Source organism: Anolis carolinensis, chromosome 2 (assembly GCF_035594765.1).
Source record: "Anolis carolinensis isolate JA03-04 chromosome 2, rAnoCar3.1.pri, whole genome shotgun sequence".
NCBI classification, from domain to species: domain Eukaryota; kingdom Metazoa; phylum Chordata; class Lepidosauria; order Squamata; family Dactyloidae; genus Anolis; species Anolis carolinensis.
Genome location: NC_085842.1, coordinates 219,577,652 through 219,721,830, shown reverse-complemented (window position 1 = coordinate 219,721,830; position 144,179 = coordinate 219,577,652). Strand labels below are relative to the sequence as shown.

At 40.2% G+C, this 144,179-nt stretch overlaps 3 protein-coding genes and 1 long non-coding RNA gene across 6 annotated transcripts; all 4 read right to left on the bottom strand.

The window, feature by feature from the left end:
• Positions 1-2,075: 2,075 nt before the first annotated feature.
• tal2 (TAL bHLH transcription factor 2) lies at positions 2,076-22,789 on the bottom strand. Its single transcript, XM_008115284.3, has 2 exons — positions 22,431-22,789; positions 2,076-7,250 (listed from the first exon to the last, which is right to left on the bottom strand). Exon 2 carries the CDS (start codon positions 7,228-7,230, stop codon positions 6,877-6,879), a length of 354 nt encoding a protein of 117 aa, XP_008113491.1. The 5' UTR covers positions 7,231-7,250; positions 22,431-22,789; the 3' UTR covers positions 2,076-6,876.
• A 2,665-nt stretch (positions 22,790-25,454) lies between these two features.
• Positions 25,455-46,072, bottom strand: LOC134292304 (uncharacterized). Its single transcript, XR_001730586.2, has 3 exons — positions 44,478-46,072; positions 37,922-38,023; positions 25,455-26,535 (listed from the first exon to the last, which is right to left on the bottom strand). It is a non-coding gene; the product is annotated as an uncharacterized LOC134292304 (long non-coding RNA).
• Positions 46,073-59,353: 13,281 nt separating this feature from the next.
• Positions 59,354-85,051, bottom strand: fktn (fukutin). Its single transcript, XM_003223751.4, has 10 exons — positions 84,894-85,051; positions 79,769-79,973; positions 76,662-76,721; positions 75,018-75,221; positions 73,403-73,680; positions 72,239-72,371; positions 70,915-71,044; positions 67,771-67,904; positions 66,638-66,768; positions 59,354-62,531 (listed from the first exon to the last, which is right to left on the bottom strand). The coding sequence occupies exons 2-10, from the start codon at positions 79,871-79,873 to the stop codon at positions 62,318-62,320; spliced, it is 1,389 nt and encodes a 462-aa protein (XP_003223799.1). The 5' UTR covers positions 79,874-79,973; positions 84,894-85,051; the 3' UTR covers positions 59,354-62,317.
• Positions 85,052-90,870: 5,819 nt separating this feature from the next.
• fsd1l (fibronectin type III and SPRY domain containing 1 like) lies at positions 90,871-136,150 on the bottom strand. Of its 3 annotated transcripts, XM_008115282.3 has the most exons (14): positions 135,906-136,149; positions 120,833-120,928; positions 120,018-120,149; positions 116,431-116,532; positions 113,560-113,582; positions 110,533-110,654; positions 106,945-107,154; positions 105,388-105,486; positions 101,993-102,122; positions 99,942-99,974; positions 97,018-97,118; positions 96,561-96,812; positions 94,818-94,906; positions 90,871-94,271 (listed from the first exon to the last, which is right to left on the bottom strand). In XM_008115282.3, exons 1-14 carry the CDS (start codon positions 135,996-135,998, stop codon positions 94,149-94,151), a joined length of 1,605 nt encoding a protein of 534 aa, XP_008113489.1. In that variant the 5' UTR covers positions 135,999-136,149; the 3' UTR covers positions 90,871-94,148. The 3 variants fall into 3 exon arrangements, with proteins under 3 accessions (XP_008113489.1, XP_003223813.1, XP_008113490.1); XM_003223765.4 differs by lacking the exon at positions 99,942-99,974 and having other exon boundaries at positions 135,906-136,150; XM_008115283.3 differs by lacking the exon at positions 99,942-99,974 and having other exon boundaries at positions 97,018-97,115.
• Positions 136,151-144,179: the final 8,029 nt, after the last annotated feature.

The following is a 144,179-nucleotide window of genomic DNA, read 5'->3' as shown; positions in this document are numbered from 1 at the left end:
GTACCTTGTGGACTAAAGACTTTGAATTTTGATTTGCTATTTCACATATTATCTTCAATAAATAGTTTGCATTGCTTATAGCCTGGGGCTCCAGTGTGGTTTTAAGGTGTCTCTGCACCCTAGTGTCTCTATCACTGCATTTTTGTTATTTATTTATTTATTATTTACCCCATTTATACCCCATCTTTCTCTACCCCGAAGGGGACTCAAGGCGGCTTACATATGGCAATTATTCAATGCCTTAAAACACATACAAAACATAAGCTAAAATAAATTGAATTAAAAATTAAAACATATTAAACATTAAATTACATTCAATATTAAAATCACACCATCTAAAAATTGTAGTCTAAGGCCGTTCTGGTGTTGTGTGCCTTCAGGTCATTTCTGACTTACGGTAACCCTATCACAGGGTTTTCTTGGAAAGATTTGTTCAGAGGGGTCTTGCTTTTGCTTTCTTCTGAGGATTTTTTTTTAACCATTGTCTTAAGATCACTCTTTTAGTTTTGCGGGTTTTCTTTAGGCAGTATCAGACATTGGCTTATTTAGACTAGTTGTACACATGATTGAAATTGTCTATTTACATTCTAACCTGTTCCGTTCTAAAGTCAGAACAAATACAGAGCGAGAGAACAAAATTGTTTCCACGGGTAGCTGAGATACGGATACCTTTGCTTTCTGATGGTTCATTTACACAAACTTTGTTACATGAGCATTTTTTTAAAATTGTGTATAAACTTATTTTCAGGGTATGTGTAGAAGATGTATATGAAATGAAAAAGAATTTCATGTTTATACTTGGGTTCCATCTTCAAGATATCTCATTATGTACCTAGATGCTAATACAGGTATTCCATAATCCGAAAAAACCCAAACCCCCAAATACTCCCGTTACAAAACAGTTTGGATAAGGGATACTCAACTTGTATGTGTGTGTGTATTGAGCAATCGCAGTTAAAGTGTCGTCAAATTGCATTTATGCTACAGTAGATGCACACTGAGGAATGTAAAGGTTAGAACTGGAATTGTGTTTTAGCTTCATGTAGGTTAGGCCAGGCATGCAGTGCCTGAATACAGATTTTTCTTTTAGTTGTTTGGGCAGGATTTTTTCTTTCATTCAGAGATTTCCACTCCTCCTTCTGTGTTCTTGCATATTATAGGATGCTTGCAAGCCGATATAGTCCTTTGTTTGTGTGGTTGGGTTATTTTGACCACACGTTGGCACACTCCATCAAACTCAGTGATTCTTTTCTATGTTCTGCCATTTATTTGAATTACTGGGAAATACAGTTGAGTACAAAAGTCTGCAATTTAACCATGGATCATCTGAATAATTTTTCATAAACATCCTCTGTGGTGATGCAAATTTGTTCTCCCTACATCGTCTTCATATGGCCATATTAATGGACTTGAATAGCTGCTGCCTACTCAGAAACCATCATGTTTATTTGCCTTCTTTAATTACGTTTTTATTTACAGCCTAAGGTAAAACAGAGAGGAACAATTTTTCATGTCTTGCATTGGGCTGAGATTAAGAATGCTAAATTACATAGGCTACATGACTATAGTCTGGCCCTGAGTTTAAGAGTTTCACCCTACTTTTCCAAAAAGAAATTCAGGATGAAAGTGCTGCCTTGAAATGCATGTGTGTTTACCTGATTTACTAGACTTTTAATTACATTTGTAATCATGTCAGAAGCGACTTGAGAACATTCTGCAAGTTGATTCTGGTGTGAGAGAATTGGCTGTCTACAGAGACGTTGCTCAGGGGACGCCTAGGAGGGTTCTCTCATGTCCCCGCAAGCTAGAGCTGACAGATGGGAGCTCACCCTGTCTCATGGATTCAAACCAGCAACCTTCAGGTCAGCAACCCAACCTTTAGGTCAGCAGTCCAGCCAACACAAGGGGTTTAACCCATTGTACCAACACAGCTCTCTTTTAATTAAATAGCATATTCTGTGCCATTCCTGTTCTTATTACTTCCCATAGCCAAGAGAATTGAGAAAATGAATGAATTTGTTGAATGACAAATCTCAACCCAGGTTTGGCATTGTTAAAAGAAGAACTGAAATGACTTGTTTTTTTAAATAATTTATTTCTTAATATATTAAGCATTAAATACTATCGTGTACAGGAAAAGATATCAGTTACACAGTATTTGTTCATAGCTATAGAGAGGAATCACAAACATAAAAAAGTGCTGACAAAATAAATCTTTGGTAGAGTAGTCTAGTTAAAAATGTAAGTTGTACATTAACAGTAAATCGATGCAATTAATTTTTCCCCTTTTCCTGTCAAATATAGCAAGATATTTTAGACATATTGTTAAATGAAGGATTACTTTCTCCACGCAAATAGTAAATACCTGCCCCATTTTTCTTCATTAGAACAGCATTGTGCTTGAAAAGTCAATCAATTTTTATCAGTTTGGTGTATTTGCAATAGCTTTAAACCATAAGAAACAAATAATAAAACATATAATCCTAATACTAACATGGGTAGTGACTTTAGTACCTAATTTTTGAAAAAAGAAATACTCGTGAAGTTGTACAAGGGGCAGATTTATCAAGTGCTTAGAAGTACTTCGAAATTCTTCATATCTTAAGTAATTTTTTACTGAAGATATTAGAATCTTATGGAATGTTTTCATACATAAAGTTTATAATCACAGTATCAAAATATGACTAAAGTACTGTGGCATCTCTCATAGAATCATGGAATCATAGAGATGGAAGAGACCTCATGGCCGTCCAGTCCAACCCGCTGCCAAGAAGCAGGAAAATCACATTTAGAACACCCCTGACAGATGGCCATCCAGTCTCTGTTCAAAAGCCTCCAAAGAAGAAGCCTCCGCCACACTCTGGGGCAGAGAGTTCCACTGCTGAACAGCTCTCACAGTGAGGAAGTTCTTTCTAATGTTCAGGTGGAATCTCCTTTCTTGTGGTTTGAAGCCATTGTCCTATGTCCTAGTCTCCAGGGCAGCAGAAAACATGCCTGCTCCCTCCTCCTTATGACTTCCCCTCACATATTTATACATGGCTATAACAATACAGTGACTTTTTTTTTCAATCATGGCATAGCTCATTTCCCAAAAATTCCATTTTAACTTCCTAGGTACACATTTTAAGATCTAAACTCCAGTGAATTCAACGAGACTTACTTCTAAGGTTCACGAAAACTTGTGTATGATAGGACTCAATGATTTCTCAACATTCAGGTGACCAAAAGATTCTTGGATGCCATTACTTATTTACTGTCTTGAAAGAGTAGACCTTGAGTCTTCCGATGGTGATGCCAAAGCAGGACTTTGGAGCAAGATCTAACACAGTTCATGGGCTGGATCCTATGCAATGTCTTGTGAGATTTCTAGTCTCAGAGGACTTCCTGGGATCTTGGCAGAGCAACGTATAAGCCTGGAAAATGTATACGATGTAGCTCATTTGTATTTGCTATATTAAAGTTATGGACATCCCATTGTATCCATAACAGTGTCCGACATCTCTGTGTCGTTGCAATGGAATGAGGCTGAAAGCTTCTTCAAAAGGCTCAGCTATATACATGGTGTTATGACGCCATTCAGGCTGTTCCTCCCAATAAGCTTTTAACTTTTAATCTACAAATTCTTCCCCAGAGCTGAGCAAATAAATAAATACATGTATATATATATCTACACCCACACAGATAGACAGGTGAAACAAAAATGCTTGACTACAACCACATTTATCGTCAGGATTCTCTAGATCGCTTTGCAGGGTGCAAAGAGCTTTACAATGACATGAGGTATACATCAAATGTCAACATCACAGGTAATAATAATTTAATAGTTATAGGAGCCGGTGAAAGAAAGGTGAGGGGTAAGGAAATACACTGAATAATTAACACATCTGGAAATATCCAGGCCACAGAGTTAGTGTCAACAATATATATATTTTTTAAAATTGGGCATTTTTTTCATGTCAGGAGTGACTTGAGAAATTGCAAGTCGCTTCTGGTGTGAGAGAATTGGCTGTTTGCAAGGATGTTGCCCAGGAGACACCCGGATGTTTGATGTTTTACCATCCTGTGGGAGGCTTCTCTCATATCCCTGCATGGGAAGCTGGAGCTGGCTGACAGGAGCTCACCCCACTCCCCGGATTCGAATCGCCGACCTTTCGGTCAGCAGTCCTGCCGGCAAAAGGGTTTAACCCATTGCGCCACTGGAGGCTCCTTTAAAAATTGGTAATATAATATGAAAGACGTATTTTTATATTTCACATTGAATCTCCTGATTGAGGAGTCAAAGATCAATTCCTTCATATTTTAAATATGAAATAAGTGATTTAAAATGCTAATCCCTTGCTGACGTCAACTGATATTTAATGCCTTAAATGTAAAAATCTGCCCCTCCATACTACTGGATTACCAATTCCACTAACTCTAAACAGTGCAGGAGACCATGAAAGTTGCACACAGATTGCCCACCCTTGCCTTAGGTCAATAGTTTCAAAACTATGTTTTAGGTAAAGGTAAAGGTTTCCCCTGGCGTTAAGTCCAGTCATGTATGACTCTGAGGGTTGGTGCTCATCTCTATTTCTAAGCCGAAGAGCCGGCGTTGTCCGTAGACACCTCCAAGGTCATGTTGCCGGCATGACTGCATGGAGCGCCGTTACCTTCCCGTCGGAGCGGTACCTATTGATCTACTCACATTGGCATGTTTTCGAACTGCTAGGTTGGCAGAAGCTGGAGCAACAGCGGGCGCTCACTCCGCTCCCGGGATTTGAACCTGGGACCTTTCGGTCTGCAAGTTCAGCAGCTCAGTGCTTTAACACACTTCGCCACCGGGCCGCGAGGAACTGAGAAATGCTCTAGACTGCTCTAGACTGATGCTCACATTCAGAACATAAACTTTCCATTGCTGCCTACTGCCTCCTAAAAGGGTTCTTTATTTGTGTTGTTCATCCCACCCACAAACTGTGGCTCCTTCTCCCATGGTCCAATTAATACATGACTGGTTACTAATAGAAGAAGTACACAGCCCTTTCTTTTACTACATGGGTCCTCATATATGGGATATGAGGACCTAACTCCTATAGATATTTTCTAGAGCAGATGATCTAATGTATGTTTTTCTTCTGTATCAGAAAAGGAGGGATCACTTAAGATGCCATACATTACAGGAGAGATGGACCCATTCATCTACATCAGTGGTTCTCAACCTGTGGGTCCCTAGGTGTTTTTGGCCTACAACTCCCAGAAATCCCAGCCAGTTTACCAGTTGTTAGAATTTTTGGGAATTGAAGGTCAAAACATCTGGGGACCCACAGGTTGGGAACCACTGGTCTACATGAAAGGTCTGACCAGCACAAAAATTGTATGATTGGAGACTATAGGTTACCATATATACAAGGCATGGGCAAACTTCGGCCCTCCAAGTGTTTTGGACTTCAACTTTCAGAAATCCCAGCCAGCTTATCAGCTGTTAGGAATTGTGGTAGTTGAAGTCCAAAAGACTTGGAGGGTCGGAGTTTGCCCATGCCTCATATATAGTAAAGGTAAAGGTTTCCCCTGACGTTAAGTCCAGTCATGACCGACTCTGGGGGTTGGTGCTCATCTCCATTTCTAAGCCGAAGAGCCGGCGTTGTCCGTAGACACCTCCAAGGTCATGTGGCCGGCATCACTGCATGGAGCGCCGTTACCTTCCCGCCAGAGCAGTACCTATTGATCTACTCACATTGGCATGTTTTCAAACTGCTAGGTTGGCAGGAGCTGGAGCTAACAGCGGCCACTCACGCCGCTCCCAGGGTTTGAACCTGGGACCTTTCGGTCTCCAGCTCAGTGCTTTAATGCACTTCGCCACTGGGGCTCATATATACCCATGTATAAATCAAATTAATGTACAACTTGAGAGCAGGTTTGAGGCCAAAATTATAGATTTTGATATGAACCATGTATACGCTGAGGCTTATTTTAAGGAGAAATCACCAGTGCCACAGGGAATCAGTCACCCCGGCCACCACTACTGCCCTTTCCATGCCCAGGCATTCATAAAGGCTAGAAGTGGCACCATGGCAGAGAAAGTAGAGGTTGCTGGTGCTTCTTTTAGGTTCTCCTGAGATAGATTGCCTTTCACCGTTCTACTCACAGAAGATGGTTCCTTTTTGAGAAGAGTTAAAGTACAATAATAACACTACATGTGGATAAATGAGCCCAGTTTTTGGAGAGTAATGTTTTTACTAAATTTCTAAACGTATACCTGAGTATACAGAATATATTGCTTCTTAGCCACAAGCTTCTTAGCCTGATAAAGAAAGAGGACCAGAGACAAATTTAAACTTTTGTGATCCCTACCATGGGCCACACCTCAACATTTGGTCAACTTGGAAGCAGCACAATGCCATTTCCAAATACAATTTGGGCCAAATTTGGCTTATTTTTTCAGCATTGGTAGGTGCAGGGTGGAGGAGGCAAGTGAAACAGTTACATTTGTTGATGCATTTTCAGGGGGAAATACTTGAGAGAGAAAAACAAATGGGAGGGGATTGTAGGTGCTTTGGGTATCTTCTGTGAGAATGCATCCAGTCCACACTTTCTTTATCCTTGTGATGAAGAATATGTGACACATATTAAAGATACCTGGCTGTGACATCAAAGATATGGAGGCAAGTTGCATCTTTGGAATGCTACTTATCTTCCAGAAATGGAATATTCTTCTTCTAATTACTGAAAATGACTATCTTTGGGGGAGGGGGCAATTACACAAAATGCACTTGAGGAAAAAAGCAAATAAATAAATAAATAAATATTGTACATAGGCAAACAACCCACGACTTATACAAAGGGGAGGGGGGAACTATCACATGACTACCACCAGGACGACCGACCCAACTTGGTGGCTCATCACGGAGAAGATGTTTCCGACCAGCACTCTGGGATGTTGCTGCTTGTGCTTGGAGAAGGGACCTCAGAGTCTTCCATGAGAGTCAGTTCATCCATGCTTTCCAAACTCGGATTCTGCTGGAAAAGCCCAAGTATCCTTCCTCGCGGAGGCATCCCTGTCTGCTGCAGGCCTTGCTCCCCAAGCACCTTGACGAGGAAGTTGATGTACCTCATGGCCAAACGGAGGGTCTCATTTTTGCTGAGTTTTTTGTCTGGCGGGTGGGTGGGAATCAGCTTTCTAAGTTTAGCGAATGCACTGTTGACGTTCTGCTGCCTCCACCTCTCCCTGCTGTTGGTGAAGATCTTCCTTGTCATTCTGAAGACTGGCAGCACAACTGGAGGGAGAAGAAGAAGATGACAAAGAGAAAATGATAAAGAACCCAAGGAAAACAAGACAGAATAAACCTTCTCACATACTCCTTATAGTTCTGATTGCTTGGTGGTTCAACCAAATAATTACACTATGTAACACGATTTTTGTTCCTGGGTTATAAATGTCATTTCCCAATTGGTTCTATCATAAAAACATGGAAAATGTTTATTAAACTGCAAAAACTTTCTTTTTGCAAGACATCCTGCAACACATTTGGCTATAGTTTTTCAATGAATATCTCATAGAGTCTCAACCAATTCAACATAGTTTGTGGCAGCCACAAAAACAAAGTATAACAACTACAGTAGAGTCTCACTTATCCAACATAAACGGGCCGGCAGAATATTGGATAAGCGAATATGTTGGATAATAAGGAGGGATTAAGGCAAAGCCTATTAAACATCAAATTAATGCCTACTTAACAATAGATCCACTGGTATGCCGTCTCAGTATTACATTTAGCACTTTATTGATTATGTCAGCTGTGTAACTACCTCTCCCTGACTGTGACATATTTTGCACTTTGGCCCATATCCATGAATTCATCTCTTGTTTTAACATTTTATTTTGTATGTTGACCTTTTATGACTGTTTTTATCAATGTTGATGTTTTATTGTTAAGTAATTTGTTTTATTGTTTTGCTTTTGCTTTTATATTGTTGTGTCTGGGCAAGGCCTCATGTAAGCCACCCCGATTCCCTTTGGGGAGATGGGGCGGGGTATAAGAATAAAGTTGTTGTTGTTGTTGTTGTTGTTGTTATTATTATTATTATTATTATTATTGGTTATGATTTTACAAATTAAGCACCAAAACATCATGTTATACAACAAATTTGACAGAAAAAGTAGTTCAATATGCAGTAATGCTATGTAGTAATTACTGTATTTACGAATTTAGCACCAAAATATCACAATGTATTGAAAACATTGACTACAAAAATGCGTTGGATAATCCAGAACGTTGGATAAGTGAGTGTTGGATAAGTGAGACTCTACTGTACTTTCAAAGTACATACTGCACAATTAAACAGAAAATTACATTTTCAAACCAGGAACAGAAAAAATTTCAAGTTGTGTTACATAGTGCTATGTTAATACCAGGTCTATTTAAAGGGGATTGTACAAAATGTGAAACCGAATCACATTTGTTCACCTCACTCACATGCCTATAACCCAACATACACATGGAAACTATGGAAATCCCTGCCAAAGCAGTACTATGGTTGCCATTTTAGACAACTGTAAAATATTTGGTATATTAATGGACGACTGTCCTATTAATGGCTATCAGGCATAATGTATAGCTATTTCCTTCAGTGCTAGGAGATAGTACCTCTATATATTAGTTACTAACCTATTAGCTATTGGGGACATGGTTGGGGACAAGCAGCTGTACTCTTGTCCTACTTATAAGTTTCCTATACTGTGTAAGTGCAATACTTGTTGATACAGCTCTTCAATCCATTCCTGCACAGCTTTCTTATGTCCATATAGAAGCTGGTCTACCTGAGTCAAAATATGCTTTTAAAAAATTAAAGCTCATATATTTATGCCTAACACTCCATGAAGTGGGTTTTAATAACAGTAACTCATGAGGCTCCGTTGGTTTAAATATTATATTCAAACACATTCAGAGCAAAATATGGAAATTCTTTTACTGGAACATTGGTAATAATATCAAGAATACAGCATATACTTCCCTTATATTTGACAAAAAAATGGCTTCACTTGAAAGAACACTATTCTTTAAGGATATATACACACACACACACACACACACACACACACACACACACACACACCATAAATCTCCTGCCAACCTAGCAATTTGAAAACATGCCAATGTGAGTAGATCAATAGGTACTGCTCCGGTGGGAAGGTAACGGCACTCCATGCAGTCATGCCATCCACATGACCTTGGAGGTGGCTATGGACAACGCTGGCTCTTCGGCTTAGAAATGGAGATGAGCACCAACCCCCAGAGTCGGACATGACTGGACTTAACGTCAGGGGAAAACCTTTACCTAGTATACCATAAATATATATACATACACACACACACACACACACACACTGTGTGTGTGTGTGTGTGTGTGTGTCTGTGTGTATATACAAATGAAATCTAAACTTGATTTAAGATTTTATATATATATACATATACATATGTATAATCTTACTTTCGGCTTCACATCCTCTCTGTGTGTTATTATCAGACTCATTTCAGGATGATGCAAATCTGATTCAGTACAACTAGTTGTACGTTCTTCTTCGTTAAAGCATATATCGCAGTTGTAAGCCAACCTTAATCCCCTTGGGTGAGAAGGGCGGGGTAGAAATGTTGTAAATAAATAAATAAATAAATATAAGAGTACATAAACTCTGTGTGTTTAGTGTGGAAATTTTTCCACAGAAAGATAAAGCATTGGAACACTTTCTGTCCTACATCTTTGATAACATTTGATTTCTCTTCAGTTAAATATTTGATTATTGCATCTGTTGACTTGCGGCTGGGCATGTGAACATTCACTGAAAAGCGTTGTATGCCAAGTTATATGGTAGCCATATGGTACCTTTGGGGAAGTAATAATTCTGATTTTCCCCCAGGACTTCTCAACAAAGACCAAAAGGCTGATGAAATTAACATAGATATATTTGTTAAGAGCTTGGGAAAGGTCCTTTTCGAGCCACAACTCCCAGGACTCCTCAGTCAGTATGGCCATTAACTTTTCCAAGTTCTATAATTTTTTTCTTAACGCACTCCTTGTGTACTATCTAAAGTAAGTACTCAAATAAAGGAACAACAACAAAATTACAAAAATACACCCAAGAGCAGTTGCTGGTTTCCATATCATTGGGGTGATAACCTCTAGGTTTTAGTCCAGTGGTTCTCAACCTGTTGGTCCCCATGTGTTTTGGTCTAAAACTCCCAGAAATCCAAGCCAGTTTACTAGCTGTTAGGATTTCTGGGAGTTGAAGGCCAAAACATCTGGGGACCCACAGGTTGAGAACCACTATTTTAGTCTGAACTTTAAAGGAGCAATTTGTGGTCTTTCAGCACCTTGGATAGCTCTTTTAAAATACAGAGTGAAAACCTGAACCTGATATGGAAATCCCCAGTCACCATTTCAGAAATAGCTGAAATATTTCATTAGCTGGAAGGTCACTGGCCTCTCATTAGCAGCTTACTCCGGTGTGGATTTGTGTGTGCACTTTCAAATCAGCTGTCATCTTATGGTGACCCCATAAATGTCATCCAGTTTTCTTAGAGAAGGAACACTCAGAGGTGATTCTGCCAATTCCTTCCTCTGAAATGTAGCCCACAGCACATAGTATTCATTGCCAGTCTCTCATCCAAGTATTAACCAGGGTCGATCCTGCTTGGCTTCCAAGATCAGACTAGATCTGGTGCCTTTAGACACTATGGCTACATTATTTATGAAAGGACCGCCAGAGCTGTCTTTCTTCGGCTCTCTCCTTTTGTCAACAGAAGCCCTGTAAGCAAATAGCAGGCTTTGTGAGTAGGGCTATGTTTTAAAAGTGTATCTTTGTGTCCTGACATTTGTACAAGATTGGTAAACAGTGGTACCCTATATATCCTAGGAAACCTTTTTTAAGGAGATGATGTCTCCCATTTCATGGGGTGAGAGGGACAATGTTCGTAGCAATGCAACACGCAGCTCAGTCCTTGGCATGTTTTCCCCTAAAACACACTGTGTCCAGTTGGGTTTATTTTCATATAAGTGCCACAGGAGTCCATTTGCTTCCTTTTAAAATATCTTTTTACTACTTACAATCAGGATGTTTGCCATCTGTTTTGTTTAAGTTCCCACTGCCTAATTCCACCTTCCAAACAGAAATTGCTTGAGTAAATATTTCACAGTGGTGCAATAAATCTTGAATTGCATCTCATGTTCAAAAATGTTTGCTTATCTGTATCTGATGGTGTTGCATACTAGCACTTTACACCACTCTCTTTTAAATCACCAAACTATATGAGCATGTAGTTTTGATGCTCTATTTTTGCACACCAAGCTTTTGTACTAAAGAATTGCTCCAAACCTGTGTCATAAAACTGGCCCAATATGAGCTTGCAGAGATAGAATCCCTTTGCTGAAGAGAGCTGACTGTATACAATACAGTTACACCCTCAACCAACAGGGCTGGTAATACAAAGGAGCTAAAATCTAGAGAACAAAAATTCTACCCTCTTCTGTAAAATCTGAAAACGGTAGAGGCACTGATGTGTGTACATACATACCTTGTATTGATGTGTTGTCGAAGGCTTTCATGGCCGGGATCACAGGGTTGTTGTATGTCTTTCGGGCTGTGTGGCCATGTTCCAGAAGTATTCTCTCCTACTTCCAGAATACTTCTGGAACATGGCCACACAGCCCGAAAGACATACAACAATACCTTGTATTGTCCATTGAAAAAACATGATTTGCTTGCATTATTTCATTTTTTTTAAACTATAAAACCTCTTTGTGCAAAGTAAAATCATGTCTGTCTGAACACAGTATGAAATGATTCCATCTTACTACCTTCAACCCTTAAAAACTACAACTGAGAAACAAGTGTTCCTGAAAAAACATTTCTCAATACAATAAAGCAGTGGTTCCCAACCTGTGGTCCATAGACCACCAGTGCTCCCCAAGAACTAAAATATGGTCCACGGCCTCACTGTTACTACACCATTGCAACAAGAGCGACTGGTCTCACAAAACCCTCTTATAGTGCTGAGGCAACAGGGATGTCGGGAGGGGAGAGGCTAACTACCCACAAAAGGCGAGACAACAAGCCTCCTGACTGCTGCTTCTCCTCCTTTTCCTCCTCCTGAGCAGAACCATTCCAGTGGCACCTGGAAGTGGGGGCACCTTGGTGTCCTCATTTTTAGGGTGCTGATTCAGAAAATTGCATTAGATAGACCACATCAGCTCTAGATTATTGGATATGGTTTTCTGTGGGTGAGCAGATGGTGACTACTGGATGGCATATGTTCTGTATCAGAAACTAGAGCTGATGTGGTCTATCCAATGCAGTTTTCTGAATTGGCACCCCAAATAACCAAATCAAATCTAAAGTTGACCAAAACTGATTCGTAACATTTTTGGTACTAATGTTGGAGAGTGGTCCCTGGTCAAAGTGGTTCCTGATCAAAGTGGTCCCTGGTCAAAGTAGTCCCTGGTCAAGTGGTCCCTGGTCAAAAAAAGCTTGGAAACCACTGTGATAAAGAGTGGGGAGGGTACTGTATATACACACATCTCATAAAAGCTAAGATTACAAGGAGGTCTTGATTATGATTATCTCTTTTTTGAATGACCAGGGCTTTCGCAGGAACTATATGTGAAATCTATTCTACCCATTTTAAAAAGCTAGTTGCCCTAACAATTCCTCGCTCAAAGTTACATTTCTGCTAAGAATTTCACCGTAAATGGGTGTTCTAGCAGCATTCATATTCACAGGCTTGCAAATAAGTTCTGTATTGCCTTTTACAACAAAGAGTTGTAAAAATACAATTAAAAGAAACTCAGATCTTGAAGATATAGAAATAGCTCAATAACTCACACTTGCTCCTCCATCATTTTATAACTATAGTATTTAATGGTACTTATAAAATTTGCCAGCATAGATTACATGTTAGATGTGGAATGCTGTCACAGATATGCATACAGTGTTTTTCTATGGAGTCACAGTTTCTGCTGCAGTTGACTGCCATGAGGCAACAAAATGTGGAGAAAGAGTTGTAACAATAGGGTCCTAGAGCCTACTATGTGTCCTATAAGGTATTTTATCATGTCTCCAGTCTGTGAAATCTTGGAATTTTTATTTCTATGATAAACTTGGAATTCTTTTTTTGGGGATCTCTAGTGGCATTAAAGTGGATAAGTTAGGCCTCTCCAGCTGATAATACTACATACCTCACCATACTACAAATGCCAGGATAGAACCAGGATAATTAAAATGATGCCAGAGTGCTATAACTGTGTTGTGTAGATCCCTTCAAATGTCTTTGTCAACGCCTGGATATGCCAGTCAACTACAAATAGTAAACCAGATACACTTGTACTATAATCAGGAGGTATGCATGCATATTGGCCTTCCCTGTACTATTCTTATTTTTAATCTTCTATAAGAGTTAAGAAACGACGTGAACCCTAATATGGTGGTTTCATCAGGATAGGTTTTTGTGGAAGGAGAATGGACCCATAGAATGAATGGTGGATTTCCTAATGCAGTAGGACATTTTGAAGTAAGACAACACTATCTTAAGAGAGGAGATTGCGTAAGACTATTTGAAGAGAGTGGTGTATGCATTACCATCCAAACAGAGGGAACACCACACGGCCATTATGTCTCATGAGCTTACCAGTTCGTAATTGCATGCAATGGCATTATATGTGCTAATGGATAAAGAGGATTTCACTAGAAAAGGTTATCAGAAATGTTGACTTTTTTGTTACCAAAAGTATATGATGAACAACAATTAATACACTAATGTAACACACCCAAAAATATCCGAAACACTGAGATTACTTCCCAAACACTGTAGATTGGAATGATCACCTCATTTACCAGAACCAAAATTTTATCTCTAGCAAAAGGTGAAGGTACCACATGGCTGCTTTCCAACATAACCCCGGCACTGCATAGGCTTCGATCTTGAGCTGGCTGCACAGCCTGTAGAAAGCTTAACGGCTTCATTGGAGCAAAAGGCCCCCTTCTTTAAGCCTGAAAAAAGAGAGCTACTTTATACTTTGAAGCAGTAGTTCCCAACCCATGGACTGCAGCCCACTGGTGGGCTGCGAGGCCTAAAATAAGGATTACGAGACATGCGGGGGAAATTGCAACTGCGCATGCACCCAGGGTGCGTGCCACCATTGGAGGAGTGCGAGAGAGAAAAACTAGAGCTGATGTGGCCTATCCAATGCAATTTTCTGAATCAGTACCCAAATAACCAAACTGAATCTAAAGTTGACCAAAAACTGATTCGTAACCCTTTTGGTACCACTGGTCAAGTGGTCCCTAGACAAAGTAGTCCCTGGTCAAAGTGGTCCTTGGTCAAGTGTTCCCTGGTCAAAAAAAGATTGGGAACCACTGCTTTAAATCTTCATAAGGGTCAGTATTTGAAGACAACCTTCCTCTAGGCCAATCTCCGATCTTAAGAATATGTCATATGAGGCAAGCAAACCATAACTACAGCAGAACAACAATATGTTTGCCTTGGACTTTTCACATGATGTTCCATTCCTGCTGGTTTTCCAGAGGGAAACAACCCAGAAAAATATATTTTACAAATCATCCATTAATAATGTCATTCCATAAAAGAAACATCTTCCAGTGGTCTCCTACTGGGAAAGCGGAAGGAGTGACATCATGTGATACGTCCATCATGCTTCAGCCTCCAGAGAGAGAATCCATTTGTAATTGTGCATTGGGTAATTTCAGACCCTGGACTTAATGGTCTTATGCCATACCCACTCCATATTCTGGATTTTTTTTTCTGTGTCAGGAGCAACTTGAGTCACTTCTGGAGTGAGAGAATTGGCCGTCTGCAAGGACGTTGCCCAGGGGACGCCCGGATGTTTTTTTTGATGTTTTTACCATCTTTGTGGGAGGCTTCTCTCATGTCCCCGCATGGAGCTGGAGCTGATAGAGGGAGCTCATCCGCGCTCTCCCCAGGTGGGATTCGAACCTGGCAGGCTTCAGGTCAGCAACCCAACCTTCAAATCCCGAGGCTTTAATCCACTACGCCACCGGAGGATGATCATATTTTATTCTGGATTCTGGATGATCATATTTTATTATTTGAACTGTGAAGCATACAGCTAACATCTATGTTTACTTCTCCCAATTGCCCACTGCCATCCCATGCCTAGCAACAGCTTTGATACTTAATGTTCCTGATATGTTCAATCAAACAAACATGTCTGAATAATAATAATAATAATAATAATAATAATAATAATAATAATAATAATAAGCATCTTGTGATAAAAGAAATGGGGAAGCATCTTTTGAGGACGTATGCTAGAGGAACTTTTTTGAGGAGATATGTAGTATTTCTGTTCGCTAGGCCGAGCAATTTATGCCAGACAGCTCATGGATGCAGCTCTGGCCCTTTCTACACTGCCATATAAAATCCAGATTATCTGTTTTGAACTGGATTATATGGCAGTGTAGAGTCATATAATCCAGTTCAAAGCAGATAATGTGGATTATTTGCTTTGATAATCTGGATGCTATGGCAGTGTAGAAGGACTAGATTGCTCATGGGAACACGATCAGAGAACTCTCTTAGGCAGCCATTAAACTGGCTATCTTTACTTTCCCAAACCTCTGTGTATCCTGGTATGACTTTACGCTCCACCAGCTTCATGTAGGAGCACAGTCAATTTGTTTTGAAAATTAAAATAACAGAATGAACATCTGTGATCACATCTGTTCCCAGCCAGCTACCTCACCTCTGCCTTAAAATGTGCTTGCTTGTGTTTACATAAGAAAAAACAAAGGCTACTGGGCTACCAGCTTCAGCTTTGACCATCCAGTTGTTGCTGATATAAACCTTGGTTACTGCTTCTTTCATCATCATCCAACTTTACTTTGGCCACAAAGACAAGCTCTTACCAAATATGCCTCAGAGCCGACGCAACTCCTGAAAATAATATGGCAAACTCATATATCCCAGACTAAGATGCCTGGACAAAAAACAACGGCAGCAAATAATTTTTAAGAGTCCTGCAAATATGTCTGTAGATTTTGCTTCTATTTATTTTATTTAATATAATTAAGTTCTTAGGGTTGGAGATTTACTGAAAGCAAGATGTGAGTGTTACCTCCTGGTTGTAGGTTTCCTAACCAACAAATGCATGCTTACTTGACTTGGTGAAGGACCAGCACCATAAATCTGGAACTAGAAGTAGCAGTACAATCAATTTGCTCAGAGGTACCCAGATATATAGTTGGGATATACCTGTACTATGTATTACATATATATGTACTACATTGTTTATTTTCCATTATAATCACCAATAATTCAAATATTGATTAAAAGATAATTTGCAATCTATTTTCTAGCTTAAAAAATCCCATCTCATCTTGGAAGCCAAGCAGAGTCTGTCCTGGTTAGTACTTAAATAGAAGACCACAATGGGCACCATACGCTATAGGCTGTATTTTAGGAACTAGCAACCCCACCCTGAGTATTCTTTGCTTAAGAAAATCCTATGAAATCAAGGTTGACCATAGGTTGACAGGCAATACAAAAAGGATGCACACATTTTAAGATTTAATGAAATCAAAAGGGTTGCTGTGAGTTTTCTGGGCTGTATGACTATATTCCAGAAGCATTCTCTCCTGATATTTTGCCCATATCTTTGGCAGGCATACTCAGAGGTTGTGAGGTCTGTTGGAAACTAGGCAAGTGAGGTTTATATATTTGTGAAATGTCCAGGGTGGGAAAAAACCAACTTGCCTAGTTTCCAGCAGACCTCACAACCTCTGAGAATGCCTGCCATAGATGTGGGTGAAATGTCAGGAGAGAATGCTTCTGGAACATGGCTATACAGCCCCAAAAACTCACAGCAGCCCACTGATTCCGGCCATGAAAGCCTTTGACGATACAATAAAATCAAACATAAGCCTGCAATCTGTCCTTCCCTATACTATGATCTCACACACAATGGATCCAATATTAATTTGAGTCGACACAGATAAATTAAATGGCTTATGATGTCTTGTGGACTTAACTAGAACCACCCTATTTGGTTTGGAAACCCTGCCTCCTAATCTCAGGGGTTTGCAAACTGGTTTCTCTTCAGATCGTATAAATCTTTCACCTTTTACTCTATCCTATCTTTATGTGGAAAAAAAACATCCTGAACCTTGTCACAGTTTAAGAGCTACCTGAGATTTCTCTGTGCAATAAGCACTACTGTTTCAATTGGATGCAAACATTAACAGGCAGAGAGATGTGTTAAAATAGAGGAGAGCACTGGAGCCCAAGATAATATATGATTATACAGTAATTCCAACTTCACTAATTTGGCAAAATGGAGCTTAATAAAGAAATTGAATACTGTTCATGGCCAGAATCACTGGTTGCTGTGGGTTTTCCGGGCTGTATGGCCATGTTCCAGAAGCATTCTCTCCTGACATTTCACCCACAACTATGGAGCTTTATTAGTTTGATTAGCTATTCAATGTTAATCAAGCTAGCCAATTGCAATCAGGGACAGCTAACACATCCCAACAAAGGATACCCCCAGGAAAGCCAGGCTTTGAAGTTGCAAGGCCATTCAATGCTAATCAAGCTGGCCAATTGCAACATTTACACTTGCTTCGAACAAGAGTTCATTCTCCCACCCTGGACCTCCCACAGATATAGAAACCTCACTTGCCTAGTTTCCAACAACCTAGACCTCACAACCCCTGCCTAGACTTCACAACCTCTGAGGATGGCCGCCATAGATGTGGGCAAAACGTCAAAAGAGAATGCTTCTGGAACATGGTCATACAGCCCAGAAAACTCACAGCAACCTATTATTATTATTATTATTATTATTATTATTATTATTATTATTATTATTATTATTCCACTTTTTCTCAGTCTGGAGACCCAAAGCGTCTTCTTTCCTCCCTGCAAAGGATCTATCTTATAATGTATTCCAATGATAAATCTATAATAAGTACCTTGTGTATTTGCAAGAAACAAATATATCATTAGTAATCTCTTTTCAAAGAGATCAAATATTTGTCAAATATTCAAAGAAAAAAATGCAATCTAATGGTGTTGCAATATAATAATTAGTGTCAATTAAGAAGATGGGGATTTGGCCATATTATTATTATTATTGTTTATGTTTATTATTATGTTTATTTATACCCCGCTTTTTCTCTCCACAAGGAGATTCATGTGTTTTAAAAATAAGAATAAGCCTTACAAAAATGATTTTCAAAGACAGCATGGGCCTACTCTGGTTTTAATTTTAATTGGAAAGGAGAAAATGTGTGTGTTTGGGTAACAATTTGTAATTGAGACTTCGAATATAAACGATTGCTCCCGACTTAGAGGCTTTGGGGCTTGGGGCAAAAAAAGACCCCAGTGATAACAGCATTGCTTCCTTCATTTGCTGCCGACTGTTGCAGGCAAGGACCCTTGTGGAATTTTGGATTAGGGTGATTAGGCTGCAATTAAGTGCCGCTGAAATTAATGGGGCTGCATCCTAAATAATACTTAGGTCTCCTAATGAAGCCCGCTTTTATATCAGAATTACATAGCAATTAGAAATGGAATTAAACAAACAACCCAAGATTAGCGCCCCAATTATCGAGGCTGTTATTTAAAGGGCTGGAAGGAAGAATTGCTGCCGAAATCCTCTTATCCAAAGAAGAGTCATCCACTGATTCGAGGAGGTTTTTTAAAAAAAAAAATATTGTGATGCCGATTCCAGATAAAGGATGGAGACAAAAATTAGCATACAATATAGAGAAACGAGGGAGGATAAGAAAGAAAGAAGGAAGCTAGAGAAGATAAGAAGAGGCATGGGATTTAGGATTAAATCTTCTGGGAGTGGTAAATATGGTCTCTACAGGCCCAAATCCCAAATCAGGACTCTCAAAATAACCCGTTCTTTATGGCACGCCGGTTGGCTTGGATGGGACAAACAATGGTCCAAAGGAAATAGATGCTCTGGAAAATGCAATCTCAATTGTGGGGAGTGGCATTGAATTTTCCTTTTCCCAAAGGATCTGTCAACATTACATTAAGCTTCATCCTTTTATTAAGGACCAAATTGGATACAGCAATGGAGGCTCAGGAAATAGCTCTTCTGTCTCCCTGTACTATTGCAAAAATCACCCGTAAAATGCATATCCAGAGATGGAGACATGGGCGTAGTTTATTCTTTCCCCCTTTGCCAATCTCCCATTAAAAATGGCTGCTGCCCTGTATCCCGTTTGCTGTATTTCTTGACAAGGGAAATAGCAGCTCCGGGAGGGAATTTTTCATCAGGAATATAACAAATGGGAAGAGTTAAATCATTCCTCTCCAAATGCCCAAGTTTCCGGTTCAGCCTAGGGACTCCTGTGCTGTTGCTTCCTGCAAAATGTTTACATCCTGCCCATAAAAGAGGATCTGGTTCCAAAAAAATTATTTATTCACTGGTTCCATCTAGTCTGGTCTTGAGACTGAGAAAACGGACATTTCTGATATATTTCAGTGAGATCTACCTATAAGAACTGGTTGGTTTTATATGGGACCGAGACAGTGCAATCTTCTTAAGCTTCATTGATTTCAGTGGGAATCTTGGCCATGTGCTTAATCCATGAAACTCAAAATCAACGAAACTCAAAAGTGTTTAATCATGACTGGATTGTGCCCATCTCAGTAAAGCATAGTCAGTAAGGAAATGAAAAATGGCATATAATTATACAGTAGAGTCTCGCTTATCCAACATAAACAGGCCGACAGAACGTTGGATAAGTAAAAATGTTGGATAATAAGGAGGGTTTAAAGAGAAGCTTTTTAAATATCAAATTACACTATGATTTCAGAAATTAAGCACCAAACATCATGTTTTACAACAAATCAACAGAAAAAGTTCAATTCGCAGTAATGTTATGTAGTAATTACTGTATTTATGAATTTAGCACCAAAATATCACAATGTAGTGAAAACATTTGACTAGTAAAAGGCAGACTGCGTTGGATAATATAGAACGTTGGATGAGCAAAGGTTGGATAAGAGAGACTCTCCTGTAAATTGCTTTATGACTAAAGTATGCAATTTGATCTGGTGTTTCCACATACCTTCAGGTTATCTGTTGACTTATGGTGACCCCAAAAATTTAATAGTGTTTCTTAGGGAAGGAAAAGTCAGAGGTAGTTTTGCCAGTTCCTTCCTCTGAAATATAGCCTATCTGATATCATTAGCATTCCCTATCAAGAACTAACCAAAACTGACTCTGCTTAGCTTCCAAAATCAGATGGGATCTGATTTTTTTTATTGTGTCATAAGCGACTTGAGAACATACCGCAAGTCGCATCTGGTGTGAGAGAATTGGCCGTCTACAGAGACATTGCCCAGGGAATGCCCGGATGTGTTACCATCCTGCTGGAAGGCTTCTCTCATGTCCCTAAACGCTAGAACTGACAGATGGGAGCTCACCCTGTCTGGCAGATTTGAACAGGCAACCTTCAGGTCCACAACCCAACCTTTATGTCAGCAGTCCAGCCAGCACAAGGATTTAACCCAAGGCACCACCACGGCTCCATGGGATCTGGTGCCTTAAAGTTACTCCTTACGTATATCTGTATGTTACTTCATGTTTCTTGTTAAGTTATGGCAAACCTATGAGTTTTATAAGCTTCTCTTAGGTAAAGAAAACATAAAGATGGCTTTGCCAGTTGCTTTCTCTGGACTACAGTCCCTAGTATTATTCATTGGTGATCTCCCATCCAATGACTGTACTCTTGTTTTGTTATTGTTGTTATCTTTTTAATATTACATAGGGGAACTAGACAAAAATAAAATCTAAACAGTACCTCCAATGAAACTTCATTGTCTTAAAATGAATCACAAATGTTTATGCACCTTGCAGTATATACAAGAGAATACAGGACTGTCACCTTCATGTATTTTTTTTAAAAAAAAATAAATTAAACTTCCCTTATTTCCAGATACATTATTTGGAAACATTCACTGAAATAGTTTATATGAAAATACACCCACTGATCTCAATAGCTATTTTCATACAGTGTGTTCAGCTGAGATGAGGGTGTCTTTACAGTAATTACAGGTATACAAAGTAAGAGATCTATAACTATCCAACACTGGATTGTATCCAGTGATTTTACTGTGGTATTGTTAGGTACTGATGATGTGAATGATGTTTTCCTTTGATATTGATGTATTTGTATTTATTGCACCGTATGTATTGTTACATTGCGAGTGCTTTGTAAGCCGCCCCGAGTCCCTGTTGAGATGGTGGTGGGGTAGAAATAAAGTTTTTTTATTATTATTATTATTATTATTATTATTATTATTATTATTATTATTACTATGCCTCTTGCAGTAACATAGGAAACTATTATTTTAAAACCCGGGGAAATATTCAAAGGGATACATTCTGTGCTAAAATATGAGCATTGGTTTATTATTATTATTATTATTATTATTATTATTATTATTATTATTATTATTATTATATTGTATGACACAGCAAACAAGATAGACATGCTGGATTTCGTTTCACAAAATCACAAATTGAACACTTCCTAAGTATCTAGGACTGTGTGATGCATTTTCGGATTATACGCGCAGATCCCAGTAGGGTGGCCTTTTGCAGTTGGCAGATCGTAAATTATTATCATTATTATTATTATTATTATTATTATTATTATTATTATTATTATTATTAAATATGGGGGAATTGTGTGTATATGTGTATTGTGTGTAAAATTGGTTTGAGAGAGAAGCTTTCAGGTGGCACAGTTATCAATCATGTAGTGGCATGCAGTGTGGAAAACGACTATCGCATTCATATAGTAACATGTTTTAAATCCTATGAATACAATTTTCTTTCCATTAATTTCGAGATGGGGGAATAATAACAACACAGAAATTCTCCATGACGTTAAATGTAACAAATGCTTTTTTAAAAAAAATCTATAAAAGGGTTGCTTAAGCATTGGCTCGGTATTTCGTTTTATTTTACGGCATGTAAAATTCATCAAAGAAATGTGATTCAGACCAATACAAATAAATGGATCATACCACAGTCAGACTCCAACTGCAGTGCTTACAGACTGTCAACAGCAACAGCAAAAGGTATGGAGTCCGACTTCATTACAGAATTTAGCTACCTGTCAAGTAGTGGCATTTTGTTGAAAGTCGGAGTTTGGTCTCAAAAATCAGAATGCCAAAGAACTTGATTATTTGATTTTTTTTTTCACCTGAACATACAACCCAGTGTTGAGGAAACAGATACAACCCAGTGTTGGGGAAACAGATGCCCATAAAATTCCCTGCAGTGCCATAAACCATGCTTTTCAAATCCAAACATGTATGCACCCATGTTGAAGGAAAGTTATCCGAAAGACTAACCTTCTCAAAGAAAAGGATGAGGCGAGGCTTGCAACTTACCTTATCCCAAAGATGGTGCAAGCGGATGCTGCAGAAGTGTTTGCATGCGGCAGAAGTGAGGCTGTGACCCTCTGAGCACTTTGCTCTCACAGACTGCTCCGAAATGCAGGCGCTCCTCTCTCCTGACAATCCAGCCAATTGCTGATCCCTGCCTGCTGCCTCATTTATAGAATGCCAGTTCCTTTGTCTGGCGCGTGTCACCACTAGTGTTAGCGATCCGGGAAGCTTATTCGGCATCTCCAGGGAGATTTGTTTCATGCTCCATCTTCCTTCCTATCCGAATTCTAGCCTCGGCTGGAATAGGTGAAAATGGCAGTTCCGAGCTTTGTTCTGAAATGCCAAGTGTTATTGTAGATCCACAGCCGCTGTGAGTGGGTGGCAGACTGGAAAAGCTGTTTTCCCACTAAAGAACTCAGCAAGGTTCATGGAATCATAGAATCTAGAGTTGGAAGAAACCCCAAGGGCCATCTAGTCCAACCCCCTGACATATAGGAACACAGAATCAAAGCGCTCCTAACAGATGGCCATCCAGAAAAAGAGACTCTGCCGTGCTCCAAGGCATTATATTCCACTATCAAATACCATCAGGACTGGGTTGCTGTGAGTTTTCCAGACAGTATGGTCATGTTCCAGAAGTGTTCTCTCCTGACATTTCACCCACATCTATGGCAGGCATCCTCAGAAGTTGTGAGATCTCAATACCTCTATGCCTGCCATAGATGTGGGTGAAATGTCAGGAGATAATGCTTCTGGAGCATGGCCATACAGCCTGGAAAACCCATAGGAATTTTGCGATGTGTAGTGGACCTGGCTTTACATCCCTGGGCCATTTCCAAACTACGAAAAGCTGTTTCCTGATCAGTGATTCCGGACATGAAAGCCTTCAATAACACCATCAGGACTCTTTTTTCGGCAATTTGAATCCATTGCTCCATGCCCTAAGTCTCCATAGCAGCAGAAAACAAGCTTGCTCCCTCTTTCATATAACAATCCCAGCTTAGCTTGAGTTTGGACCATTTAGAGCCAAGATATAATCAAAAGAGGTTGGAAAGGCATGAGAAGCCCCTCTGAGAACACACAGAGTGTTGCTTGCCGCTACGTAATCTCAGTCCAGGCTCAAATATTTGGGAGTGGGAATGAAGATAGCTTGTCAATGCTACTTGTCAACGTGTTTAACAACTGACATTTACTTGTTTTCGAAAAGTAATCACCAAAATACATCACAAATATTCAGGAGCCCTCGGTGACACAACGGGTTAAACCACTGAGCTGCTGAACTTGCTGACTGAATGGTCGGCAGTTCAAATCCGGGGAATGAGGTGAGCTCCTACTGTTAGCCCCAGCTTCTGCCAACCTAGCAGTTTGAAAATATGCAAATATGAGTAGATCAATAGATACCATTCCGGCGGGAATGTAATGTTGCTCTATGCAGTCATGCCGGCCACATGACCTTGTAGGTGTCTACGGACAACGCTGGCTCTTTGGCTTAGAAATGGAGATGAGCACCAACCCCCAGAGTCGGACATGACTAGACTTAATGTCAAGGGAAAACCTTTACCTTTACTACAGTACAAATGAAAGGGCTTGTGAAAAACTAACTTCTATAAAAATATGACCCAGAGCCTTTTGTACGCAAAAAGGGTCATGGAAAATATCTGCATACACATTTCACATCATTATTGGTACACATGGCTGGTGTATTGCAATAAACAAAAGAAAAGCAAGGGAAGGACAAAGGTGACTTTAAACGTGAACACCTATCCATAGCTGGTGCTCATTGGGCCAGCAAGGTGTTCGTACATGTAAATCTCCTGTTTACTGTGACAACTGTCAATCAATGCCCTGCCTCCATAAATTAATAAATAAATGTGGCTTGTTTTGAGCCTTTCCTCTTCTCCACCCATCCATCTTGACCAGCTCCACAGACCTCCAGTAAGGGACCTAAGCTCAGCTGCTCTTCCAGCTTTCTCAGGACAGATTTTAAATAGACCAGTCCTGCTAGTTTAGTCTGTATTTTCTTTTTTTATTATGTATATGCCCTTTCTCCCTGTGAGCTTTATTTTCATTAATTTGATTTAGAAGGACAGTTGCCTAACTGTACCATCTGAGTTTGGTTTGTACACAATGCCTAAACCATTTGAGATTATATATACTGAGTGAGCCACAATCGGGAGGAAAAGGGAATATTACTCAGAGTCTCCTGGAAAGGGGGGTGTGGCTTAGCGGGGTGGGCGTGGCTCCTGCTCAAGAGGGCGGGGCTGATCCTCTCCCCTAGTCCAAAATGCAGGGCTGGGAGGGGGAGGGGGAGATAGGCAGTGCCACAAATGGGTGGCCAGGATTGGGATGGGCAGAGTTACGGGCTCTGAGGCAGGGCTGAGCTTCTATCCCTGTCCTATGGTGCCTGCCAGGACACAGGGGGCGGGGCTAGAGAAGGGGGCGGGGCCTCTTCCCAAGTGCCTGACGGGGCTGAACCTCTATACCCTGACCCCGTGTTCTAACAAGCGACTCAGGGGAGGTATACAGGGGCTCAGCCCTGTCTCGCGCTCTTGGGAAGAGGCCCTGCCCTGCCCCAGCCCTGCTCTTTAATCCTAAAAGGCCTCTCAGAAGAAATATAGAGGCTCAGCCCTATCTCAGGCTCTTGGAAGGAGGCCCCGTTCCCTTCCCTAGCTCCACCCTCTGTGTCCCAACAAGCGCCTCAGGAGAAGTATAGATTCTCAGCCCTGTCTCAGGCTCTTGGGAAGAAGTCATGCCCACTCCTCTAGCTCCGCCCCCTGTGTCCTAACAGGCGCCTCAGGTGCTCAGCCCTGTTTCTGACACTTGGGAAGAGGCCCTCCCCCTCCCCTGGCCCCACCCCCGTGTCCTAATAGGTGCCATCACCGCCCCCCTGGATCGCTGCAGCACCCACCAGGGGGTGGTAACGCCCACTTTGGGAATCACTGCTCTAGGTGCTTTTTGGTACTTCAACTCCCACAATTCCCAACAGCAAAGAAGGACAGAGAAAAAAGGGATGGGAGGGAATGTCACGACCCAGGCTGCAGAGCACCAATAACCATACACAGAGGCCAGAATCTATCTAATATCTTTATTAAGGAAATAAGTAAAGGCAATAAAAATAAGTGTAGAATATAGTTCAGAAGATGACCTTTCAGGAAAGGTCAAATATAGTCCAGGAAAACAATGTCCAATATGAAATAGTAAGGTCCAAAGTTGTAATCCAGTAACCGAAACACTCACTTTGCCAAGCAAAGTGAGGGGAGATGACAAGGTCCTTTAGTCCATGAAACTTAGGCAAGGCGAGGAAATAGCTTGATTCTTGGTACACAAAGCCTGATTCAAGGCAACAAGGAACGAGGAACAGGGACAAAATCCGTGGTAAATACTTGGCAAGGTCCTGGAAAGCAAGGCTGAGTCCTAGGAAGCAAGGCAAGGTCCGTGGAGCAAAACAAGGCTGGAAACGGGAACGAAGGCTTGGAAACTGGAACGAAGGCTTGGAAGCGGGAGTAGCGCTGTCCACACACAACCTACTCCAGTTGCTGACGAATTGACTCCGCAAGATTCCTACGGGGCAAGGAACCTAAATAGGGTCTCGTTTTCCCACCAAAGATCACTTCTCTGGGGAACCAGAACCGAAAGTCAATCTCTGTGTCCAGATGCATGACTCCCTAAAGGTTCTCATGAAAGCAGTCTTAATCAGCTGAATGCCTGGCTGCGATTCTCAGGCTTCTGCGATTAGCCTGTTGAACTCCTTTTTGTTGTTGATAATAACTACGGCGAGAAAATGGGGGAGATTCTGACTCAGGGCTTGTTTGGCAGATTTCTGGAAGGCAAACCTCCTGCAGGTGCAAGGGCTCCAATTCTGGCTGGGAAAGTTTCAATTCTGGCTGAAACGGTGGAAAAAACAAGTTTTCCTCTTCATCTGTCTCAACAGCGCTAGGAACGGGACTACATGGCCCATGAGTCATCACAGGGAAACCCATTTGGAACGGCAGCAGCAGAGGTTCTGGTGGTGTTTTGGACTGCAACTCCCACAATTCCCAACAGCAGGGAGGGGGAGAGAGAAAAGGGATGGAAGAGAAACCCATTTGGAACGGCAACAGCACTGGCCCTGCCAACACAAGACACAGGCAAATCATGGAAGGAAAGAATAAAGATACCCTAAAAGGCTATTTTAATTTTTTTTTTTTTTTTGCAAAGTAGAAGCATTATGAGGTAGCTTACCACCAAACCTTCCTGCTTGGGGAGCAAAAGGAAATTGCCCAAAAAGGTTTATTTTGACTCCTCTCCCAATTTCTCCTCCCACAAATTGGGTGATCCTAACCTGAGAGCAACGAGCGCTACTTCATTCAAAATTTGGCAAAACATCTGGAGTTTTGAGAAAAATCCATTTCCTCACCTCTTCCTGATACATTGGGGGGGAAATGCTGCCCTCCACGTTTAAAAGACTCAAAAACTGCACTTTAACTAAAACAAATGTAGTGAACGCATTGGAATACCAGTTTTTAAGTGTAGAACTCTGTGGAATTTAGTTATGTGATGAAGTGCCTCAGAACACTATCTCCTCAAAATAACAAAAGGTCTTCAGACGGTTGCCCATACAGTGTGTTATATGAATGTAACAAGAAACCTCCCAGTCTATGGCCCACATCCCATGCATTCTGGGCTCCATTTTAATGCGCTTCAGAAATAGAGTCCCACAGAGGCCATCACATGATGTAAAGCCATCACAGTGCATGTCAATGGAACCCAGAATGTGTTTTGAGGAGTTGGATGTTACCTGACTCCAAATGGAAGAAAGCAAAGGAAACACAGACCTCAACAGGGAAACAGCTGGTCATCCCAGAAGATCGACCTCGATGGGAGAGAATTGAGCAAGAGGGTTTCCTCCACTTTCCCCCATTTTGTCCCCACTCATGGAATGAGGTCCTATGCGAAATAACCAATAAATCATGTATCTTAAAACATATAAATGAAAGGTTTTAATGAGGCATGTTGTGTTCCAACATGTTTCGTTATTACAGTTTATCTATGTGTCTCTCTTACAAGGAGTTGGTTTAACCTCCAGTTTGAATTACTGTGTCACAAAACGATGCATGTTTAAAAAGTGTTTCAGCAACATGAAATGTTTGGAAAGCTCTGCCCTACACCAAACTGGATCACACTATGAATGTTAGTCAATCCTAATCATTTGAATATTATGTTGTGTATTGCTATTCTTTGGAATAAATAGAATGGTTAAAATCAGCTGGTGGCATTTTTGGACTTGTGACCACAGGAACTGTCATCATAGGCTCAAACATTTCAAAATGTGCCACTGCACACATGGACCAACAAAAGAGATTATTTTTGTGTGTTCTTGGAAATAGCGCAAGCCATTTCAAGCTTCCTCGTCTCTTCTTAAAAGGATCTTCCTTTTACAGCTTGTTCAACAGAAACCATTTTTTTGTTTTCCAGTCTCACATTAAGAAGAACTGTGCTTCTCTGAAGAAATTGCAATAGGACAATTATAAAAAGAAGTATTAAATCAGTTTTACTTCTATTAATAAGAATGGCCCTTTAACATTCCTATAGATACTACTTTCTGGTTTGTTCATCTTGAATTGTAGGACTACCACTTCATCCACTTCATAGAAAGTTGCTGCATAACAGCAACTTTTCTGTTGAATTCCAGGACCAGAGAAGCAGATTGCAAAAACAGAAGGACAGGCTGCCCCATGGGAGTGTGCTTGCTCCATCGATGTTTAACATTTACAAAAATGATCAACCACTGCCAGAAGAGAAAGAGAGTGTCATCTATGCTGAGGATCTTGCCATCACCGCCCAAGCAGGGAGCTTTGAAATGGTTGAACAGAAGCTCTCTGAAGCTTTAGGTGCTCTTACTGCCTATTACAGAGAAAATCAGCTGATTCCTAATCTATCTAAAATACAAACGTGTGCTTTTCACCTTAAGAACAGACAAGCATTTCAAGCCCTGAGGATTACCTGGGAAGGAATCCCACTGGAGCACTGCAGCACACCAAAATACTTGGGAGTCACCCTGTACTGTGTTCTGACCTATAAGAGGCAAAAAGTGGGTGCTAGAAACAACATCAAACGGAAGCTGACTGACACAACTTGGGGATCACAACCAGATACAATGAAGATATCTGCCCTTGTGTTTTGCTACTCTGCTGCTGAGTACGCATGCCCAGTGTGGAACACATCTCACCATGTTAAAACAGTGGATGTGGCTCTTGATGAGACATGCCACATTATCACAAGATGTCTACGCCCTACACCACTGGGTAAATTATACTGTTTAGCCGGTGTTGCACCACCTGACATCTGCCGGGAAGTAGCAGCCAATAATGAAAGGACCAAGGCAGTGACATTGCCAGCCCATTCCCTGTTCGAATATCAGCCAGCATGCCAACGTCTTAAATCAAAAAATAGTTTTCTAAGATCTACAGAGATACTTGCAGGAACACCTCAGCAAGCGAGAGTTCAAAAGTGGCAGGCTAAAACCTGGAACCTCAAGCCATGGCTAATATCGAATGAGAGACTCCCTCCTGGGCACACAAAAGACTGGGCAACTTGGAAGACGCTGAACAGACTGTCCTCTGACACCACAAGATGCAGAGCCAACCTCAAGAAATAGGGCCATAAAGTGGAGTCCACAACATACAAGCGTGGAGAAGAGCAAACCACAAACTACCTACAATCTGAGCCCTGCCACATGCACAATGAAGGACCTTCTTATAGCAACACCAGAGGCACTCCGAGTGGCCAGCTACTGGTCAAAGGACATTTAGTACAATGCCAAGTTTTTAACTCTGTGTTTTTAAATACATTACACCTGTACCCTTGGTTCGCTTCTGATACGATAAATAAATACATTTTGAATTGGGACCCCCGTGACAGTCTGCTTGCCCCTGAATAAAAAAATATATAGTAGGAAATCAGGAAATCTAATTTATCCAGACTATTGAACCAATCTTGTGTAATTTCTAAAACAGCTTAGAGTGTCAACACTCAAAATTGCAGTGGTTTGGGGAAAACACACACACACACATTCTTGTAATTGCAAGTTCCTTCCCCTGCAAGACTAAATTGGAGACTGGTCCCTTTCTCATGGTAAATTAATGCAGCCGGCCCTTCCCCTCTGAAAACCGTGTCAACTGCTTCATTTAGCAGAAGTGTTATGTTAACTAAATCCTCCCCACCCAATTTGAATGGGGCCTTTGGCCTCTGCAGAAGCCTCATTTCCATATAATTTACATTGGAAGGTTGCCAAAATCACCTCCACCGCGTCACCTCCTCCAGATCATTATTTATCCACCAGCCTGAAACAGGGAGATATTCTAGCCAGGAATATCTAATATGGGAGAGAGGATTTGCTCAGAGGTCTTATACAGAGAGGAGAGAAAGGAGAAAAAGGAAGGGGTATCAACCACTCTTTGGATATGTCTTCTTCTTCTTCTTCTTGCTGCTGTTACTATTACTCTGATTATTTTTATTATTACCATTATTACATTATCATCATCAGTCATCAATCTTGCCTTTTTCTCAAGAGTGTAAAGCCATGCACATGGTCTTCCTCTTAATTTTATAGCAAATCCACGTCTTCTTCTGATGCCAATGAAAGGAATCCAATCACACAACAATGTAATTTGAAGGCACTGTTCAACAGATACTTTACAGCTTTGAAACATTTTGATTGCAATCCTGGGATCATTCATTGAGGTTAGCAGCACCAAATCAGCAGGACCCATTTTTAGTAGACATGTATAGGATTGAACTATTTCTATCACTATGTTGGATTTCCAGTCAATTTGTAGCTCTGTGCAAAGACTAATATATTGCATGCAAGCTTAGAGGTAGGCTTAGAGGTAGGCCTGTTTCATTCAGCGCCTAGAAGTGGGGACGCCTTGATGTCTTCATTATTAGGTCTGTTCCTGGGGTTATTTGGGGTGCTGATTCAGAAAATTGCATTGGATAGACCACATCAGCACTAGATCATTAAGTATGGTTTTCTGTGGACAAGCAGATGGTGACTACTAGATGGCATATGTTTTGTATCAGAAACTAGAGCTGATGTGGTCTATCCAATGCAATTTTCTGAATCAGTTCCCCAAATAACCATCCTGAATCAAAAGTTGACTTAAAAAACTGCTTCGTACCCCTTTTGGTACTAATGCTGGAGAGTGGTCCCTGGCCAAAGTGATCCCTGGTCAAGTTGTCCCTGGTCAAAAAAAGATTGGGAACTGTGAAAACCTTATGCATGGTTATGCTTACTCAAGCCTGGGTAAAAAAATAGTCTCTAGGAATTTACTAGGTACACCAAACAATTATATGATTTTTATCCTTCAGAATAACTCTAGGAATATCTAGATCTTCCAGAGCAATTTTACAGTAAACTGCTACCAGGTGTCAGTTAATTTAATTTCATTTGGTTATATCCACAGTTTCAAGCAAACACAATTCATCTGAGAAAGTATTCCCCACAATTTGGGGTCAGCATCATCCTGATCTTTCTTTGTTATGACGTCCAACAGTGAAAATTGCTCCTACATTTAATTATACTCGTGTATAAGCCTAGTTTTTCAGCCCTTTTTTTAAGACTGAAAAAGCCCCCCTCGGCTTATACTCAGGTGAGGGTCCTGGTTGGCTTATATTTGGGTCAGCTTATACTAGAAAATATATGGTACATTTATTATTTTTCTCTATTATTATTGGTATTACATTTATTATTTTTCTCTATTATTGTTGCTACTATTACATTTATTTTACTGTATTATTTATTATTTCACTCTGATCTTATTATTATTATTGCATTTATTATTTTACTCTATTTGTTATGACATGTATTATTTTCCTGTAATTATTATTATTATTGTTATTATTATTATTATTATTATTACATGTATTATTTTACTCTATTATTATTAAAAGAATACATAAGCACATTTACATTGAAGAAGATGAGAATAATGGTTTGATCAGATTTGGACAGTCTTATCTTAAATTTGAGCTTTATGTAAATATTCAAAAACATTTAACCTACTGATGCTTCAATTAATGTCATTTTATTGGTATCTATTTTTATTTCTGAAATTTACCCACCCTCGGCTTATACTGGAGTCAATGTTTTCCCAGTTTTTTTGTGGTAAAATTAGGTGCCTCGGCTTATATTCGGGTTGGCTTATACTCGAGTATATACGGTACTTGCTTTTTCTTTTGTGACTTCCCTTTGTGTGTTTCTTTGATTGAAATCACTCAGATTCTGCTTCTATACAGTCACAACATGTAGGATTGCATGACTGTACACAGATGCCAATTTCAACTGTATCATGGCTTCAGATGATGAATAAGGCAGGACTGGAACTTATGTGGCACTCCAGATGTTATTGGGTTACACCCTCCAGCAACCCAAGTTATCATAGACAAGGATAAAGAATGTTATGAGTCGTATCTCAAGAGCATCTAGAAAACAGCTACATCGCTCCCACCCCTGGAGTAAAAAGATTAACAAATCACCTCTATTGCACACATGGATACATTTATTTCCTTGCCTTTTAAATCCATATAGGACTAGAGTCATTCCTCTACTTTTGCGAGTTTTACACACGTAATTTTGATAATGCGTGAGTTTATGCCACAATCCCCACTCCTGAAGTTGGGGCTGCCCTTTGAACATACAGACAACAGACCCAACTTCATGAAGTAAGCCAGTGGGGCACTGGTTGGAAGCCTGGCATGGCCCATATTTTGCCCATGTGTTATGATGTGTTGTTCTTTTATATTTTGTTATATTGTATTGTTCTGGGCATGGCCCCATGTAAGCCGCCCCGAGTCCCCGTTGGGGAGATGGTGGCGGGGTATAAATAAAGTTTTATTATCATTATTATTACCTGGGCAAAACAGGCACTTGCAGCATGCAGGCCAAATTTTCCAACGATCTTTGATTCTGTTCCGATTCCTACTTTGGCATTCCAATAACCTATGACAAACAAGAAACCCTGTTTTGGTTGTGATCAATTTCCTCCTGGACTTCAGCACAGAATCTTTCAATGTCTTCTACTTTGATCTCTCTAGTTGGAGTATTATGACTATATTAATGGGTTTTATCTAGAGTCTTTTTGATATTAGCTTTGCAAACCCCCCTCCCCTGTGTGAATAAATATTGACCAAAAACCCTGATGATATTTTTGTCTTAGGGTTGTTATGAATCGGAAAATACTTGAAGACAGCAACCACAGCATTCCCTAATTCATGCTTCTCGAATTCCATGTTTCTATAATATGCATTGTGGTACTTTGGACTTTCCATTCTCCTCTGAGCATATCAACAGCTGAATATCCTTTCAGTTTGCATCCAGTTGCATCATTAGCCATGGTGGTACTTGTAGTTCTTCCCAGTGCTATCCAGTCTTGGAGCTTCATCTTCTGGCACTATCTCTTGTTTCATTTTGGAGCATCTCCTCATAGCGTTTTGGTGATAAAATCTCTTCAAATGAGGTTTACCATGCCTCCTTCTGAGCAGTACTAACAAGAATTAGCTATGATGCTATTGCCGTTTTCTCTGAGAGATCTTCCATCAGTGTCACACATCTCACTCTACTGTTGGTGCCCTGTAGCTGTTTGGCATATTTAGTCTGGCTCTTCAGCAAAAGCCTGTCTGACATGGGAAACCCTACCAGTAGCAATGCATAACATTTGGCCTCACAGGAGCATGCAACCCTGTAACCAAATTATAACCAAATATAATAATTTTCTATTTCCTGGAAGTTAGGGAATGAATGAGGAGAGAAAAAGAAGGACATGCAAGAATTGCATGCCTAATAACAGCCAGCATGACTCTATGGATGTTGCACCACAGGCTAGAGAGAAGTGGGGGAAAGTGTTTGGAAGAGTAGGGACTCCTTTTACCCTGCCAAGGTCCGTCTTGGGGGATGGTCAGCCATTCCACATCCTTTCCCCATCATCTCTCCACTTCCACCCTCTTTCTTGAAAATGAAGTCTTCTCTCCATTTTCGCACACTGGCAAAATGGATTCCCATGGCAGTCACCAGAAATGGCCATGCATCATGGGATGGCCTCCATGAGACACTTGATTTTCCAGCTTGTAAAAATGGATAGAAAACTGGAGGAAACTTATATGGGATAAGGTCCTATGATTGAATTCTTCTGGATGCTGACCATAGAAACACAATGGAGGACCTGGAGATTCCTAGAAAGGAGTTCTCTCTCAGTCCTCCAGCGTGACTGGAGGAAGTTGACCATAGAATCACACTGGAGAACATAGAGATTCCTAGAAAGAATATTTTAATCAATACAGTGAATTATCAATACTGCAGATGTCAAAAACACAAATATGAAGGGGCAACTGTACTACTCTTTCTCCCTTCCTTCCATAGATTTCCTCTTTTGTGGGCTGTCAAGGTAGTGACAATAAGGGAAGCAATTAGATTACATATTTCCAACTACATCCTCCATACCCACACACTTTTATTCATTTTAACAACAACATCTTTATTTATACCCCGCCCCATCTCCTTGAAGGGACTCGGGATGGCTTACAAAACATTTTTTCTCTCCATCCCTGCATGTACATGTAGTATTGCAGAGAAACTGGATGCCTTTTGTTAAGTAATTTGCTACTATTCAGTTAGACACGATCCGTATATTTAAAGCTTCAGCTATCAAGGCTGGTGTGCTAGTTGTGTTATTTTTAAATAAGCTAAAAAAGTAGGACAACAGAGAATTAATTAGGGTTGTCCTGCCAAAATGAGACAGTTGAGAGTTATGCAGATGAACATAATCACATCTCAAAGGTATGGGAAATTAGTATTTGCCTCAGGATGCCCAAAAAAAGAAAACCCAACCCATAACTTTGGCTCGTGTCTGGGAATGACAGACACTGTGTGGTAAAATGGACACAAGTCTTTCCTTGATCCTCAATATTTGCCTGCAGGCGGCCTAGAAAAATTACTGTTTGGGGTGAGCCTACATCAGGCATGGGCAAACTTTAAAAAGGGAGCCATATGTCAGCTCACGGGCCTGAGTTTATCCATGCCTAGTCAACATGAACAAGAAAAAAGAGGACTAACTTTAAATCTAGCACTCACTGTCAGCATGATGTACAAGAACTTCTACTGAGTGAGTATTACGGGTTTTCTTGTTTTAACCTGACTTTGCCTCCCTTTAGGCTGGAAATTCTGGATTCCAAGAATTTGTGGCAGTGGAGGTGGGTACATATATACATATATGGTGGCAATGTAAATATGTAAATGTATTTTGTGGGAAGGTATTTAGAGAAATAGAAGCTATAATGGATAAGGAGATAGGAAAAAGTGCAAGTATTGCATTGTTGCCATTATATAATGTCAAGAATTTGAAGAAAAAAAAGAAGGATGCAATAAATAATATGTTAACTGCAGCAAGGCTGTTGATAGCAAGGAACTGGAAAGGAAAAATAAACATACAAATAGAAGAATGGTATAAAGAACTATGGAAATTAGCAATAAACGGTAAGTTAACATGTAGATTAAGAGTTAGGAAAGGGGTATGGAAGGAAAATGACTTTGATGGGGTTTGGGAAAAATTTATTGAGAAGGGTTTAAAAGAAGTAGATGGGAAATTACCTCCACAAGAAGAAATGGTATTTTGGAAAAAAAATGTAAATTGAAGTGGCTCGGGGGGGGGGGGGGGGAGCACAGAGGTGAAAAGAAACAGCATACAAGATATACAGTAGAGTCTCACTTATCCAAGCTAAACGGGCCGGCAGAGGCTTGGATAAGCGAATAACTTGGATAATAAGGAGGGATTAAGGAAAAGCCTATTAAACATCAAATTAGGTTATGATTTTACAAATTAAGCACCAAAACATCCTGTTATACAACAAATTGGACAGAAAAGGTAGTTCAATACACAGTAATGTTATGATGTAATTACTGTATTTACGAATTTAGCAGCAAAATATCATGATATATTCAAAACATTGACTACAAAAATGGCTTGGATTATCCAGAGGCTTGGATAAGCGAGGCTTGGATTAGTGAGACTCTACTGAATATATTTATATAGTTGATGTTATGAATTAAGAGTGAAATATAAGAGTATTGAAGGTATTGATGTATGGATGTATTTTGAGAAAACTAATTTTAAAAAATTAAAAAACAACCTCAGTGGAGGTGGATGCATGTTGCAGTTTACAAACTTCAATAGAGAAGTATGACTTGTGGACTTCTGAGTACAACTATATGTAAAGACTATGGACTATTGGTATGATATCCTGTGTACTCTACACAGAGAACTACATCCTATCTGTAACTGAACTTCAATGAGAAATGTGCCTGTATGATAAATGAATACAAGATGTTTATGAGTAAAGAAGATAAGTTATTTTTTTTAAAGAAAAAAAGAATTTGTGGCAGTCTGGATAGCTGGATTGGGTTCAATTCAGCCACTTCCCTGTCCAAGTGTACACTGAACCATCACCCTTTCCCTGTACTGATCGTTGCAGGGGAAGTGGACGGATTGTCCCCATGTCACTTCTGCTGCTCTCCATGGGCTATGAAGCTCCATGTGATCACATGGTTGTCACGGTCATGTTCTGTGATGTCAGAATGGGTCACTCACATGACCAACAAGAAGGAGGGGCTCGAGATACCCCTTTGCTGTGATCTGTTATGACATCACAGATGTGACAGGTAATGATCTAGGTGTTCTCATGGAATTCAATGGCTGGAGTTGAGTAATGGCACCAACACAGATGACACGTTGATGGTCCAGCAAGGCTGATGTAGTCTCAATGTTGATGCCAACGCAGCAGGTTTGGCTAGGTGCGTTTGGCTGCCACTAGAGTCATGCAGAATCATTGTAAACTCATCCCTAATTTTTCAGTTCTACCAACCTCAAAAAAGAGGAAGTCAGAAAATGTTGGACATGTATTTAGCCTTAGTAGACTCCCAATGAAATCCTTATGTCATGTATTATTTTATACCCTGTTTCCCCGAAAATAAGACATCCACAAAAAATAAGACCTAGCAGAGGTTTTGCTGAATTGCTAAAAATAAGGCCTCCCCCGAAAGTAAGACCTAGCAAAGTTTTTGTTTGGAAGCATGCCCGGCGCCTGCCAAACAAAACACCAGAGCATAAAGGATTGGTAAATGTACATAAGAGTTGTACATGGAAATAATGGTAATACAGTAGAATCTCACTTATCCAACACTCGCTTATCCAACGTTCTGGATTATCCAACGCATTTTTGTAGTCAATGTTTTCAATACATCATGATATTTTGGTGCTAAATTCGTAAATACAGTAATTACTACATAGCATTACTGTGTATTGAACTACTTTTTCTGTCAAATTTGTTGTATAACATGATGTTTTGGTGCTTAATTTGTAAAATCATAACCTAATTTAATGTTTAATAGGCTTTTCCTTAGTCTCTCCTTATTATCCAACATATTCGCTTATCCAACGTTCTGCCGGCCCATTTACGTTGGATAAGTGAGACTCTACTGTAATAAGAAATTCTTGACAGGAGTCACAGTTTGTCTGGTTTGGTTATGTTGGTTTGTGATGAAAACCACTGTACAGTATATAATAAATGTTCTCTTTTTTTTTGTTCAACGATAAATGTGAATTCTTCTTCATGGAAAAATAAGACATCCCCTGAAAATAAGACCTAGCACATCTTTGGGAGCAAAAAATAATATAAGACACTGTCTTATTTTCGGGGAAACACGGTATGAGTGGTAAGGGATGAGAGCTAAACCAGTCACCAGCTGAATAAATGTCTGAACCAGGCCTAACTCTCAAGAGTATCACAACATAGTGCATTCTCCCCAATCATTTAAACTTGCCCAAGCCTTTATTGTGTTATCCTTAAGGATAAGCCAAACACATCCATTAATTGATGTTGTGTACACACAAAATAGTCTGACTCCCGATGGCCACCTTCTCTGCCTTTTGGATCTGCCCCCCATCCCTTCTTGAAGGGCCTGGCATCACTGCAGGTGCAGTCTCTCTCCAGCATGGTGAGAGCTATGAATAGTAAAGATTTTTAGCTCAAGCACATGGAGGCTGTTTAGCAGCCATTGGATAATCCCCGGTTAATCCGATTATGCAAATTCATCCTTCAAACCCCTCACCCTTGCTCACTCTCCACTCTCTAAAATGGAAGATTTGGCCACGCTTTCTCCTAGAAACATTAAAATGTCAAAAACAGGCAGATCTACCTTCTCCATATTCACTTCTGCAAATAAGTCTTTCCCTTTTTCATTTGTAACATCTCTCCCAAGAAAGAATTCTGGGTAATTCAACAGTTCATATATCATATAGTTAGTCTTAATAACAATACAGTTTTATTGGGTTTTTTTTCCAGGCATCTCCCATTATTTCAACCACTGGAATCCTCAGACCAACCACACAAACAATTGGGGCAGGACACAAACATGCACAACTTACATAGAGGGAGGTATAGTCAGACAACCAGAGATAGCATACCATCTCTTTGGGAGTGGAATCCTGGGCCATTGTTTCCTGCTTCTTTCACAAAACTGGTGTGAATCGGTTGTGGGTATGTGCCGTATGAAGATAAACCTCCAACTGTAGAAAGTCGAAGTGAAAATTGCACTCAGACCATTTGGGAGAAATAAATCACCGATAGATCAATAGATCTACTTCAAGTGACCTAAAAGTGACAACCAATTAAAACCCCAACCTGGGCATCTTTCTTGGTGCAGCCTCAAGAGAAGGGGTTTTGAAAAACCTGTTCAAATTTCTCTGTGATTAATACGAAAAAATAGACAAGGTTGGAAGAGGTTTGAAGACGACTGATTTTATCATTAAGGTAAAGTTAAAGGTTTCCCCTGACGTTAAGTCCAGTCATGTCTGACTCTGGGAGTTGGTGCTCATCTCCATTTCTAAGCCGAAGAGCTGGCATTGTCCATAGACACCTCCAAGGTCATGTGGCCAGCATGACTGCATGAAGCACTGTTACCTTCCCGCCGGAGTGGTACCTATTGATCTACTCACATTGGCATTTTTTCCAACTGCTAGGTTGGCAGAAGCTGGAGCAACAGCGGGCTCTCACTCCGCTCCCGAGATTTGAACCTGGGACCTTTCAGTCTGCAAGTTCAGCAGCTCAGTGCTTTAGCACACTTCGCTACCGGGGCGAAAAACCAACTCAGGTGGCAGCTGCTGGAGGACAACAATGGCAGTCACCTAACTGTTTCTTCTGAATCTCCCAGCTAATCTCCTCTGTTGGAGGACAGACCTAGTGTAGCATACTGCTGTTCCTGTTCCCCTAAATTGGCATGTTACCATCAGAGGATGCGATCTCACCGCCACTGCTGAGGTAAGATTCAACTGCCTGACTAATTATACTTACGGTACGTGACATGAGAAAAATGTCAGGCTTCTAACTGGAGCTAATTACCCGGAGCGCACGACTCCCCTATTAAAGCAGCTTCACTGGCTGCCGATAAGTTTCCAGTCCAAATTCAAGATGCAGGTTATGACCTACAAAGCCCTAAATGGTTTGGGCCCTGCCTATCTTCATGACCGCATCTCCCCATATGAAACGGCACTGGCTGTAAGACTCACTGGGAAGGCCCTCCTCTCACTCCCACCACAGTCAGAAGCACAGCTGGTGGGGACGAGGGAGTGGGCCTTCTCGGTGGTGCCTTCCCTGACTTTGGAACATCCTCCCCAGGGAGATTAGGCAAACTCCTTCACTGTCCGCCTTTCGTAGGGATCTGAAAACCTGGATGTTCCAACAAGCATTTGAGAATGACTAGACCCCTACTCATAAATGCTCAGTCCATAGCCCTCCAGATAGTACTCTGTTCTCTGCAATTCTTCCAATTCGGGTCACTCAGTACAAGGTGGGAACCCGCCAGCCAATAAACTCACATCAGGTTCAGACTAACTGATTGGCAGCTAAACGTTCCTTCCTGGACCCCTGGGAATAAGAGACAACCCCCAGTGGCGCAGCAGATTAAAACATTGAGCTGCAGAACTTGCTGACTTTTGTTAGATTATGGTTGTATGTGTATGAAATGTAAATCAAGTGTTTCTGCTGTTTTGCAAGAGTGTGTGTTTCAGTAATGAAACAGTTAACAGCAAGCTAGTTTTGACTGACAACCTATTATGACTGCTGTTGACCTATCAGGCCTTTGGAGGGTGGGAACTTCCTTTGTACTGAGGAATGTGTTTTCTTATCTCTGAGTGTGTTGAGCTGGTGCTTGTCGAGGCAAGAGGCTGTAAAGAGAAATGCCAGCTCAGAGCGATAGCTTTTGCTATGCTTTGTAAATATGTATTATAGATATTGAATAAATGTTTGGACTTCAGACTACTGATGTGTTTGAGTCTGACATTGAACAGGAATTGGTGTGGCAGATGATTGCAACCAATTCATCAGGGTGCTGGAGAAGATGATCGATGGAGCTTGAAGAAACCCACCCAGCACACACCCTGACCCCCACGCTGACAACTTCAAAGGTTGGCGGTTCAAGTCCAGGGAATGGGGTGAGTTCCGGCTGTTAGGCCCAGTTTCTGCCAACCTAGCAGTTCGAAAACATGCAAATGTGAGTAGATCAATAGGTACCAATCTGGCAGGAAGGTAATGGCACTCCATGCAGACATGCCGGCCACATGGCCTTGGAGGAGTTTACGGACAATGCTGGCTCTTCGGCTTAGAAATGGAGATGAGCACCAACCCTCAGAGTCGGACACGACTAGACTTAATGCCAGGGGAAAACCTTTACCTTTACCTTACAGCCCAGGCATGGTGTCAGCCGTAGCTCCTCTCCCACCCTGAACAGCAACCTCTGTAAGTTGGGCACCACATTTATTGCCAGTCTTTCCTTCTAACCTGTCTTCTACCTCTGAGGATGCCTACCTGCTTGCTAGAGGAGAAAGTGATTCAGAAAGACACGTTAATGTCAACATTATCCAAAGCAGTAGTTCAAAGCACACCTGCAGCATCTGTGGATGAACCCGCAAAGCAATTTGTTAACACATTTTTGCATCTGCTAATGGGACACTTGCTCTTTTGATTTGCCTTTCTTCTTTTGCACACAGATGTAATTCTTTTCTATGTACATAGAAATAACCTTTAGCATTCCAGCAAAGAAGTGAAATGGCCCCATCACACCAGGCAGGTGATGGAAATGTGGCACAATTTGCAGCTATTAACCAGTGTTTCCCATCAATAGTGGTGGATAGGTTAATCATGGGGAAGAGGCAAATATGCAATGGGATGCACATGGCTTCAATGCCAGTTTGGCTCCTTCATGTGATAAATTCCATATTGTCAGTCAAATATTTGAATGAAAACATCAAAATTGTCAGCAAAGAGAATTCATGGGGACCGCGTCTGAGATTTTACTTATTTGAAAGTTGAGGAATCTCAAATAAACTTCCAAGAATAAACATAGCTAGAACTTTCTGTCAATAAGTAGGATATCATAATACAGTAGAGTCTAACTTATCCAACATAAACGGGCTGGCAGAACGTTGGATAAGCGAATATGTTGGATAATAAGGAGGGATTAAGGAAACGCCTATTCAACATCAAATTAAGTTATGATTTTACAAATTAAGCACCAAAACATCATGTTATACAACAAAGTTGACAGAAAAAGTAGTTCAATACTCAGTAATGCTATGTAGTAATTACTGTATTTACAAAATTAGCACCAAAATATCACGATGTTTTGAAAACATTGACTACAAAAATGTGTTGGATAATCCAGAACATTGGATAAGTGAGTGTTGGATAAGTGAGACTCTACTGTATATTGTTCCTTGTTGAAATGAACACCCAAGGTCATGTGGCAAGCATGACTGCATGGAGCGCCGTTACCCTCCCACCAGAACAATACCTATTGATCTACTCATATTTGCATGTTTTTGAACTGCTAAATTGGCAGAAGCTGGGGCTAACAGCGGGAGCTCATTCCACTTCCCAGATTCGAACCACCACATTTTGAGTCAGCAAGTTCAGCAGTTTAACCCATTGTACTACCGGGGGCTCCAGGTACAAATAAATGAAATCTCAGATACAAGTTCTGTATATATGGGGGTCATGCTATACACACACACACACAAAATACACACAGTCTTAATTGTGAACAGCTAAAAAAACATGAAGTAGGGTTGACATGCCTTAGTCAAGGGGGAAAATGAGTTGATTCCGTAAATATGCAACTTTAAAAAAAAAACTGTTAAAAATGTGCTTGAATGGCAATCTGGGGAAAAGAAGGAGTCTTGCAACCCGAAATGAACAAGAATAGGACAAATATAGGTGAATTAGAAAAATCAAGGCAAAGAAAGTTTCACATCCTAAATTATGTGTGGTGTTGTGGTTCAAGTGCTGGACTAGGAGACCAGAATCAGCTCTCTGCCAGAGAAACCCACAGGGTGACTGATCTTTGAGAAGTCACCCTTCCTCAGCCTCCAATGGCTTCAAACTACAGGAAAGAAGATTCCACCTAAACATTAGGAAGGACTTCCTAACTGTGACAGTTGTTCAGCAGTGGAACTCTCTGCTGCGGAGTGTGGTGGAGCTCCTTCTTCGGAGGCTTTTAAGCAGAGGCTGGATGTGATTTTCCTGCTTCTCAGCAGGGGGTTGGACTGGATGGCCACTAGGTCTCTTCCAACTCTATGATTCTATGAAAACAACGGCAGTCTTTCTCAGAATCAATCTTACCCTCAGATAAGGTCTTTATAAGTCAGAGTTTATTTGAAGGCACATAACAGTAATAGCAAACTACACCTAAGTGCAAGCCTGCTTAGATGGTTCAGGGAAAGCCATATGGCAAATGATATTCTGTTTTCTGCTCGAGATGCAGTTCCAAATGAGGTTGGAATCGCAAATGAGTTGGGTTGATAATTTTGTTTCAATTAGCTAGCTCTCTCGAGATACACATTTGGGATTCTAAAATAGTGGCCGTATCAAAATGAGAGCGCTTTGGGAATATTACAATTAGCATGTGTTTATAGTGTATGCTTTAAAAAGATTTTAAAAGCCATTTTAAAATACCATTAAAAACTGAACCTTCCTTAAACCTTTCAGTTTGAGAAGACGTTTGAGTAAAAACAGTTGTTGAAAAGCTAAGGGCAATAATGCCAGGCATTCCACTTTTTTGTGTCAGGAACAACTTGAGAAACTACAAGTCACTTCTGGTATGAGAGAATTGCCCGTCTTCAAAAACATTGCCCAGGGGATACCCAGATGTTTACCATCCTGTGGGAGGCTTCTCTCATATCCCCACATGGGAAGCTAGGGCTGACAGATGGGAGCTCACCCCACTCCCCAGATTCGAACCATCAACCTGTGGCACAAGGGTTTAACCCATTGTTCCATCGGGGGCTCATAGGCATTCCACTAACAAGAACCTCTTTCTGATAGGTAAAGATAAGGTTTTCCCCTGACATTAAGTCTTGTTGTTTCCAGGTTTGTTCATATCATGTTAACAAGCCAAGAGCAATTGCCACACTGTTGATTTTTTTAAATTTCAGTTTTTTTGTAGAAAATGCGGTAAAGCAAGCAAGTCAAGGGCAAATGCCCCAAAGCTGATTTTTTAATAATTTTTTTTTTTTTAAATCTGGTCAAGCACAAAACTTTAAGGTAAATGTAAAGGTTTTTCCCCTTAAGTCTAGTCGTGTCCAACTCTGGGGTTTGGTGCTCATCTCCATTTCTAAGCTGAAGAGCCGGTGTTTCCTGTAGACACCTCCAAGGTCATGTGGCCAGCATCACTGCATGGAGTGCCGTTACCTTACCGCCGGAGCGGTACCTATTGATCTACTCACATTTGCATGTTTTCAAACTGCTAGGATGGCAGAAACTGAGGCTAACAGCAGAAGCTCATCCCGCTTCCTAGATTCAAACCGGCAAACTACGGACAGCAAGTTCAGTAGTTCAGCGGTTTAACGTGCTACAAAATAAACAATGAGTGGCACTCCAAAAACTACACACAAATAAGTAATTCCTATTAGTAAGGATTAGGAAGGTACAGATGGATGATGTTCAGAGATTGAAAATATTGCCACATCTTCCAGAATCCTTTAGCCCAGAGCTTCTTGCACTTTTTCTACTTGCAACTGCTTTTTCAAAGAAAATTTTACATGGCCCTGGGTTAGGTATATAGGTACAGTAGAGTCTCACTTATCCAATGTAAACGGGCCGGCAGAACGTTGGATAAGCGAATATGTTGGATAACAAGGAGAGATTAAGGAGAAGCCTATTAAACATCAAATTAGGTTATGATTTTACAAATTAAGCACCAAAACATCATGTTATACAACAAATTTGATAGAAAAAGTAGTTCTATATGCAGTAATGCTATGTAGTAATTACTGTATTTACAAATTTAGCACCAAAATATCACAATGTATTGAAAACACTGACTACAAAAATGCATTGGATAATCCAGAATGTTGGATAAGCGAATGTTGGATAAGTGAGACTACTGTATATTAAATAAGTATGAAAATCAAACATATACTTATATGAAATCAGCATTAGGCAGACTTGTTAAACAGGCCGATTTGCCTTTTTATGAGTATTTTCTGCAGACACCATGGTAAAACACTGCATTTTGCTGTTAACAGATAATGTAAATGGGTGGCACTCAGAAACCTTTTACTGTTGCCAAATTTTACGAAACCCTAATACTGAGCTAAGGGGGCCTTATTTGAGGTCGAGACCCACAGTTTAAGAAGCAGTGCTCTAGCCAACCTAACCTGTTTTGGTCCAAATTCGTAACATTTCCAATGCCTGGACATGCTTCAGTTAATACATTATTCCCTCCCCTGCCTCCCCGCTCTCCCTACACTTTTTCCTAAATGTCAGCATTTGAAATGTGAAAGAGAAAGCTCCCATTGCTGTTATATAAATGCGATTGGAAGGTGTATTGTGCATTTTCTGAGAAGCTCTCAGATGTCCTTTTCCACCTGCCCTCCTACCTCTGATTTAGCTGAAGTGGCATAAAAGGCACAAAAACCCGCCGCAGATAAAGCAAAGATTCACTTGAACAGAAGGTATTTTTCTCACCATAAATTCTCAACCTCTGAAAGCCTGCAATCAACAGTCATTGCTGCCTCACACGCCACACACAAAAAAGCACAAGGAGCAGAGACCGCTGTGCCAGGGATCTCATCCAACAGGAGTCCAAATGGTGACAATTTCAAAGGGCATCTGCCAAAGGGAGTGTTCAGGGGCCGTTTCTATAAACAGAACCACCATAAATACTGCAGGCTACCATTATGCCAGCCTTAAAAAATGTGCTGAAAGAACCTGCTAGAAATAAAAGCACATGTTAATCTCCATTTCAGTTCAGAATTGGTGAGTTCTGAGTTTGGGACCGAGCTGTTTGATTATGAAACTAAGAACCTCATCACATGCAATCCCGCCTCCATTTCTTAACATTTCTGAAATACAGTAGTTCCCTAACTAAACAAAACAGAACCCATCTGTAAAGAAGTGTGTTTTTATTTGATTTATAGATGTCATGTTTAATTTCGTTTTGGAAGTCAGGTTTAACTAGGTTTAAAAGGGTAAGTATTAGTCACCAGTGCGTGGGGAATGGTAACCAGCTCAGCATTCTGAGGCAGGTTGCCATAGTAACGAGGGCGGAGCCAACCGCCGTTTGAAGAAAAAGGAGGGAATGTTTTAAAAAAAACAGTTTAGTCTGTGGTCAGTAAACCACAGGGAAGGTTAGTTTTAGAGTCGGTGCCCTTATGTGGTACCGAGAGACTGATTCTGGTTGAGGATCAGGGTGGCTCAAATGATTGGTCATTTTGAGTCAATTTGAAAATAAGTGGTGACTTATTTTTAGTTTAGTCTGTGATTTTAGTCACAGGGAAGACACTGGTTCCAGGTTAGGGAAACCAGGGGAACTCAGATCTCTAGTGGTGTTAAATTAAGCAAGTTAGGTGACTTGTTTAGGTTTATTTGTAGAGTCTGAGTAGGAAGGGAAAGCAATCCCAGTTAGATCCAAAGTGATCAGTTAATAACTTAGCAACCATTATCTAAGTGCCTTTAAAGAAGTTACTGTAACCACTAAGCTCTGTGCCCGAAATAAATTTGTTTTTGTTCTTCAATATCCAAGTCTCTGTCACCTATATTCAAAACTAAGTAACGCTACCATCTAATATGAAAAAGAATAAGAAAGAATAAAAGCATAAGAGAAAAAAAATTCCTCTCTGCCTGACATCTCCACAACTTGGTGGCAGCGGTGATCTCCACACCATCAAACAACACAGACAGACTTCCACCTGTCGTCCATGGTGCTTCATCAGGGAACTGTTTTAAAAGTGTTAAGAAACTTAGAAAATGTACCTGTTTCGACTTACATACAAATTCAACTTTAAAAGATATCTACCGAATAAATCTATCTTGTCCATCACTTAGGGACTGCCTGCAATTGTTTGAGTGTTGGACTTCAAGTCTTGATGGCAATGTCAAAGACAAGGGTTCAAATGCCCACTCAACCATGGAAACCCACTAGGTGACCTTGGGCAAGTCACATTCTTTCAGTGTCTGAGGAAAGATCATTCATTCTGAACAAACCTTGGCAAGAAAATGCAAGTATATGAAATGTGTGTTTTTTTATGGAGTAAACAACAAAACCACTGAACCAAATCACACCAAATTTGGCCACAACAGATATAATAATCCAAAATATGTCTTTCAAACAAAAAAATCTAAAAAAATAAAGTCCAAATTAGAGGAAGAGGAAGAACTGTTTTTTCCCCTTGCTGCCAGTTAGAAGGGTAGGCTCCGCCCACTTCATCTCCTAGCAACCCCCTCGGCCAAGGGATAGCCAGGGTTCAGTTAGGCCTCTTCCACACTATCTATGAAATACAGATGATCTGATTTGAACTGGATTATATGGCAGTGTAGACTCAAGGCCCTACCATACACCTATATAATCCAGAATGCCAAGGCAGGATAATTCACTGTATCTGCTTTGAACTGGATTATCTTAAGTCCACACTGCCATATCATCCAGTTCAGTGTGGATTTTATATAGCTGTGTAGAAGGGGCCTCATATAATCCAGTTCTAAGAAGATAATATAATATTATAAAAATAATACATAATGATTGCTGTGGTATAATAATACAGAACAATATAATATCTAAAATTGAGACCGTAAATAAAGAGAAATACTCTGAAAACAAGGGAATTCCAGAAAGGAAACAACCAGGGCCAGCTAACACCTCCCTGTTCAATGTTAATCAAGGTGACTAATTGCAACATTCATACTTGCTGCACTGATACTATTCATTGCTATTCAACCTGGCCAATCAAGAATTCCACAAGGTAGAAAGCAGCCAGGCTTGCAAGCAGCAAGTCTATTCAGTGCTGTTCAACCTGGTCAACCAAGATTTCCCCTAGATAGAAAACCTTCAGGCTTTGAAGCCACGAGGCTATTCCGTCCCATTTAACCTGCCCAAGGAAAGATGCTCCTATATAGAAAGCGGCCAGGCTTTGAAGCAGCGAGGCTATTCAGTGCAATTCAAATTGGCCAAAAACCATTCCCCTAGAATGCAAGTACCCAGCCTTCCAAGCAGCAAGCCTATTCCATTGTATTCCAGCTCACCAAACAAGGATTTGCATAAGAAGAAAACGTCCAGGCTTTGAAGCTGCATGGCTATTCACTGTTATTCCACCTGGTCAACAAATGATTCCCATAAGCCACAGCAACGCATGGCCAGGCACAGCTAGTACGAGGGTTATCCAGAAAGTAGATTACGTTTTGGAATTTAAAATGAACAAAGTATAGGAGAAAACATTTACCATATGCAGTTGAAAGCCACACCCAAATACCACTTCTCAACATAGTCACCATTCAGATCTAGGCACTTATCATAGCGATGAATGAGCTTGGCAACTCCTTTCCCACAAAACTCTGCTGCTTGAGTCCTCAACCAGCCAGTCACCCCTTTCCGCAGCTGCGCATCGTCACCAAAACGCTGTGTTAAGGACGCAAGGGCCCCCCAAGATCTTAACCTCCCAGATGGTTCATAGAGGGAGATATGTTCGGACAGATGAGCTAGGCCAGAACTGTTTAGGGCTTTATAGGCTAAAGCCAGCACTTTGAATTGTGCTTGGTAGCAGACTGGCAGCCAGTGGAGCTGGTGCAACAGTAAGGTTGTATGCTCCCTTTACACTACTCCATTGAGAAATCTGGCTGCGGCCCATTGGACCACTTGAAGCTTTTGAACAGTCTTCAAAGGCAACCCCACCAAAGCTAGAATTCTGTTGGTGTACTATATTAGTGTAACTATGCTACCTTAGGCAATGACAGTAGAAAATAGGCTATAGAAGAAGTAACGAATTCGGAAAACAGGCTGTTCAGAGCTGACATATTTTGTATGCTTTCCTTCATCACCATTGCAGAATCCTGGGGGAAAAATCCATCTGAAATCCCATGATTGTGATCAAGCATCTGAATATGTATACCAGGAGAAAAGCCTCAGTTTAGTTGTCTGAACGTATCTCCCTCTATGAACCACCACGGAGGTTAAGATCCTCTGCTCTTGGTCCTGCCCCCTTCATAGGCGTGACTGGCTGAGACAAGAGACAGGGCCTTCTCAGTGGTGGCTTCTCCGCTGTGGAACTCCCTTCCCAGTGAAATTAGATCCGCTCCCTCCCTCCTGACCTTCAGAAAGAAACTGAAAACTTTGCTATGGGCCCACGCCTTTGGAAGAACAGGCAATGCAATAGGCGGCAATGAAGTAAGCATGATACAATTGGAATGGCCCCCGGACTATGAATTTGGATTTGTATGGTTTTTAATAGCTGATTTTAATGTATTAATGTAATGTTTTAAAATGCTATGATTTTATTTTAATGTGTTGTCAAAGACTTTCCTGGCCAGGGTTGTTGTATGTTTTCCGGGCTGTATGGCCATGTTCCAGAAGTATTCTCTCCTGACGTTTCGCCCACATCTATGGCAGACATCCTCAGAAGTTTGGCATCCTCACAAACCTTTGAGGATGCCTGCCATAGATGTGGGCGAAACGTCAGGAGAGAATACTTCTGGAACATGGCCATACAGCCCAGAAAACATACAACAACCCCATTTCATTTTAATCTATATATATAAAAGAGTAATGAAATTTCGGCCTAGGACAAAACAACAAAACTACACATCCCAGAAACACTAAACTTGGCAGCACAACCCCTCATCCATGCCTCTACGTTCATACAACAAAAAATAAAAATAAAGTCCTAATTAGAGGGAGAGGAATAATTGTTTTTATCCAATTGCTGCCAGTTAGAAGGCTAAGCTCCACCCACTTGGTCTCCTAGCAACCCACTCAGCCCAGGGGACTGGAAGAGTTAGGCCTCACAAATGAGAGTAGATGAATAGGTACTGCTCCAGCCATAAGGTAACGGCGCTCCATGCAGTTATGCCAATGGCCACATGACCTTGGAGGTGTCTACGGACAACGCGGGCTCTTCGGCTTAGAAATGGAGATGGCCACCAACCCCCAGAGTCAGACATGACTGGACTTAATGTCAAGGGAAAACCTTTACCCTTTACCTTAACTACCACCAATTCCTCAATACTTTATTTCCCATACCACAATACTTCGCCACAGCAACGCGTGGCCGGGCACAGCTAGTGTTCTATATTTAGGTAAAGGTAAAGGTTTCCCCTGACATTAAGTCCAGTCATGACTGACTCTGGGGGTTGGTGCTCATCTCCATTTCTAAGCCGAAGAGCCGGCGTTGTCCATAGACACCTCCAAGGTCATGTGGCCGGCATGACTGCATGGAGCGCCTTTACCTTCCCGCCGAAGCGGTACCTATCGATCTACTCACATTTGCATGTTTTCAAACTGCTAGGTTGGCAGGAGTTGGGGCTAACAGTGGGCGCTCATTCCGAACCTGGGATTTGAACCTGGCACCTTTTGGACCGCAAGTTCAGCAGCTCAGCGCTTTAACACACTGTGCCACCAGGGGTCCCTGTTCTATATTTATGTATACTGTATCCGTTGTTGTTTGTATGACATTGAATATTGCCCACTTTTAAGCCAATCTGAGTCCCCTTCGGGGTAAGTAGAGTGAGGTAAAAATATAGTAAATAAATAAACAGTAATAAATGTTGAACTGAGCACTTTAAAATTAAACTATATATATATATATATATATATATATATATATATATATATATATATATATATATATGGCTTTTGGCATCACGGCGACTTACAAAACAACAAAACCCGAAAACCCCCAAACTCAAAAATTGCCAACACAATCAATCATCCCCGCCTCAAGTAAGATACAACACAATTACACTAAAAACACAATCACAACAGCAACAACCACAACAGGCGACCAGGTACTCTTCACCCAGCTGTTTTCAACTTCAACTCTCACCATTCCTGACACCTTAAGCTTCTGAGAGAAAAAACAAAAGGGACTCAGGCTGTTACGAATGCTGGCAGTTGAAGTCCCAACCACCTGCAGCAAAGGCCCAAGTTGGCCCACGCCTGTATCCCAGGGCACAGACAAACTGCATTTAGACCTCATCCATACTACTGTCCCTAGAAAATACAGATTATCTGATTTCAACTCCATTATGTGGCAGTCTACACTCAAACCCCTGCCACACAACAATATTACCCAGAATACCAAGGCACATCTGCCAATATCTCCTTTAAACTGGATTATCTACCTTGGCATTCTAAATAATATTCCTCTATGACATCGCCTTCACTCTACACTGCCATCTAATCCAGTTCAGTCTACATTTTATACAATTATGTACAACTGACCTCATATAATCCAATGCTAACCACCTAATATAACATTATACATATATAAGACTTACTATGGCATAATAATAGAAAACAATATGATCTCTAAAACCAGGAGACAAAATAAAGACCAACACTCGGAAAGCAGGGAAATTGGGAATTCTACAAACGAAACAATCAGGGCCAGCTAACACTTCCCAACAAAACATTCCTCCAGACAGTAAACAAACACCCTTTCAACCTGCAAGGCCATTAAAAACTAATCAAGGTGGCTAATTCCACCATTCAAACCTCCCACACCGACACTATTGATTCCTATTCAAACTGACCAACCAAGGATTCCGCAAGGTAAAAACCGACCAGGCTTACAACCATCAAGGCTATTCAATACTTTTCAATCAGGCCAACCAACATTTCCCCTACATACAAAACCCCCAAACTTTGAAATCACAACACTACTCTGTCCCATTCAACCTCGCCTAGCAACAATACCTTATGTGCAAACCGACCACGCTTTTCACCTACAAACCTATTCAATACCATTCAATCTGGCCAAACAAGAATTCCCCTACTAAGGAAGTACCCACACTTCAAAGCGCCTCTTTGATTAATGCTACCACTCCAACCACTCCACAAAACGGCCAGACTTTCACGCTGCAAGGCTATTCACTCCTATTCCACCTGGCCAACAAATAATTCCCATAAGCCACAGCAATGCGTGGCCGGGCAAAGCTAGTATGTGTGTGTGTGTGTGTGTGTGTGTGTGTGTGTGTGTGTGTATATATACACACACACACACACACACACACACACACACACACACAACCACACACACACAACCACACACACACACGCACACACACACACACACGCATCAGGCTACCTGACTTGGTTCCTGTCTCACTCTTTTCCCGTCAGTTTGCATACCATGCTAAGCAATGGTCCAGAAACCATAGGGCAACCCTTGTATTATACAATGGTGGTTGAGAAATCAGAATCCCCATTCCACTCCCCACCAGTAAATGAAACAATTGCTAGAGGATTGGATGGGGGCAGGGGAGAGGAGAGAAAGAGTGGAAGGCAAGGAGGGGCTGGAAGAAGAGGAGGGCTTGTGTCTGGCTCTTCATTCCCTATTCATTGTGAAATGGGGATCACTCCAGCTAACTGGCCTGGAGAGATAAGGATTTTCAGACAATCTGCCTTCGCCTGATAAGGACAGCTCGCATTGCAGAAAGATTATTTGTTAAGAACCTCCGTGGAGTAAAATATACAGTCAAAGGCCTTATCATTGGGACTCATTATCCATTCACACACATGGTCACCATCACCAATTTTGCTACGAGCACAAATCATCTGCTTGTAGCTGAACTACACAGGGATGATACAGTTGTTGATGGAGGGGGAGGAAGACCAGGGCTGGAAAATGGAGAAGACAACAGGCACATGCTTCAAAATCGTCAGCCACAGCCATTTGCCCCATTGTTTGAAATATTTTGCCGTTCCAAATTTCGTATAAGAAGCGGCCGGATTCTTAACCTCTCGTTCATCCTCAGAGTGTTATAACACAGCTGAAGGCCATCTCATACTCTCATTTCCTTGAATGATAGGTGAATGATAGGTGAAAGAGATACTGGTATTTTTTAAGTCAGAGAGTTGGAAGAAATCCCAAGAATCATCTGGTCCGACTCTCTGCCGATGCAGAAATCTGCAGCTAAAGCATCCCAAAGAAATAGCCATTCAGCTTGTATCTTTAAAAACCAGTTTTTTTAAAATGATATTTATTTTAAAATTCCCAAATATAATAAAAATTACGGATATTGAGAAAAAGAGAAAAGAGGAGAGGGAGGAGAATGAGAATATAAAAACAAATACAGCTTCCAACTTTTTTAAGGTCACACACACATATAATACAATCATACCTCTTTCTCTAAAACTACATTTATTTATTTTTATTTATTACATCATTTATACCCCGCCCTTCTCACCCATCAGGGGACTCAGAGTGGCCTACAATATAAAAACAAAATTACATCACAATTAAAAATCCATTTAAATAAAAAATTACTGTATATACTCGAGTATAAGCCAACCCGAATATAAGCTGAGGCACCTTATTTTACCACCAAAAAACTGGGAAAACATTGACTCCAGTATAAGCCGAGGGTAGTAAATTTCAGAAATAAAAATACATACCAATAAAATTACATTAATTGAGGCATTAGTCGGTTAAATGTTTTTGAATATTTACATAAAGCTCAATTTTAAGATAAGACTGTCCAACTCTGATCAAGTTTTTCTCATCTTCAATGTAAATGTGCTTATGTATCCTTTTAATAATAATAGAGTAAAATAATACATGTAATAATAATAATAATAATAATAATAATAATAATAATAATAATAATAATACAGGAAAATAATACATGTAATAATAAATAGAGTAAAATAATAAATGCAATAACAATAATAATAATAATATCAGAGTGAAATAATAAATGTAATAATAAAAACAGAGTAAAATAAATGTAATAGTAGCAACAATAATAGAGAAAAATAATAAATGTAATAATACCAATAATAATAGAGACAAATAATAAATGTACCATATATTCTCGAGTATAAGCTGACCCAAATATAAGCCAACCAGGACCCTCACCCGAGTATAAGCCGAGGGGGGCTTTTTCAGTCTTAAAAAAAGGGCTGAAAAACTAGGCTTATACTCAAGTATATACAGTACATTAAAATTAAGAACCTATATTAAAAACTACATAATTATGCATATAAATATACATTCACAGCATGTTTCAAGTCCAAATGGGGTCTGTCATTGAGTCATACCGTTGTCATATCACATTGTTCATTTCTTCAGTTTTTGATGACTTTATGAATGAGAGATCTCCCAAGATCCCAGGTCATCCACTCCCCTGGTCAGATCTTAACAGACTTAGGCCTCAGCTTCCTTGACAGATTCAATCTGCCTGTCGTGTGGTTTCCTTCTTATATCTTACCACCTTGTACTTTATTATAATCTTGTATTGTTGAACATGGCCACACAGCCTGATAAACTCACAGCAACCCTGCTATCATCTTTTCAGTACTTTTTGGTGTTTCATGATATGGACAAAGTACAACAGCCTCTGTTTAGACATCATTTGTACTGAGAGTTCAGCCTGAAGTTGCTCTAAGACCCATTTATTCATATTTTTAGAAGTCCACAGCATCGGTGGAACACATTCCAACGGAGTCAGTTTTCTTCCTGTCGGCTTTTATAACTCATACATAAAAATTGGAAACATTATGCCTTGGAAGATTTCAATCTTGGTATTTCATATGTTATGAAAATTTAACTTAACTTCTATGTGGCTGCCTTTTCATGCCTCTGGACTTTATCACACAAAGTTGTAGGGGGGAGGGTGACATTATCCTTGGGAACAGCAGTTTATCAAGATCCGAACAGACAAAAGGCTAAAAAGAGAGTCGGACAAACACAAGTACCAAGCAACAAGGGGACAATAGTCTCAAACAAACAGCTAAGAGGAATGTCCTATGGGCTTAGATGTCTTTACACTAATGCCCAGAGCATGGAAAATAAACAAGATGAGCTGGAACTCTTAGCACGACAGTTATGATGTAATAGGCATAACTGAAACCTGGTGCAACGGATCCTATAATTGGAATGTAACAATGCAAGGGTATAATGTTTTTAATTGTTTTACTTGTATTCTATTATTTTTAAATGTTTTTAATGCTGTATTGTTGTCAAGGCATCGAATAGCTGCCTTTTATGTAAAGCCACCTTGAGTCCCCTTCGGGGTAGAGAAAGGCAGGATAGAAATATCGCAAATAAATACATAAATAATAACCTATTTCAAAGAAATAGACCAAACAGAAGAGGGGTGGAGTAGCATTATATGTAAAAAATATTTATATATGTGAAAAGATGGAAGACTTCAATCCTAGAAACCAGGTTGAAAGCATCTAGATAAGAATTAAGGGAACAAGGACTGAAAAAGCCTTGTGGCTAATAGCTACTGAAATCACAGAAACCTTAAGAATGACTGATTAATTATACTATCTTATATATGACTGTTCAGGAGTAAGTTCCATTATGTTGATCCATAGGAGTGTCACCCATTGTCCCTGATATTATTCACGAAGGAACAGCTTCCAAGCTCTACACTATATAAATCCATGCAAATGAGAAAATTTAGAAAACAATAGCAATACAGTCTGGAATTTACGTTCTCACCAAAATATGCAAGTATGTAGATACATCTAATCCTTTGCTAAATTTACAAAAGAAATTGTGCAATCTTGCATTTTAGCCACCCAATCTGGACTGGCAGCATACGGAATTGTAATTGTTTCCCTCCTTAACAGAGAATACACTTAAGTAAAGTTTTATGCGGAAACCCCCGGTGGCGCAGCAGATTAAACCACTGAGCTGCTGAACTTGCTGGCCGAAAGGTCGGCGGTTTGAATCTGGGGAGTGGGGTGAGTTCCCACTGTTAGCCCCAGCTTCTGCCAAACTAGCAGTTCGAAAATATGTAAATGTGAGTAGATAAATAGGTACTGCCCCAGCAGGAAGGTAACGGCGCTCCATGCAGTCATGCTGGCCACATGACCTTGGAGACGTCTATGGACAATGCCGGCTCTTTGACTTAGAAATGGAGATGAGCACCAACCCGAGTCGGACATGACTAGACAGAGGAAAACCTTTACATTTACCTTAAAGTTTTGTGCTTCACCAGATTTTCTATAAAAAATAATTTAAAAAATAAGCCTTGAGGCATTTGCCTTTGGCTTGCTTGATTTACTGCATTTTCTACAAAAACTTGAAATTAAAATCAACAGTGTGGCATTTGCTCTTGGCTTGTTAACATGATATGAACAAACCCGGGGACAACAATCCTGGCTCTCCACCTTGAAGTGTTTCTTCTTTTTCCAGCTTTCTGATGTTTCCCATGGAGAATGCAATTTGTGAATGGAAGCCAAAGGGGAAACCAAATTCCCTAGGAAACCTGGCCTCATGTCTGATCCGTCAGGGAGTCCGGTCTTAGGCCCGCCAACACTGCTAGGCCTTGGGACAATGATCTTGGCTGCCTTTTGTCTTCAGTGGCACCTATTAATGTTTGCTCGGAACTCCCTCGCTCCCCAAGCAGCTGGGGAACGGACCCTGCTTCATTTCCAAAAATCACAACAAAGCGCGTAACCTAGGCCAACAATAGGAATCTTAACTTGTAAACATGGAGACTTTTCATCCCAAAGAAGCTGCTCCAGAAAGAAGAGACTGAGGCGGCAGACAGAGAACACAACGATAAGTGGTATAATGTCGGTTCAAGATGAGAGGCTACAAAAGTCAAACAGCAATTCGAGGATACTATAGCAGCACTTAAAGAGCCTTGACTTTCCAACTGCCTGAAAGGCCAAATGTAGCATTAATTAGCTAATTTAGAAGAGAGGCTATTTATTTTTAAAGCGAGCTCAAGAGTGGAAAGACGTTAATAGGGTTGGGGCTTTTCGACAGCAGGGGCGATGTTTTGGAGCGGGCGGGGGGCGCATACCAATGTATGAGCAGGATTAAGTGATCAAAAACTCAGGATGTCTTTGTGGGCCTTGCAGCAGCCAAAGATACAGGTGAGCCTGAATAATAAATGCTTCCAAACTCAGGCTAAGAATAGAATCTCCTTTACTTCTGCTATATGGTGCATTGGGGATTAGTTGCAACTTAAAGACTGTTTTATGTTTGTAGCGCTCTAATTATTGTTGGACCGTCATGGACTTAATTAAGCAAAGCCATTGGTGATTGTGATTCTTGGAGGTCTCTAATTCATAAGTTGCCTTAAGTCGAAGTTGGCTAGACAACCAAGAACAACAAACTTGGGTTTGTACTTATAACCAGTCTGTTGACAACATTGGCTGTTTTGGGTCAAATGCCATGTTTTGCGTAACTTCTCCCCTTCCTGGAACATTTGGTAGGAAGGATTTTTCAATGATCAAATGTAAGCAAAGTTTCAATTTTTTAGAAGTACCTGCTGAAAAACATGACAGCAGACAGTCAATCAGATTTTTGGAAGTACAGTGTTCCCTCACTACTTCGCGGTTCACTTTTTGCGGATTCGATGTTTTGCAGTTTTTCAATAAACTCTAAAAGAGTATTATAAATCATTACAAAATTATAATTTATAGCCTAAGGAAGGGAGGGAGGAGAAGCCAAAGGGAGAGAAAAAGAGCCCAAGCGGCAACAGGAGGAGGAGGAGGCGATTTATCAACACATTATTGGTTGATAGACTTAAAATAGTGTATAACTACTAAAATAATGTATAAATATTAAAATAAATATAGCGCCCCTACTTTGCGGATTTTCACTTATTGCGGGTGGTCTTGGAACTAAACCCCAGCGATAGGTGAGGGAACACTGTATTCATCTTGCATTGCTATCACCTATTAAACATTTGTAATGATACAAATGATATGTTTTCAAAATTATGCAAGGACATATTTCCTTATCAGTGTCAGATTCTCTTAACAATCAATCAATCAATCAATCAATCAATCTGTTGTGTAATCTTCCTTCTTTTCTACTGCCTTTTCCCTAGAATTATCATCTTTTTCAATGCGTCATATTATGATATGGCCAATGTATGAAAGTCTTTGTTTACTGTATATCCTACTGGAAGTTCAGTTTCAATTTTTCTCTACCTCATTGGTTTTCCTGGCAGGCCATGGTGTCCACAGAACCCTCACCCATCACCCTATTTCAAATAAGATGACTATTGTCTAAGAAAACGGTTTGAATTTCACAAGCTGCACAGAAATATTATGGTATAGGCCACTCTGACTTTGGGATCTGGTGATATTTATTTACCCCATTTCTACTCCACCTTTCTCTACTCCACAGGGGACTTAAGATGGCTTACATATGGAAACTATTAAATGCCTTAAAACACATACAAACAGTAAACTTAAAATAACTGAATTAAAATTAGTACATATTAAACATTTAAAATATTACATTCAATATTAAAATCACGCTCTCCAGAAATCATAGTCCAAGGCCATTCCGTCGTCATTCTACATGTTCCAAGTCAGTTGTTGCAATGTACTAATCACTGAAAACCTGATCCCAGAGCCAATATTTCACTTTTTTTCTGAAAGCTAGAAGGGAGGGAGGGAGATATATCTTTGCACTTGAGGATATTATCTAGTTCCTTCATACCAGTTTTTTCAAGTCTTTACTGTCTCCTGATACCTTGGCTACAGTCTCCATTTTAATTAATGACCAAGTTGAAACTTGGAAAAATCTGTATTTCTGTGACTTCAACAACCATTTAAATATGATATAAATCAGCTCTAGTCATTATTTTTGTTTCCTCAATTTTCCTCTGTAGCCCTGCTGTTGCCCTATATTTATGTTTTCTTAGTCATCCTTCCAAGTCACTGCTTTTAATACGATGTTGCCTGCATGTCTTAAAATGCTTGTTTTGTTCCCCCAATTTTCACACCTTCTTCCTCCAAGTTTAATCCTACTTTCCATATTATATTCATGTATAAATTAAACTGAAAGGTTAATAAAATTCAGCCATGTTTGATCCATTTGTCATCTGGAAACCATTTTGTTTCTACATATTGTGTCCTGATAGTAGCATCTTTTATGAAGAATATAAATTACCCATCCGGACAGTCCAATGAAGTGGCACATCCTTTTCTTTTAGAGAAAGCTGTAGTATCTCATGATATACACAGTCAAACATTTGGTATCATATATAAAACACACAATGTTTTCTCTGCTGAAATTCTTTAGCAAAATTCATTCTCCAGTGTTTGTTTTCAGGTTATTTCCATGTGCTTCTTTGTTTTCTGAATTCAGTTGGGAAATCTCACTTTTTTCAAACCTTAAATGGTAAAAGTCTGTTGTAAATCATGACTCTCGGTATACCTGCATAGGAAATCAGTGCAATTGTCTGATGGTTACTATAATCCTAGCATCCCCTTTCCCTGGGTCTGGCATGGATTCTGAGAATTTCCACTCTCTGGGCCATTGTTTGTGTTCCCATTTTCCTTGGCATCCTTTTGTTAAAATTTGGATGGATTGTGTCTGCATAGCTTCAAACAGTTCTATTAGTATGGCATCTCATCTTTTCCAAGTGCCTTGAGGAACAGTTGCTCTTCACTTTTGAAAATTATGGGTTCATCTTCAAAAGGTTCTTTTGTGAAGGCAACTCTCATCCTTTGTTCCCTTTTAAACAGTTCCTCAATGTAGTACTTCCATCACCAGAATTACTGGGTGCTTCCTTAGGAAGGGCATCACAATCTTGATTTCAGTGCTGTAGAAATGTTGGTTTCAGAATCTACACAGGCTGTAGACATCAGAACTCAGGACCAGCCTTCAGCACTACATATATAGACCTGACCAGGACAGCAGGGCTACTGCTAGAAAGCTGTTCAGGTCTGGGACATTCCATGGATTAACCTTCCTGTATTAATAGCTTGTTCTCCAGATATGAAATATTGTTCTTTGAAGAAATGAACTATTCTTTCTCTTAAAGCTTGAAGACTTTGGAATATCAATCCATTTCCCTGTGCTTGTCGATTCTGTGTGCCCTTATCCACAGACTGTGGAAACCTTGAAGGAATCCTGTCTTGTTCTTGCGCTGGATGGGATAATGCTTTCAGAAGCTGAGAATTTCTCTAAAGGATGTCTCAATGGCGCACAGTTACAAATAGGTCATGTATATTTATGTGTGTTGATAATACATATTTTTCCACATCCCTGTCAATATCCAGGAGAAAGCTATTGCTGTTCACCAGACAAAACAGATTCCGTTTTAGATCTATCAAACCTTCAAGACAACACTGCATGTAGAAACACCTCAAAACTTCCTTCTTTGGATGAAGAGCAGCCCCATCTTGAACAAGTTACATACCTACCATTGGACATTTCAGCCGACCACTTCCAGAAAAGATGAAGTCCATCTGCTTTGGCTGATCTTCAGTGGCAAATCTCCCATGATGTGTAGCACTGAATAATCTTTATCATTCTATTGTTTACAAATCCTCCCATAGTAATTGTCCAGTCATACTCCTGTGGGCAACTGTGTAGTTAAAGAGTGTCTGAGGACAGAGTAAATGAGTGAAACCAAGCAATAGGTATGGGACTTGGCCAATTTATTTAATATGATTAAAGCCCCTTATAATAAAGTGGATAGGATTTGTGTCTACATCATAATTTCATATTATGATTAAAGTTCATTTTATTTTGTACATGTTTATTAACGAAAAAAAATCAGGAAGAACAGAATACGTCTTTTAGAAGCCACAAACACTTTTAGATTGCTTTGTAACAATTAGCATCCCAAACTGCAAGTTAAAACTGTACCTTGGCATAAATAACATAACAAGTATACAAAAAATGGTTCCAATCCAGAAAACACTAACTTTGTTCTTTCAATGGGACCTAAACACAACTAGCTTTCTTGATTGGCACATCTGACTAAATTATTATATACCTCACAAAATAAACATGTCAATAAATTAATCTCAATTAAATACATTCAGCCACTGTTATGTATTAGTTCCTTCTCTATTCATTTTTCTACCAATGCTCAAGAGCATTTTGAATATGCTGGAAAACATTCTATTCACATTCTCCATTTACACAGAGAGCCATTATATTATTGTGCTTCATATAAAAGAGCTCCAAATAATTTAATCAAATTTAAGCCCGTGTTAACAATTTATAATAAATATTATGACACCCTCTTCACAGATCTAATGCTTTGTTTCTTCCAGCTTTATACTCCATTTCTTGGTCTAGCTTTGCTCTATTTCAAACTTCTAGAATTGCTACTCTTAGTAAGGGATTCTGGCAAACTGACAATTTAAATGAACCCCCGTGCCATGCTGAAAACTGTCAACAGCCATCAGTCACATACCTACATACCTATGAAAGGTATCAAGAGGCCAAATTTTAGGGGAGGTCTCCTAAGAACAACCAGAGTGCGTGATAGTGGTTCCTTCCAACACTAAAAGTGTAAGAAAATTAATAAAGGTTGAGCATCCGAAATACTCCCAAAATCCAAAATTGTCCACATGGGTGACTGAGAAGGTGGCACCATCGCTTTCTGATGATTCAGTGCACACAGACTTTGTTTCATACATTAAATTATGTATTTAAAATCTTTGTTGTTGTTGTTGTTTATTTGTTTAGTCGCTTCCGACTCTTCGTGACCTCATGGACCAGCCCACGCCAGAGCTTCCTGTTGGCCCCCAGTTCCTTCAAGGTCAAGCCAGTCACTTCAAGGATACCATCCATCCATCTTGCCCTTTGTCAGTCTCTCTTCCTTGTTCCTTCCTTTCCCCCCATCATCATGATCTTTTCCAAGCTTTCCTGTCTTCTCATTATGTGGCCAAGTACTTCATCTTTGCCTCTAATATCCTTCCCTCCAGTGAGCGGGTGGGCATTATTTCCTGGAGTATGGACTGGTTGGATCTTCTCGCGGTTCAAGACACTCTCAGAATTTTCCTCCAACACTAGATTTAAAATCTAGTGTATAAAATTCACATCAGGCTATGGGTATAAGATGTATATGAAGCATATGTTGAGACTTAGGTCCCATCTCTAAGAATACATATATATATATATATATATATATTCCAAAATCCCAAACTCTTCTGTTCCCAAGCATAATCTGTACTGGAACAGATTCAGGCCCCACTGTTTTCTGCAGTAAGCAACTAGGTGCTTTTGAGACATCCATAAGCAGGAATACAAATGCTCTTGTCCCCTTACAACTTGTACTCAAAGGCAAACATAGTCTATGAACACAGAGATAGCACAGAATCAACAAGCCTTACAGCTAGTGATAGCTTGCTTATCTCGCTGTCAATTAACCTGGTCAATACATCTTGGGACAACTAATTCTACGAAGGTGGGACCATTTTTAACTCTTGTAGCCTTACTGCAGCAGTGCATTCAAAACAGCCAGAAGTGGGTCTTTTGGCTGAAAACGGCTGTTTTTTTCTTTAAGGAGGGATAAGGAAGAAGAAATGTTCTCATGCCAACAACCTTGATTGAAACTACAGGAGTGATTTTGGGGGAAATCTGGAGCTGAAACCACTTTCTTTCTTTAATGGGATCCCTGAGCTTTGCGGGATATAGCCTCTAAGATGAACCTTCCCCAATTCTGAATTATATTTTGCAGTAAGAAAAGTTTCTTTCACTGTCTTGAATTGTTCATCTATTAATATTCTCTTATTAGTGAAAAAGAGGGGGAAAAACTTCTTTACTCGTTTCTTCTACTCATGAGCTTCATAATCCATTATCATGTCCTCATCTATGACTGAATTTTTTTATGCTGAAAATCCATAGCTTTCCAGTCCATCCTTGTAGGGACACAGAGCTTGTTCTTTTTCATTTCTGTGGCCTGATTCCAGCTTCAAAAGATGGAGTGACCAGAACATTACACAGTATTCGAAATGCATTCATATCTCATCTTGGCAAAATCAGATGCTATGCTTTCAATCCCTTTTTAAAAATAATCCATAGAAAAAGAGGAACTGTGGAGGCGTCTGCAGGCTTATACAATGGGATGTTGCACCCAGTGATCTATCCCTGTCTCTTTCATTTTAATAATTCTAGTCTGACAGCAAAATGTGTGAAATTTAGGCAGGCCTGAAGGAATATTATACATGCTGTGGACTACCTTAAAGTACAGTGGTTCTCAACTTGTGGGTCCCCAGATGTTTTGGCCTTCAACTCCCAGAAATCCTAACAGCTGGTAAACTGGCTGGGATTTCTGGGAGTTGTAGGCCAAAACACCTGGGGATACACAGGTTGAGAACCACTGCTATAGTGTGTTTTAAAGTACATAGGACAACTTATTTCTGAAGTCAGTGTGACACAATACCATTTCAATATTGCTTCGTGATTTACTTTTGCTCACATTTATAATTCTGTTCCATATTTCATTCCTCAGTCTTATAAACAACAATACACCAACACTCTTTTTTGTTCTACCTTCATTTTCAACGAAGGTGAAGAATACTAGGATTGAAGAGGACTTCCAGGTGAGGTGTAATTCAACTGGCAACATCCCAAGGTCTTACAAAGAGATCAATAGAGCTGAATGACTTCGTCCCATTCATCAATGGGCCACATCCCATTGGGTTGAACGTTGGGCGGTGAGGTTTTCCAGTCCCATTCCTGCACAGGTACCTTCCAATCTTTCCCATAGTTAGCTTCAATGTAAAGGAGGGTTTCACAGGGCACACGTACCTTGAGTTCTAGAAACTCAGTCCAACATAGTGTGAATTTGGGAAACAAGTACCTGTGTCACAGAAAGTAAAAAAGGATCAATATGAGGCAAGCAAGAGGTTCACCTATTACTATAGGCATGGGCAAACTTCAGTCCTCCAGGTGTTTTGGACTTCAACTCCCAGAAATCCCAGGCATCTTACCGGCTGTTAGGAATTGTAGGAGTTGAAGTCCAAAACACCTGGAGGGCTGAAGTTTGCCCATGTCTGCATTAGTGCAACCTGCAGCAGAAAAATGCCATCTGGCAAGTCTCCACAGGTGGTGCATGAAGAAAAAGATTCTGCACCCAGTAAGACCAAATTTTGTCATCTGCAAAGCTGACTTCTGCAACTGATGTAAATAATACAGACAAATTATGCATGGCAGAGGTTTTGACCAAATAACCCTTATGGTCTCTTTTATCTATATGGTTCTAAACACCTTCTCATGATTTATATTTGTATAAAGCATTTATTTACAGCCTCTCAGCCTAAGCACTGCAAAATAGAGAGAAAGGGGGAAAATAGGTATGTTTGTCTCACAATCTACCCACAGCATGCCAGAACATCTAGATTTGGAAGTTTGGCCACTAAAATGGAAATCATAAGGAAAGTGAAGGTGAAAGAGAAGGTCATCCCTGGACAAATTTTAGAAGCAGCTTCCAAATGTCTGTAGCAGTTTCAAAATGTTTTTGTTTACTTATGAGATGTGTATCTGACCTATGTGTTTCATTTCACATGTTCATGTTATTAGTTTTGAATAAAAGGTTTACTCAGACATATTGAGCTCTTCTTCTTTTGGACTAAAAATTTGGGACTATGTGCTACGTTTTAAACTGTTTATTTAAATGTATGTATATGTTACTGTTTTATGATTTAATGCACAATGTATTTTGTATATTTAAATGTCTTAATGCAGCATTGAATTATTGCCAAATTGGAAGCCACTCTGAATTCCCTTCGTAGTTGAGATAGAGAGGTGTAAAATGCAGTAAATAAATAAATTATTTTGGGCAGTCTTTCCACTTTATTTCAGCGGTTGGTACCAATGCCCAGGAACAAATCCACTTCCTTAACTGAAGTATATCTAGTGTTTATTTCAGCAGGAACTTCTGTGTATATCAATCCACTTTATCAGATACACTGGAATTTGAAGCAGTGGATCGATATTAACAAATAATCATCCTGAAATAACAAGTTAGTTGAAAAGGTGCTGTTGGATTTCTTCATTTCCCCTCCACTTTCTGTTTGGATGAGTATTCTGTTAAGTATCTCAAGCAGCAAGAAGATATTCAAGACACTGAGATCTCACAAATACTACTGACACTTGAGTCGGCATTTGAAATCACATTTCTATCATCACAAGGTGGAATCTCAATGACTTCAATTCTCTTGTTGTTGTTAAACAAGCAAGAAGTTTAGATTTTCGGGTAACCAAGCCCTTTAATAATCTGTCCAATATTTTAAATGCCTTAATGTTGAATGTTTTAGCATTTTATGGTATGTCTGATGATTTATACAGTGTTAATTGGCTTATTTATTGTTATGTGTATTGATTTTAGATTTTTAGTTTTCTTTTATTTGGTTGTGAGGCATTGAATCTTTGTCATTTACTATGTTGTTAAACAGCTTTGAGTCCCCCTAGGGATGAGAAAAGTGTTATATAAATAAATAAATAAATAAATAAATAAATAAGAAATGTATAAACCAAACTATCTATCTGCTTAAATTCATTCACGCAATCATACATCTCTCCGGATAAACAGATGAACTCTATAATATAAAAATATTCAATGATAAAATATGGAATAAGTATGATCAGTCACTTTAGGTTTAACAGCTCTAGAGAGAGTGAAGGTTAACATGCTGCTCACACAGCGGAATTCTCCCCTTTCTCTACAAGCTCAATATTGCTGATAAATATATACTGGTATTTAACATTCTTTAAAAATCTTTTTTCCATGTATACTATATGCCAGCATTTTGAGAACAATGTATAGCATTGCAGAGTGCTTGTGTGGTGCAGTGGTTTAAGTGCTGGACTATGACTCTAGGAACCAGGATCCTAATCCTTTCTGAGCTATAGAAACCTACTGGGTGACCTTGACCATTTCGCACTCTCTCGGCCTCATAGGAAGGTAAAGGCAAACCCCCTCTGAATAAATTCTGCCACAAAAAAACCATGATAAAAGTCATCACAATTTGGAAATGATGTGAATGCACAGAAAAACAACATAGCATGAGAACCAATTGGGTGTTTGGGCTGAACTTAAGTATTGAAACTTGGTTTGAAATTATGAAGCACAACAACTCCTGCAGTCTTCTCTTTTAGATTCACATCTCCCAGGCCAGTTCCTAACAATGGGAATGAATGTAACAAAAATCACAGTGCTTTACCCACACAAAGCAAAAGGCACTCAGGGAGGAAAAATGTAGAAGAGCAGATGCTATTACAACGAATGATCATAAAACCAGATGAGGCGACAAGCCAAAGGACAAACTGAAAGGACAGCAAACTCAATAGCTGCTAATCTTCCTAGGGAAAAAGGATGGGGAGGATGGACACTCCCCCTGTACGAAGCAACCCATCTGCAGCTACCGTGCGCCTATTGCCAGAATGTGGGATATGGCGGACTAACTCAGGCTACTATCTCTAACAATGTTGATTTTGAGTACAAGGGCAGCACTTCGGATACCTGTATGCAAAGCCATTCAGGTCTTGCAGCAATACCCACCACTAATTTGAATTATGCTCAAAAGAAAATGGTCAGCCTGTCCAGCTTCAGTATAATGTTTCAGATCATGTATTAGTAGGATGCCTTCCAATCACCAAATCAAAATTATGAGCATCACAGCAGTCATATGCTTTTAAAAATTGCTCCATGTATACACACACTGAAGTAGTCTCATCAAAACACAATGAGACCATACTTTCTATGTAGAAAAGCAATTACAACTAGTGCAATAACTGTGGACAGTCTCAGATACTATGGTAATTCCAGCTTCTAAGGCCTTTCTCGCCATCTCAAATGTCCCAGAATAAGCCATCACTCCAAACTTTGCCCAGTTTTGCCATTCTGCCCACTGAAAACGCAATAAAGGTAAAGATGGAGTGTCAAGTGCTAAAACAAAATGAGGCCTCAGCTACAAAGAAACAGCTTGCTACAAATGTTTGCTCCACTTGGAGCAAACAAAAAACTTTTCCATAATGGAAGACTCTCTCCAGCAACGTGGATCAGTCAACCAAGTTCTCATCAGTTAAAAAAGCTAACAGGTGAAAGATGACAACAGCAATAAGATTGGAGGGGGGGGGGGGCAAACAAGCAAGAATCCTCTCTGCCAGTGATCATTTCTTTTCCTTTGAAATATCAGCTTAATTATTCAGAATTTGTAAAAATATGTTTGATTCCAAATCCACTGCTGGTTTCTCAAGAACACAATCGATGGTACAGAAGACTCCTGGCTTTAAAGCACTTCAGTAACTTTTGCTTTCTTTTCTGCTGCTCCAGGGATTACTGCCCTAATCTTTTGAACTTCCTACAACAGGTCCCTCAGTCGAATAAAACTTTCTATTTGCAGGGAACCCACCGCATTGATTCTTTTGCCAAAGATCTACTGGCTGCCTTCCATAGCACTCTGGTACTGATGACTCTGACAGAGAATCTAAACAAGGCATGGGCAAACTTCAGCCCTCCAAGTAATTTGGACTGCAACTCCAGCTGTTAGGAATTGTGGGATTTGAAGTCCAAAGCACCTAGAGGGCCAAAGTTTGGCCATGCCTAGTCTAAACTAAGAATCCACAGTTCTGATAAGACAGTAGTCCTTGTCATAGGGCCTGTGACCTTGCAAGGACAGAGACGGTGACTGGAAGAATGGTTTTCAAGCTTTTAACTCCTTTGAGATTCATTTCCCAGAATCCCTGACTACTGGCTGAGACTTCTGAACCCAAAATGTAGGAAAGGAAAACCAAAGATGTAAAAGACTGGCCCAGGATAGACGAAGCCGTCACCTATGACTGAACACTGCAAAGAAAGTCTGGTAGGGCTGAGCTACATTTCAGAGCAGCTTGTTATTTGTCTTCTTACGAAGAAGCCCCATTCTGCCCAGAAACCCAGCCAGAGAAGACTCAACCAATTCTTACTTGAATTTCTTGCCTGATTTGGCCTGAGTCCCTCCATTCCACATATGGTCATCCTCTTCATAGAAGAAAAAAATATCCAGTTTCACATCATCACTTCCTGCCTGAAATGAGAACTCCAAACTGTCTTCTACCTGAAAGGGAAAACAGAAAATATTATGAAGAGAAAGGGGAAGGGACCAAAGAAATAAATATTATGAACACTTGGCATATGCATCTTTTACACCAAGCATAGACAAGTTTCAGCTCTCCATGTGTTTTGGACTTCAACTCCCACACTTCCTAACAACTGGTAAACTAGCTGGGATTTCTGGAAGTTGAAGCCCAAAATACCTGGAGGCCCGAAGTTTGCCCATGCCTGTTTTACACACTATTTTATGATATGCTGACCATATTTTTTTTTAAAAACGTAAAATAGCACTAATAAAATAATTGGAGCAGAATTTAGGACATGTTCCTATATAGGATTCTGATTCTATGCAGGTTTTCCCCCTTGAAAAATACACACACCTTCTTGATTTCGCAAAAGACAGCACCATTGGGAGAAGGATTTTGGCAAGATCTAACATGAATCAAGGCAGAATTCCAGCTTGGGAATCTGTACCTTTTTCTTCAAAATGAGAGTAGCCAGTTTAAACATGTTTACATTAACATATGCTACTCGGTCCTTGTAACGGAAATGTTAAGGAGAGTATCTAGGCACGCCACTGGTCCAAATCCCTAACCAAATGCACATCACAAAAATCAAACTGAGAAAAAAATCTGCCTCTCTCATTCACACAAGATACACACAGAGAGAGCTGAGAACTCAGATTCAAAGAGTTATTAATTCCATTTACCTTGCCTACAAGAAGCTCAAGGTAGCATACATAGTCTCCTTATCCCTCTTCAACTTATCCTCACAACAATCCTGTGAGATAAGTTGGCCAAGAAGAAAAAACAAAATCGTCCCAAGTCAAACTCACAGCTGAGGACAGATTTGAAACCAGGTCTTCCTGCTCCCAACCAATCTCCTATTCTCCCTAGTTCTCTAAGTAGAGTGAGCACATTCTTCTCAGAGCTTGTTCTTGCACTGGTTACTGCAGACACCTCAAAAGAAAGATTACAAAAACCACGAAGTCACATTGTTTACCAACCTTGCCAAACTTGTGCTTTAGTGGTAATCCTGCCTTCTGAAATGCTGAAATAATCTCTGGCTTGTAGTCTTGAATAAAAATCCCCAAGTCCACATCTTTGCTGTAAGGAATAATATTGCACTGTCTGTACCAACCTGAAAATACAGCAGAACCAAGAGTTTTGGGTACATATTAAGGCTAAACTCGCATGAACTGTAAATTGGGGGTGTTAAACAAACAAAATTTGCTGTCCTCCAGAATTTTTTAAAAAGATAATCTACTGAACAAGGCAAAAAGAAGCATAGCGTTCCAGCACTTTCTCAGCAGCCTGTTACATGACTATGGTGGATTCGGGGAGGTGGGGGAGGAGTTATGCACCCTCACAGCATACTATAGGATCTCAATCTAGGTTGAAATAGAATCGTCACAAATGAGGAAGTGATGGTTCTCTAAGCTTATGAAATGCCTGTGTCATGGGAGAGAGACAGTGATTGAACATTTTCACCCAGAAGTATCTCTATACTGATCTTATAAAATACTACCTGTGCCTGGGCACGTGTTGCTGTGGCTTATGGGAATCATTTGTTGACTAGGTGGAATAGCAGTGAATAGCCTTGCAGCCTCAAAGCCTGACCACTTTCTTCTTATGCAAATCCTTGTTTGGCGAGCTGGAATACAATGGAATAGGCTTGCTGCTTGGAAGGCTAGGTACTTGCGTTCTAGGGGAATGGTTTTTTTGGCCAATTTGAATTGCACTGAATAGCCTTGCTGTTTCCAAGCCTGGCCGCTTTCTATATAGGGGCATCCTTCCTTGGACAGGTTGAATGAGATGGAGTAGCCTCATGGCCTCAAAACCTGAGGGTTTTCTATCTAGGGGAAATCTTGGTTGGCCAAGTTGCACAGCACTGAATAACCTTGCTGCTTGCAAGCCTGGCCGCTTTCTACCTTGTGGAATTCTTGATTGGCCAGACTGAATAGCAATGAATAATCTCAGTGCGGCAAGTATGAATGCTGCAATTAGTCACCTTGATTAGCATTTAATTGCCTTGCAGCTTCAAAGCCTGGCTGAAGGAATCCTTTGTTGGGAGGTGTTAGCTGGCCCTGGTTGTTTCCTTTCTGGAATTCCCGTCTTCAGAGTGTTGCTCTTTATTTACTGTCCTGATTTTAGAGATTATATTGTTCTGTATTATTATACCACAGTAATTTTAGATAGTATATTTATAATCTTATATTATCTGCTTAGAACTGGATTATATAAGGGCCTTGTGTGGTAGGGCCTTGAGTCTTTGCTGCCATATAATCCAGTTCAAATCAGATAATCTGTTTTTTATAGGCAGTGTGGAAGAGGCCTAACTGAACCCTGGCTATCCCTTGGCCGAGGGGGTTGCTAGGAGAGGAAGTGGGCGGAGTCTACCCTTCTAACTGGCAGCAAGGGGAAAAAAACATTACTTCCTCTTCCTCTAATTTTGATTTTATTTTTCTAGGGCTTTTTTGTTTGAAAGACATATTTTGGATGACTATGTCTTTTGTGGCTAAATTTGGTGTGATTTGGTTCAGTGGTTTTGTTGTTTACTCCATAATAAAATGCACATTACATTTTTATATATATAGATTTTGGCATACAACAAACCACTGACTGAGGTTACATGAGTGGGAATTATTTTGTTCTACTTGTGTATGTGTGTACCTAAAGCAGTGGTTCCCAACCTGTGCATCCCCAGGCGTTTTGGCCTACAACTCCCAGAAATCCCAGCCAGTTTACCAGCTGTTAGGATTTCTGGAAGTTGAAGGCCAAAACATCTGGGGACCTACAGGTTGAGAATCACTGGCCTAAAGGATTCAGGCAATGTATAGAGAACCCAAACATAATCTGTAAATAGGAAACCCCCAAACGTACTCCCACACTATGCTTCATCATTGGCCAAGCTGACTGAGAAATAGAGTTCAACAATAGTCAGAGGGTTAGTCTGACAAAAGCCCTACTTTCAAGTCTAAAGAAATGAAGAGGAAACACAAAGAAAAAAAGTGGATGGGGAAGCAATTTTTTAAATGCAGTGAAACACACACACATAATATTGTATCCAATACAGTCAAAAACATCTAAGCAAAAAGTCGAAAGATAGATGTTCCTCAGTTAGATGACTCATTTGCCTCCTGAAGTTATTTGTTGTTGCTAATTGAACTGTATGTATATGCCTGCAAGTTGCATGTCAACCTATGACAAACTCATATTATAAAATCACCCCTAGGTATTAAAAACGCCTAGGGGTGATTTTACCAGTTCCTTCCACTGAAATATCACCTACAGAAGGGCTTCTTAAACTTTTCCCCCCCACTAGCCACTTTTTGTCTAAGAAATGTGAACCTAGGTATGTAGGTATATAAGCAGGTATAAAAATCAAACATTTACTGATAATAAATCAGCATTTGCAGGGCTTGCTAAACATGCTGATTTTCCTTTTTCTGGAGTACAGCTGAAGCATTTTCTGCAGAATCCACTGTAAACACTGCACCTTGTTGCTAAGAGATTTGTGCAAATGGGTGGCATTCAAAAACCTTTTACTGTTGCCAAATTTTTCATTAGTTCAACATTGAGCCAAAGGGACCTCATTTGGGGCCGGACGCACAGTTTAAGTAGCAGTGGCCTACACTACCTGGTATTCAATTGCTAACCAGGACTCACCCTGATTAGCTTCCAAGATTGGATGGAATCTGGTACCATGAGGGTATTAATTGTTATTTATTTCCCTTTGTTCCAGTAAGAACTGAAGTCACATTTGATATGAAGGGTTGGCTTGTGACTTTTCCTGCCTTGGTTTTTGAAAAAATCTTTTGCCTAATGAAAAAGCCAGTGCAGCTTCAAAAGCCTCTATGATGTAATTTGTGCATTTTGGCTGGCAATAAAGGTATCACTCTTTTGTGGATTTTGTTGTATGTTGCTGTATGGCCAAGCTGGCTACCCTTGAATATGTTTTCTGGAATGAGTGCTACAGAAGGAAAGGGTAAGCATGGGTTTACGTGAGAAGAATACAGCCAGTGCTATTTTTGACTTTTTCCTACACTGGCACAAGTAAAACATTTTATACATTTGATTCTAACTCAACAGCCAAGAAGGGAGCCAAAAACACAAAATTCAAGTTCCAAAAGTTGTGGCAATCTCCTTACCTAAGCAGGTTCCACTGCTCAGCCAAAATCTCACTCCTAAAGTATTTAATGTCAAAGTAGCGAGATGCAGCAATGCCTTGGCTTTTTTCCTGAATTCCACTGCATCGAGAGATGCGTCGTCAGGGTATACCTTAAAAAACATGGAAGAAAGATTGCTTCATAACTTGCCCTTTTCATTAAAAGGATAAAGTGATTTAGCAAACTGTCCTACGTGTTGTCGAAAGCTTTCATGGCCGGGATCACAGGGTTGTTGTATGTCTTTCGGGCTATGTGGCCATGTTCCAGAAGCATTCTCTCCTGACGTTTTGCCCACATCTATGGCAGACATCCTCAGAGGTTGAGAGGTATTGATATCCATACCTCACAACCTCTGAGGATGCCTGCCATAGATGTGGGTAAAACATCAGGAGAGAATGCTTCTGGAACATGGCCACACAGCCCAAAAGACATACAACAAAACTGTCCTACTTTTTATCATTCTACTGCGCTTCATAGATTGTTGCTGCTGTGTGCCTTCATGTTGTTTTTTGACTTATGGCAACATAATACAACACATTTCTTGTTCTCTCCAATACAGATGTGTTTACTATAGTTTTTTCGTTCTTTGGCGCCACCAAGTGTTAAACTATATACAGCTAATTTTAATCGATTAATCAAGCTGTTAGGAAAGGTGGGTAACAAAATGTATTGTTGTTGTTGTTGTTATTATTATTATTATTATTATTATTATTATTATTATTATTATTATTATTATCATCGTCATCATCAAGCAGTTACCAAAACAGAAACAAGGGACCTTGTGGTTAGCTTTGGACTGGAATTTTAAGTTACTGATTTAACAGTCCCCAACCGAATTCCATTAAATCTTAAAATATAAATAGGACTATGATCAGAATAGACGAGCCCTGGTGGCAAAGTACGTTAAAGCACTGAGCTGCAGACCAAAAGGTCCCAGGTTCAAGCCCCGGGAGCGGCAGGAGCGGCCGCTGTTAGCTCTAGCTCCTGCCAACCTAGCAGTTCGAAAACATGCAAATGTGAGTAGATCAATAGGTACCGCTCTGGCGGAAAGGTAAGGCGCTCCATGTAGTCATGCTGGCCACATGACCTTGGAGGTGTCTACGGACAACGCCGGCTCTTTGGCTTAGAAATGGAGATGAGCACCACACCCCAGAGTCAGACATGACTGGACTTAACGTCAGGGGAAACCTTTACCTTTACTATGATCAGAATACAAAGCATGTACTATGTAGGGGGAGAGAACTGGTGAGCCACAGCTAGAAATAATTGACACTTTGAAAGCAACACTATCTAGATAACCACTAACCTGTAAGAAAGAGCGAGCTTCTCTGTACCTACATTCAATAAAGCGAGAGTGAGATCTTTCCTCTAGGAATACAGATGGTTCTTTTGGAATCTGGACTGTTAACCCATCAATGGAAACACTCAGTAGTTCTAATCTATCGTGAAAGGAAAAAGAATTACATTATTTTGGTCAGAAAACCTGACAAAGCTACTCACTTCTTTTCCAATTCATTTGATTAAGGGGACCAAACCAAACAAAAAATCAGTGGTGCAGGTAGCAGATACATAACGCTAAAGGCATCTTATCCCTTTTAATTGAAACACTCCAAAATCACTCCATCCATCCACATCAACATAATATTCCCAAACTCTTCAGTCCATCTGCATTAACAAGCAGCAATCAGAAATACATGTGGACTAATTTAAGCCTTTTCACTGCATATGTATTATATAGATTAAGGCTATTTTTAGACTTGTGTAATGGTTATGTTATGGCAGGTTGAGAATTCATTATATGAAATGTTTGGGACCAGAAGAGTTTTGGATTTGGGGGATGTTGGAATACCTATATTTGCATATACTTACATAATGAGGAATCTTGGCCCACATCTACACTAAACATTTAATGCAGTTTTAAGGTAGTCTTGAAGAAAGTGGTACTGTTATGTAAATAAATGCACAAGAAATCATGGAACCAGTTTTGAGGTTCGGGTGGCGTTTACACAAACCACAGAACATTGATGCACATTAAGAACTTTCTTTCACACACTTTTGTGGGAGTTTGTTGTTTGGCTACTGCATTTTAAAGCAAGCATCAAACTGCATTAAATGGTCAGTGTAAATAGGGCCCAGGTCGAAAAATGAAATTTATTTATGCTTCATATATACCTTGTATACGTAGCCTGAAGGAAATGTTTTGAATAATTTTGTACATGAAACAAAAATTGTGTACACTGAACCATCAGAAAGCAAAGGCATAATCTCACAAAAGAATGGGAGCAGAATCAAGTTGTTTCATAAGTTGCGTTAACAAACGTAAAACTCTGTTTTACTGATCTAGGGGCTATCTCGTTTATAATCCTAATCCTCCACATTTGATTTTATTGCTATTTCAGAGATGGTAGAAGTTTTTATCTGACAAGAGGAGTGTGGTGATTAAACAATGCAAATGACTGCCCTCTCTTACTTGTCATAGGCGCCAGGGTAGCGGCCAAACGGTAGCTTCCGGAAAGGCACAAACTTGCGGTCCGCATGCAGTTTCAACCGCAGTGGTCCATGCCAGAGGTAGTTGCCACTTCTCTCATAAAATACTACCAGGTGGATGGAATGAGTTGCCAACTTGAAGACATAGTGCAAGGGTATCTCAGTCCCAGAGAGGTCATCCATCCCTTCCAGGCGTGGATCTTTGCTCTGAATCTTGAGCCACTGGAAGCCCACTCGCTCGGCAGCTCGAAACAAGCCCACCTAAAATTGTCAGATGACATTCATGCTGAATCTGCCCATGTAACCAGTATATTGCTTGGGAAAGAAGTCTCACTGGTGTGTAATGGTAAAGCAAAGCCCAACAGGACAGAACCATTATGAAGCCATCCACCGTTGCCCTACAACAGGAATGGAAAGCCTAAGGCATCGGGACTGAATTCACCCTTTCTCAGGCCCCAATCCAAGTTTCTAGTTGGGCACATCTGAAACCCCTTCCCGATGACACCATAACTGAGTGCCTTCCCAGACTCTGCATAAGTTTCCGTAAAATATTAAAATACATATCCTAAAGTTTATTTATTGGCAGTAACAAATCTCAGGCTAACTGTGCTAGAATTTTTTATCTCAGTTTTGCTTTTGGCCCTTCCATCACTGGTATGCAGCCCTTGAGAATTTCTCTGATATGGAATTCAACCGCTGTCCTAATATGGCAGTGCAGGAGTGTACAATAGTCTCAAGAAATCTCCAAGTCATAAAATTATTTGTGGAGGAATGACCGTACAGATAAAATTTCCAGCATTGATAGGATATTAAGACAGAAGTTTTCTTCTCCAAGAAACCCTTTTCACATTAATAGGTTTCTCTACACAGCAAAATCAGGAATCTCAGGGGGTTTTTTTCATTCTTAACCTGGTTTTAGACAGAGTTCTAGTGACATCCTCCATCTATTGACTTAAAGAGGTACTGCAGTCTATTGGCAAGACTTAAAGTAATAGATTATTAATGCATTTAAAAAATGAAATAAACCTGAGGGGCACAATATTAAGGCCTCTTTAGTATGTGCACTGAGTTTCAAACTGCTCACGTTTCTCAATTTTGAAGGGAAGGAAGAAACAAACACACACATACCCACTCTCTTTTTATTGGTACAAACTGATTTGGGGGAAAAGGTGTTAAAAACACGAAGTAATTCCAGTATATAAAATTCGTTCAGTAAATCAGTCTTGGTCATCTGTACCCCACTTGATCTTGGTTTAGTTTCATATAGTTCAGTGCAATTTCTCCTCTTATTATATTTTTAATTTTAGAATTTTCACAGACATGGTGAAGGTGATCAAATCTTTTTTCTTCAACTCATCTGCCATGCAAAGTTCATTAGATACCAATCATCCTTTACTTTTTGTTGCTGTTTTTACATAGCATCACACAACAACAACAACAACAACAACAAGGTCACGGCACAACTTCCCCTTGCCTCAAAGGCTGCTGCAAAATTAATTCAAGATTACAAATCCCTCATTGTTTTATCAGGATGCTTAAGTCCTTAAAACTGCTGTGAAGTTTACTATGGTTAGAAAAAGCTGAAGGAAACGCCTCACCTCATGCTTCCAAGCTTTGTCCAGTAGTGCAAAAGTGGTGCAGTCCCGGGGAGCACAGAAGTATTTGCATTCAGACTGGCTTCCATCAGGGGAAATCCTGAGCTGCTCCAAGTCTACGTCAATCAGGCCCAAAAGCAAGGGATCAATCAGATGCACTGCTATGTTGTGGCTGGACACCAAACTAAGGAATTTTCTAACCACGTACTATTCAAAAGAAATAAGGAGAGGGAAATAAATATCAAGAAGGAAGCTCTCAAAAAGGCTATTTTCAAAAGCTGGACATTTTATACCAGAGGAAATTGCCTTATAGAGAACCAGATGGTTCTTACATCTGCCTCAACGCCATGTATGTTCACTGGTGGGCATTGTGTGAGTTTGGGACAAGGAGCTTTTCTGGCCCTACCTCAATGAGCTTTTACTGGTATCTATTTACTTTTACGAAGAAAACGTGATAGGCATACATCTCTAATAAACGGCTTCCATAATTTGAGTTCCACCACTGAGAAGACCCTTTACTCGAACAGCAAAACTTCTAGAAAAAGTTTGCTTGAAGTTCAGAAGGGTGAAGACTGTCCCCTTTAGATATATGGGCTCCAAGCTGCTGATGGCTTTAAGAACTTAGGGACACTTTTGAATGAAGACCCCGAACAAAATAGTAGCTAAGGCAACTACTTTGAAGTAGCCATGTATTCCGTGATTAGGCTCAGTTAATCATTTTACTAATATAATCTGTACAAGCTGCAAGTTCCAGACCCTTCAATGGCTCACCACATGTAATAAAATGATGAAAATGTAACCTGGATTAATTTGTGTGTGGATAACTTGTGCCCAAACTCTTTCCTACCCATTAATTGAATGCAGTTTATGCCAAAAAAATAATGAAAGGCACATGCTACAGTTGCTGCTAAAGAAATCTAGCAAAAATCTAGTTGCATTTAAGGGTATCCCAAAAGTATTCAAATAATCTTTAAAGTACAGTGAAATCCCAACAAGAACGAGTTCACAATTTCTTCACTAGGTCAACATGCTATTAACCAATCACACCTTTATCTTGACTGTTTGAACTTCCGTTTATTGTTTCTCATCCAGCCCATTAGTGACCGAAGGCCTCCATATCTACTAGCTCCAGTGAGAGAGAGATATCCCTCTAACATTGATGGCACCCAGGTCCCAATTTATCCATAAAATGTATCTGTACAATCCAGATCAATTATTTTGGAGCATCCAACGTCCCTAGTGCTTTCATAAGCAAAGACGAAAACTGCCAGGATCCGCCACCAACCATGGCTCCTTAATGAGGGGTTTGGAAAATTTTAATCTAAAAAAAACTGTTGAAAAAAAACATGGTGGAATCCATAACCATAGATGAGTGGCTTTATCTGCAAACTGCTTTGCCAAAAAAATCACAAGGAAACAGAGATATGCTTATACAGTATATGTGAAATCTAATCTGTTAAAACAAAGTGTGAATGTCTATAAACAAAAGTTGCCTCTTTTTGTTTAAAGTGGCAAACTTTATACTATATTCCAGCAAATGTTACAATGACTTTACTCAGAAGTAACAAAACCCATCAAATATAGGCTTGTCTGATACGTTTACAGCCAGTACAAATTCAAAATAAAAAGGTGAGCAGAGCAACTTACCCATCGGCTACTCTCTTGTCCTGTTTTGCTCCCTTTAATCTTGGGGAAAACAGTTCCATTCTTTAAAAACAAAAACAAAGAATCCAGAATAGGGTCTGCAGGTCAAATCTCAGCAACATCATAAAGAAAGCACAATGACAAGTGAAGCTACAACAGTATTTCCCATTAACATTTCCCATTCCCATCATTCTTTGTTTAGCAGCCCGGCCAATGATGGTTTGAAATCCCAGGGGCGATCAACCATCATATTCAACAAGAGTGCCCAAGAGTGCCCATTCAGCTCTCAAACAAATGCTCATGTATCAAATCGGAGCATTAAAAACTGCTATTGGTCAACTCATTTAAAAAAGGTTGGCTTTCTTTACTTGATGATATAAGTTCAAGAAATAGTACCCAATCTGTACCTGGGAAGACATTTTGAGCTGATTAGAAAGCTGCTTATTAATTTTGGTATTAACATATTGCAATTATTATGGTTTTATGCCTTACATTACGTGATTTGTACTATATTGGTTTTTCTAACAGTTGTTTTTAAAAGAGACTTAGATAGACATGTAGCTGAAGGAGTCTAGGAGATGTACTTCAAACAGGTGACTTCTCCAAGTTCTCTTTAATTTAATTTCAATGATAAAATTTCTAAGGACAAACTCTTTTTCTTGAAGCTACTGCCTTCTATGGTGTAAATGAAGTGCCTGCCACTTTATACAACAGTGGGCAATGCAGATCCATTATACTCAGGGGTTTACAGTCTAAAACAGATCCAGGGAAATAAAAGATGAAGGGGAATTAAATTGTGAGGTGGCTCAGCAGGGCAGGAACATATAATTACTTCAACTACATGCTGTTGTTGTGTGCCTTCAAATCGTTTCTAACTTGTTGCAACCCTACAAAGTTTTTATCTTGACCAGCTTTGTTCAGAAGGTGTTTGCTTTTGCCTTCCTCCAAGGCCGAGAGTTTCCAAGGTTAGAATGCTGAACCATACTATGGTTTAATTACAAAGAAAAAGTAAAGACTAAGAGATGGCTCAAATCTTGCCAGAAGACTAATTTTTTGAGAAACTCAAAGGAAATAGAGAAGATCAAATGAAAAAGTGCTAAAACCCAGGAATAAAGTTGTTTTGAAAACGAAATGTTACTGAAGACAAGTCCTGATGGGCAAAGCAATGTCTCTTTTTAAAAAACATAATTTGATAATATATGGAAATGCTATAAATACAGCCCCAGAAAATGGCCCAAAGTCCACAAGTCTCTGTAAGTAAAGCTATAATCAGTCATTTTTATACACGCATCATGTGTTTTAATCTTTGTTCTGTGTATTTTAATATGTATTTTATAGAAATACGTTTTAATGTGTACTTTATGGAATGTTTATATGAGTATGCTAGAGATCTGCGCAGCATTTGTTTCATCTGTTTCATTCATCTATTTGTTTAGTACCTTCCATCCTGATACATAAAGCAAAAGATGCCATTTTCGGACAAAACAAAAAAGCAACACAAAAGAGAAAGCTGCACTGCGACATGCTTGCTTTCGTTTTCCTTTCATTTCGGGCCGCGTAAAAATAAGCAGGTACTGACAGAGGGCTGCTTTGCTTTCCCATGACAGCCAATGTGTACCAATGGGTGTTAATAATAATATTAATATTCATAACAATAGATACTCTGGGACCCTAAACTGAGTTTGAGAGAGGCTTGCTTCCCCATGACAGCTAATGTGTGCCAATGGGTGTTAATAATAATATTAATAACAATAGTTCCTCTTGGACCCTAAGCTGAGCCTGAGAGAGGTCTGCTTCCCCATGACAGCTGACGTGTGCCAATGGGTGTTAATAATAACATTATTAATAACCATAGTACTCTGGGGAAGACCCAAACGTTTTAAAAGTTGGTGGGCTAAAAGGGGTCTAAATGCCCTGCGTGTGTGGCGATTTTCACCCCTCTTGCCCAAAAACCGAGCAGGGGGAGGATGAGCCTCAGAAGCCCTCCCATTGCCACCAATGGTCCAAATGGTTTTTTTTTTTTTTTGTAAGCAAGATGAAAATTCTATTCGTTTTCAGAAATGGGCAAAAATACAAAACTGATACAAAATGAATAAAACTAAACAAAACAAATAGCGATTCCATACAAATGCATACCACTAGAATATGAATTTTTAGCTATGCTGTAACCAGTCTCAAGACATGAGCAGCAGTAAGAAATAATAAAATTATTATTATTGTTGTTGTTGGTTGAATTTTACATTTTCCCCCAGCTATAGTAGTTCAGAAACATTTGAAAAATTGAATGCTCACTGTTTAGGAAAGGGCTCTGTGGCTTCACAGAAGACGGCAACACCCAGGATCCCAAAATGAACTACATTTCTCATCTAAATATATCTCATCTGATTGCATCTACATATGCAATCAGACGAGATATACCTTAAAGAGCACACACCAGTCAGAATGAAAGGACAAGTTGGCCATTATTAACTTAAGGTACAGCTACACTGTAAAATTAATGCAGTTTGACACCACCTTAGCTGTCATGGCTCAATGCTATGGAATCATAGGGGCTTTGGCACCAGCACCCTTTGGCAGAGAAGGCTAAAGACCTTGCAAAACTTCAACTCCCATAATTCCATATCATTGAGCCATGGCATTTAAACTGGTGTAAAACTGCATAGTGTAGATGCACCCTATTCCTTACCAGCTCCAAGTCCAATCCATTTGTTTTTAGATGCATACCTACATTGCAGCATGCGCTACATCAGGATATACCTTCCTTCATGTGGGAAAATAGTAATATTTTTCTCCGAAATTACAAAAAATCTAGGGTTTTTTAATTAATAAATCTCAGAACAAGACTCATAATAGATATTCTGCTCACAGCCATGGCAATGGAAATTGAAATGCTTAAAATAACCATGTTTACCTGACATAACACCTACTGGTTTCAGTGGGATTTACTACCCAAACAATTATGCTTTGGGATGCTCCCTTGCTCACAATGACTGCTGGCATTACCAGATGAGCGAATACGTTTAAGCATACACTTTAGATCACAACAAACATTTGTTTAAATTAATTATGTAGAACTTGGAGTTTACAAATATAGTTGAAACAGTTCTTACCTTGGGGGACAAATAATACTTGTAATAGTACAACTGGAACAAGAGGAAGACTGAACTAGTGAAAGTCAGAAGCCCCAAAACAACGTTCTTGTTAATTCTCTGCATTAGTCTTCAGGGCTCTCCTGAATGTCATCGGAAAGCAGCCGCTTGGTCCTTCTCATCTTTTCAGATAATGGAATATATGTCTTTGTTGCACAACACAAAGCTAGGAAAATGTAAAACAAAAACCCAGATAATTAAGTTCTTGCAGAAGTTTCACACATTTCATCTATTTGTTTTACTATTTCCATATACAAGTTTATTGATTACAAAACCCCAGGCTGTTCAAGACACAATTGAAGACCTATCTTTTCTGGCAGACCTACAGTCAATTTTAAACTGAATTTTAACTTTGCATTTTATTAGCATTAGTTTCATAATCTTTGTATTATGTTTTTTAACATATGTATTTTATGATCCCTTGTTTTATTTATATATTTTAACTATGTTGTACCTGAATGCAAGCGAAGTAATACATCAAATACATCATCTAAATCATCATCGTTATCTGTATGTTCACTGATTTTTAAAAGATACCAATATAAAGAATACAAGTCTCCAATCTACTTAATATTAAATGTAGGTCTAAATTCTCTTGTTGGCCCTGAATAGAACAGAATTATTAAATCCATTTGATTTAGCTGTGTGTTGATTCTCCATTGAACAGTTGTTTGAATGGTTCTACTCCTTTTGGGACTTACCAACAGGATGACAGCCATATCATCTAATCCCAATAATTGAAAAAGCAACAACAATACTTGTCTATACAGTTTTAGGAATGCAATCCACTTGAAATCCATCACCTTTGAGCCCTTTAATAAGGAAATCCCTAAAACTACTTGTGTTAATCCCTGTCAAGCAGAAAGCATAATCCAGTTGGGGTTTTAGCCTTCTCAACCTTCCCTGCAACTGAAAGAAGGACATGAGAGATTCATGAAGATTTAGTAACAGTTTTACTAGCAAACCGGAAGTTAAACCAACCCTTTATAAGATACTGACACATACAGTAGAGTCTCACTTATCCAAGCTAAATGGGCCGACAGAACCTTGGATAAGCAAATATGTTGGATAATAAGGAGGGATTAAGGAAAACATCAAATTAGGTTATGATTTTACAAATTAAGCAGCAAAACATCATGTTATACAACAAATTTGACAGAAAAAGCAGTTCAATACACAGTAATGTTATGTTGTAATTACTGTATTTACAAATTTAGCACCAAAATATCACGATATATTAAAAACATTGACTACAAAAATGACTTGGATAATCCAGAAACTTGGATAAGCAAGGCTTGGATAAGTGAGACTACTGTACATAAACTGTAATAACGAAATGTATGGGGATACATACACGATAATCCTTCATTTATATTTTAAAAAATATATGATTTGTAAGATAATAGTGTATATTTCCAAAATTCTGTCATTTATCATTATATTTGCATGACACACCTACACACTGCGGCCAATACACTAATGTGTTGCGACACACATTTTGGAAAGCTCTCACTAAAATGCATGTGTGCAAAATCAAGGTATAAGGCAAAACAAAGACATTGAATGTAAGCTTAGAAAGCAACAGGAAGCCCAAGGGTGACATTGGTCTGCACAGCACGACTTGTAGTTGCTTGTCAAATTGGTGATGACACACCTGGTAAAGCCCAGGATGTGCTCACTTATGTGTGTATATATATGTGTGCCATTAAGCCACATGTCAACTTATGGCAACCCCATTCATTGCGTAGGGTTTTCTTAGGGAAGGGACTCAGAATGGTTTGCCAGCTCTTTCCTTGGAAATATAGCCTACAGCGTTTCCCATCCAAGTGCTAACCAGAGCTGAACCTGCTTTGCTTCCAAGATGAGACAATTTCACTAATAACATTGGTAATTTTTTTGGGAATATTTGATTTCCTCCACATTTTTGTGTGAACCAAGTAGATTTTAACACACTGAACACAACTATGTATTTATCATGTCTACAACACATACAGTTTTCCAGAAAAAGCCACAATCCACTTGGGGTTTTAGCCTTCCCAATCTAACCAACATCCTAAGTATTGCTATATGTCTATAGCGGCATACACTATGACAGTAATGGTGTCATCAGGAAATACATTTCTTCATTCCCACTTGGATGTATTAAACTTCATTAATTTGTATGCCTGAAGCAGACTTTCAACTTGTTAGACATAATTTGGTGCTGTATAATTGCCTAGAAAGTTACAAACAACATCATTCAACATTATTGAAGGCTATCCATGGAATATGTTCTGCACCCTGTAGAAGACCATCGAAGTGGCTATCCTTCACCACATCTCGGGATTTGTGGGTAAATGTAAACAGTAATACTTCGTGTAACCAAGCTGCTACCTAAAGATCACCACACAAATTCCTGTTGTGCTTTGGGTATTGAAGGCAGTTCAGCAGAAGTTGTACAATCTCATATGATTCTTTCATATGGAGAGCATGTCCAATAGGTATAGAAGGGTAGATTGGTGTTGTGCAGCAAAACAGCCTTCAAACTTAAGACTGATAAGTCAATAAACAATCACCCTGTTGGGTTGTGGTTGCATCTGAGAGCACAAAGCAATCAGTTGTCAGCGAAAGGTCAGGCTGTCAGCTTGACTAAAATATTTTGTCAAACCTTCATAATGGAGGCAAAATTTTGAGATTTATGTACTGGATAACAAAAGATTCCATCTTTGCAACCTTGACCCAAGCAGTTCTGCCTGACTTTTTGATAAACCCAAATCTCTGACCAGATTCAGCTCTGCCTGAGATACCAAATGGGGATCAATGGATGTTGATTGCATGAAGTCAGGATCAGCATCTGCTTCCATATGCATCTGATCACTATCACTGCCTACCTCCTCATCCTCTAGTCTCCACGCCTCTGGGGCTTTTGGAACAAGAAGACTATCATTATGTGGTACTAGTCTCACTGCTGATGCAAGGTTCGGGTACTCAATAAGCTTCTTATTTTTTTAACAATATTATTTATTTATTTATTTATTTGAAACATTTATATTCCGCCCTTTTCACCCCAAAGGGGACTCAAGACAGAGCACAACATATATACGGCAAGCACTTCTGCTGGGGCAGAAATAATTATAAATATACACAAACATTAAAATCAATTATATTTACTTTAAAACCAGCTATTTAACCAACTCAGGGCACCATGCTGGCGCTGGTCAGCGGAGTAGGTTTCCTATTATTGCCTCACTGCACTGCCCCAAAGACTTGGTCCCACAGCCAGGTCTTTTACCATCTTTCTAAAGGAAGGAAGGGAGGGAGGGGGCTGATCTAATCTCGCCAGGGAGGGAGTTCCATAGCCGGGGGGAAATCACTGAGAAGGCCCTGTCTCTTGTCCCTGCCAAATGCACCTGTGATGGTGGCGGTACCGAGCAGGACCTCCCCAGATCTTATCCTGACATGTTTGTCATACAGAAGTAACAATTAGTCACATGATCCTTCTTCTCCCTTCATATCATTAGAATGGCAAAGGCATAGATGGTCGCGCACTTTTCAGCCAAGCTCGCAGACTACTGGCACAAGGTGCACAACATATATGAGGAGCCCTTCTTTGTCCTGGTCACCAGTTTTGAAAGCAAGAGATAAAACACTCCAGTTCCTTCCTCTGAAATATATCAATTCATCTGCAGTCTCCCATCAAAGTATCAACCAGAGCTGACCCTGCATAGCTTTCAGGATTACACCATGTAACACAGTTTTTGTTCCTGGGTTATAAATGTCATTTCCTAATTGGTTCCTAACATGAAAAAGCTATTGTTTTTCGATGAATATCTCACTGAGTTTCAACCAATTCAATATAGTTTGTGGCAGCCACAAAAAAAAAAAAAAAAAACAATGGGCGAGAAAATGACAATCTGAAGAAGCAGGTACTCCCAGACTGCAGCCACAGGTGTGGAAATACTTAGAAATAGCTGAAAATAGTACAACATTGAACAAACCTGATGGCATTTAGATTAACAAGCAAGACCTGCCAACTTAAATAGGTTGATTTGAGCAGGAACAAGATAGAGCGACAGCGTTTCATCTTACAGTTTTATTAGAAAACAATCTGTTTTTAAAGCAATGATTTATAATAATTATATATACAGTAGAGTCTCATTTATCCAAGACGCGCTTATCCAAGGTTCTGGATAATCCAAGCCATTTTTGTAGTCAATGTTTTCAATATATCATGATATTTTGGTGCTAAATTTGTAAATACAGTAATTACTACATAGCATTACTGTGTATTGAACTACTTTTTCTGTCAAATTTGTTGTATAAAATGATGTTTTGGTGCTTAATTTGTAAAATCATAACCTAATTTGATGTTTAATAGGCTTTTCCTTAATCCCTCCTTATTATCCAAGATATTCGCTTATCCAAGCTTCTGCCGGCCCGTTTAGCTTGGATAAGTGAGACTCAATTATATCTCCAGCTTATTATTTATATATATTTCAATGTTAGGAATTGTGGGAGCTGAAGCCCAAAACATCAAAGTTTGGGAAGCACTATTTTGTGGGATTCGGGCCTAGGCTACAATGGATTTATATTCCCCTTTCTAGAAGCTCACTAAGGAATTGTGTTGCTCCAGGGCCAGTTTACAGAATGTCTATATATATATATATATAAATAGAGCGGGCATGGGCAAACTTGGGCCCTCTAGGTGTTATGGACTCCAACTCCCATAATTCCTAACAGCCTACCAGCTGTTAGGAATTGTGGGAGTTGGAGTCCAAAACACATTGAGGGCCCAAGTTTGCCATGCTGATGACAGAAAAAATTATGTCATTACAGAGGCGTGGAGTTGGAAGAAACCACCATGACTGACAGACAGACATGAAAGGGGAATAAGAAGAGCATTCAGGCACCCCAAAACTGGCCCTTCCACGCCAAGGAGCCTCCATGTACCCGCCAGCCTTGAAGAGGCGTTATTTTGAACTATAAAAGCAGGCAGAGGGATTTAAGGGCGAGCAGGAGGAAGAAAGGAAAGAGGGAAATCGAATGAGTGAATAAGTGCCTTCCTCCCTCTGCCTGCAAGAAGGGCCGCCATGAAGAAAAAGCTTACCTGCGACGCCCTCAAGAGTGGCTTTGCTTTACGGCTGCTGGCGCTGCAAAAGGCTATGCGTCGCGTCAGGGGCGGGGAGAAGAGTTCAGGGCAGCGAGCCTCACGCGCAAAAATGGATGACACAGAACGCAATCTTGACTTCAGGTTCTTGTTTGAACAAACAAGGGGCGGGGTATAAATATGGTAAATAAATGACGTCAGGGGCGCGGCTGCGTAACGACGCTCTTGGATGCCTGATAAGTATCTACTCAGCGAGTTCAATTGGGAATCGGAAGTGTCGTACTTTCTTAAATGAGCAAGTACTGTAAATGGAGTAGATTTAGGGCGAGTGCACTTCACCCCGCTACTCAACTGTCAAGGACGTTTTTACCTACAAGTAAAAACTATATTGCACTCATGCTTTATATCAGTGTATTTAAGCCAGATTCGATGTCCCTACACTTTAGTTGACACCAGTGTTCAGTTAAAGAAATCCCAACATCCAAATCCTCAAATCTAGTAAACAAAAAGCCCAGCAAGGAATGTATTTATTTATTTATCCTATTTATACCTCGCCTTTCTCTACCCCAAAGGGGACTCAAGGTGGCTTACATGTGGCAATTTATTTTTTTTCGTGTCAGGAGCAACCGAAGTTGCTTCTGGAGTGAGGGAATTGGCCGTCTGCAAGGACGTTGCCCAGGGGACGCCCGGATGTTTTGATGTTTTACCATCCTTGTGGGAGGCTTCTCTCATGTCCCCGCATAGAGCTGGAGCTGATAGAGGGAGCTCATCCGCACTCTCCCCAGGTGGGATTCGAACCTGGCAACTTTCAGGTCAGCAACCCAACCTTCCAGTCACTTAGTCCACTACGCCATCTGGGGGCTCACGTGGCAATTATTCAATACCTAAGGTAAAGTAAAGGTTTCCTCTGACGTTAAGTCCAGTCATGTCTGACTCTGGGGGTTGGTGCTCATCTCCATTCTAAGCAGAAGAGCCAGCATTGTCCGTAGACACCTCCAAGGTCATGTGGCCAGCATGACTGCATGGAGCACCGTTACCTTCTCGCCGGAGCGGTATCTATTGATCTACTCACATTGGCATGTTTTCGAACTGCTAGATTGGCAGGAGCTGGAGCTAACAGCGGCCGCTCACACCGCTCCTGGGGTTTGAACCTGGCACCTTTCGGTCTCCAGCTCAGTGCTTTAACGCACTTCGCCACCGGGGCTCAATTCAATACCTAAAGCTAAAGGTTTTCCCGACATCAAGTCTAGTCGACTCTGGGGGTTGGTGCTCCTCTCCATTTCTAAGCAGAAGAGCTGGCGTTGTCCATAGGCACCTCCAAGGTCATGTGGCCGGCATGACTGCAAGAAGCGCTGTTACTTCCCGCCAGAGTGGTACCTATTGATCTACTCATATTTGCATGTTTTCGAACTCTAGGTTGGCAGAAGCTGCGGCTAACAGCGGGAGCTCACCCCACTCCCCAGATTTGAACCACTGACCTTTTGGTCAGCAAGTTCAGCAGCTCAGCGGTTTAAGTTGCTGCGCCACCGGGGGCTCCCATTCAGTACAAAATTAAGCTTAAAATAGTTTCAATTAAATACATAGTATCATTTAAAACATTGCATTCAATATTAAAATCACGCCATCTAGAAATCAGTCTGTTTTTCAAATGCTACTTGGGAGACCAATTTAGTTGCTGTGAGACTTTCTCACTTATAGTAACCAAAAATTCTTATCATGGGATTTTCATGTCAAGATTTGGTCTGAATTTTCCCATTGCCTTCCTCTACAGCTGAAAGAATGACTTGCACAAAGTTACTCAGTGAGTCTCCATGGTTTAGCGGAGATTAAAACCCAATCTTCCAGAGTTCAAACCATGACACAACACTGGCTCTCTAGGGTAGATCTGTTCATGTTGTCTGTAACTGGAAGTGAAAAACAGCAGCAACTTTAAAGATATCAACATTTTGCTATACTTCAGCTAACGTGAGAGTAGTTTTTTTAAAATAATGTATAGATAACATTTCATCTCCTTGGTGTGCTGTAATAAATAGAAGTACAATACATATGGTTAGAATGACCTTCGAAAATCGTATTATTTGTAATCTCTAAAATAACAATGCAGACAATAAAAGAAAGTGATGCTTTATTACTATCTTTATTAATTAAACTAACCATCTAAATCAGAGCTACATAAATATTGTGATTCGTGTAGTATTGTGGTCTAATAATCTGCAGTTAGTTTACAAGAAAGAAATACATGGGCACAAGTATGGTACAGGTCCCTGGCACATTAGAATCATAGAATCATAGAATAGTAGAGTTGGAAGAGACCACATGGGCCATCTAGTCCAACCCCCTGCTAAGAAGCAGGAAATCGCATTCAAAGCACCCCCGACAGATGGCCATCCAGCCTCTGCTTAAAAGCCTCCAAGGAAGGAGCCTCCACCACGGCCCCGGGGAGAGAGTTCCACTGTCGAACAGCTCTCACAGTGAGGAAGTTCTTCCTGATGTTCAGGTGGAATCTCCTTTCCTGTAGTTTGAAGCCATTGTTCCGTGTCCTAGTCTGCAGGGCAGCAGAAAACAAGCTTGCTCCCTCTTCCCTATGACTTCCCTTCACATATTTGTACATGGCTATCATGTCTCCTCTCAGCCTTCTCTTCTGCAGGCTAAACATGCCCAGCTCTTTAAGCCGCTCCTCATAGTGCTTGTTCTCCAGACCCTTAATCATTTTAGTCGCCCTCCTCTGGACGCTTTCCAGCTTGTCAACATCTCCCTTCAACTGTGGTGCCCAAAATTGGACACAGTATTCCAGGTGTGGTCTGACCAAGGCAGAATAGAGGGGGAGCATAACTTCCCTGGATCTAGACGCTATTCCCCTATTGATGCAGGCCAGAATCCCATTGGCTTTTTTAGCAGCCGCATCACATTGTTGGCTCATGTTTAACTTGTTGTCCACGAGGACTCCAAGGTCTTTTTCGCACACACTGCTGTCAAGCCAGGCGTCCCCCATTCTGTATCTTTGATTTCCATTTTTTCTGCCGAAGTGAAGTATCTTGCATTTGTCCCTGTTGAACTTCATTTTGTTAGTTTCGGCCCATCTCTCTAGTCTGTCAAGATCGTTTTGAATTCTGCTCCTGTCTTTCTGGAGTGTTAGCTATCCCTCCCAGTTTTGTGTCGTCTGCAAACTTGATGATCGTGCCTTCTAACCCTTCGTCTAAGTCGTTAATAAAGATGTTGAACAGAACCGGGCCCAGGACGGAGCCCTGCGGCACTCCACTTGTCACTTCTTTCCATGATGAAGACGACGCATTGGTGAGCACCCTTTGGGTTCGTTCGCTTAGCCAATTACAGATCCACCTAACCGTAGTTTTGTCTAGCCCACATTTTACTAGTTTGTTTGCCAGAAGGTCGTGGGGGACTTTGTCGAAGGCCTTACTGAAATCCAGGTACGCTACATCCACGGCATTCCCTGTATCGACCCAACTCGTAACTCTATCGAAAAAAGAGATCAGATTAGTCTGGCATGACTTGTTTTTGGTAAATCCGTGTTGACTATTAGCAATGACCGCATTTGTTTCTAAGTGTTCGCAGACCACTTCCTTAATGATCTTTTCCAGAATTTTGCCTGGTATTGATGTGAGGCTGACCGGACGGTAATTGTTTGGGTCGTTCTTTTTTCCCTTCTTGAAGATAGGGACCACATTAGCCCTCCTCCAATCTGCTGGGACTTCTCCCCTTCTCCAAGAACTCTCGAAGATAATTGCCAGTGGTTCTGAAATAACTTCCGCTAGTTCCTTCAGTACTCTTGGGTGTAGCTGATCTGGCCCTGGGGACTTGAATTCGTTTAGAGAGGCCAAGTGTTCCTGGACAACTTGTTTCCCTATTTGGGGTTGGATTTCCCCCAATCCTTCGTCCATTCCGTGTTGCTGAGGTTGAAGATGGCTTTCTTTTTCTGAGAAGACCGAGGCAAAGAAGGCATTAAGTAGTTCTGCCTTTTCCCTGTCCCGTCGCCATCACCCCATCTTCTCCTTGCAATGGCCCTATCGCCTCCTTTTTCTTCCTTTTTCTACCAACGTAAGCAAAAAAGCCTTTTTTGTTGTTTTTTATGTCCCTGGCAAGCCTGAGCTCATTTTGCGCTTTAGCCTTGCGAACCTTTTCCCTACAGGTGTTGGCTATACGTTTGAATTCTTCTTTGGTGATTTCTCCCCTTTTCCACTTCTTGTGCATGTCACTTTTGAGCTTTAGCTCAGTTAGAAGTTCTTTCGACATCCATTCTGGCTTCTTTGCACTTGTCTTATTTTTCTTCTTTGTTGGCACTGTTTGCATTTGCGCCTTGAGTATTTCACTTTTGAAAAACTCCCATCCATCCTTAACTCCCTTGTTTTTTAATATCGGCGTCCATGGAATGCCTCTCAGTAATTCCTTCATTTTTTGGAAGTCAGCTCTCTTAAAGTCCAGAATGCGTGTTTGACTTGTCTTAGTTTCAGCATTCCTTTGTATTGCAAACTGCAGGAGCACATGGTCACTTGCCCCTAAGGATCCAACCACTTCAACTGTATTGATCAGGTCTTCCACATTTGTTAAGATTAGATCAAGAGTTGCTGATCCCCTTGTTGCCTCTTCTACCTTCTGGACCATAAAATTATCTGCAAGGCAAGTGAGGAATTTGTTGGACTTTGTACTCTTGGCTGAGTTTGTTTTCCAGCAGATATCGGGATAATTGAAATCGCCCATGACTACTATATCTCTTCTTTGTGCCTGTTTGGTCAGCTGTTGACAGAAGGCTTCATCAAGTCCTTCATCCTGACTCGGAGGTCTGTAGTAGACACCCACGACAAGATCTTTTTGAGTCCCGGTTCCCTTGATTCTTATCCAGATGCTTTCAAGCTGGTTTCCCGGATTACAGTCTTGCATTTCTTCTGCAACGTAACTGTTTTTGACATATAAAGCTACTCCCCCTCCTCTCCCCTTTGTTCTATTTCTGTGAATTAGAAAAAAGGCCAGTCCCACACATCAAACAACATTAAAGAATATATTATATGTTCCTCCTCACAGCCATAGAGAACAGAGAGCTTACAGATGCCAAAGTCTGAAGAGATGGAAATGCTAAACACTGACAATGTTTGCCAAACTACTCTCATATATAAAAGTTCTCATAAAAGTGGTATTAGATATAATACTGAAGATCCTGTATTTATTGAGCCCAAATTTCCATCCACTCAGTCTCTATATTCCTTTATGGTGAGAGGTTTTTTTCAAACAATACTTTCATATGGGATTCATTTGCATGTGCTGATGCCTTCGGGAGTCACTTTTGTCTTTACATGAGATGGTCCAATCATACCTTTGGACCTCATAAAACCAAATGTCTGAAATGTTCCCCAGAAGTGTTCTTTCTGCATTGCCTCTTCATTCATCTTCATCATCATCGTCTTCTTCAGCTGTGGCGCAGCTGGTTAGTAGTCAGCTGCAAGAAATCACTACTGACCGAGAAATCATGGGCTAGAAGCCAGCCCAGGTTGGCGTAAGCTCCCAACCATTAATAGTCTAGCTTGCTGTTGACCTATGCAGCCCAAAAGACAGTTGCATCTGTCGAGTTGGAAATTTAGTTACCGCTTATGTGGGGAGGCTAATTTAACTAATTTACGACACCATAAAAACCTCCAGCAGTGTGCGGAAGAATGAGGGAGTATTCCATCAAGAACTCAGTATCACAAATGGACGATGAAGCAGCGGCTCCCCCTGTGGCCGGAATCGAGCATACCCTCATTAAGCCAGAACCTGGAAAATGTTAAATTGCCTCTGTGTCTGTCTATATATGTCGTATGTCTAATGGCATTGAATGTTTGCCATGTATACGTGCATTGTGATCCACCCTGAGTCTTCTTCAGGGTGAGAAGGGTGGAATATAAATACTGTAAATAAATAAATGAATACAAGTACATACATACATATTGTAAGCCTGTAAAAACCTTGATAAAATACAAGTAGTATATAATCTTTAAAAAGTTTTATTTATTAATACAAAACGCCTGTTAAGATGTGTTTGAATTAAAGACACAGCAAATAAAAACACTCCATGGGCTCTAAGGCACCCGAATGTTACAGTGTTGCTATGGCAAGTAGGGCTGTCGTCTTAGGATACTTAACAAGAAGGAAGCACTGCATACCTGAGGTACTGTCAATATGCCATCTCCCTGTTTAGTAAGATCAGTGTGATATCAGAGCAATAAGTATTCTAGTATCAACACCTTATGCCACCAGCAGAGTAATGATATTGAGCCGTTTTAAGAAGGCACAAGCAGAAGTGTTTATCAGAAGTGAAAACTGAACAGTCAACTCATGGAGCAAAATCTGCCCGGGCTCAGCAGAAGGACAGGAGGGTGAGGAAACGGTTACATCCCCTTCAAGTCAATTAACCTTCAAAACACTTCACTTTATGCCAGGGACAAAAATAATGTTCAAAATTGGTAGGTTAACAAGATGGACAATCATATACTACTACACTCCGTTGAAATACAACTACATCAAAGAACTAATTTGTCAATATTTGACAGGCTATATCTTGCCTCCAACCTGTTCTACACCAAAAAAAGAGAATTGAGTCCTAGCAGGGAGGGAAAAGAACAGAAGAGAGTGACAGATGGTGGACTTGCTAAACCTTCAAGCTTAAAAGGAAGTCTTTAGTTACTGTATAACATTCAAACATTAACCTTTAAATCCCCATTTGTAATAGTGTTCATGTGGCTTGGATGTTCAAAATGTTTGAAACTCTCAGCAAGTTCACACAGCCTGAGGTTCAAATTTAATTCGCCATTGTTTTCCCTAAGAGGAAGCCAACTTTTATTATGTAAATATTTTTTTATAGATTCGAGGTCATTATTCCTAAACATTAAATTAGCCATACACCTTTCATTTTTTCCTGTAAATATACAAATCAAACCATCACTTGCTACAAATACAAAAATACTTTTTAAGTTTTACAATGAGTAACCGGACAAATTTATGTACAAGGAAAATACCATGTCTTGTCACCTAGATCTTCTACCTGAAGAGTCAACACAATCAAATTGAGTAATCGTTTTGCTCAATTGCACTAACATCGGCAAACCTATTCCAGAATAAAAACCAATCAAGGTTGTTAGCTCACAAATTTCATAATCTAAGAAAAATGTCTAAAGTGCTTAAGGCATTTCCTCTCATCACATTATCCTATTTCATTCAACTGATATGGGACTATCCTGTTGAGCAGCGACAGAACTAAGCACCAATATCACAAACAATTTCACAGTAATTGCCCAAAAGAAAAAAAAATAACCTTCCGTTTTCTATCAGTTTATGCTTCCAGATGTATGTTAGGAGACTCCTAACACTAGAACTGCATGTAATACACGATGCAAGTTAGTTCACCTTTTAAAAAATTATTAAGCATGGCTGAACTAGATATACTGTGTGGACATGCATACTTTGGAAGAAGAACCATTGCCTTAGTCCTGCTTTCAGGTCTTTGTGGTTAGTAGAAATCTCCTCCTAAATGGTGTCATTTGAATTTTGGGTATCTCACCAGGACACAAATGAACTGGATGTTGGTTTACAACACTCAAAAGCAACATCACTAAACCCTTTTCTATACTGTTTTTCCCAACAGTATCTGGTGTTTGATCTTGAAACCAGTTATCAAAACATCTTTATTTTAGACAGCATAAGTGCAAGGAATAAAAAACTTGAGGTTAAGTGCGGCAAACACAAAAAAGTATCAGTATCCAAAGCACAGAGAAGTGCTGTATAGAAATTAACACTGGAATAAATAATCTGTTCCTTGATTTCTGGAATACATGATAAACAGAAAAGGACATTTAATTGATCTTTACTCTGATTTTGTGACAGGGAACTCTTTTGGAAGTGGACAAGAGATACTGATTAGAGAAGCACAGCCACATAAAGAATTCTTAAGAAACAATTTACGCAGTTCAGTTGAGAAAGTTAACATCCAAATTGAATGGCTGCATTGCTATGACTGTGTATATCTACTTTCAAGACAAAAAACAAAAAAATGAACACACATCCTTTACTGTCCTCTTGTGAGGTGTCTCACAACTACTAGCAAGCCTTGGAAAAATGAGCAGGAAACCAGGAAAAGTGGGAAGGAAATTACCATGAAATGTAACATGCCATCTTAATTTATGTTTCGGACTCCATGCTATGAAACAAGCACTTAAGAGACTTCAAAACTGGAATGTATAACCTACTTTTAATAGCTAAAGGAAAAATGCTTCAAAGCCTTGAGGTGGATCATTTAGAAGCTTTCATAATGAACACAAAGCATTTTTCCATGTTATAGAATTAAGGTAATTGATGTATTTTAAAGGGCTTAAGAATTAAGGTATATATGTGAAACAAGTTATGTATTTATCACTAACTTAAAGCAGCATGAATGGATTCTGAGAACTAAGTCACTTCAAAGAGGTCTGCCCATTTAGAAAAAAAGCTAGATATCAGTTTGACCAACATGAATGAGGCTGAATTTGATCATGTAAAGTAATCCCACCTTTACAGGTATTTAATTCAAGAAAAATGAAAGCAAAAAGCTCCTTAAAAATTGACTTGGCATAAAGATTACACTCTTATAGTAGTTAATGCAAGTGACATCTTCCATTCTACAAAATATTCTATGTGGTTATATGCCAGTTTAAACTGTTGCATGTGGAATGGCTAAGTAGATGTTGCAAGTTTAACCATAACAATGAAGGAGCAATCTTAAGCTGAAGGACGCTGATCAAAATAGAAGTATTTAAGTCCTTCCTCTGGTAAAATATTAAGACTAGCTTTATTCAGTTCTAATTGTTAAAGCATCAGTGCATGACTCTCTAGCTCAAGTTTTTTTTTCTCAAGGGTCAGGAGGGAGTGTTAGAGGTTCTAGAGAGAAGAAAAGCAATGAGGGCTTTTAGACTAAGCTCATAATTGTCTTGGCTATATATCGTGTTGAAGTGATCAATTATAAGCATCCATAGACAAGTAGTCAAATTTAGTCTAGTGGAAGCACATAGCTACAACTTTGAAAACTTTCTTCTCTAAAAAAAAAGAAACGATTCCTATTTTCTTATCACACTGCAGATTCACAGTACATTCCTGCTAACACTTCAGTTCAGCCCTAAACGTCTTGCAGTAGTGGCACACAGGCCTTAGAAACAGCAGGAACACATGAAACCGTGGCTCACAAACTCTTCAAATACTACCTGCAAAGAAAAGCAGTAAACCCTAGTAGTGGAAACATCACTGGGCAACATTGGTTAGGCTACTAGCAGAACCGCTTAGTCCGTTTTCACTCTTCTGCAATGTTTTCACAGCAGTAGGAACCTGAAGTCCCGTTGTCAATGTAAGACCGCCACACCAAACCTTTAATTAAAAAGAAAAATAATATGAAGGGTTTTTTTCCTCATTTGTACTCAAAAATTTTTTTAAAAATCAATGCCCTATTCAGGCACTGTTATATGTCTGTCCAATGGCAGAGTGTAGGCAGTGCATACTTTTATCTCACTGCCCCATGGCATGCACACGCTTAGGAAAATTTAACTGAAGAATTGTTTGACTAATGTACATTCCTCTTATTTTATCCCCACACAATTCTAAGGAACCTTTTTAAAAAACTGGAATAACCAAATCAGATTTTGACCAGCTTTGCTCCTCAGGAATAAGGTAATATATATACATACATATGCTCATTAGACCGGAAATCCTGGTACACTAAACATTTGAAACCAGCCTCAGCTTTTTTGTGACAATATGAGTTTTTTTCCAAATAATACATATGTTTTACTTGTGTGATAGCAGAAAGTGATACAATGGACAGTACTTTAAGCAGGAATTATGAAGAGTTAGTGATATAATAAACAGTATTTTACACAGTAATTATAAAGAGTTAATCAGTTAATAAGAACTAACCATGAAGCCCGGCAAGATGGGTTGGGTAAATTTTGTTTTGAAGGTGTACAACAATTGCTTTGAAGTTGCATTATAGAAAGAGAGCTGACCTAAGAAGAGGGAAAAAAAGCAAATTAACACTTCAAATATATACCGATTTATAAAATATTTGTTTCATTTTAATTGCTCTACTGATTAAGAAGTATGATTCAAGCTCTGTAGGACAATATCTAACAACTGCCAGCATCCATACTACGAGTAACAAAATGATTGGAGAAAGCTATTAGCAAATTACACAATTTTTCAGTAAAATATATTGAACTATAGAAGGAGAAATCTCTCCTGCACACATACTCATTTCTACATTTATTGTTTAAAATCCATTTCAATTCCAAATTGGAATAAGACGGTTACCACCTGATGTATACAAGATAGTAAAGACAAAGGTTTCCCCTTGACATTAAATCTAGTCAATTCCGACTCTGGTGGTGCTCATCTCCATTTCTAAGCCGGAGCTCCTAGGTCATGTGCCTGGCATGACTGCATGGAGCACCATTACCTTACCACTGAAGTGGTTGCTATTAATGTACTCACATTTGCATGTTTTCAAACTGCTGGCAGAAGCTGGGGCTAACAATGGGAGTTCACCCCGTCCAGCAGATTCGAATCACCGACCTTCAAGTCAGCAAATTCAGCAGTTTAGCGGTTTAACCCGCTGCACCACTGCAGCCCATAACCAATGGTTCTATTCATTCTTTACTGTTCGCAATGGAGCTGCATAAGCCAATCCAATGCTTAGATAACCACAAGATACTCACTCTTCGCTATCATAGTCTATTAAATGTTTACACACGACCTATACATCTGAAATGAATACCTGCTGGCATATGGCTAGGCTAGTGTTATTAAGACATATCTAGCTTTAAAAGCTGCACTTTATTCCATCCAAAGTTAAAGAGATCAGCAAATCTAATCACTTCTCTGTTTCTTTGTTTTGTTACAGCATTTATAACTCTTGCTGGCAAAAATCCATTTTTCAACTAATCTCACTGGAAGGATCTTTATGTCCTACAAACAGATGTGTGGAATAAAAATGAGAAGCTTCTCAAAGAACTTGCTGACTTGCAGGTTCATAAAGCTGAGTGCCTCCAACCCCAGTTGGCAACCAAGTTCCAAATGACAATGAGATACATACAATTGTCCCTTCCAAAGTCAAAGTTTGAAAAAATCAGTGTATTTCTGTATATCGTAATTTAGGGGAGAGGGTGGGGTTAGACTATTGTAGAAGTCATCCCACAACTGCTTCAACCCTCGGGAAGTACAAGCAATTGAAGTTTTCCAGCTTTTGTGTTAAACTCCACTAGGGCCATCACTCGCAGCTTTGGTCCTCGTAACCCTGTTTAAACCAGTTTTGTTGCATATTGTAAACATGGGTAGGAACTATGTGGCCTTCCACATGATACTGAATGGCATATTCCCAACCAACATCAATAGTTATGATGGGTGCAACAATTCGACATCTGTGGGGTTACATAACTTCACAAGAATCTTGAACCATCCTTGTGTGCTATGGCCTAGATCAAACTACAGAAATAAAGATATGTAATTCCCACTGTTTCAATAGGTTACACCAGTTAGGACTGGGAACTGAATTTAGGAAAATGCACTTCTCTTGCTCTGAAAAAAAAGCATCCCACAAATCAACTTAGATGTAGATTTCTTCACAACAATTCATTACAAAATATTTTGAAGACTTAAAATTACCTCCATCAAAGTCACAATAGACTCCTATTCTGTCTGGAACAACAACATCTAACGATTTTGCTTTATTATTGTGCTTGGCAGCAAATGTGGTCTGGAGCCAGTTATTTACATGTACACACCAGCTGGTATTAGTTTTTCCCAGCTGGTCAAATTTCCCCATATTTTTATATGCTACTCCTACACTGTAGGATTTACAGTCTTTCTGTGCCTTTACTTCCCAATAATGCTGCCCGTTTTCAATAGAACAATCACCTGCAACAAAGCACAGAAACGTCAGTGAACACTTTCAAGTAAGTTTAAACACATAAAAATCAGGCATTGGGTTTTTCAATGTGAATTACAATGTCATGCCCCAATGAAAATCCAAAATCATTCTAGTATTCCCTATACAGAAGCAGCAATAAAGTAATGTTGCAAAGACCATAACAGCAACAAAGAGACATTGCAAACACCTTACCTAACACAGTGTATGATTCCCCAGTAAATCTATCTCTGCTGCCTCTAATTAAAGGTGAACGGGAGGTAACTGATGACCGCTTTGGAGATGGAGTCCCACTTCTGCAAGATGACAAGAAATGAATTGGCATCATGCTGTGATACACAAGCTATTGACACTGCAGTATGTGAGTAATGGCAACAAGGCAGCCTGGACACTTAGGGAAAAAACAGAAGCATTTGCAACCATATTTGGCCCACATTCTATTAGATAGATTTGTTCAGCTAGCCATGCTTCATGCAGAGTCAGTCAATATAAATAGCCATGCACAAAACGTGCTACAAGGATGGGAGGTGAAGTTATACTGTATCAACAAAAAGCTGCTATTAAAGAAGATCAGATGGTGTATGTTAGAGGACATGAATGAATGAATGAATGAATGAATGTGAGCATTCAGTGTTAATTGTGCGGGGGAGGGGGGGATGACTTTACAAAAGTGAGTAAGACCAATCCGATTAGAAGTTTCTTGAAATCAGACAGATCTCCATCAGCAGCTCTCCCTGCAACACTGGCACGATCTCATCACCCACCCCCTTTGGAATTACACTGACCACTGTCAGTTCATTACATCTCAAAAGGCATTTCTGGAGACTAGTCTGAGTCTTTGGGGGGATTTTTATAATGGATTAGATCAGTCTGTAAAGCAGAGAGTCTATGGCAGAAAAGTGGTGTCAATGTAATTGCATTATTATTTTCAGAATAACGTCCTAATGTGGATGCTGAAGACAATGAATACAACACTGAAAAGGTGCTTTGGAAACAATGCATACTAAAGAAAAATTACTTACCAAAAGAAAAAAGAGAAATAAGTGAAGCATGAAAAGATAGCAAAGCCAAGAAAATTAAAGCATTTACTCAGGGGGGAAAGAGGTCACACATAACAGCACTAGGTCCTACTCTAAGTGTACCTTTAACTATGAAGCCGTTCTGCTTTCTACCATAAAGGCGTTACTTTTGCTTCCAGGTTAGGGAGAAAAATAGCATGCTCGTTACAAAAAAAGGAATTTGTTACAAGGCAGGCCAGACTGCAATTAATCCCCGTCTTGCAGCCAGCAAATCTGACCCAAATGCTGTCATGCTATTTTTCAGGTAAGTGGTCACAGATCCTTTCACCAAGAAGAAGACAGTTACACTAACAGCCTTTACTAGTATACACAATAACCTGTGCCATCTTTTAGGATATTTGGTTTATTTACAGCATCTGATCACTTCTATAGAAATAAAAGCCAAATTTTCTATAACGATATTGTCCAAAGACACTAGTGCCTTTAAAGCTATCTGTTGCAGGGGACTAGCATACGTCTCCTGCAATATGTCAAAGACTGGCACCATATTTGTATCAACTGACTACAACTGTTTCTTGCTGACTTGGAAACTCACCAGGGACTGATGGATCACACTGATCATGGACCCCCACTTTGAGTAGTATTGATGTATCCCATTCAACTTCTTAAGGAATGGTAATTGTACTATTCTCATTTCTATTGCATTTGATTTGTTCAACTAATTAAGTATAAAAGTTTAAGTTGCAGACATTCTCTATGAGAAGCCACACAAATCAGCTAAGGCAACCTATTTAACTACTTGGTTCTATAGAACTAAGTCAAATTGATTTACTTCAGTCAAATTGACAGAGGGTGAAAAGTTGGTATCCATACTACAGCAGTCACTTGCTAGTACATTTAGCAATTGTTCCCTTCCCAGTACTGTTTAGTGACACAGAATTAGAGCACCACATTTCAAATTTCGATCTTACTTCACCAATTGCTCCTAGAATAGAAAGGGAAATATACACTGTGATAACTGCACATGTTATTAAATTGAAGTTACTGGAAATTAAATAACAGGGTCTTTGGTTTCAAACCTAAATCTGTTTTAGCATTAGCTACAAATTGAAATTTCAGGAAAGAGCTTTATAAATCCAGACAGTATCAGGTAGAGGAAGGATGAGGAAGGACAGAATCTGTTGTAGCAAATTGTCTCTTCCAGATTATTTTAAGGTGCTGCTATGATGTTCATTTTGTAACTACAAGAGAGCAAGCTTGTTTTCTGCTGCCCTGCAGACTAGGACACGGAACAATGGCTTCAAACTACAGGAAAGGAGATTCCACCTGAACATTAGGAAGAACTTCCTCACAGTGAGGGCTGTTCGGCAGTGGAACTTTCTCCCCCGGACTGTGGTGGAGGCTCCTTCTTTGGAGGCTTTTAAACAGTGGCTGGATGGCCATCTGTCGGGGGTGCTATGAATGCGATTTCCTGCTTCTTGGCAGGGGGTTGGACTGGATGGCCCATGAGGTCTCTTCCAACTCTACTATTCTATGATTCTAAGACTCGGTAACAAGGGCACTTCATTTTATCACAGTGGGGTGAATTTTCACCCACCCCTCAAACCACAGCCACTGCTAAGATCCCTCCATTTATTTCAAACAAGAAAGTGATGGATTGGGATTATAGTCCCATTATGGAGGACATGGAAAATCACATTAAAAATATTACAGAAACCAACATTATCTTATTGACATCTGATGACTTCATACTTTTTTTTTGGTAGCCATTTTCAAGTTGCAAATTGTTAAAATTCAATAGTGTCTTATATACTTTTCAGAAAGACAGTTTACAAATTAATGCAATAGATGTCCATCTCTTAGGGGTGCTCTGATTGTGCTTTTCCTAAGGGTTGGACTGGATGCCCATGTGGTCTCTTCCAATTCTATGATTCTATTGGAATCATAGAATTCCAAACTGTAGGATCCACAATAGAGGTTTGTCTACTGGTAAAGGCTGTTGGGTTGATTCATGCTAAGTCTAGAGAGCAAGAACTGAAAGTAGAGCACTGAAGAGTAGAGCTGGAGGCTACATCCTATCGCTGGAAGGCACATTATCACCTTGTATTGTTCTTCAGAAGGGTGATCTGGCCACTGTTAGACAAAAATAGGTAGTTAAAAGCTACAACATGGCTATATACAGCCTTATTTTTTAAGCAGGAATATCTTCTTTAGAATTAACATTATTTGCTTATTTGCAATCATGGTCACTGAATGTACTTATTTACAAAGAAAACATTCAAATTTCTTACAAATAAAAATATGACAACTCTTTTAAGCTATATATCTCATAACAGATTTAAATGTTAAGCCTTACTGGAATTTTACAGAAGCTTCAGGTGTATGTGTATGTGCCTTCAAGTCACCTGTCGGCTTATGGTGACCCCATGAATTTTCCTTCTTAGGAAGGAAATACTCAAGAGATGGTTTTTCCAGTTCCTTCCTTTGAAGTATAGCCTACAGCATCTGGTATTCATTGGCAGTCCCCCATCTAAGTGCTAAGCAGAGCTGACTTTGCTTAGATTCCAAGACCAGAAGAAATCTGATGATTTAAGGTTATTTAGGCTTTCCAAAGTTTCACCTACTGCACTCAATTTATTACCATCTCCTTTCAGATATGGTGGAATGAAGAATCTATCTACTACTACTAAGATCAGGACTCTATGGAACTGACCTAGCTTGTACAAGAGAGATTTTAAAAATTAACATACGTCTAGACACTTTGTTATTTCCATTACCATGGAAAGTGTTTAACACACTTAATGCCAGAAATAAAAAACTACAGAGAAGTATGAACACATACCACACACTTGTAGTGCTTTTTACATAATCAAATTCTGTTGACAAAAATCCTCAATGTGAACTTCCCAATGTTAGGACAACCAAGAAATATTTTTTATACAATTATCATATACTCACTTTAAGATTAGGAAGGTTGTCAGCATATGAACTTTCAAATTTACAAATCCATACCTAATGCAGACATACTGACTATGGCAGTGATTATTCAAACTGTTCTCATCTTGTTGTTGTGTCAGAAGTTTCACAACACCTACCTGTAGTGCTGTGTGTGCTCTCCCCTACGCAAACTTGTCATTTCCCCAACTGCTTTTTACTTCTCCTATGGACTAGTAACTTGCTCCACTAACTTGAATGAAAGGATGGCTTTTGTTTACATATCTGGACCATGCTGTTCCTTAGATAGAAAGATACCAAATGCCAAACATTCTGTAAGTGTATCTTCTGCTTTTTCTCATCCCCATTTTGCAACCTGGTAAGTGGGAAAGCTTACTGCTTTCCAATAGATTATAACTTCAGTACCTTCAGTCATTTTTTGAATCATTCAAAAGGATGCTGGTTACAAAGGTTGTTTCAAAGGACAGCTTTTTTTAACACACCTAGATTTGGAAAAGACTCTAAAGTTTCAGATTTGATATTCATGTGATAGCAGAATAGCAATCGCTCATACAGAAGATTGTCTTTATGTCTAAAACTTTCTATTTTAGTAAAAACATCAAATCAGTGTTTTAAAAAATAATGATTTTCATTGTTTTAATTTGTCTTTATTTTCATCTTTACATATATTTACACCACACAAAAAGCTGCATCGAAGGAATGCAGTTTTCATGCATGAACAGTTTCAGAGAATGGACAAGTTCTTAACCTCAAGTTCATACTTTTTAAAAAATGAGACAAGATCCACTTCAGCTGTATACCCATCTAGAACTTTGTAATGATACATTCTTTATATGTTGTGTCATTTTTAATTCCTCATATACAATATTATTTGCTTTCAAAGCTTCTTAAACTAGTGGTAAAAAGTTTAGTATCAATAACCTTTGTGATCATCAAGTTTAATGTTTTAGTTGTATTTTGAATATCTTGGGCCCATATAAACTTTCTACCTAAAAGACCAAAAATATATATCCACCATTTAGAACTGATAAAAGAACCGAACCCTCCACAGTTACAACAGGTCCATTGCAATTTCACAATATCCATATTACCTAGCAGCTGTTGTGACACTACAATGTACAAGTGTCTATCACCATGCCTCCATTGATAAAATGGGCACAGATGTTATTTCTATGGAAGAATTCCGTTTTCCTTACCTGCCTTTGTTCTCTTTTCCCTTTATTTTGTTTTCCTGGCTCTTGCCTCCAGTGGAGTCCCATTCAACATAGGAGTCTTCAACTTTCAAATTAATATGAGATGATGAACCATCCAGATTGAATAGAAGAGCTGACCAAAGACAAGATACAGATCATTTTACTCATATCCTTTTCTTCAATGTTAAGTAAGCTACTGTCTCTAAATTGACTAGGTGGATCAGATCTCAATTATGACCAATCACACAATGTGATTTTTTTTTCTAAAACTTGACAACCGTATTTTAATGTGTTGTCAAAGGCTTTCATGGCCGGGATCACAGAGTTGTTGCATGTTTTCCGGGCTGTATGGCCAGTTTCAGAAGTATTCTCTCCTGACATTTCACCCTCAGATGCCTGCCATAGATGTGGGCGAAACGTCAGGAGAGAATACTTCTGAAACATGGCCATACATAATTGGAGCCTCCGGTGGCCTAGAGGATAAAAGCCTCATGACTTGAAGGTTGGGTTGCTGACCTGAAAGCTGCCAGGTTCGAATCCCACCCGGGGAGAGCATGGATGAGCTCCCTCTATCAGCTCCAGCTCCATGCGGGGACATGAGAGAAGCCTCCCAAAAGGATGGTAAAACATCAAAAAAAACATCCGGGCGTCCCCTGGGCAACGTCCTTGCAGACGGCCAATTCTCTCACTCCAGAAGCAACTCCGGTTGCTCCTGACACGGAAAAAAAATGGCCATACAGCCCGGAAAACATGCAACAACCCTGTGATCCCGGCCATGAAAGCCTTCAACAACACATTAAAACATCAGGAGAGAATACTTCTGGAACATGGCCATACAGCCTGGAAAACATACAACAACCCTGTATTTTAATGGCTCTAGTAGGCTGATCTGAATACCTTCAGTCAGAATCTTGCATCATTGCACCAAACAGGTGCCGAAGCAAATTCTGGTTCAGGTGTCATTTGTCCTAGTTTACAATGCAAAATGAGACAAAAAAGGACTTAATATCCCCAGTTAAATCTTTAAAACAGTTCCTTTTTTGTGTTAAGAGCCAATTTGTCATTAGAGCTCTAGAGTAACCTGCCTACTACAGTAAGCGTTTAAGAGCTACTGACTGAAGGAACAAGTGAAAAATGTTATTTGTTTTCAAAGCTGACTAAATAAGTGTTGCTATAAGGCAAAATGAGCAGTTGTTACTCTGGCAGAGCATTATAAGACATTAGAGAAAATCGACCATCTCCAGATCTTCCACTGGTAAAACCAAATTCAAATTCATCAAGTGGGAAGAGCTTAGTCTTTTCTGTAATTCCTCCAGTATTAAAGTTTACAACCCACTCAAGAGGTCTATTTTTACTGTCATAAAGTCAGTGTCAATAAAGTAAGCAGTACTCTGGTCTCTAGGAATATTACAATACAATCCTGCATTAAGAACTGAGTCACTGTTCCTCATTGGAATTTGTTTTTATGCACATTTAATCTTTGTTACTGCCAGCTAAGCAGAATAATTGAGCCTATGTTTCTGTGCCTGCCTTCACTTTTGGAAGCTAAACAATAGCTGTCATACTAAATAGAACCTATTCAATTAGACTGCATTAAAAGCAGCTCTTCGCTATTTCAACATACAAGCTTTGAAATTCCTTTAGGAAAGGTCAACAAGGCAACGTGAAGACTGTAACAAGAAAACATCAAACTTGTATAAACAGACTCCAAGATAAATTTGAAAATAGGTTAACAGTAATAATAAAATTGAAAAAAGGCAGCTGTTGGGACTGGCACAGGCTCAGAAGTTATGGCTGACACTGATGGTTATAAAACAACTAAGGATAGTCTGCTACCAACATACTAATGCATCTTTCATGGCAAGTCAAAACACAGTGTATGCAAAGCTGTGCAATGCAGCTCCCTAAAAATGCTTTGCAGTAGTTCTAATCTTAGGATAGAAACATGTGGTGATACAACCAACTGCAAAAACCCATATGGGCATATGAAAGCGCAACTGTCAGGGAGCCAGATCCTTTTCAAATCTGAAAGAGAGATTTCGTCTAAGGATGTAAAGATTTAAATATGCTTTGAAATTGCCGAACCCTCTACAATAGCTTTCTAGACATTTCCTTTCGCCTGAATTTATGTACCTAGACAACTGGTAATTTTATATGCTACAGTAAAACGATCTCTCTGCATAGGCCCCTTGAATGATATCTTCAGTATGTGCTCACATTCAATCTCGGCTGCCAGGAGACATCACAAACTGAAATAACCTCCAAAGCTGGCTGAGATAATTGACACTTACTTATTCTAAGTTTTCTATTTTCACTAGAGTAATGTCCTTTGGAAGCCATTCAGTATCGCAAAGCACGCTCTTCAGCTATAGAACTAAACCACAAAAGCTGTAATTAAAAGATGCCTACTGCCCAAATGCACTCCTGTATATTTTATAACCAGGATAAAAACTATTCCCATATTCGTGGCACTATACCAGGGGTGGGAAAAGGGTGACCTGTGAACTGCATACACCACTCCGTTTAGGTCTTTTTGCTTTTCTTTTGGACACTGGCAGACCCCTGTACCGCCCTGCCTTCAACCCCTTCCCAAATCTACAACAGTGAAATTAATTGAAAAATCAACACTCCAGCATAATGGATTGTTGAAATAAATCTTTCAGCGGCCTCCTCTGAGTGAAAATTGCCAACAATGTGATGCGGCAGCTAAAAAAGCCAACGGGATTCTGGCCTGCATCAATAGGGGAATAGCGTCTAGATCCAGGGAAGTCATGCTCCCCCTCTATTCTGCCTTGGTCAGACCACACCTGGAATACTGTGTCCAATTTTGGGCACCGCAGTTGAAGGGAGATGTTGACAAGCTGGAAAGCGTCCAGAGGAGGGTGACTAAAATGATTACGGGTCTGGAGAACAAGCCCTATGAGGAGCGGCTTAAAGAGCTGGGCATGTTTAGCCTGCAGAAGAGAAGGCTGAGAGGAGACATGATAGCCATGTACAAATATGTGAGGGGAAGTCATAGGGAGGAGGGAGCAAGCTTGTTTTCTGCGGCTTCAAATGGCTTCAAACTACAGGAAAGGAGATTCCACCTGAACATCAGGAAGAACTTCCTCACTGTGAGAGCTGTTCGACAGTGGAACTCTCTCCCCCGGGCCGTGGTAGAGGCTCCTTCTTTGGAGGCTTTTAAACAGAGGCTGGATGGCCATCTGTCGGAGGTGCTTTGAATGCGATTTCCTGCTTCTTAGCAGGGGGTTGGACTGGATGGCCCATGAGGTCTCTTCCAACTCTACTATTCTATGATTCTATGATTCTATGAAAATCTTGCAAGTGAAAACTGGAACATCCTATCATAGTTGTCCACCATGGCAATACATTCAGTTAGTACAGGACAACATAGTTACCTTTTGTCTCTAATGTCACAGGATCAGAATACTCTCCAGCCACAGCTTTGTTACAAGCACGGACACGGAAGTTCATATATTTTGCATCAAACCTCAGACCTGAAAAAGAGTAAAGGATCCTTACACACTACTATTATGTTGAACAAGAAGGAACAGGCATCACAAGGAAGGAAGTTGTTAGGATTCTTCTTGTTACATAACTTCCCTGAGTCCCTTCGGTGCGGAGAGAAATAAATTCTTATTCTTATTACATACTAACATGTAGATTAAAGTATTAAGGACATTTGAGGAATGAAAAATTACCTGAGAAATCAGAATGGTGGGATAGTTTGCAGGATACTGTACTAATGGAAAAATTAGCAAGGAAGAATACCAATCTTTCTTATCATACTTTGTTACAGAGTTTTTTGTCAATGTATCAACCTGGTATTATTACTAATATTACTTTCCAAAAACACCTTGTAACATAAAGATTACAGAGGGCACACTGGAAAACGAAGAAACACATGATTTGGTGTTATAATACATCCCCTTCCTGGGCATGGCCTCTTATAGAGATAAAATTTCTGTTTTGTCAGATTTTAAATTCTCTGCTGCTCCTTTACTCCTTGCTTGCCAATGCAATCTTTCATAGCCATCTCATTGGCTCCAGACAGAGGTTGGCCTGGCAGAGCACATGGAGAGAGACAGATTTGGGAGTCAGGGAGAAGCAAGACAGACCTAGAGGGAGAAGTGAGATAACTGAGGGAGCCTCCTCACAGGCACAAATTGTGGAGAAGGGAAAGTGGTATTAAAAATGAGTGTCATCATAGCAATTGGTGGTATGAAAGAAATTTGTAATCTTTTTTGCTTTTCAAGTGGTAGTGAAAGGGAAAGACAAAATTGTTGTTATTTAAATACAATGAAGGTCAGGAAAATTTCTTGCAACAATTTATCTCAGCTTCTACACTAGAGGTATTAAAAGTGAGTCACAGCAACTAGTAATAGGAAATATATATTTTTAACTTTTCAAAATATAATATTCTAACATAACTAAAATAATCTGCTTACTACAGAATAAACTTGTAAAAAAAACCAAAAATGTCTAGATGAAATAGGAAATTGTGGAAAATGGGAATGTTACTTAGTAGCCCATTTTTATAAACTCTTCAGACAATGTAACAAGAAAACAACAGGTTTGCTAAATTGCATTGTGAACCTTTAAATCCTGTGACAAAATAAAGCCAATATGAAGCAGATGCAACTTTTCTTCTGAGGTGCAATGACACCCTGACAGCCTGCATTATTTTTTCTTTTTCTTATATAATAAGGATTAACCAAGGATGCAAAAAAGGATACAACAACAAACATATAGTAATGCTAGAGTTATTCAATTTTAGCTTTGCCTACAACAGATAACCAGTCTATTAAAATATTTTATGAATAACCAGAAACATCAACAACATTTTATTCGATTATAATTAGATTATAATAAAACTAGTTCTGAAGGTAATTTTTGCCATAAGAAGTGCTACTGGAATTCCAGCCAACTGGAAAACAAAACAAAAATGACATTACCTGATAATGTATATTCTGTGCCCTTAATATAATCTATAGATTCCCAGCACCTCTCATCTTTTATTCGAGGAAGCCCATCAAAGTTGGTTTTTCTGTATTCTAGGACATAGTGATCAATTTTATTGTCTTCCTCTGTCATTTGCCAGGATATCGTTACAGAGTTGTCAGCTACGAGGCAATCTGATAGAACTATTTCTGGAGCTCTGGGAACTGTTAAAAAAAGACAAACAAATGAGACAATTGAACAGCTAGGATGCTTCCTCATATTGAATTATTTGGGAAGGTCAAAAGGTTGAGCACACGTTTGGGAGAGCCAAGTGTTGGAGAGTTCCAATCCTCACTCAGTCAAGGAAATCCCTGGGAGGCTGACTTTCAGCATGACATATACTCTCAGCTATCAGTGGAAAGCAATGGAAAGCCTCTTCTGAAGAAATATTGCCAAGAAACCTTCAGGACAAGGTCAACATAATTGAAGGCAAACCACAACAAACAGGATTTTGGAAACAGGTTTAAATGGTTGTTTGGCTCAATATTCACCTATAGTTACACCAATCACTTACTGATTTTAATGCCACTGATTTTAAAATCCCACTGATTTTAATGGAACCAATGTAGCAGACTATCAGGTCAAGACCAAAGTCGGAATGCCTATATCAACTTTTTAAATAGTTTTAGAACATTCTAAACTATGTCCATCAACAGGAATGTTTCCTATAGAAAGCTTTAATCTTCTTTGATTTTTGTACTAGATGTACCAACAGACTACAATTTAAGGGCACACTATGTGCTTAAAGCAACTGCCAGGCATTTACTTACTGCAGAAATTGGGAACTTTGGAAGGTAAGGGGACCATAATAGCCCCTGCCCCCAAACACCTTGGAGGGCTGAACCTCCCAAATACACATGAAAAAATAACCTACAAATGTTCCTGTAACCCAGTGGTTCTCAACCTTCCTAATGCCACGGCCTCTTAATACAGTTCCTCATGTTGGGGTGACCCCCAACCATAAAATTATTTTCATTGCTACTTCATAACTGTAATTTTGCTACTGTTATGAATCATAATGTAAATATCTGATATGCAGGATGTATTTTCATTCACTGGCACAAATACTCAATAGGTCCAAATTTGGATACTGGTTTGGGTGGGGGGGTTGATTTTGTCATTTGGGAGATGTACTTGCTGGAATTTATAGTTTATCTACAATAAAAGAGCATTCTGAAATCCACAAACCCGACCCCCAGGTTGAGAAATGCTGCTGTACACCCTCTAGTGGGTTTGTTTTCGTTGCCATGTTTTAAGTTCCTTCTGAGTAATTTTAATCATAGGATAGGCGTTAAGAAATGGAAGTGAGCAAAGGTCACTTCCTGTTTACTTCATTTAAAACAAAAAGCTTTTCCTGGGCCTACACCGACCCTCAAAGTGAAAACCATGGTAAAAGTGCATCCATCTCCTCACCCCAAAGAAATTTGGGGGCATTCCAAACAAATAAAATGGCATCGGGACACCTCACTTTGCCCAAACCTATCCTAATGGAAAAAATGCTTTGCCAGTAAGCATGTTCAAGAATTTAAGCTTCCCTAAAGGTTTGGAGAGAGAAGTCACAGATAACTACCTAAAAATCTAATTAAATAATACATTATTATTGGATCTCCAACGTGTGCATTATGTATTCCATTGATTCTGACATACCACGAACACTTCCAGCTCTAAATCCTCTGTGAGTGTGGGGGCAAGTGAGCATGGGGACAATAGGCAGTCTGCTTTGGATTTTAAGTAGGCAGACAAACTAACTCCCTCAAACTTCTGATATTAAATCTCAAAATAAGAATTCCCTCAATCTGCTATACACCACTGCTTTGTCATGGGCTATGTATGCTCTGTACATTTATGTAGCAATAAAAGATAAATATATATTGAAAAGGGTAAAAATTTCCAACCCTTAGAAGACTTTTAAGAACATTACGTATTTGTCTCTTATAAAGCACAATTCAGATCAAGTGTATACATTTTGAAAACTGTTTATTGGCATGTTCAGGCAAGCCAAAAAAGATTTTTGTCCCATTTTACCCTTGCAACAACTTTTATTGCCATGTTAAATTTAAAAAAAATTACATGGCCAAATGAGAATCTGGAGAGAGATCTTTCTAGCTCAATTCCTTTCAACATATGAATTATCCAAATGTACAGCACTACCCACAGACTCATGCAGGACTGCATTATACATTTCTCCATTAATGTAACGAAACCTACTTGAATTAAATGGGCTTAAAGGCTATCCAATTTGTATTCTGCAAAGTATTGGTTCTTTCTACTACTACCCTGGACACCAAACAATCCAACTTTTGTCATCTAGGCTTAATACATTTTGATTTTAAAAGCCATCCAATTATTTAATAATGTTCCAACATTGCATAAGGCAGCTAATATTTGGATAGTAAAAGATAAAGAATTAGTCTGTGTCATATACAATTACTGTTTTATAATTGGAGTTCAACTATAAAGTTCTTAGAAAGCCATGTTAAGTCTATTCCAAGATGAAAAACTTCAGTGCAAAGAAAAAAACACAAGAAAGCAGGCATTGTTTCTCCCAAAAACATGAAAACAACTACAGCACAATGTTAATATAATTTATTCAAATTTTCAGATGTAAAACTGATATGATTCAGTCAGTGAACCAACCAATTTGTTTTAGTCAGGAAGGCTGAAAGAAAGATTTTTCAATCAAATCTGCATATGATTTATAAGTGTAAAGCAGAACACAACTATCATTTTTCAGGCCGATGAATACACACAGAAGAGACAAAAAAGTTGACAAGGACTTAAACCCAACCTGCCAACTGAATATTCAAGAGTGAGGTATTCAGTTATAAAAGCCAAATTTGGATATGTCAGAGAGGAGAATTACTTGCATGTCACAGGTGTCATTTAAAGCTCAACTATCTGTAGCAATCTGTCAGAGTTAATGCCCAAAGTGAACACTCAAAACTGCCCAAACAAAGCCTTTCTGAACTTCCTATCAACAGATTTCAAACACAAGATGAAATCAGGTTTGATATCCTGACAGTTTGAATTTGACATTTCAGTACAAAATGTTAGATTATTCTTGCATGAACAAAAATAGGCCCTCAAAACTAGCTACACAGAAACTGGCTTTGCAGGACCAAATATTTTTTTAAAGGCAAAACTCACTGACTAGAAATTATATATGAACCCTGCTAACTTAGCAGGAATGCTGCCCCAGTAGATTAATATTTCACTGTACTTCAAGTCTCTGAGATAAGATCAGTCATAGTTTAGCTACCACTTTTCAGAACTCATTGTTTGATCAGCAGCTTCAGCTAAGCTCCAGAATTATATGTGTGAACACACCCAGTAGGTCAACAGACATTAAAAAAAATAAAAGGCATTTTATGTTATGATGTATATAATCATAATCATGAATGTGGGGGAAAGGATTATCAGAAACTACATACTGACACAAGGTGGCAAGAGGGAAATGTTTTGCACCATCCATCCGTCTGTACCACTTTTGGCTGCAGGAAAGGTTGCCCTAATCTGCTCTCTGCTGCAGACAATACAGTTACCTGGTAAAAACTTTAGAGCCTGGAGCATTTGTCTTTCTTGAGAGAAGTCCACCATCAAATGTGTCATGTTGTCACTCACTTTAGGTTTCAAAGATAAGCGGAATGCTGGAGCCATTGTGACTCTAAAGAACAAAAATTATAGAGGGGAATTCTTTAAATCTTCAACAGATAATGGTTATGCTATGAAGAATGTACTATTTATTTTACCATGGAACTTAATATGCTAATGGAATATGACAATTTTTAAGAGTATATTTCAGCTAAAATGTTGTAGAGTCTCACTTATCCAAGATAAATGGGCTGGCAGAATGTTGGATAAGCGAATATGTTGAATAAGGAGGGATTAAGGAAAAGCCTATTAAACATCAAATTAGGTTATGATTTTACAAATTAAGCACCAAAACATCATGTTATACAACAAGTTTGACAGAAAAGGTAGTTAAATATGCAGTTATGTTATGTTGTAATTACTGTATTTATGAATTTAGCACCAAAATATCACGATATATTGAAAACATTGACTACAAAAATGCGTTGGATAATCCAGAACGTTGGATAAGTGAGACTACTGTATTTTGATTGGAATATATGCCCTAGCAGTCACTTTTGTAGGAAAACGCTAAAGGCATTCAAGTGATGATAGGCACTCCTTACTATATGAAAAAACATGGTAAAATTGGCAAAAAGTTGTTACTTCCATTCATTCTAACTAATCAACATAGTGAGCATAATAAGAACATTTTTTAAAAATGTCTGAGATATGCAGCCTTCTAATATCCATTTTACAACTCTCACTAATAATGTAGTTGAAGTTTACATTACCTATTTTGGTATCACAACTTTGTTCTTCCAAGCAGGTGTAACTTGTATAAATGTCTGCAATCAAGTTTCTAGGTTCTTTAACCTCATCATTTAAACTACGTATCGTACAACCAAAACCCCAAATCCTTACTTGTCTCACTGTTTGGCTAATAAAATATAAAGAAAACCAATAACTTGGCTCATACCAACACTACTGTGACATGCGACTTTTAAAATCAAGTGAGACAAGAAAACTGAACCCTAAAATCTTGTGAGTAAGCTCTACTCATGGAAAGTGCAAACAGTGCTTTCTAATAGAAGAGGATCAAGCAACCATCTCCATAAAGCAGATGAACAAAATACAGCTCACAAGATGTTGCTGAACTGTAACCTCTGGCCTTCCTATTGGTTATGCAGCCAGAGTCACAATTCAGTAACATTTGGAAAGTCTGTTCAGAAAGATTAGCCCCCTCCCATCCCCTTTGAGGAGATGTAGTTGAAAATATCTATTCTTAATTAGTAAAAAAAAATTCCCCTTTATAGTTAATAGAAATTTTTGTGCAGGCAATTCAGTTCATTTTAAGGAAACCTAAGAATCAAATCCTAACCTTTTAATACTGGAGTGAATAAACTCTAGAAAAATGTGCCATTGAAAAAAAAATCTTTTGACATCAAGAGCTCTGGGTTGTTGTATGTCTTCCGGGCTGTGTGGCCATGTTCCAGAAGTATTCTCTCCTGACGTTTCGCCCACATCTATGGCAGGCATCCTCAGAGGTTGTGAGGTATAGAAAAACTAAGCAAGGACTGTTTATATATATCTGTGGGAAGTCCAGGGTGAGGGAAAACTCTTGTCAGTTGGAAGCCAGCTTAAATGTTCCAGCACTTCTGGAACATGGCCACACAGCCCGAAAGACATACAACAACCCTGTGATCCCGGCCATGAAAGCCTTCGACAACACATCAAGAGCTCTATTCCAATAAACATTTTCAAAGGGTATGATCTACTTCACAAGTATTATGTGCATTGGGAAATGTGTGACATAACACTTCTCTTCTGCTATACTCATGTTCTGAACAAACTAAATCTACCATACTTTAAATCTTACAAAAAAAAGTGTTAAACAGCTTAAAGAAAAGGTTAAGGTATACACTGAATCAGATTTCCTCACAGTGGCACCTGGGAAAGGAAGGGGATTGAAAATAAGAAAGATCAGGTTGCCAAGCCTTTCTTTAAATTAAACTACTGTTGATAAATTTTTGAAAAAGGGTTTGACTTTTCAAGGCTCATACTGGAGTTTCTCCTCCTCAGACCTCTCAGTCAGCTCAACAGAGCACTGAGCAGTCTCTACTATTCTTTTGTCCAGATTGTCACGCTTATTTCACTTTGGGGGGACATACTACAAAACCACACTTCAGAAACTAAACAGCCTCTTACTGCTCATGGTCTTCTGAAGAATATTCACATTGCAGGTTTCATAATCGAAGGAATGATAAAGGATCCTAACACTATTGTAAAATGTAAGATGGATCGCACAGAAAACTGGGAGAATACTAACATATGGGCAAAAGTTCGGACGCATAAATGAATGCATGAAATATTTTGAGCGACAGCACAATACTAAGTGAGACTTTTATTATGTAAAAGGGTGTGTGTTAGTCAAAGTCCACAACCTTTGGCCAATTTAAATATGGATCAGGCGTGTGACAGGGAAACATGAAATAAGACACTAGTCTGAAGATGTACTTTAGGGCTTGATCTATGCTTACCTATACTTTGAGGAAACCCTGGGTCAGGGTGAATGCTACATGTAAAAACTGGGAATTTTTATACTTAGCATGCCTATGTGCCACATACCACATGGGAACTGTGGGAAAGAGATGTTGGCAAACAGAAGTAACAGACAGGTGTATAAGACTTCTGTTTTCAGATTTTCTCAGTAATCAAGTTGTCTTTGATATATCATGCAAAACATTTTAGTTTTACTGGGTTATAGGGAACTTCCCTAAAAAGAACTGAACACCCCCACCCCACCCTAATATTACTGAAGCCTAGCATCCAAAGGTTTCTGGTGTACCCTTAAACTACACCAAATCAAGATTAGAAACACAACATACAACAGTACTAATTATATTTGTATTTGACGTCAAGACGAATGACTTGAAATGTAAATTTTCCACTCAAGTAAAGAAAACACAGAAACAGAATCAAAGAAGTTTGTACCGTACCTATCCTTGATCTGTCTGGCAGCCTTGAGGTGCATCAGGAAGAAGAGAGAGAAGGTAGTTAATGGTTTCATGCAAGTTTCATTTGCAGTGACATGCAAGAAAAGGTTAACACATGAATCTCAGGTATCGACCAGAATTGTATCAAAGATCTGCTTCACAAGCCAGTGTTAATTCACTGTTAGAAATCCAGCAACAAGCAAACAAAGCCATTTCAAAAAATCATAAACCAGGGTTTAGTTAGATGCCCTCAGAACTCAATACTGAATAGTAACATTAAAATCAGCTTCTCAATTTAGGAATAGCAGTGAAATCTGACATTCTGTTAGGCATGCATCTGTTACCCACCCACTTCTAACAACAATGTAAGATCCTAAATTTTTTTAATACTTCAAACTTTTTAAATTCAAAAGTACAGTTTGTTAGCAAAGTAAATTTCATGTTCTGATCTAGAGTTATATACTGGAGAAATGTGAAATTAAAATTAATTAAATAAAATTAATTAAAGTAGCTCAGAATAAGAATTGTTGTACTTTAGTGAGCCTCTTCATACTCTATAAATGAATAATGCAATAAACAGTGGTGTAGCAGAGCCAGGGTTAATAGTGTTCAAACTTAGTATTCAGCTGAAATTGTGATTTATTTTGACACACACACACACCTAACTCCCATGTTCCTTCTCAGTCAAACAGGAATCCCAACAGCAGCTTGAGCTGAAAGGAGTTTTCCTATTCCTATTGTAATCAAAATATTTAGGGGCAACACTGGCTTGCTCTTGAGTGAACAAGGCTCATTAGTTTTATGAATGGAAACCACTAGAAATGCTTTTGATAGATGATGTTTGCACAACCTGTGGCCCTCCTGGTATTTTGGGCTTAGGATCCCAGAATTCCTGACCATGGAACACACTGGCTAGGGCTTCTGGGAGTCTGCATCCGAAACATCTGGAGGGCCACAGGTTGTACAGGTCTGTGACAGAGATCAGTATAGCCTCTTCTATTCCCCTTCCACGGGGGTGTCTCTATGAGGGCTAATCACACTTATTGCAATCTCAAAATTGTCATCTAAGGTACAGCAGACCATAGTGATTTGCCCAGTTGCTTGTCATCTCTCATGCTTAAACTCAGTGCTGTGCTCTATACAAAACCCTATACAAAAACTTCCACACCATTTTCTTCTTCAATCTCCAACCAGATCACAGATATTCCTATTCTACATGATGATTGCTTAAATTGGTTAGTACATAAATATTTAATGAGAAGTAGATCAAAGATTAAATTACTCAACGTATTTAGCTAGAAGGGAAATGAAATCCTTCAACATGTATTCTGCTGCCTCAGCAATTAACTGTATGTAGACTTGAACTACCTTTCATGGCAAATTTAACACAATGAACTCTGATAAACTAATGAATAGGAAGAGTAGTAACTGTACAAGATAAAGTGAGTACTCTCTCATGACAAATACTAGTTACAAACCAAAAATAATTGGAATTCTGCTGTCCAAATTGCTTCATTCGAACTGCAGCACTTTTAGAATTTTGTCAGAAAACTTATGTAGAACATGCTACCAAGAGAATGATTTCATGTGTTTTGAAAGCCAAATAAGCCTCATTAGCTGGCAAGTATCATTTGGCTGTGATCAGCAAAAAACTTTTCAATGCAGAAAGTGATGAAACAGCAACTCTTCAAAACATTCTTGTATTTGAGATTTACAGACTCAAATTATTTTGGATCTATGACATCTACAAACATAAAAAGATGGGGCAATAAGCAGAATTAGGATTTGTTGTGAAGCTTAGAGAGGCAGAAATAATCAGGGAACCGAAGACTAGTAATCTGGACAAAATCCAGGGGAAACACTGAAGCAGATGGAAGGGAAGTACAATCTAGGAGAGAGTAATACCAATTAACCAGAATCAAAAACTAAGATGGACAATCATGGAGAACAAAGGGATGCCAGATGGTATGTGAACAAAGGGGAGCTCAGAAGTAAGTTTTATTATTGTGTTTTTGCTCTAGTTTAATTTCTAGATAAGATATCCCAAGCTTCTCCAAATGCTCTAGTCAAGTATATCAAATCACATTTTATCTTCTCAGCGCATTTCATGAAATACTTGAAGCCAACATTCCAAATGATCCCTTGCAGTTACTTCAAGTATTTGCTTTAAAGTATTATATAATGGAATAACAAGCTTCATTTCAAAACAAAAATATTGGCAACAAATAGAAATAACAAGTGATAAATCTGGTGAACTATTGTTAGTATAAAAATGAGCATAAAGTAATTAAACTTTCAACATGAGAAATCCATGTTACAGAATTGTGGAGTATACTGTGTTGACAAGTTTAATTGATTGTTCTATTTGCTTTTATCTAAAGCATCTGTGTATAAGCTGCCAGCGTACATGTTTTCATATTTAGTACAACATTGTTCTATGATAACACTGATGATTTTACTGTTTTTATACTTTCTACTTCTGGAGTTTGCAAAGACAATGGAAGTTCTCTGCAACTATTTATGAAAAGTTATGCAACAGCTATACTAATGTTATCCGATGAGTTCTGATATAAGCAACTTTGAATACATGTTTCAATTAAGTTGCCTCCACAATCCTTACCACTCAATCTTTACAGTTCTACACATTTTATGTACAGACACAGATTAATCTTGACTACAAAATTATATAGATGATTGTTTTCCCAGAGCAGTTCTACTATATACATGTGAAACACAATTTAAAGCTAAAGAAATTCACCTTATTCCTGAAGTTTGTTTACCACAAAGTCTTATTCATTTCAAATTAGTTGTAGACAGATGTCATGCTATTAGGTAACATTTTTCTTTATTACTCATATCGAGCAATATTTATACCTTTGAAAATTCCTCAGTGTCCTTTATATCCAGTGACCGTGCAGCAAATTCTAGCAATTCTTCAGAGTTTTCGAGGGAACTACTACATTGGCTAAGTTGATTCTAGTGGGAGGGAAACAGAATACTTAATTATAAAAACTTGTACCAGGTTTATAAAACTCATTTTAAAGTGCTCCCTTTTACAGTGTTTGTTTTTGTTCAGAAATATGATGAGAGGCCGCAGTTCAGTGCCGGAGAGCATGCTTCACACTGGGAAGGTGCTAGGTTTGATCACTGGCATCTCCAGGAAAAAGCATAAGGTAGCACATGATACAAACTTTTTGCTTGAAGATCTACAACTGCCACCAGAAAAATGCCCAAAACAACAGATTAACTGGGTATACTGTCTGCTACCCCTTCTGTGATAGGTCTATTCAATATACTTTTGCTGCACTGACGTAAGCATCTCCTCTATATTACCACCAGATATATGTAGAGTTGTTCTAAAATAACATATGCTAGAAGTCTTGAGAACCTTAGAACCCAAACTATAACTCACCATAGGACGGGTCCTATAAAGTTCCATTTAAATCAGCCAACACCAACACTGGCCAAAGATACTGGGTAAAGAGATACATTTCCACCAGTTTAAGACATACAGAACAGCTTTTTTATCGGATCTTAAATCATAGATCAGCTGATATGGAAAGAGATAGTCTGAAAAATCTTTTAACCAAGTTAATTACAATTTTAAATTAGCCATCATTCTTTCCAGTTGCGCTTGGAAAGAAATTGGCAATCAGTACACCCAAAACTGAAACCTATGCTTCAAGTCCCTCAGTGGCTAGGAGCCCCATGCTGCCTTCTCTCTCACACACAGACACACACCAAACTTTTTGTATAGTGGTGCTCTCTAGCTCTAAATGCTCCTGGGATAAGGAGTATAGCACAGATCTCTTGCCCTCCTATAGGGTTGCTAGCGTTTACAGCATAACCTGGACTCGTTTTCCAAATCTAAAGAAAGTGAGCAGGTGAGGGCAAATTGCAGGCTCTGCCTCTGAGATTTTAGCCTTGATCACAGCAAATGGGACAGAAGCAGAGGGGATACCTTGAGATACCCCCCTCCACCCCTCTCAGGCCTGAACAAAATTGGCCCCAATGAGTTTCTAGTGGCTTGGCACTGTCAAGGACGATGTGCTGCAACACAAACCTAGAACTGTAATAGTGGAAAACGCAAACTTACAAAAAGGGACATGGTGTTTGGAATTTCTCTATCACCTTACTCTGTTAATTCTATGAATATAAGTGCATATATTAACAGAAAAAAATCTGCAACAATAGGTATTGAAAAAGACAATGATAAAGTTCATATACTGCAACTCCTTGTTAATCCAACTGCACTCCTTCATTCAGAAGTACGAAAGAATTTATTAGATTTTTTTCTATTAATGCTTGAAGAGAATGGTTAATTTTTTTGTTGCACAGTTGCTTTAAATACATTGTTGTGGCATATAATAATGGATACCATTTTTGAACATTTACAGTTTTCTCATACTTTTCACACACACACACACCCCTCTGGTTTAGAGAAACCAGAGGGGTAGCTAGACCCTTTTTTATTATCTGCTATTAAGTGACAATCTAGTCATACCATATTAAAGTATCCTAATCACATTATTCAATACAGCAGTACAGCATTGACAAACAAAGTTTCTAGTGTCAGAAAGTCTTTTGTCAGCTCATAAAGCAAAGATCTTTCCCCCTACTTACTAAATTGCCATATCAGACCATCAGAAACATCACCATATAATCACATACTATAGGTATGTTTCATTTTTCAAAGCAATTCAGACTTGTATTGATCACTGTAAACATAGAGCAGAATCTTATTTAGGAAAATTCAAATGACAGCTAGGCAAACTTAGTAAAGGTAAGGTTTCCCCTGACATTAAGTCTAGTCGTGTCCGACGCTTGAGGTTGATGCTCATCTCCATTACTAAGCCAAAGATTTGGCGTTGTCCATAGACACTTCTAAGGTCATGTGGCCGGCATGACTGCATGGAGCGCTGTTACCTTTCTGCCGGAGCAGTACCTATTGATCTACTCATATTTGCATGTTTTCGAACTGCTAGGTTGGCAGGAGCTGGGGCTAACAGCAGGAGCTCATCCCACTCCCTGGATTCGAACCGCCGACCTTTCAGTCAGCAAGTTCAGCAGCCCAGCGGTTCAACATATTGCACCAACGGGGGGAAACTTAGTCTGTCAATATCTTGGGATATAAACATTTCGATCTATACAGTTCAGTATCAAACTTATTACAGAAAATAACAGTTTGTGGAGGAGATGATAGCTACATATGTATCTTGATTTTGGATCCAGTGAGTTTCACAAAATTGCAGCCAACAGATTTAAGCACCACCTATCAACATCTGAGCATGACTGTTGACTCCAAATTGATGGTGCAGTAACAAAATATGGATAAAACAATTACTTTTCATCATGTATGTGACTCTGAAATGTCAACGCTATCCAAGCTTACTGGCTTCCATTTCATTTTACTTATGTGCCAACATAGGGATTTTACATATGCATAGCACAAAGTAAAACCATGGTCAAAAGACTTCATATTATCCAAAATAAGCATGTTAATGTTATTATTTATTGCTATACTTTCCTACATTTATTTCTGGAGATAATCCAAGATAACTGCATTGAAGTGAATATAAATTAGGTTCTAGAAATACATATTTTGCATACTACTAATATCTGTAAGTATCTTCCATCTTCCCAGAGAAACAAATGACAGCTGTCCACATCTGTCATAACAGTACAAGAAATGTAGTTTCTTTAGTCACTGTCTACCCCAGTGACTAAAGATGTGGTTACACATTTCTGCTGTCCAACTTTATTATGTAAGTTACACAGGAAAAAAAATATGGACAGCAGAATTACAGCAGAAATAAAGCTTTGAGTTTAATACATAGAGTCATACATGAAGGAGCACCATGTGCATTTTCACTGAGTGTTACAGGAATTTATATAACACACATCTGAAAGTTCCTCTATGCCCATTTGTCTCATCTATATCCAAATAACTATCATTACTTTGGAAACTAACTTTTTTGCTTATGTACCATTTTGTAAACTGACAAAATATGACACCCTAGAAGGGGAATGGGGCTGTTAAAATAGTATCAATTGAATTAATTTGAACAAGACAGACAACTAGTTGCAGAATTTTAAGCTTATTTTTAGAAATAAGACTATTTTAAAGAAAACATTTTAAATAATGTGCACATTTTTAAGGTTTTGGTTTTTGCTGTTCAGATGTTCTACCAAACTGCTGTCTGCTTTTCGATTCAGATTTTATTTTCTTAACAGAAATGGCTGAACATGCAAGTAAATTGTATAATTTACCCCTTAGAAGCATAGTAAGAAATGCTTAGACGAGTATAATGCAAACTGAATGTTTAGATTAATTTTAAAAAGTGGATGTGTTGCAATTCAAAAGCAATCATTCTGATTATTAAAACCATTACTTGTATTAGTAAAGATTTCATTATACTACCACGGCAACTTTATTACGAAATTATCATGCAACTGATTACCTGAAGTTCCTGGGTTTTATGAGCATGTTCCTGCTTGATACTAGTTGTCATGCTTTCCTTCATTTCATCAAGTATTGAATATAAGCCATCAAACTCTTCATCCAGCTCAGCAATTACACTGGAAGAATTAGCCTGCAAATATAAACTTAGTTGAGTAAGAACTGCATTATCAAATGATTTAATAAGAGTACCCAGTCTATCAGAAGTAAATGCTGACATGTAGGACGTGATATCAGGCTTTACTGAGCCTGGCCCCAATACAAATCAGAGATAATTACTACTTAGCAGTTGGGCTAATAGAGTTTGCCTCTGTCATACATGAATAGTTTTGTGTATGTTTACAAAGAAATGGCTGTATAGGAACAGATTTCATATTTAGAGAGTATTTTTAAAAATAAAGCTTTAATTTGCCTCACATAAATATTTATCACATGTCCCCCAAACACAGGGATGCTAATTAGTTCTTTACAGTTTAAAAGCAGTTGAGCCATGTTACAGTCATGTCAACCAGTGCCCAATCAGGCCTACATGATCTCTAGCCTATCTGTTTTTTACCTTTTAACAGGCAGAAAAGGCAACTTTGCCTCCTCAGGATGACAGATCATACGAAAAATCAATAATGTATTCAGCTCCCACAACACATACTCATTTTAATATGACAACTTGAAACCTATTTCTCTTCTTTATATGCAAGGGAGACAAATGTGCAAATGAATTTATATGCATGGATAGTTTGGCCATTAAACCATTTTGTTTGAAATAAGCAACAATAAAGAATAGTATACTTATGTAAAATACTAATCTTTATAACATACCTGTACACCTTTTAGAGTGTGATTTAGGGTTTCAATGAAATTTTGGATTTCATCATTTTTGTGTGCCAATGTAGAAATAATCCTTTGCAGAGCTTCCTAGAATTAGAAAAATATGTGCATTACACATTCCTTTTCATATACAACATCTTAGCCTTCCAGCTAACCATTACTAATGAATTAATTTGACTACACAGCTGGGGTCACATAGAACGATGATGTCCAACAAGTATATAGCATTTTTTTCATCTGTAAGACTAGAATGCATATAAATACCACTTACAACTTTATGAAGAATGTAAGAAAGTCAAAATGGATACATTTCCCAGAAAAGCAGAATACTAAAGTTTAATCTATATTAAAATATTAGCCTTACTGATAATATTTTCATGGTTCACTATAGCAAAATAATACTTTATCTGATGTATTTTTATTCTGTATTTTCCTGTGCTGTAGTTAAACTGAAAGTCAAAGTCCTTGATGATTTTCTGCAAATCACTCTGGTATGTAATGGCAAATTCACCTTCTGCCCACCCAAGTGACATAGCATCTCTAAGTTCTCCAGCCAAATCTTTCATATTTGAATTTGTGTACAATAGTATCCTTCATTTAGCAGATCAATCAGACTTTGACTCTAATCTGCAGCCCTTTCTCCTAATCTGTAATGGGGTTTGGGGGAACCTCTGAAATAGATATAAGGAACATGAAGGAAAAGTTAATATTGGATGTTATGTATAGATTCCTACCAAAGTATTGGTTTCTAGAATCAGGTGCAGATCATCCCTAAAATCATATCAACTCAACTTTATTTTTAAAAAACCAAGCTGATAGTTAAGATAGACCACATATAAGATAAACAGATGAGCCCTGTCGAATAGTTCTGGCATGTTTAAAATATCTGAGCTGTTTCTTTTCATGAACAAAAAATAAATATGTTTGATGAATAGTATAAATATACATATTTCAAGATTTATCTAACTGGGTGTTAGATTTGCATGGAAAAGTCTCCCGTAACGCAATTTATCTGACAGAGAAACCAATAAAATTCAGAAAACAGAAGGCTAACACGCACAACTCATTAAAATGCTTGATAAAGTAGAAGGAAGGAAGAAAAGAAATGACCACATTTCTCTCAATCAAGGAAACCACAGCTCTGGGCCTGCAAAATCCACACAAGGCTGTTGGTAAAAGGGTGACTTTGAGTGCATATCAACTCTAGAATGAATAGAGTTTGATATCACTTTAACTGCCATGGATCAATGCTATGGGATTCTAGGAGATGTATTTTTACAAAATCTTTAACTTTCTTTACCTTACTAAACCACACATCTCACAATTCCACTGCATCGAGCCATGGCAGTTAAGGTGGTGGCAAACTGTATTAATTCTACAGTGTGGATACATCCATAGGTCGAGTCAATGGCAGTTAAGAACAAAAATATGTTTATATCAAAAATTCCAACATTTACTAAACCTGAGTCTGTTAAAATTCAAAACTGATCCACTCTGCTATACTGTATTTAACAGTTCCTTCTCTTAAACATTATTTTCCCACAGCTCATTCAGTTTCAGACTTTCTATGTTGTACCTGTGTAGAACTGCTGCTGGTATCATTTTCGCCTCAGTTTGGGTTGGCAGACTACTTTTACCACCAGCCAGACCCCTTGTGAGCAATGTGTGTGATCCTATAAATATAACTGTCAGTTTGTTTAAGTCAGAAAAATCTTGCCTCATTTTGATTAGAGCACATTTAGTGCTACTAGGTGGAAGCCCTTTTATTGCCAAGAAGAAATTTGAGGGCAAAGGTTTCTATCTGAAAGGTGCCAGGACAGTTCAATATATAGCCACTCCTAAAATACACGCATGCCATTCTGTGCTATTTTCCGCTTCTCACTTCTCCACAAACAAAGATAGAGAAGAAAGCTTGTTATACTATAGCATTAAGTTATTAAAAACTGAAAGCAAACATGAGCACAGCTTCAATAATGTTCAAAGTGCATGGGTTTGTCGTTGCGCGCTTCCAGGTCATGAGCCGACTTATGGCCTAAAGCAAACTGATTACAGGGGTTTCTGGGGCTGAAAGTGTAGGTAAGACTAACTCACAAATATAGGAATATTATTACTTTAAAACTGGCACATCTTACCAATACAGGAATATTATTACATTTAAATTAGCTAATAACATTTTATGAACTAGTTTAACATTAAAGAAGGATATTTTAAACAACTTATAGAAGTGAGAGTGTTTTGTGGAAGACAGCTGGAAAACTTTATTCATTAATATCACTGACTCAGGTCCTATGTTGGGAGAAAGATGGGGTATAAATAAAACATAGGCTCTCTAACTTCTTTCAAGTTTTGGAACAAAGCTGCTATTATCAGTCATGGTTATTTATGTACTGTGCTAGTAAACTAGGAATTCCTCTAAAAATCTACACAACATGACATCCCCTGTATATAACTGGATAAACTGCTGAAATTCTCATACGCATTACCAATAATAGATAAAAAGTTGGATGATATTAAATCACTATTCATAGGTAGTCCATATTCACATTCACAATCTCTTATAATAAAAACTAGAGAGTTCGGTTGATCCCCTGTCCTTCACTAGAGTTTAAATAGCATCCAAAAAAGAAACATTTCAATGAAACATCAGCTTTTTTATTTTTTAAATTGATAACGTACATCTGTTTACAACAATGTGATAGCAGTATGCTACTTCCACCAGAGGTACATATTTTAAAAATAAAGTTAATAATACAGTAATAACAGTAAGTACATATTGAATTATTGATGAGTGCCTCTTCTGTTCCCTAGCATTTTGTCCTACTTTATCATGATAGCATATTCACATACAAACACCAGCTTTAAAGGGATTTAGGATTATATACTGGTGTTCCCCATGCATGACACAACTTTTTAAAATCTATGCTACTCAGCTATATATAGTTGTTTCCCCACAATACCTCTGAGTTAAGCGATATATAATGTAGAAGACTCATGAATCTCCAAAACATTTCTTTACCTGTTAATACAATTTCCCTCCCATTTGGAGCAAGAGAAAACGACTCTTTGAAGCTGCTGCTAGCTTTTGAAGAACAAGAGAAAAATAACTACAAAACCTGCAACTTCAGGGAGGAAGATTCGGGAAAATGGTAGAGGAAAGATGAAGTAGCAGAAAAGAGAGGCATTAAATTGATAAAAGACAAGTGGAGTAATGCCTACAATACAAGCTGTAACATCTGATTAGCCCTAATGAAAAGCATATTCTTACTATGGACACTGAATTCTCTAACAGAGCAAACAGTTTATATGTTTTCTGTTTTAGAGAATAACATAAAGGTAATAGTTTATTCCTTTTACAATTGCAGCTTAACCTCAAGAATAAAAGGATTAGCATCTTGTCAAGGATTAGCTTTCACCTGACTAGAATAAGAATATCCACTGGTTTTGAGAGCTCTCTGCATAAATGAACTCCATTATTTGTTACCCAAGCAGAATTGGAGACAGAAAGCATGTTTTATTCAGGCATTTAATCCATTACTAGATTGCTATGATGCAAAGCAAGGTATTATTCTACTGGTAGCAAGGAAATACTACACCACACACAGACAAGCTATTCAAAAACAACCTATATTATTAGTGTAAGAATATGTTTACAACACAAAGAAGATACATAACAGAATAATTAACCCCCACCGACTCTTCTAGTCAGTTACAATCAAGAAGAAATAAAGTTAATACTATTTAGTTCTTTAAGCGAAATTTTAGAATTAATTTAACACTGAATTCATTATGTCAAAATTCATCAGGTCACAAAATTATTCATTTTCTACTCTGACCAATGATATCACATGGTTAGAGAAAATATCAGCCAATTAATTTACTGGAGGAATGCTGACACATCTAATTATTCCTCTTTCTAGTCTATGGCTGCTCCCATTTTCAACAGTAATCGTCTTAAACCTGAATGACTCAAAACTAAATAAAATGTAGCATCAATCAAATGCACTTAAAATTATAGTTGTACACTTAAAAATATTTCTTAAATATGCCAACCAAAATTACTACATGCTTCAGATAGCTGTTGATAATACACATGCTCTACCTTGATTTCACCTGGTCAAAAAAAGAATTTCATACACACTAACCTAAATCCAGTAGCTAATCCCAACTAGAATAGATTGAATGAATGGATTTACATAATTCCTTAATGGTAAACCAATAGTTGATTCAATGGGCCTATACTACTTGGGAACAGCAAACAGACTTAGAGACTTATCTATTTTATATTGTTTATATTTGCTGCAACTACAGTCAATACAACCATGCAAAACCAATATTCTGGGTTAAAGCAGATCTTGCTTGAAAGTACAGTCACATTTCAAGGTACATATGTTTCAGATTTCCCAGCAACCCCCATCAAATTAAACACACACACACAAAAGTCAACTGCTAGTCACTTTGGATTGTTTATTGGCATTTTGGCAGTGTGTGTGGTCCGCCGAGGGTTCCAAAGCATAAAAATGCCCCCTGAGACATTACAGTAGCCCACCTATGCTTTAACACTTGCTGACAACATTGGCAGCCTTTCACAAATATTTAAGTTGACTTGTCTATCTCAGTACAGTATAGTAATTATAAGAACGAGAGTGAGACAGTAGGTATCTGATTGAAATTTCATCTTCCATCATAAGTTCACTGGAGGACCTTGAAGTAACACTACTATTTTCAACTTAATCGTAGGAATACTATCCTATTGCATGAATTCTACTTTATAGATAAGTCAAGTTATTAACTGATGTATTCTATCCTTCTTCTAAGCATTTGCCAGAAATAGCTAACATGTTAAAAAAGCATTTTAGACAGAAATATTAACTTACGATTCTTCCATCCTTCTACAGAAACGTCACATTCTCTCCTCAACTATTCATAAAAAGGTAAAGGTTTCCCCTGACGTTAAGTCCAGTCATGTCTGATTCTGGGGGTTGGTGCTCATCTCCATTTCTAAGCCGAAGAACAAGCATTGTCCGTAGACATCTCCAAGGTCATGTGGCCGGCATGACTGCATGGAGCGCCGTTACCTTCCTGCCGGAGCGGTACCTATTGATCTACTCACATTGGCATGTTTTCGAACTGCTAGGTTGGCAGGAGCTGGAGCTAACAGCAGGTGCTCAAGCCGCTCCCGGGATCTGAAAGACTAATCTACTAATTATGAATTGCTTCTTCAACCAGCCTGACAATGTTTTTTTTTCTGCTCTCTGGGTAGAAGAACATTATTCAGCTCTATTTTCTTATTCATTTTTTAAAAAATGAAATGATTGCCAGTTTAGCTCTGCTCAGAAAATTAATATTCTGTGGGGCTTATTTCCAAATAAATTTGTTTGGTTTTCAAAGCCTAACCATGCTTACTCAGAAGTAAATTTCATCAAGAGTTCTGCAAGAGAGGATTAAGACCTACTTAGATGTAAGGCCACTGAGCCTAGGATGGGTGAAAACAAAAATGGACACAGCATGATACCTTTATTAGGAAAGCCACAAAGTGATCAGAAAAAAGAATGGGAGATTAACAAAATGCCTTTGTACATGAAAATCAAGGTTTACAATTTTAAAAAATCACACAGCTGAGAAATGCAGATCTGAAATCTGCTTTGGCTACAGAAATTATCACCAGCATTTCTGAACCACACCTCCCCTTCCTGTCAGGAAAGACACTATTCAATCATCTGAGCATTTTAAAAAGCCACATTTATTCTCAATTCTTTCAAGGTACCACAAGGTGCCTGCAATTACAGAATGCTCCCCTCCCATTGTAAACATCCTTGACAATTTATAATTCTGGAATTTTTATGTTTTCCATATTTTCCCAAAATATATGTGTACACTCTTAACAAGAATAAAAATTCAAATAGTAGAGAAGTGTTGCAAAACCACAACAGAAACTTGGAAGTGAGGTTTGTAACTGCAATGTGAACAACTAGAACACCTTAGCTAAAATTGTAATCTAAAATGGAATGCGTAATCTAATTATATCACCATCATAACCAAGGCATTGACATCGCCAGCTCATCTTGTTCAGATATCAGCAAGCATGCCAACGACTTAAATCAAGAAACAGCTTCCTAAGACCTACCGAGATCCTCGCAGGAACATCTCAGCAAGCGAGAGTCCAAAAGTGGCAGGTAAAAACCTGAAACCTCAATCAGTGGCTGATAACAGATGAAAATGTCCCTCCTTGACACACAGATGACTGGGCGACTTGGAAGGCACTAAACAGACTGCACTCTTACTGTCACGACCCAGGCGGCAGAGGCACCAATAACCATACACAGAGGCCAGAATCTATCTAATATCTTTATTGAAGGAATATATAAAGTTAATAAAAGCAAATGTAAAAGATAGTCCAGAAGCAGACCTTTCAGGAAAGGTCAAAATTAGTCCAAGGAATTAATGTCCAATATGAAATATTAAGGTCCAAAGTTGTAATCCAATAACCGAAACACTCACTTTGCCAAGCAAAGTGAGGGGAGATGACAAGGTCCTTTAGTCCATAAAACTTGAACGTGGCTAGGAAATAACTTGATACTTGAAACAAGGCTTGAACGTGGAACAAGGTAACTAAGAACAAGAACAAGGTCCGTGGAATAACTTGGTAAAATCCGTGAAACAAGGCAAGGATTAGTCCTGGGAAACAAGGCAAAGTCCGTAGGTAAACAAAGGCTGGGAAGCAAGGCGAAGGCTGGATAGCAAGGCAAGGCTTGAGCTGAAGCGAGGCTTGAATCGGAGCGCGCTGTCCAGACACAACTTGCTCCGTAGGCTGACGAATTGACTCCGCGAAGTTGCTACGCGGGCAAAACACCTATATAGAGTCCAACTTTCTCACCAAAGCGGTTCTCTGGGAATCAGAAACGAAAGCTAAACTCTGAGACCAGATGTTAAACTCCTTAAAGATTCTCACGAGAACCAATGTTAATTGGCAACATTCTTAGCTGCTATCCTCGCACTCCTGCGCGAAGCTGAATCCAAACTTCTCTGTTGTTTACAAAACTCCCGGCGCAAGAACACGGGAGAAGTAGGCTCTGGGGTTGTTTGACATACTTCTGGGGCACAACTTTCTTGCAGGTGCAAAGTTTCCAGATCTGCCTGGGAAGGGTCTGGCTGAGAGGAATCCAGTTCAGACTGGGAAGGTAAAAAACCCAAGTTTTCATCTTCATCAGGAATTACAATGTCCTGAGCAGGACTACAAGGCCCATGGTTCATCACACTATCCCCCTCCTCAGGGCCCCTCCCAAACTGGGGTCCTCTCCCCGAGGCGCGAGGTCGCGGTTTGGTGGGATAGGTCAGATGGAAGCGACGGGTTAGATCAGGAGCATGGACTGTGGAGGCGTCTTCCCAAGAGCGTTCCTCAGGGCCAAAACCCACCCAGTCAATGAGATATTGTAGGCGGCGGCGATGAAAGCGAGAATCCAAAATGTCCTCAACCTCGAACTCCTCCTCCCCATTCATCAAAACAGGAGGGGGGGCCGGTTGGTCTGTATCAGGACGCACACCATCCGCCGGAAGGAGCAGGGAACGGTGAAACACTGGGTGAATGCGCATTGAACGCGGAAGTTGGAGTTTGAAAGTCACGGGGTTTAATTGCGCCACCACTGGATAGGGGCCAATGAAGCGGGCATCTAACTTCCGGCATGGGCGGTGGGAGGGCAGAAAGCGAGTGGACAGAAAAACCCGATCTCCTACCTTGATTTCGGGGCCCGGCTGGCGGTGTTTGTCAGCGTGGCGTTTATAGTCCTCCTTGGCTTGATCCAGTTGCTGGAGCAAAAGTTGTTGCACCGCTGTGAGTTCCTGCAGCCAATCCTCTGCTGCGGGAACTTCTGAAGTTTCAATGACAGGGGGAAAGAAACGTGGATGAAAGCCGTAGTTTGCAAAGAACGGCGTTTCTTTTGTAGAAGCTTGAACTCCATTATTGTAGGCAAACTCAGACAGTGGTAACAGAGAAGCCCAATTGTCCTGTTGGTAGTTTACATAACAGCGAAGATACTGCTCCAAAGTGGCATTGGTGCGCTCCGTTTGCCCATCTGTTTGGGGATGATGAGCTGAAGATAAGCGAGAGTCTATGCCCAGTAGTTTTTGTAGTGCCTTCCAAAAACGAGAGGTGAATTGAGATCCACGGTCTGTGACTAAACTCTTGGGCAATCCATGTAGTCTGAAAACATGCTGAAGAAATAGATCCGCAGTTTCTTTGGCCGTGGGGAGGCCTTCGCAGGGAATGAAATGGGCTAACTTGGTGAATAGGTCCACCACCACTAAGATCGTGGTGAATCCACAGGAAGGTGGTAGGTCAGTGATGAAATCCGCGGAAATTATTTCCCATGGGCGAGATGGGGTAGGAAGGGGGTGTAAAAGCCCTGAGGGCTTCTCCCTTCGTATCTTGGAGCGCTGGCATACTGGGCAGGTGTTGACATATTTTTCCACATCCTTGCGGATCTTGGGCCACCAAAAATCTCTTAGGATCAAATGCATGGTTTTAAATAGTCCGAAGTGTCCTGCTGGTTTGCAGTCATGACACAGACGAAGCGCTTTTTCCCTGCCCGGTCCGGGTGGGATATAAACATGATTTCTATAGCAGAGCAGCCCATCTTTAAGCGAAAAGGGAAAATGCAGACCTTGGCGAAGTTGGTCCTGCGCCCAGGCATCTGCTTGCTGACTAGCCCTGATTTCTTGAGCACAGATGGGTCCTGGAGTAGGGGAAGTTGAACCAATGGGACTGGATTTGGTGTTCCCCACTGTGAGCGTGGCAAAGTTCTCAGGTTGTAGCAGTTGGGATTCAAAGGTCTCCTTGCGTCCTGCAGCGTATTCCGGTTTACGTGACAGGGCGTCTGCTTGCTTGGTTTGGGCTGGGGTCACATAATGGATCTGGAAGTTGAAACGTTCAAAGAATAAAGCCCAACGTTGCTGCCTCTGATTTAGTTTGCGGGCAGTTCTTAGATGTTCTAGATTACGATGATCAGTGTGGACTTCAATGGGGAATTTGGCCCCTTCTAGCCAATGTCTCCAAGTTTCAAAGGCTGCCTTTATGGCCAGTAGTTCTTTTTCCCAAATGGTGTAATTCCTCTCTGGTGTGGTTAGTTGACGAGAATAAAAGGCACAGGGGTGGAGGTGATCTCCCACCGGTTGTAAGAGTACAGCCCCAATTGCCACATCAGAGGCGTCCGCTTGCACCACAAAAGGGGTTCCAGGATTTGGGTGCTGTAGAATTGGCTGGGAGGTGAATAGTTTCTTCAGTTGCTGGAACCCTTTCTCTGCTTGATCAGTCCAGCGGAAAGGCTGCTTTCCACGGATGCAGCTAGTGATGGGGTCGGACCAGCGGGCAAAATCTGGAATGAACTTGCGGTAGTAGTTCGCGAACCCCAAGAAACGCTGCACCTCTTTCTTGTTAGTTGGCGCCCGCCATTCCAATACTGCTGAAACTTTGGCTGGATCCATGGAAAGCCCTAGAGGCGAGATGCGGTAGCCAAGGAAATCTACCTCTTGTAGATCAAAAGCGCATTTTTCTAGCTTGGCATAAAGTCCATGATCCCGCAATCGTTGCAACACCATTTTGACGTGGTTCTCATGTTCTGATTGTGATCTGGAAAACACCAAAAAATCGTCCAGGTAGATTATCAAGAATCTGTCTAGATAGTCCTGAAAAATATCGTTGACAAAATGCTGGAACGTTGCGGGAGCTCCGCATAAACCGAAATTCATAACTCGGGACTCGAATAATCCGAATTTAGTCTGGAAGGCGGTCTTCCACTCGTCCCCTTCTCTGATGCGAACTAGATTATAAGCCCCCCGAAGATCCAGCTTGGTGTAGACCTTGGCTCCTCGAAGTCGGTCCAGTAGATCCGAGATTAAGGGCAGGGGATAGCTGTTCCGCTTGGTGATATTGTTCAATGCTCTGTAGTCCACCACCAAGCGTAATTCCCCTGACTTCTTCTTCACAAACATCACTGGGGAGGCGGCTGGGGATTGAGAGGGTCTGATGAACCCCTTGCGAAGGTTTGTCTCTAAGAATTCCCTGAGAGCTTCTTGCTCTGGTTCAGTCAGGGAGTAGAGATGCCCTCGCGGGATCGGGGCCCCCTCCACCAAGTCAATGGCACAGTCATAAGGTCTATGTGGGGGTAATTTTTCGGCTTCTTTCTCATTGAATACATCCCAATACTCGGAGTACTTCTTTGGCAAGGTGATGATGGGCTCGGAGTCTGTGGCATGGCATACCTTGGCTACGAGGCAATGGTTTTGGCAGTACGGTGAAGCAAACTGCAGTTCTCTGTTGGACCAGGAGATGTTAGGGTCGTGGAGTGTCAGCCATGGAATTCCCAAAATCACAGGGAAATGGGGAACCTCGGTAACAAAGAAGGAAATCTCTTCCATATGTTCCCTTATCCACATCCTGGTGGGTTCCGACCACTGGCTTACGGGGCCCGTCTTGAGGGGACGGCCGTCTATGGCTTGCACCACACGGGCATTCTTGAAGTCATGATATTGTAATCCCAGAGAGTCGGCATACTCTCTATCGATGAAATTGTTGGTAGCTCCAGAGTCTATCATGGCGTGGATCATGACGGGTCCCCTTTTTGCTGACCATAATGTGACCACGAGAAGGAACAGGACCCCGGTTGGCGGCTCTTGGATGGATTTTTTGACCGGGTTGGCGAGCCTCTCTACACCCGGTCGTTGGCTTCCCCCGCCGGCTGTGTGCCAGTCGGCTCAGACGCCTTCGACTCCGTGGAGGACGCCGCCGCAAGACGGGCGGCAGGCTTCCCTTTGGCTGGGCACTCTCTGGCGAAGTGGCCCCCGTTCCCGCAGTACCAGCAGAGGTTCAAGCGTTGACGACGGGCCTTCTCGGCGGCATCTAGTCTGGGACGCACATTGCCCAACTGCATCGGCACCTCCTCGCCTCCTCTGGGGTATGGGGTTGGCGGCGGGGGTCTCCACACCGGACGTGGCTGAACACTGGCGGGAGCGGGGGGTTTTGCCCCGGCTCTACCGCCCTGGCCTCGAACCCATTGTTTCCTGTTGGCAATCATGACTTCAGCCCGTAAACATTGATCAATGAGTGCCTCGAGGGTCTGGGGAGGATCCACCTTGGAGATTTCTTCCAGCATTTCAATGTTGAGACCCTCCCGAAATTGTCCTCTGAGGGCTACATCGTTCCAGCCGGTGTTGTGGGCCAGCACGCGGAACTCGGCTATGTACTGAGACATGGGTCTGTCTCCTTGAAGGAGGCGCCGGAGTTTGTGACCGGCTGCCTCCAAATTGTCCTCGATTCCCCAGGTCTCCTTAAGGTGATCCAAGAAGCGTTGTGCTGAACTCAGGTGGGGGGAGGCTTGATCAAACAGGGCCGTCGCCCAGCTAGCCGCTGGTCCGTCTAGAAGACTGTAGACCCACGCCACCTTGATGTCTTCTTGGGGAAACTCGGCATCACGGGCCTCTAGATAAGCTTGACATTGGCGGCGGAAAACATGAACCTTAGCAGCTTCTCCAGAAAACTTGGTAGGCAGCGCCATGGCCGGGAGGCGAACTCCGCGCTCCCTCAACCCTTTTATTTCTCCATCCTGCGCGTTGAGTCTGTCACGGATGCGGTCCACTTCGTCCTTGCTGATGGTGTAGCTGAGCGGCTGTCCAGCCGGCGCGGCTCCGGTAGACATCCTGGCCTCGGTTAGTTGGTGCTTATGGGCGGCGGAGTCAAACTGTCACGACCCAGGCGGCAGAGGCACCAATAACCATACACAGAGGCCAGAATCTATCTAATATCTTTATTGAAGGAATATATAAAGTTAATAAAAGCAAATGTAAAAGATAGTCCAGAAGCAGACCTTTCAGGAAAGGTCAAAATTAGTCCAAGGAATTAATGTCCAATATGAAATATTAAGGTCCAAAGTTGTAATCCAATAACCGAAACACTCACTTTGCCAAGCAAAGTGAGGGGAGATGACAAGGTCCTTTAGTCCATAAAACTTGAACGTGGCTAGGAAATAACTTGATACTTGAAACAAGGCTTGAACGTGGAACAAGGTAACTAAGAACAAGAACAAGGTCCGTGGAATAACTTGGTAAAATCCGTGAAACAAGGCAAGGATTAGTCCTGGGAAACAAGGCAAAGTCCGTAGGTAAACAAAGGCTGGGAAGCAAGGCGAAGGCTGGATAGCAAGGCAAGGCTTGAGCTGAAGCGAGGCTTGAATCGGAGCGCGCTGTCCAGACACAACTTGCTCCGTAGGCTGACGAATTGACTCCGCGAAGTTGCTACGCGGGCAAAACACCTATATAGAGTCCAACTTTCTCACCAAAGCGGTTCTCTGGGAATCAGAAACGAAAGCTAAACTCTGAGACCAGATGTTAAACTCCTTAAAGATTCTCACGAGAACCAATGTTAATTGGCAACATTCTTAGCTGCTATCCTCGCACTCCTGCGCGAAGCTGAATCCAAACTTCTCTGTTGTTTACAAAACTCCCGGCGCAAGAACACGGGAGAAGTAGGCTCTGGGGTTGTTTGACATACTTCTGGGGCACAACTTTCTTGCAGGTGCAAAGTTTCCAGATCTGCCTGGGAAGGGTCTGGCTGAGAGGAATCCAGTTCAGACTGGGAAGGTAAAAAACCCAAGTTTTCATCTTCATCAGGAATTACAATGTCCTGAGCAGGACTACAAGGCCCATGGTTCATCACACTTACCACAAAATGCAGAACCAATCTTAAGAAATGGGGCTATAAAGTGGAGTCCACAACATGCGATTGCAGAGAAGAGCAAACCACTTACTACAGTGCAGTTTGAGCCCTACCACATGCACAATGGAGGACTTTCTTACAGACATCAGAGGCACTTGAAATGGCCAACTTCTGGTCAAAGGAAATTTAGCATAATGCCAAGTTTTTAACTTTATTTGTGTTTTTAATACATTATAACTGTAATCTCAATTTGTTTCTGGCACGATAATTTTTAAAACAGCTATAATAACATTTATTCTTCAACATAAATGTATTTATTCACCCCTTAAACAATCACCATGGATACTATTAGCCATGAAAGGATGTATACATCTGGGGAGGGAAGAGGCTGAATTGCTTTTGTCATAGGAGCCGACTGTGTTCTCTTCCATAACATACTACAGCCACTACTAGACATGAAAAGGCAAATACATGGACACACACACTGTATTGCTGTTGTTGTAGGGCCCACTGTGTTCCTCCTTATAATAAACTACAGCTACTGCTACTCACGATGAAAGGGCACATATATTTTAGGGGCAGCCAACCTATATTACTGCTGTTGTGGGGCCCACTATATTCCCCTTTATAACAGACTATGCTCACTACTAGTTGTGAAAAGCTGAATATAGGGAGAGCAAGGGGGCAGTATTTTTGCCATATGTGGGGCCCACTATGTTCCCATCTATAACAGAATATGGATCAGGCATGGGCAAACTTCGGTCCCCCAGGTATTTTGGACTTCAACTCTCACAATTCCTAACAGCCTACCAGATGTTAAAGTCCAAAAGACTTGTAGGGCCGAAGTTTGCCGATGCCTGCTATGGGTACTACTAGTCCCTAGGCCCAGTCCCTAGATAACCAGATAGCACCCTGTCCTGCACTTCATCCACTTTCCCGGCCCTATAATATGCTGTTGCACTATCCCCGGCCCAAACCTTTTACATTTTGCAATACTGGCTATTGGTTTGTTCAACCTTAACAGATGGGAGTTACAATGAAATGGGTTTTAATATTTTATTTTTACTTTTAGTGTGTCTTGACAGGATTTTGGCATTTTATGATGCTTTTAGTTGATATTTTGTTTGTTAGTTAACTACATTGTGTTATATTGTTGAGTGTGTTTATTTTGATGTATTGTCTGTATGATTTTCTTTCCGGCAACTTATGTTTGTCTTATAGTTGGAAACCACTCTGAGTTCCTTCAGGGAGATAGGCCAATACATAAATAAAGATTATTATTACTTATCATTACTACTATTACCCCCAAAAGGTTTATACATTGGGGGGCGCTAAATGCTATACTGTTATTATGGAAGCCATTATGCTCCTGTCTATAACGACTATGGGCTAGTACTATTTGTGAAAGAGTCTGAACATAGGAGGGCAAAAAGGTTTGTGTTCCCATTCTGTAACAAACTTTGGCTGCTATTTGCTGTAAAAGGGTGTGTACTAGACTGGGGGCGTATTGTTGTTACTGCAGGACCCTAGTTGTGAAAAGCTGAATATAGGGAGAGTAAGAGGGCAGTCAGCCTGTATTGCTCCTGTTGTGGGGCCCACTATGTTGCCATCTATAACAAGACTATGGATCAGGCATGGGCAAACTTCATCTCTCCAGGTATTTTGGACTTCTACAACAAACCACAGCTACTACCAGTTGTGAAAAGGTGTGTACATTTTGGGGGCAGACACTGCTGCTGTGGGGCCGGCTGTGTTCTTCTCCATAACAGACTATGGCCACTTCCACACAGCTGAATAAAATCCCCCATTTTCTGCTTTGAAATGGAATATATGGCAGTATGGACACAGATAACCAATTTCAAAGCAGATATTGTGGGGTTTTCTGCCTTGTTTCTTCCACACAGCCCTGTATTCTGGGATACAGGGCTGTGTGGAAGGGCCCTATGGCTACTAGCAGTGAAAGGGTTTGTGAGGGGGCATTATGTCATTGTGGGGCCCACTGTGTTCACAAACTAACAAAGGGTGTATATATTACAGAGGCCTATATAGATAGATAGATAGATAGATAGATAGATAGATAGATAGATAGATAGATAGATATCTGTGGTATTGCTGCTCTTGAGGGGTCCATTGTGTTCCCCTCCATGCCGTGACATATAATTTGAGGGATTCGGGCTTTGTAATGCTGCTGCTGTTTTGGGGTCTCCTTCTATAAACGCGCTGGCTGGCTGCTTCTTCACACACCTAGCACCCTTTCCAAACTAGGGCCTTGCTTCCCCTCCCTCATCAGGTGCCTCTTTCAAGTGACCCACTTCCCTCAGAACACGACGACGCCCAGGCACCAGCCCCAGCTTGACTTACTTTCTGCGCCTCCATGGCCAACGGTACAGCTCGAGAGGAAGAAGTAAGACCACCGCTGTGAGAAAAAGCCAGAGAGAACCGCGCCTCACACATGCACACACACTCCCCCCTCTCTCTCCGCGCGCCTCACGCTGAATGACCCAGGAGCGGCTCCGCAGCAGGATTTGTGGGCGGGGCTTCTCCCTTGACGCACGCGCTGGGGCTGTTCCCCAATCTCCACACCGCCCTCCCTTTTGAGCAACGGGGCCTCGCCCTGACAAGCGCATGCGTAGTGGACGCCAGCCTTTCTTTGGGGAGCGACGCTAAAGAGCATGCGCGGCGCTTCGGGAAAGCCACTAAATAACGGGACGGTTATTTCTAGTTGCGCTTTGGTTCGCCCCTTCTTGATCCTCGGTTAACACATAGGACGCGCAAAGCTAGTTCCTACCTGTCACCCATCGTGGGTGGCCTCAGCGACACTACATACACAGAGGTCCTCAAACTTTTAAAGCTGAGGACCGGTCCACAATCCTTCAGACTGTTGAGGGGCCGAATTATCATTTTGAAAGAAAAAAAACCGAACAAATTCCTATGCACACTGCACATATCTTATTTATAGTGCAAAACAACAATAACAATGAAAGACCAATACAATATTTAAAAATGAAAACAATTTTAACCAACATAAACCTATTAGGATTTCAATAGGAAGTGTGGGCCTGCTTCTGGCTAATGAGATAGTCAGATTAATTAGGATTGTTGTTGTTGTGTGTCTTCAAGTCATTTCAGACTTTGGGCAAGCCTAAGTCCAAAATTATTTATTTATTCATTTACTACATTTATTTACCACATTTATATCCCACCCTTTTCACCCCGAAGGGAACTCAGAGCAGCTGTATGTACATACAATATATTATATTATTAGCATAGCACAATATTAGCATTATATATTACTATATTGAACTATACCACTATACTGTAATATTATATGTAATATATAACATATAATTAATATTATTACAGTAGAGTCTCACTTATCCAACATAAACGGGCCGGCAGAACATTGGATAAGCAAATATCTTGTATAATAAGGAGGGATTAAGGAAAAGCCTATTAAACATCAAATTAGGTTATGATTTTACAAATTAAGCACCAAAACATGTTATACAACAAATTTGACAAAAAAGTAGTTCAATACGCAGTAATGCTATGTAGTAATTACTGTACATACGAATTTAGCACCAAAATATCACAATGTATTGAAAACATTGACTACAAAAATGCGTTGGATAATCCAGAATGTTGGATAAGTGAGACTCTACTGTATATGGTATTATTATTAGTATTATATTGTATAAAATGATAATATTATCAATATCATATGTATATACAATATATTATTAAAACTGATATAAAAATATTATATTATAAATATGAGTGGGGGGCAGGTAAATGACCTTGGAGGGCCGCATCCAGCCCCCGGGCCTTAGTTTGGGGACCCCTGACATAATATATGACCCTCATAGATTCATATGATGCAGTTCAACTGCATGACATTGGGCATATGATGCAGTTTTAAACTGCATGCTATGGCAGTGTAGATGGGGTTTGTTGTTGTTTATTCATTCATCGCTTCCAACTCTTCCTGACCTCATGGAACAACCCACGCCAGAGCTCCCTGTCGGCCATGGCCACCCCAGCTCGTCGCTTCAAGGATACCATCCACCCATCTTGCCCTTGGTCGGCCTTTCTTCCTGTTTCCTTCCATTTTCCCCAGCATCATTCTCTTCTCCAAACTTTCCTGTCTTCTCATGATGTGGCCAAAGTACTTCATCTTTGCCTCTAATATTCTTCCCTCCAGTGAGAAGCCAGGCATTATTTCCTGGAGAATAGACTGGTTGGATCTTCTTGCGGTCCAAGGCACTCTCAGAATTTTCCTTCAATACCACAATTCAAAAGCATCTACCTTCCCTTTGCTCAGCCTTCCTTATGGTCCAGCTCTCGCATCCATAGGTTATGTTCCGTCCCCCAGGACGATGGTTTGCCTTACTTATTGGTCGTTTGTTTGTTTTCCCTCCTTTGCATTTTGTTTCAGCCTCTGGCTGCAAAAGCCCAGGAAAGGTGGCTTGAAGTCTGCAAGAGCTGGCTGCAGTTTTCTTTGCAATGATTGGTCAAAGAGTACATCTTAGGACCGCCCTTTTTACCAGGGTCTAGTCTCCATTTTAGAGTTTCATTCTGGCTATAGTCTTCCAACGTGCTGGAGCTGTGCAAGGCTAACTGGGACAAATCATCCTCAAAACCAGGCCAATCTAAGCCTATCCAAATTAGATAAGTATTGAATTATATTGATCTGGAATAGGAAATCTAGTTAGAGGAGCAGAGTTATTCCATCGCTTCTAGAACTAATCTTTGCTGTAAAGATAGGGAAGGAAAGAGTTTCTCCTTCTAATATAGGCAGCGTGATTAGGGTATAGTGGTTTTATAATCACTTTTGCCTTCTGGAACCAGGGATAATTCTGTGACTAAAACCTATAGAAATTTGTTTCATTTTCTGCAACTTTAAGATCTGTGCCAGGTTTACAACCTTGTATGAATAAACATCCTTTTTTGAAGTTATCCAGACTCAGTCGTTCAATATCTATAGGACAGCTTATAGGGATTTGCAGTTCGCCCGGATAAAGGACAGCACGTTTCAGTTTTATAGTTTTTTATTGTCCGGCGGACGGCACAGTTTTGAGGTCGATCAGCGGTTTTTCCGCTTCAGCTAGCTTGCACGGCTTTATAGTTTTTTATAGTTTAGGAAGTTTTAGTATAGGCTGCGGCTTTTCCGCCTGAGCTCAGTCTGCATACCTAAAGACTCTACCAGCGTCTGAGGCAGTGGAGCCCGCTCTCAGACCTGAAGGAGTCAAATAGTGGGGCTCTATTTCCTTGCTATTTGGCTCGCGTGTGCGCACGTAGCCCAGTGGCTTTCTGGGTTTGCACAGGCTGTGCAGTTCCCAGCAACGTCCAGGGCTCCCTCGGCGGTAGACCTCGAGCCGCGGAGCACCAGCGACAGTTCTTTGGCTGGCTCTGAGGCGTGAAGCCCACCAGAACCAGGCTAGAACCTGGACAGGCCTGGCAACGCTGCTGCGAGTTCGGCCGGAGCACTCGGCCGGCTTCGACCTGCCTCATGGTCCGGCGGTGGTGACCTGCCTCATCATCCTGCGGTGGTGACCTGCCTCATGGTCCGGCGGTGGTGACCTGCCTCATCGTCCTGCGGTGGTGACCTGCCTCATCGTCCTGCGGTGGTGACCTGCCTCATTGACCTGCGGCGGTGACCTGCCTCATCGTCCTGCGGTGGTGACCTGCCTCATCGTCCTGCGGTGGTGACCTGCCTCATCGTCCTGCGGTGGTGACCTGCCTCATCGTCCTGCGGTGGTGACCTGCCTCATCGACCTGCGGTGGTGACCTCCCTTCACAGCGGGGAGGAGGCGTCTCTTCTCTCCTCCTTTCCAAAGCCAGCCTCGGTGCTCCTTCGGCGGCAGGCCTCGAGCCGCAGAGCACGAGGTGCTTGAAAATTTGGCGAAGTCGCCATTTTGGCAGTTTACATCACTCGGGCAAGGGAGGTATCAAGTGGCAAGTTGCTGTCAGTTGGCATTTTGCAGCTTGCCTACCAAAGTTTGGCGCCAAAGGTCACAATCTTTGTAAAGTATAGTTACTTAGTGATATATATTGCTATGGTTAAGTGCTGTGAATTGTATTATATATTGAATTTGCTTTTATTGTAAATTTACTTGCAGGTATATTGCATTTGCCTTTGTTGTAAATTTACTTGCTATTAAGAATACATAATGTCTATGCAATTTCAAGATGATGCAGATGGTATACCTCCTTCTGAGGCTGAAAGTAGGAATGAAAGGCCCCAAAGGATAAAGCACCCTTCAGCCAAGATGCTAGCCCATCTAATAGATGAAAAGGAGCTCCTCCATGTGAGGTTAGGTTCGGCATGGGAGCGCATCACAACATTAATGGACAGAATTGAGAGCTTGGGTATTACAAGGGTGCCATCCATATTACAGACAGACCTTGAAGAGACCTTCGGTATTTGGAGGGGTTTGGTGTCTAAGATAGTCCAGGTCCTCGAGCGCATTAACGCCAAGGATTCAGAGTTAGAAATAGTGAGTGTCTTAGCTGACACTAATGAGAAAGAAAATAAGGTGAGGGCAATTCTAGATGCCTTGGAATTTAGTTCTCCATCTGTTAATCTAAGGTCTGAGCCAAAAGGAAATCAGTCTTCCTTAAGCAGCCATGAGACCAATCTTTTAAAATCACCTGCTGTGGCACTTAGTCTTAAGTCCAACCGCTCTAGCCAGGTATCTAAGCTAAGGGAGTGTGCATCATCTAAACATAGCCACTCTAGCAAGTCGTCTGCTGCTGGGAGTGCCATCTCTTCCCTAGCTGCCTTGCACATTAAGGAGGCTGCACGCCTGAAGCTAAAGAGCAAGGTAGCGGGGGCGGAGGCTGATGCTAAGGCAGCTGATCTCACCCTTCCCTTTAAAGAAGAAGAGCAACGACTGCAAATAGAACAGGCCCGTAGACAAAGCGAAATGCAAATGGAACAGGCCCAAAGGCAAGGTGAAATAGAAATGCTTAGAATAAGGATGGATGCTACTGCCAAAAAGGTAAGGGCTGAGACTTTGGCCAAGGCCCTAATTGAGCCACTCACAGAAGAAAATGTAAGTCAGTTGCCGAAGCAGGACCCTTCTTCCAAGGTGCTTGTGCATCTTAATAGCTTAAACAGCCAGTTTTCGGATGAGGAACAGGAAGACTTCTCTCCTTACCCAGAGCAGGGCCCCAAAGTCACTTTTGAGTTTCCTGCAGAGCAGAGCGTCATAGCGGGGAGCTCACCCTTGCCCGAGCTACCTGTGCCTCCTGCTAAATCCCTAGGTCAGTCAATCAGGGCCTCAAGGCCAAGTGCTAGTTGGCCCTTACAGACAGCTGCACAGGGAGCCACCGATTCGTCAGTGGTCGATGTCATCCCTCCAAGAGGCCAAAGGTTGACGCAAGGTGCACGGTGGGAGTCCACTCCACAACAGCAAACTCCTCAATTGTTCCCTTCGACGCCAGAGTCCCAGCTTGTCTCCATCATCAGAAGCCCCAGAAGAGATCTTAAGGACAAGGGTGTCGAAAAGTTTTCGGACAAGCCTGAGGAATTTCTTCTCTGGAAGGCCACCTTCCAGAGAGCAATCAGAGACTTAAAGTTATTGCCTGAGGAAGAACTGACTCTTCTGGCTGCATGGTTGGGCCCAGCCTCATCCTCACAAGTTAAGAAGATCTACGCAGCCCACGTAGCCGATCCCAACAAAGCCCTGGAAAAGGCCTGGGCCAGGTTGCAGCAGAGGTATGGGGCCAGCACAGAGATTGAAGCATCTCTTATGGACAAGCTCCAAAGGTTCCCAGCTTTAAAACTCAAAGACTTCAAACTCTTGTGGGACCTCAGCGATCTCCTTGCGGAATTAGAGTCGGCCAAGGAGAATCCAGAACTGCCCGGTTTGAAGTGCCTCGATCAGCACCTGTCCCAGAGGCAGATCTTGACCAAGCTGCCCTTCACTTTGCAAGAACGCTGGGGACAGGAGGTCTTCAACTACAAGGAGGCCCACTCCCAGGCATACCCTCCATTTTCTCATTTGGTCCAGTTCATCACAAGGGCGGCCAGAGAAAGGAATGATCCGCAGACGGGCCTCCCCACCTTATACCAAGGGACCCAGCCAGAGAAGGCACCTGAAGTGGACAAGAAACCACCTAGAGAGGCCAATAGACCTGTCAGCGTAAAGGCAGTCGAAACTCAACACAAGGCTGACGAACCCAGGTCGGAGGTAAAAGAGTTGCTCTGCCCCATTCACCAAAAGCCTCACAGTTTGGCCAACTGCCGGGAATTTGGCAAGAAGCCTTATAAAGAAAGACAACAGATTGTACAGAAGCTGGGCATATGTTTTAGGTGCTGTGGAGCAACTCTTCACTTTGCATCCAACTGCAAAGAGGATGTCAAATGCGCAAGGTGTAACAGCCTTAAGCATTGCACCGCGATGCACAACTCTGACGCTGTCTCCCACGCCAAAGGGGACACGTCTTCCAAAGAAGGGTCATCTACTGAAGCCACCAACATGCAGACCGCGTCACGGATGCAGGAGGATGCTCCATCGGTCGCCTGTACTGAACTATGCTCTGACGTGCACCAGTTCAGAGTCTGCCATCCCATCTGCCTAGCAGATGTATATCCAGCCAGAAGACCTTGGCTTAAAAAGAGACTTTACGTGGCTTTGGATTCACAAAGCGACGCCTCCCTGGCGACTCCAGAGTTTTTCCAACTGTTTGACATAAAAACCCAGACGGTCGACTACACCATGTCCACCTGTGTAGGGAAGAAGAAGTTGCAGGGTCGTATAGCATCCGGCTTTGTTGTCTCCTCTTGTGACCAGAAGAGACTGTTCGAGTTACCAGACCTCATTGAGTGTTCCTCTATTCCCCGGAACAAAAGGCAGATTGTCACCAGAGAAGTCGTGGAAGCCCATCCTCACTTGCGAAAGCTGAAGAACGCCTTACCTGCTTTCCGTCCAGATGTGGACATTGCCCTTCTGCTTGGTGCGGACTGTCCGAACTTGTTCTATGTGAACGACCAAGTTAAGGGACCTCCAGGGGCGCCCATTGCTCAGCTGCTACCACTAGGCTGGACAGTTACAGGCCCGGTGTGCATAAATAGGATGCACCCTCCATCGTCGGTGGGCACTCGTCAAGCGCACGTGCTTCAAGGCAGTCGCCCCACACTAATGCATAGCTGTTTGAGTCATATCTCGGTCTATTGTCAGGGGATAACACCAGAGTATTCTTCCATCTTTGAAGTCTCCGAAAGGGATGAAACTACAGCGCTTTCCAAAGATGAACAGAGGTTTTTAGAGATCATGAACTCTCAAGTTTCCCGGAGTCCCGAGGGAAATTGGATAGCCCCTCTGCCTTTTAAAGCAGAAAAACCCACTTTGCCAAACAACAGGCATGTGGCAGAAAATAGACTCTGGTCACTGAAGAAGAAGATGCAGAAAGACCCCAAGGTAAAGGAGCAAATCGTTGGCTTTATGGAAGACATGTTCCAAAGTAACTACGCCGAGGTCTCTGATCAAAGTGAGGTCAATGAAGAAAACTGGTTCCTGCCTTTCCATAAAGTCACGCATCCCCAAAAACCTAACAAGGTCCGAATTGTATTCGATGCCAGTGCCGCATGCCAAGGCATTTCTCTTAATAATGTTTTGCTAAAGGGACCAGATCTTTTAAACAGTTTGCTCGGAGTCATCTTGAGATTTAGAGAGAAAGAGTTTGCTGTTATTGCAGACATCCACAAGATGTTTTACGCCTTTTTAGTTCGTCCTGATCATCGCAGGTACCTCAAGTTTTTGTGGTACGCGGACACTCAAAATTTGTGTGACGTTCGGGTTTTTCAGATGCGCGTACATGTCTTTGGAAATACCCCGTCTCCAGCCGTTGCAAACTACTGCCTCAAAAGAACCGCAGATGAGTTTGGGCACCAGTTCAGTCCAGAAGTCGCCAGCATAGTTAACCACAACTTCTACGTGGATGATCTTCTGGTTTCGTTTGACTCCGTTCATCAAGCCATCCAAATAGTGCATGAGCTGCAGGCTTTGTTAAAAGGTGCCAACATTCGCCTGCACAAACTATTATCCAACAGCAGACAAATCTTGCAAGCCTTTCCCTCCGAAGACTTAGCGGAAAGCAATGTTCATGAGTTATTCAAAGGGTTAAGCTCCCAGTCTAGTTTAGGACTTCTCTGGGATGTAAAATCGGACCATCTTTCGTTAAGAGCATCTAAATTTCAGTTTATGAACACTAAGAGACAGATGCTTTCCGCCATCAATGGGATATTTGATCCCTTAGGCATAGCTGCTCCTGTCCTGATCACTGCTAAACTTCTGTTCAGACAGGTGATCCAAGAAAAAATAGGATGGGATCAAGAGCTGTCTCAATCAATAAAAACGGCTTGGTCAAACTGGACTGCCCAAGCTGAAGGCCTGGAAACCATCGCAGTTCCCAGACAATTTGCGCCCTGTAAGGTAATGATAGAACCCACCACAGAACTTCACATCTTCTGTGACGCATCTGAGCGAGCTATAGCAGCTGTGGCATACATGCGACAAAAGGACAGAGATTTTTGTCACGCAGGATTCATCATGGCAAAGGCTAAAATAGCTCCTATGGGAACTTCAATACCCCGGCTGGAATTGTGTGCAGCAGTTCTTGCTGTCCAGC

What these genes read in the sequence shown, in the direction of transcription:
- tal2 (XM_008115284.3), bottom strand. Translation starts at nt 7,230, where the DNA reads ATGACAAGGAAGATCTTCACCAACAGCAGGGAGAGGTGGAGGCAGCAG.
- fktn (XM_003223751.4), bottom strand. Translation starts at nt 79,873, where the DNA reads ATGCAGAGAATTAACAAGAACGTTGTTTTGGGGCTTCTGACTTTCACT. An exon ending in GAGCAGTGGAACCTGCTTAG is followed by an intron (nt 67,905 to 70,914) that starts GTAAGGAGATTG and finishes CTGTATTTTCAG; the next exon opens with GTTGGTACAGACAGTGCAAT. An exon ending in TAAAGCACAAGTTTGGCAAG is followed by an intron (nt 66,769 to 67,770) that starts GTTGGTAAACAA and finishes TTTCCCTTTCAG; the next exon opens with GTAGAAGACAGTTTGGAGTT.
- fsd1l (XM_008115282.3), bottom strand. Translation starts at nt 135,998, where the DNA reads ATGTGTGAGGCGCGGTTCTCTCTGGCTTTTTCTCACAGCGGTGGTCTT. An exon ending in CACAGAATATACATTATCAG is followed by an intron (nt 105,487 to 106,944) that starts GTAATGTCATTT and finishes ACTCTTTTTCAG; the next exon opens with GTCTGAGGTTTGATGCAAAA. An exon ending in GGAATCATACACTGTGTTAG is followed by an intron (nt 96,813 to 97,017) that starts GTAAGGTGTTTG and finishes GCTTTGTTGCAG; the next exon opens with GTGATTGTTCTATTGAAAAC.